The following is a 141,900-nucleotide window of genomic DNA, read 5'->3' on the forward strand; positions in this document are numbered from 1 at the left end:
GAAAAGTCAATTGCTTAATCGTTCTAGTTCTCAGAGAATTACAGAAATGAATCAAATTTTTGGGTATTGTCTAAATATGTATTTTGAATGGAATGCATAGCAGTCTTATTTGTGTACATTTTTCTGCATATATAACATTAAAGGAATATCTGTACACGTTGCATACCTTATATGTGCTAGGTTTTTTACAGTATAACCTTTACACTTTATGTATGTAAGCAGAACATTGAGACTATTCAGCACTATGAAATACAGGGATAGTATCTAAATTGCAGCAATATGGAACGCTGAAAAACACCATCTATTAAATCAGTTATCACCAACCTCACCCAGACATGCCTGCACGTGATGGCACATTGTTAACTTGCTAGTCAGACTTAACATAGCTTCTGCTGACCGATTGTATCTTTTTAACCTCTAGTATGTAAGTATGACAGGAAAGGTTTGTCTTGGTTAAGGCAGACTGTTAAGAACCACTTAAGACTTCCTAAAAAGCTGTGGGCTAATAAGTTCAGAGAATCAGTAGTATTATTGGGCCAAATTTATAAGCATATGGCTCCAGAAGCTGAAGTATTCATTGCACCTGTATTAAGTTTCCCTGGGCGCAGAACAAGTCGTGGGGCTAAACACAAGATTCCAGCCACCCCCCACCACCTCTCTCCTGACCAGCAGATGACATGATTGCTCGCTGTCTGGCTTTTTCTTGTGGGACAGCAGTGTAAGAGCAGAGGGAAAGCTCCAGTACAGCGCTAGCTAAAGCCTACTGGTTAGGCTATTCTCTACCAGGCAGAGGCCAAAGACCAGTGGCTTTCCCAGGCAAATGTTCTAACTTTTATTCTCACACAAAAGCAGCCAGTGAATGTTTCTGCACTCCCAACTGAAGTGGAACATCAGCCAAACAGAGACAAGAGGAAGCCAGCAGGAACTTCCCTCCACATAGCACAGAGAAGTTAGTTTAGGTTTAGAGATTTAAATCAAACTATCTAGCTCCACTTTAAATTGCTTACACAGACTGTAACTGTATCACACCACCCCTTCTCTTCCAGCAAGTATATATAGGCAAACACAGGGCTGCCAGGATATGGCAGACACAACCGGCGCTCACCTATAGCACCTCAGCCATCAGCAACTCACATCAGAAATGCCTTGCTCACAACACTGCCGGCTAAGAAGCCAACATGCCCAGTTCAGTTAAGACGACAGCAGCTCTGGGTACATGTAGAAGAACTTTAGGCACACACAAATGTCCAGTCACAAAAGAAACTATAAACCACGTACGTTTTAGGTACGCAAGCAGAACACAAGAGGGAGAAGAGAGCAAAAGGAGGAACTGTGACTCCTCCTATTAAATTTGGGCTTAAAATCCACATTGCAGTTTAAGAGACAAATTCCAAAGATGATTTAAGCATCTGAACTCTCCATATGCCAAATGTCCACATACCATGTGAAAATACACAAATCAAATCATATAATTCAGACATTATTTAAAACTCAAACCTAAAATCAGTTCAAAAAAGTCTAGATTTGACACAGCCCAGCAATTTTTACTAGACACTGCACAAATAGCCACTCTCTCCCACAAGAAAGTCATAAATAAACTAAGAACACAAAAGGTCTGTCACGTTTACTGTACAGTTGAAGTACCATCATGCAAAGGGGGGTGAGCAGTGCAACAGTGGTGTCATATAATTGTCTTTATTTTTTTCAGTAGGAGAAAGAGCTAATTGAGAGGTTGCAAACTTAAAAAAAACCCTAAACCACACCAAAAATGAAAGGCTGAAAAGAAACAGTGGTTGTAGTGACTCAGTGCCCACACACAGGCTCCTACTGCCATTTCAGATACAAAAATACCAGAAAATGCAGCATCTTGCCTAGCATCCAGCTGCCAGTCCAGAACACTCTGCCTCCCTTACGGCCTGCACCAGTATCTTACAGCCCTATGCAGACATCTCGGATATTCTTGGGCACCTAAAATGCTGTCAAGATGTTCACACGCACGTTCCTGATTTCCTCCCATCATTTTTACATATTTCAACAGATATTCATGAAACATGACTTGCCACACTGCTACCACAGACATTTTCTGATTTCCCTGTACAGCACCCCAGCTTCTCTCCCATAGCTGTACCTTAACCCCCCGTGCTATTTTCCATACCAAATACTAAATTGAAAACTACACTAAAATCATCAGCAAAACATGACTACAATGTCTCACCAAGTGAATTATATTCTGCAGTTGCTATCAAAATTTAGCCAGTTATTAGCTAGCATGAAAAAGAAAGAAGTATTCAGCATTGCCTCCTCCTCAAAGTAAGACCCTTCCCTTGACGTTCCCTACTGTTACATTTCAAAGAGGCAAAGGCAGCCCTGCTGCACTGTAGATAAATATCCTGCTTCAGAAATCATTACGTGAACTCCCAGTTATCGAGACAGCGCGGCTTCTGCCTTAATGTGGATCTGAATCCTTAGAGGCAACTTAAACCTTTGACTAACAGCAAAATACCTGGTGCTAAAGAACACATCTAGAGCTGCGTTCACAAGCCTCATGTTAATATTACTTTTTTAAATGATAAAGGCTTTGTAGGGGTGAACTATGTCCAAGTATATTAATACTCTGTCACCTACACCTCACTGTCACATAATATCCCCTTCTTAAAATTAATAAGTCTATTTTATAAAAACAAAAGCAACAAAATCAAACATTATAATTATGAATTTTATATCCTCATGCTTTCATTTGCCACTTTCCAGGCAAGCTTCTTACAGCACCCAAAAGATTAAGATCACTGGAGGGCTTTAGAAAAGCACTGTTTATGGAGTCAGTAACAGAAATGTCCATTTAAAATGCAACCTGAATTCACCAGGTTAATCTATTCATTAGCAATATTCTCATCCTTAAACAGACCCAGCAAAATAAAACAAAAGAAAACCCCACAAAAACCAAGCAAACAAAACAGAAAACAAACACAAACAAAACAAACAAACCTCACCAACAAACATAAGTTAAAAAAAAAAAAAAGTTGGTGTTGAGATTTTTGGAAGTTTTACTCCATTTTTTTTCCCCCTAAGAACAATAAACATGCCTGAAATAAAGCTGAAGTTCATTCATGGTATTTTGTCTCATGACACCAACTCAATATAAATTAGGCAGAGCCACAGTGCACCTTTTTATCAAGTAAGATTTATGTCACTATGTTATGAAAATTAGACACTGTACTGGAAGTCTGCAGGGGTGCTGGACACCAAGGTGTGATTTCTTCCAATGCTTAAGATTTCTTTTAAATTATCAGGAATGCTTTGAACCAAGACTCTGAGGTACGGTCTTGAGGTAGGTAAGTAACTATTTTGGCCCCTTCAATGGAAACATATATTCATACACTTCCCAAAACAAACCACCCTAGAATAACAAAAAAAAAAAAGCCAAACACAAAAAAACCCCACACCTCAATAGCTCATCCTTTACCAAAACAAAGGACAAGAACTTCATCCCTGGCAAATTTCATCAGTCTAGTGCTAAACCAGTACCATTCAAGAGCATCCAACACATACATGGTCCTTAATTGCTCACCTAACAGTATTTACTTTGTCCTCTGACACAGCAGAAGCATTTTCACAATCTGTAATAAAACCAGGAGCCCATTGGGAAGCTGATCCCCTTTCCAGTAAGGACCAATGCTGTTATATTTTCTCCCAACAAATCAAGCCAATTCCCAGCCCACGAATCAGCTCTTCATTCACAATCCAAATGTCCAAGCTTGAAAATCCCACAATGCTCTCAGGCAGCAAATCCTGGTATTTTACAAGACTAACAATGCACCAAGCACTGTGAAAAGATGTATTAGGAGCACAAATGCTCAGGCGAAGGTAATGTTTGCCTGAGGATTAGCCTGGTTTTGTAAGGCTCTCACATCCTAGCTGAAGCAGATGTTATCGCTGTTTTGGAAGACTGCAAAAATTTGCTGATTTATAGGAATGTAGTTTCTCTCAACCACGCCAATACTGATTGCAGAGGTCCTGCTAACTCAGATCTGCAGATATTTAATGTACTCTCAGAATCTTGTACAGTTTTTAACTACAGAAAAAAAATTATTACACACTAAATTTTCTAATCACCACCATCTTTTTCATAGTTCTCCCCCATATTTTTTTATTGTGTGAGCAGTTAGAATTTATGACTAAATACTAAAATTTGTCAACAAAACTAGCATTACTGAGAAGACTTTCTTTTCTTGTTTTGTTTTCAATAGGTAAAGATCATAGTGACTTCCATAAAATTCATACTCTTCATCATATGATGAAAAAAAATGTCATCTTCTCTTTAACATGTTTCCTTCTTTTCCCGATACAAAAGGTACCTTCCCACACGCAGTAATGTGGCAGATCTTTCAGTTAACGGTAAAAGGAAATAATTACAGTGCTCCTGAGATCCGGGCACGTACAAATCAAATACAGAAACATGCTGTATTGTGCCCTTAAGAATGGAAATGCCATCCTTCCAAGTTAGAATTTCAATAACCATGGAATACAGAAAAACCGAACATACAAAATTTATTACAAAAGTCTAACATAAGTCAGTGTCATTCTCATACATTTTTCTACTTTACGATGGCATGAAAAATGAAAAACAAGTTGGAACATCACCTTTACTCATGCTACAGAGAATCTTGCTAATACAAGCATTACCCATCCTTTATGACACCTTACTGTAATTGCTTCCTAAATGGCCATACTTCATAAACGCTAAGAGATCACAAGCCAGGCATCACATGAAGCAGTAAATATTTTTAACTGTTATTTCTACAGGGACTGAGTCAACCAGGATTCTGTTTAAAGAACAAATCTTCAATACAGTTGAACTAAGCCTCTAAAATATTAATTTCTGGTATTCAGAGGCAGAAGGAAATAACAAATCTAAGTTTTCATAAGTAGTCTACACCCACACCTCTTCTCCAGCGCCTGAAGTTCCAGTATAACTAACAACGTTATGCTGATTTTCAGCTTTTCCTTATTTATCTGTGAACATTTATTCTACTTCTCTTAGCCACATTCCTGTTATCCAGATGAGAAACATTTTAATAGATTATGTTTTGTTACTCTATCAAAGAGCATATAGTGTAACTAGAAAATATTAAAAGACACAAAAAGATAATTAAAGACAGACACAGAGGCATTCTTATTTTGAAACCCGTAACCAACAGAACTAAAAACCAGTTCGCACAAAAGGAGATCCCTATGGTTGTAAACATTATTAGAAGAAAGAAATACTGAAAACTGGAGATATGTAAGCCTCCTTTTCCATCTTAGGCACTCAAGACAACGGCCATTTCCAAATATCGTAGTGAGAGGATTTTTTTTTTTTTTTTAAATAAAACAATCGAGACTAGAGATTATATCCAAAATACTGGAAAGATACAAACACATATTTAAGCAAAAAGTCACCACTGTCACCTGATAGCAACTATCAGGTATGTCTGTTCCATCCTGGTTAAAAAGATCAGTTAAAAGAAAGGTTTTGTGAAATCTGGTAGGGGGATTTAAACCTTACCAGAGAAACTTGTCTACCTTTAAGACTGAACTCAAGTATGGTCAATGAACAATAAAGTATTGCTAAGCACATCTGAAATCCAAGAGAAAATTCAACTCCTGTACAAAATACAAAACAGCCCTACAGAACAGCATTTCAGGTTTCAAATACTTCAAATAAAAGTATACAGAAACAGGCATGAATATTAAGTTTTTCAAAAAATTATACCAACCAATATAAATCAATTCTGTCAAAACCTGTAAAAAACACACACAAGTTCAGCAAGAAAGACTACAATACCATCTCCTACTGTCTCGCAAAGCCAATGCATTTCTCTGTGTCATAAGACGGAGGGTTTGTCAGCAACAGCCACAAGGTCTATGACAAACTCTAACTTCTGGAGTATTTTCACTTAAGGAAAAACTCAGTTGTGATGAAATTTTTATTGTTAAAAAGATTTTAAATTAATACAGCCATATTTCAGAAGCTGTGGTCACAAAGGATTTCAAGTATGTTTTAATTTCTGAATAACAGAGTTACTTTAAATAACCACCACTGAGGAAGAACAAATGTCTATGCAATAGACAAATACATGGGTTTTCTTATGCATTCTGATCTGATAAAAAAAATTCTTTTCATCTTTCCATTTGATGGGGGGGTGAGGGGTGCGTGTCAGATAATTACTCCCATGATTCAAACACTTTTTCAGCAAAAAACATATTACCTAATTACTCCAGGATCAACCCTTTATTAAAAGTTACAGATGGGAAAGCGCTTTCCTGAATTTTTAAGCATATATAAGAAGCAGAAAAACCTTGTCCTTAAGGGACTTTGCTATTCAAACTCAACTGGCTCTTCTCGGTGACGGCAAATGACACGACAACAGGCAATGGGCGCAAGCTGGAGCACAGCAGGTTCCACATGAACACAAGGAAAAACTTTTTCACTGTGAGGGTGACAGAGCACTGGAACAGGCTGCCCAGAGATTGTGGGGTCTCCTTCTCTGGAGACGTTCAAAACCCACCTGGACGCGTTCCTGTGTGACCTGCCCTAGGTGGTCCTGCTCTGGCAGGGGGGTTGGACTAGATGATCTGTTGAGGTCCCTTCCAACCACTAACGTTCTGTGATTCTTCAATGGTGCCCAGCGACAGGACCAGAGGCAACAGGCACAAACTAAACACAGGAGGTGCCGTCTGAACAGCAGGACACACTTTGTTACTGGGAGGGTGACCCAGCACTGGCACAGGTTGTCCAAGGAGGCTGTGGAGTCTCCATCCTTGGAGACACACAAAAGCTGTCTGGACACGGTCCTACTCTTGGTGGCCCTGGCAGGGGGGCTGGACCAGATGACCTGCGGAGGTCCCTCCCAACCTCAACCACGCTGTCATTCTTTACCTTGGAAATGAGATACCAAACTGTCCTGACAGGTCGAGCTCATATCTACCTTTCCGCGTCAACAAACGGGGAGACAGCACAAGGGGCTCCCCCACCCCCGGGGCGGAGCTGTCAGCGATACCCAGCCGTGCCCTGGGCACCTCACGGGCTTTTTTCTCTCCGGCAAGATGTCCCCTCCACCCACAAGAGAGGGCCCTGCCCGCCCGTCGCACCCCGCGCTACCGGCGCCCCAAGGGCTGGCCAGGGCGGAGCGGCCGGGGCGCCGCCGCTGCCCCCGACCCCACGGCCTTCCAGCCCGGTCCGGGGCGGGAGGGGGCCAGGCCCCTGCGCACACCGCGACTGTTAACCTCCCTGCCCCTGGGGCCCCGCCGCTGCAAGGGGGCGCCGGACGCGGCGGCGAGGAGGGACGCGGCGGCGAGGAGGGGCGCCGCGGCGCCCTTTGTTTGGCAGCCGGGAGCGCCCCCTCCGCCGTGCCCTTCCCCCGTCCTTCCGCGCCCGGCCCGCGCTGCCCCCGCTCCCCGCCTTCCTCTCGCCACTCACCCCACAGCCGGAGGGACTCGGCCCCTGCGGGCGGCTCCCCGCGCCCAGCCGGAGACTGACAGGGAGGCGGCGGTCCCGAGTGTTCCTCAGCTCCCCCCGGCAGCGGCCGCCATCTTACCTCCCTCTGCCCTCCTCCCCGCGCCGCGCTGGTCACGTGGGCTGGGGGCGCGGCATCGCCCACCGCCCTGAGGGAGGGCGGCCGCCGCCCGCCCCTTCGGCGCCGGGCCCGGCGGACAACTGGGGGGACGGCGGAGTCGGGCGTGCGGCAACCAGACAGGGCTATAACCGTGTGCGAGCAGCTAATAACGGGGACCCAAAAAACCCTGCCCGGGAGCCCTGGCAGCAGTGAGTCACCGCCGCCTCAGCGGGAGGAGGCGCGGAGGGACGGCGCTCAGGGCGGGCGGAGCCCAGCCGCAGCCCGGCTCTGCGCCCCTCAGGAGCGGCAGCCCCGGGGGTGGCACCGCCGCGGGGAGGGCCTGGAGACGGTGGCCGCCTTGGGAGTAGTAGTTCCTGCTTGCTGGAAGAAAAGGGGGGCGAAAGAAAGGTTTTGTTAACAGTTGCCGTCTGATGGATAAGCCAAAGAAGACGTGGTTCGCAAATTGAAGGTGAGGACTGAAGTCGGTCCTCCCACACAGAGACACACACAGACACACACCCCCGCCCCCCGTGCTTCGTGGCATTACGAAAATTCACCTGAGGGGCCAGGCCACCCTGTGCATGGCTGCGGCCTGCTGATGCCATGTCCAAAGTGGGTTACAGCTCTTCAGTCTGTACTTTCTGTGATAATAAAATGCATCCAGTGACTGTAAAAGGTCACTTCCATCATCATCAGAGTCCAAATCCATGGTAACAGATGCATCTGTATTTAATTCCTTTGGACAACTAGATGAGAGAGAAATGGTATGCAATGACTACAGCAAAAACATCTGCCCAAGAGATCACAGAACCTAGCTTAAACCTGGAGTGGCAACAAACCAGCACGGGAAAGGAGTACAGGCCCCACACTCCTGCTTATTTCTAAGTTTACTGATTCCCAAAGGTCAAAGCATTGATTTAAAACCTTTACAAGACTGAAATCTTCCATCTCTCTGAAAAGCCATCACTGTTAGCTTCTTAAGGAAACATCTGACAGCATGTCCTGTATATCCCAAATACTTATAACCACAAAGTGTGCTGTAAATGCCTTTGCTCACTTTTTTAAGCATGATTTCTCATATTACCTTAAGAAATTCTTTGCATCTGGATAAACATCCTCCTTACATGCACAGCAGTTGTTAATACAACGCAAAAAAGCAAGCTATGAAAATGAAACGCTAAATCCACTTAGGTTTTGCACCCAAACATCAATTCAGCTGAAAAACTGGGAGAAATTAAGGCTATAAAGCACATCCTTCTATTGCACACAATAGAAGTGCAACATGAATAGATGGAGGATGAATGAATCCCTGCAGTTACTGCTGGGCTGAAAAGTGCTCACTCTCTGCTACCCGGGTCACTGCTCAAGGGTAAGTGGTACTGAGGTTTCAAGCATCCATATAACCTTATGTACATAAGAGAAACCACAGTCGGACAACAGATTTTTATACATTTTCAAAATACTTTTTTTTCCAGATTTTATACTAAAATGTATATTAATCTCTCACTTCATGATCTCCTCATCACCCAAATCCTTTTTCCAGTATCATAGCGTTTCCACCCATCAGGCCTTAGCTATGTTCTCACTCCACAGCTACAAATTGATCAGGCAGAGACAGTAGCTCCTTCCCTCCTGTGTACAAAGGAACTGTACACACATGGGGAATACAGAGGCAGGAAGGCTGTTTCCTCCATGGTTCTTCAGTCTCTTCCCCCTTTGCTACAGGTGATCTAACTCCTGACATCCTTGTGCTCTTCTGCTTGTACCGTACGCTTACTTGAGGAACAATGCTTTCCCACCAGTGATTAATTCACACAGACAATGAAACATTGTCCTACTGAAGGGTTGAAACTGGAATCTAATAGGATTTCACTCAAAGCAGTCCAATTCTCATTAAAGATTTCTTCTTTTGTTCTTGGTAAGGCATTTAAGTAATCTTTTAACAACTGTCCCCCAAAACTTTTGTCATACCATTAGTATAAGTGACATTTAACTCTGAGTAGAAATTTTCCAGAGTCTGTAAAGTATAGCAATACTTGATTTTTATGATGCTTTTTAAAAAGGTAATAAATGTTGATGTTTGTAAGCTGCTGCAGTAGACCATACAGTCTGACACAATAAAAAATTTCTTCCAAGTAATTTGCTTTTCTCTTTCCAGCTTTTCCGTCTCCTACAGGATTTCACAGAGTGGTTGAGGTTGGAAGGGACTTCTGGAGGTCCCAACTTCGCAGCAAGGGCACGTTGCTTGCTCATGTTCAACTTGGTGACCACTAGCACCCCCATATCCTTCTCTGCAAAGCTGCTTCCCAGCTGTTGGCTACCAGCACATACTGGTGCATGGGGTTACCCCTCCCCAGTTGCAGAACTTTGTACTTCTTGTCGAACTTCACGAGATTCCTGGCAGCCTGTTTCTCTAGCCTGCTGTGGTCCCTTTGGGTAACCTCATGACTTTCTAGCATATCAGACACTCCTCCCAGTTTGGTGTCACCAGCCAACCTGCTGAGGGCACACACTGCCCCATCATCCAGGTCATTGACAAAGATGTTAAAGAAGATCAGACCCAGTATCAGCCCCTGAGGTACGCTGCTACTCACTGGTCTGCAGCTTGACTTCATGCCATGGATTACCACCCTCTGGTCCCAGCCTGTTTCAACCCACCTCACTGCTCATGCAGCCCATACATGAACAGGTTCTCTATGAGGATCTCGCAGGTAGCAGTGTCAAAAGCCTTACTGCAGTCCAGGCAGACAGTATTCTCTGCCCTCCCCTCATCCACCAAGACAGCTGTTTCACAGAAGTTTACTGCTGGTGAAGTATGACTTCCCCTTGGTGAATCCATGCTGACTATTTCAAATCACCCTCCTGTCCTTCAAGTGCCTGGATTGTTTCCAGGATTAGCTGATACTCAATACTCCAAAACATAATATGGATAAAATTTAGCGAGACTCACAGAAAAAAACACACAAACAAACAAACAAAAAAAACCCAAAAAAACCCACCACGAACGGCACTTTTCAAGTAATTGCTAACTTTTCTGTTTAGCCTCCCTCATAATAGTTGTATGATTTTTAATCTTTCCATTTAAAAATGCTTAAAATTCTTTTCTTTCTTTCCTTCTTCCACTTTCTTCTTAAATTGAGCAAAGTCATGACCATGTAACATTTTTTCCATCTGACAAAAGCATTAATATGGGAAGAGGCTGTTACGGGGTAGGGTACATGGGCAGTCACGTTACTCATTGTGTAACAACCCAAATGGCAAAGCAGGCAATGGAGGGCAAACCAGGGGGGTTTGATGCAAACCCCACCCTATTTCAAACAAAAGGAAAGCTGGTATGGAATTCTCCCCCATGAAGTAAGTTATTAAGTATCAATCAAGTAGTTTAGGATTCCTGTCAGGAAACCTCTGGGAAAACGTTACTTTAAGCATGTGTAATACAGAGGAGTTGGTTGGGTTTTTTTTATTCCATGCTTGATTTCTATTTAAACATTTTTCTTATGACAGCAGAATAACTAGACTAAAAGTGCAAAGAGTCCTTTTACTGTCATAGTTCCTTTAGTTTGGAAAGATGATGAGTAACCCACACAGAGAAGTAACTCTTTTGCTGCTCTATATGACCATCCTAGGAAGATGTGTAAGAGGTACTGGTAAACCTTGCTGAGGGTGCAGGTCTCCAACTCTAATCTAGTAAGTAGGTTGAAGACATCTTCCCCTAGAACTACTTCTGTATTCTATACTGAAACACCCTGCATGTTATCAGGAAGTTACTCGGATGGAATGGAGTTAATTATAGGCACAGGAAAATATCTGCTGGCTCCGGGATGTTCTTAATCAGGACTCTTTCTGTTCAGTACTTTAAAAGAGCAGAGTTAAATATGTCCATCATAACAATAATCAGACTCCCCAGCAAGTCTTAGCATCCTGAAGTAGCAGCAGAAAGCTGTGTTTCACCTTAATCTGTTCAAATGAGTTTTTCACTCAGAGCAGTAATAAATGCTTAGTTCATTAACCTACTTTTCATGCTCCTGCCCAACTCCATTGTGAATGCACACATGAGTAGGTGATTTCCACTGCAGTCTCTAACTTCTGGTTGAAATGACAAAAATCACCAGAGCTTCTAAAATTGCATCTGCAGTCCTTTGTGTTGAAATGGCAAGTATTTTAATCTCCCCCAGTCCAGCTTGCTAAAAAAGAATTCTGAACACACAGGGCTTAAAAATACCATTACTACAGTCAGGCCTTTCAAGAGGCCAACACGCACATTCCAGTATTCCTCTAGGGTGGGACCCCTTGCAGAAACAGGTCTCCACAAGAGATGTCTTCACAAAGTTACACTGGCTTTACTGAGGTTTGTACTGAGGCACAATTAGTACCAGGACAAGAGAAGAGAGAAAATGACTCAGGATGAGCCAGGAAGTGGTGGAAACACCCTTGTGCAGCAGGGACACATGACATCCCTTTTCTTTAACGATCTGAACGCACACGGTAAAGAACCTGTAGGTCGAGGAGTCCCAGCCTGCGTTAAGGTACCGTCACCGGCCCACAGAAACTGCCATAAGCAGTCCTAGCAGTCAAGTTTCAAAAAGCAAAAAAAATGTACATGTACGGTACACGTTTAGGACTGCTTCTTTGGAATCCTCGAGTAAAGCAGCAGCTGGACTAAAACACTGTTTTTGATTTGTTAGTGCTGAGGTTTCCACTTCTCAAGCTAAAAATAGCTGAGCTGTCACATTCGGAAGCAGTGCACGAGGCAGCAACATGCTTTGGGATGGAGGGTGTGAAGTAGCGTAGTGTCACAAGGGGCTGGACTTTAAATCCTATTTAGCAGCTCTACTGGAAAATAATTACATACATATATTTTTTTATATACACTCTAGAAAACAAATGAAATAAAAGCAATTTTGAAGCAGAACACTCCAAACAACAGTGTAAGTGCATGCATTGTAATGTTTAGTTATCAAAAAGGAGAAACTGCATTAAAATAATTTTGTTCTTTAGCACTCATTAAAGACAGACACCAAAGAATTTAGAAAAACAAATTAACTTCTTTTAAACTACAGTTTAATCAGATTTAAAGACACAAATTAGAAAAAAACATTTATAGGCAAGTTAAAAACACCTTTAAAACATAACAGCATGCTGCTTCTGCAGCACTGCTGAGACAAATTAGAAATAAGTAATTATTAAAATATCACAATCACAGTGTAACTAACAGTGGTATTTTAATTTTACCATACACCAACACTTAGTTTATGGATCTGTTGAAAAATAACACTTTTTAAAAAATATATATTTTGGAATAATAAAAATGAAATTCACCGACAATGCATCATAATCTGAACCAGGAAAGGCAAATTTAGGAATACTGTAGCTATCCACTTTTAGGGGTGTCTTCTCACCTTAATGTACGGGTGGTTGGAGGCATAACTACTTCTGCATTGAGGTAAAACTATTCCCTTGAATGTGTAACCAAGGCAGGAAAGAACAAAGTTCCGTATTTTAAATTCTGAAATTGAGTAACTTATTACAACACCTTTGAATAATGCTATATTTACCCATCTTACACTATTTTTCATTCAATACATTGTGAATGTTCTCTTCTAACTGATCTAGAACACATCTGAGGTCTGGGATTTAAGAATAAACTACCTAATTACTATTGTATCATTTTGACACCTTTGTCACAGTAAGACACATCAGAAGATTCTTCATAGAAATAGTCAACACTACTGGACAAAAGAAGGTACAAAGAAAAGGTGTTGAGGGAACTGATGAACACATAGAAAGGCAAAATATGCATAGGCAAATACTCCTTAACTTATTGTGACAGAAGATTTTTGCACCTTTAACACGTAGTGTTGCACTATTCGGATTACGGGTTTCTAGGCACCCTGTTTCTCTATTTTTTGTTTCAGATTACGCCGTCACAGCTTGGAAGCCTAATCTGACTGGGGCATGGACCACAGCTACCTGCGCGTATGACGTACGGTAGTGAAACCTAAATGAAAATCCAGCTTGGGGTATTTCTGCCTCAGAGAACAAACGGAAGGAAGAAGAACGTGCAGAGGTCTCTTTTGCCACGAGGTTCCTTTGGAATAAGGTGCTGGACCGAGTCATTACTATTATAAAAAGTTTCCTCCAAAAGTGGCCCTAACTCAGATTTCAGTCACGTATCTGAAGGTAAATTCTGTATTCATAGCCTGCAGCAGAATATCCCGTAAGGGCTGGGTTACAACAGAGTGCAAGAAGCCCTTTACTTTCCACTTGAAGTGTAACCAACGGATTCTGTTTTCACTTTAGGAAGCAGAAAGCTTAGTACTGAGAACGGAGCCCAGCAGCCTTCAGCAGACGTAGTGTACAACTGGAGGGCTCCACGCTAGCCTCACGTAAATACTGATATGGCCTATCTGAAGTGTATTTGTGCTGTATGTAACTGCAGTTTGTCAATCCAGAAAGTGCACACAATGTCTATATGCATATGCACATGGATTTAGAAAAATCTAAAACCATCTGAAACTAAAACCAGGCCTAAGTCACGGGACATACAGCTAATGCACAGAAGATGATGAAGTGGCAAGATTTGCTTTTGCACATTTGTCTACCTAAAGTGAGCAAAATTATGTTTTAAATATATATTGGGATGAAGACGGGTACAGTTGGATGGTTAGCTTTTGTAAAAAAACATCCAAAAAGCTTATCTTAAAACAAGTTTTTAAGAATATTTTTTCCCCCCAGTTTTGACCACAATGAGCAACCGTTGCAATATTTGCAGTCGTAACCTTGCAGGGTGACTTTGTGGATGCCTGGACTTCATGGTGTTTGCAAAACATCTAGGTTAAGACAGCAAACACATCAAAAATCCAGGCAGATGTAGCACGGAGCAGCTGCGGCCTGGGTCACAAGCAAGCAGATCCTCTGCCAAGCTCTGCACGTAGGGTCAGCTCCCTGCAGGGATTCCGCAGCAAACCCTCCCTCCCGGCCACTGACGGGACGTTTTCTTACCAGACACTTCTTCACAGCCAGCTCTTCCACCACGACTGTGAAGACGATCAAGACTGTCCGTGCAAACTCGCTCAGATCCAGACAGATCGGGTAATCTAATGAGAGTGGGCTCAACTCACTGGAGTATCTGCTTACATACTTACTCAGCATGGCATTTAAATACTTGTTGAAGTACTTACAGCCAACTGATTTTTTTAACAGGAAATTAAAAAAATATTCCCACGTGCTGTTCAGAGTATTACTGGACCTAAATAAATACATAAAGGCTAATCATGTAGTGAAATGCTGCGATGAATCAGCACAGAACCAAATTTCTATTTTTTTTTATACGTACAGTCTGCATAATATTAAAATCTTTAAATTAATTTATTTCCATCCGTTTCGCTAACACTGATTGCTTTTCAATATAAATAGCAATATTTCCAAATTTTCATTGACAACAAAAATTCTCAAACCTGATTTTAGAATTCAAGGAGAATTACAAAGTGAAAGACTTAAGGATAAGGGAAATGAAAGCCTGAATTGTTGTAACTTGTGCTTTTAAATTTCTTTATCCCTCAAGGCCAACTGAGTGAAAGTTTACGCGTAAGCAACAGTGACACATTTACAGACAAACTTGAGGACACATTTGACCATGTATTTAAACAAATTGCCAGCAATTGTCAACAATTTGTTTGTAAAGCTTCTGAGAGAAAAATCCAGACTCTGTTAAAATTACTTTTGATATGAATTTGACAGGTGAGGATCTCTACATCAGAGGATGTTTTATCACTAACCAAATCAATGCCATCAAAAGAGGAACCACAACCTAGCGTGCATCCTGTCGTACAAGTATAGCATTTATGTTTGTATTACTTATTCCCACAGAGGAAACAGAACAAGTTATTCAAGTGTAAAATTCTTCTAATAAATACTGTTCTGTACTGGTGAAACACATACCACAAGTCAGTGTAGAGCAGGGAATATACAAAGAACTCTTTGTAAAGTCTTCTCACTAAAGTATGATTTGTTACCAAGAGAACAGTGGAATGCATACCAATATTTTTACATGGTAATATATTTTAAAGTGGCACCTCTTACTGAAATCTGGTCTACATGGCAACTTAAGGAATGGCCATGGAAGAAAATGTTTCCTGAATAAGAAGGGCATATCTGTAACTGCGAAGCTAACGAAGCCGTCCCGATTACAACAGTAGTAGGCACCACTGAAAGTATCATTTAAATATATAACATATATATCTCTTTCATTAATACGGAATCATAAAGGTTAAAAAACATTAAGCAAGCAAATAGTTACTATCGGGGTGACTACATTTACTAACTAACACTAACTCATTAAGTGTCTGAATGAATTGTTCACAATAGGCAAGTATCTGCAAAGCACCATAAAATTATGAATGATATGTGGTATTTACTTTTCATAGTGTGCTGATCTGCAACACAGAAAACACTTTTACCTTTTGGATATTCACTACTATGTAAGTGAAAGAACACTTAAATCGTGTTTCCTTCAGAAACAGAAATAAACGTTTCTAGGAAATTTACTTTCTACTGTTTTTCTTAGCAAGAGCAATAGTAAATCGCCGCCACCCTTTCAAATTCAGTGTTCCAAAATGATGTGTGTAAAACTTACGAATTATCTACAGCGTCAGGGCTGGCTGCTCTTGACTTTCTGGCCGAATGGATAAAAGGATCCAGCGCGACAGCAAAGCAGAAAACTAGTAAAGCAGAGGGAAAGCAACAACGACAAAACGCCAGTTTGACTAAAATCAGAGTGCTGCCATTAGGACAGAAAACCTCTTTCCATAGTCCCCAAGAGAATTCATTTGCATGAAGATCAGATTTTGGTTCAGAGTACTTTTATATTCAGCAATGACATGTAAAGCGTAAATTCTAGAACGCTACACTTAAAAATAAATTCTACGCAGAACTAATTGTCATCATTTTCTTGTGCTGCAATTATTTAAGGGGTGCAAATCATGAAGACAAACCTAATTGTATTGCACGCAGACATCAGTCGCGTCCGATTTTGAAACCCGTATCTTGCCACTGGTGCCTGACTAAAGCAGGCACGGACTTTCTTAGCTGTTTTAACTGCCCCGTACACAAAAGTTCTGAACCAAACTGTACCTGTGAATTCACTCCTACTGAAGTACTAGTCCTCACTATCATAAACCTGCTTATTTTCTGTGAGCGCCTACGACTGTTTTCCTATTTCCTAGTGAAGAGTTAGTAAGCCTCCATCATGCATGTAGGCACGCGTGCCAAAACAGGAAAACAAGAGTACCAGAACATTCACGGGGAAAATGGCACATTAGATGTTGTACTGGCATCCCAAAGTGCTTGTTTCGGTAGATATGTAGACTGCACCAACCAAGACGAATTTAAGCTCAACAGCCACAAATGCTGAAAGAACCAACCCTAATTCTACCCACCCACTCAGAAATGTGCAATTCTAATTTGTTATTTTATGTGAATGTCCCTTCAAAAAGTGAAAGTGGGAAAATGTCTTTCCTGATTCTGTATCTAATTAGGATAATCAAACACAAAAGAGCTAGTGTGCCCTTACTTATAAACAACAGAAGAAACGAGAATGCCAGTTCAAAGAGGCAAACGACAACCACGCCGCCATGTAAGGGGACATCTGCTCGGGCAAACCAAGTAAGGACTCAGAAGTCAGGTTGTTCTATCTTAAAGGTAATAACAGCTGTCACTCAAACATCCCTGCTCATCTAAACAGACTCATCCACTCTCATTTCATACTTAGTTCCCCCACTCTAACGATGTAAGCTAATTAGTGCCAACTTAACGTATATGGAGAAGGTATGGCCTCCTCCTGGAGTTCTAGGCAAGGAGCCAAAGGCCAGACATAGAACTATCACAGCAAGGAAACAACTGACCTGACTTAGGTCCGGTTCTTCGGAGAGTAAGCCAGAAGTACTGTGACTATTTTTGCACGGTAACATCCCCAAAGCTGAGGACCATGATTACACTTCTGGCACTAAGAATATTTACCCCACTAATGCCAGATATTTGATGAAAAAAATCTAAGGTTCAAAATATTATGACAAAATTTTTCTCATTCATTCACAGGTTATTAATCAACAAGCTGCACTGCTTTTCTCCAGTAGTATTTTGTGTCAGTTTTAAAGCTAAAAAAAACCCATGTGGATAGACAGTTTGTGTTTACTTAAAAAAATTATACGAAAATACAGAATATAAGCAATCAAAATGTAGCCCTTTAACAGCAATACTCTGGCAGGGACCATCATCACAATAAATGGTCTGGAATAGATACAACCACTGCATTATTCCCTTGACAGACTTCCATAATTCAGTAGTCAGATATTCTGAAGGATTACCCACAAATACACTGTAAACTTTGCATCTAAAATTCTAATTGAAAGAAAAAACTTTTCCTCAAATTCGTATACTTCTTCGGGTAAAGGGCCATCAATTAGCAAGTGTAGAGAAATTGGTTCTGATAGTAATTTCCTGTTCGATTACCTATGCACTAGAGCTCAAGGTAATTTTGCTATTTTATACTGAAAACATCATTAACTCATTCCTGTATGCCTGAAAATTCAAACCAACTTTAAGTATTAAAAATACTTTTTTGTAAGACAGTTCTGTTCTAGAACAAATTTTTTTGGTGGTATTTAAGGGTAAAAACGCACTTCCATTGAAATCCTGGTGCTTGCACATTGTCTTCTGTGTCCTACAGCTGCCTTTCCTTCTCCAGCTGCAAAGCCCACTTGGCAGTGTTCTCTTGGGTTTAGGTACTTCGAAGTGAAAGAAACCTAGATTAGAGCTATCAAGCCCCGGAAAAGGTGAACCTTCAGGTGATTTTTTTTTTCTTTTTTTTTTTTTTAATCCATTCAGAAGGGCTACGTATAATTATACTCTTTATCAAAGAAACCTAACTATAATTTGGCATCAGTAATGTTTACAGTTCTGTAATGTACTGTAATAGTTTGAGATACTTTAAGAAAACCCTCCAAATACTGAGATGCTTATTGCAATTCCCTTTTAAAGATTCAAAAGCCTTCTAATGACTTTTCATTTCTTATTTTTATCTTCTTTATAGCACATAGTGTTATATATTTGAAATATGCTTTCCACATAAAATGAAGCTTGAAAATACCCACTTAGAAACAATATTTCAGTAAATAGAGGGTTTAAGGCAAGTCGTTCATTTGGAAAAATTAATTTCCATTTGTTAATCCTAGATTGACACTATTTTATTCCACCCCATCAGTGCCTTGGGATACACAACGTACATTCAGCAAGGGGCACACATATGACCCTATGGACATACGTTGCAAGTCCTGAGTGCCCATTGAAATAATGGTAATATCGTCATATAAGGCGTGACCCACAGGGACATGGCATGGGAGGGGTTAATTTGTTTTGTTTCCAGTCTGGCTATTGTATGTGATTTTCCTAGGTAATGCATTCTTTTCTTACTAAACATCTTTGCAAACAAATACAAACCCCTTTAAAAGGTGCTAAAAATGGGTTTCTGAAAACATACAAAATATATTCATCATAGTATTTCCTCAATCACTGTTTTAACGCTTGATATCTGCAGGTTATTTCTTGTTTCTGACTGAAACTATTATTTGTTGTGGAATAACTGTTCTTTTGCAAAAGATTTTCTTCTTCTAGCTTTTTGGACCACACGGGCTGGACGCTTTCATGCTTTTTACTTCCTTTTTGAGTTCTTTTCAATGGAAATACCAACAACACCAGGACACTGGTAATATGAAGACAGAAATAGCAGGAGCTGAAAAAGAAACAAAAATAATAATTCAGTAACACTCTGACCACTCTTACAGGATGCTTAAGGAATAAACTGTCAAACCCTACTTGCATACAGTACTTTGCATGTAAGAGAGGAGGACATTAATATTTCCTTTAAGAAAAGCAGTGAGGGTGGAAATCAGGAGTGAAGTCTTCCCTCCCAGTACTCAGTGCTGTACCAGAGATGTACAGTGAAGAGAAGTCCGCTTTCAACTTTTTTCCACAAGTGACTTTTGGGAAGTGGTTATCTAGTCTTGCTATAAAACAGTTCAAGGGCATACAGTAATCTCAAAGGTACCCTCTCGCTTTGTTTTTGATTGGGGTTTTTCCCTGCCCCAGGAAATACAAGTCTATTATGACAGGAAAAAGAGCGCCCTTTATGGTTTCTCATACACAACACAAACTCTGTTCAAGCGCTAGAACAGAAATACAGTTTGCTCAGCTAACAGATCAATCTTGTAATTATCACTAAAATAACTTCAGAAACCCTATGCCACAGAAAATACTTCTATTCCAAGTTAAAGAAAAGAAATAGGAAATAGGTGGAATGTGCTTACCTGTAAAAGGTGAAAGAGGGTTTTACAGAGAGCAGTACAAATGGCACAACTGTGTAACTTATTGCTACTTGAGTTGCCATCCATGTTACTACATCATAACATAGTTTAACAGCAGGAGATTCCACAAAATAGTGTCTGATATTGTTTCTTATCTGAAAAAGCAGGTAACAGTAAGTTAGCTTAGGAATAAACTCTGAGAGCCATCTTAACTGTACGGAGGTTGCTGCACTTCCACAAAATTCATAGAATGAATTTAAATGCTGCAGTTTGGTCAAGTACCTTTGAACTATTCAAAATGCCCATCAACTTCCATGGGAGGCAGTTCAAATTCCCTGCCTTTTAGGATAGCATGCTTCATCCAGCACAGGAATGTAAGTATTTATGAGTTTAAGCAGAATTTAAGTAAACGAATCGCCCCCTATATCCAATGCAACTTCGGACTGCTTGTCTGCATGAGGCAGACATTCTGTTCTATTAAGCCATTCTGTACATATAGAGTGTTGGAGTAAATGAAAGCCAGAGTGTTGAAAGCTTCTCTATAGTAAGCCATTTTCATGTACTTGCTAATAAGATGTATTTTATGACAAGTAGGGTATAAACCAGAATATTAAAAACATCAGTTCTAGTGACATATTTCAGGAGTCTTAACAACAACTAATATGAAGTGGGACTGTTACAAAATGACTATTTTCTATCCTGAGTCTTCCTTTGTTTGTAAAATTCTGTTCAAACAATGGCTTACCAAAGGTATTTAAAAAAATCCAAAATCCACACACATTTGGCTTCAGTTTTATTTAAGTCTGTAATTAAAAAGACTCCAGAAGATCTTCGCTTCCTCTGACTGACCGATCATCCTTGCTCACACTCTCACTTGCTGACAAGCCAAGATGGGCTCATTTCAGCCTTTGTGTAACTTGGTATCACAGCTGCCACCTTCCAGTCACCTGCACTGAGGTAGTCCTCTCTGGTTCTAAAGAGCATACCCAAGGCTAGCTCCTGCTGATTTCATTCTTTACATTAAAAGCCTTTTTCACCCTTCCTGTTGTTCTTCCTGTCCCTATCCTTCTTACCCAAACTCCCCTGGAGATCCCACATTCCCACTCAGCCTTTGTTAAGTTAAACTAAGGAGAAGTAGTAATTCCAGCCACATACCCTTCATCCCGCCATCTCCCCCGAGTTTTCTCCTATGGTCACGTGCAATGACTTGTTCCTGACTTCTGTAAGACTTGAAGTTTCACAGAATTTCTTGTAGAGAAATCTAGTATTTTAGGACTTGAAGGACAACTTTTAAGATAAATCTACAATTGCCCCTAGTAAGCACCTGATTATGAAATGTTTAACGATTAAAGGGAGTAAAACGAGTTGAATACGTGCTTAGGCACGACAGGAGAAGAAAGTGTGGATTGGAGCTGCCAAACTTCGCCATTAAAGGCTAGCAGAGTTAAATAATAAACATGCTGAAGGGCCTTTAACATTTCATCAGTTAATATTAAATATATTATATATATAATAAATATTATATGTACAGAAACTAAAAATGTTTTTATTTAATAGTCTATTGATTGATACATATGAAATGTGAGTACAACGCAGCTTACTAGTGAAGCCCAGGATGAAGTGCAGTGAGCACTCCAATTTACTGGACTCGCCTTACTGAGAGAACACAACAACTGTTACCTGTGAAATGTCCCTGAACCTTGGCTTTCGCACCAGCCCTTGGCTGATAAATGCCAAAAGTTCACTGTGATAGAGTCTGGAAAGGAGAAGTGAGCTATACCTACTGTAAAGAAAGGAGTCAATTCTGTCAAACAAAGACTATAGCCACATCTTTGTGAAGGAAGAGGAGGAGCATCGGTTTTATTACTGTTAGTGACAACTGCAATCCAAAGTATCACCTTCCCCTAGCTATTCTAGCAAGAAAGAGCAGTCTGCTTCGTTTCTCCTTCTCCTGGTTCTTTCAACAGAAGAGTGGTCTGTTAAGCTGCTCTGAGCTGACATCTAATTTGTTTGTTCCTCTTTCCCACTGAGTAACTGATAAGCCTGCCTCTGTTCTTATGCAGCTTTCTCACGCAGAACAGAGATTTCTTAGCAGATTTGCTGGTTCCGTATGGTTCTGAACAGCAGCTACAAAAGCTCGTTAATGTGGCTGCACTAGAGACTTTTATCTGTTGGTTGAGGGGGAGCACTCTTTAGTTGCCATCTTTACAACAGTAATGGACAGAAATTAGGGAGGGGGAGGTCTCTATAAACATACAGCATTGACCCTCAAATTTTAAGCTACTCATCACCAGTGATGTTTTCGTCATCAGAAAGTTTTTTTCAAAACTATCTTAGGTAGTCATCCTGTTCAGCATGGCATAGTCATACATGATCGGTTAATACAGAGGAAGGGCTTCCACAAAAGATATGCTACAGAGATGTTGTAGGCTGTGTACAGTCTTGCTGGTTTCCACTGATCAACCCCTCCTCACTATTAATCATTCCCACCGCTCTCGTAACCAAAAACATGAGCCCCGCTACCAGACAGACTGTGTATCAACTATTATAAAGTGCATCTCTGGACTACAGAACGTGATCAACTTTTGTTTACAAAACATTATTATTTAAGATGATACTTGGTTGGTACTTACAGCTCGTGCTGCTAGTGTCATTAGTACTCCTGTTAAAAATGTTAAATAATATCCTGGGTAAACCCCATGCCAGATGGCAGAAAGGATGAAGGTTTGGATCGTTGGGCTGAAGGTGGCTCGCTCATAGCACACTCTAGCAAGTCAAAGACAATTCAAGATAAATAACATGAGACAAATCACCAACGATCTTCCCAGTTATTATTTATATATACTTCTATCTCATTTATATATATTTATATTTTAGCAGTTCCATCTTCAACACATCATTTGCAATGTAACTGCAGTTTACATTTATGTAATAATATTGCCACTGTGTTACGATTTAGAGAGAACACTTAAAGCTACTCACAGCGCCCCATCTAATCGCTCAGTGCCATCACATATGGTACTTATTTACAACAAAGTGATACACAAGCCTCCAAAGACGGGTGTTGGTGTTAATAAGGAACCTTGAGCCATCCAAGAATGCGTTTGAAAAGCGACACTGGAAGGCACAGATCACCCCACAAACTCTGGCGACGAGTCAGGTATGTACTTTTCATAAAATGAAAGCAGCTTATAGGAGAAGGTGAAAAGTAACAACTACCTTCAGTTTTGAGTAACGGAGAGACTACAGTTGAAAGTGTGTCTGTGTAGGGCAATTAGGTGAGCATGATGATGAAATTACCATCAATGACTCCAGGGATGTAAGAATATAAAATCAGGTGAATGCTGAACTCTGCTATTTAAAAATCGAGACTCCAAATTATTAGGCAAGGTCCTACAGTAAGGAATTCTAGAAGGAAGAAAGGAAAAAGGAATCCAGGAAAGGTAGTTTCTAGAAGACAACATTAAATGACACAATGACAAACCATCATGATGTGGAAGAATGATAGGAAACATGGTAAGGTCCTGATATGGCTTCATCAAGAGTTCTTTAATGATCTGAAAACCAAAAAGCAATAGGAAATATGGAAACAGATACACACTAACATGAAGTAAAAATAAACAGCACAGCATGCATGAACACAAATCTAAGGTTAACATAGGAAATGAGTTTTAACTAAATAAAGGCCATAGACACCAATATGTAAAAAGGTTCTATAAACACGTAGCAAGTAACAGAGAAAGAAGAGAATGCGCATCTATTATTCTAAGAAGACGACAAGATCATGATTCAGAGGGCTGAAACATTCCCTATCAAGGTAACTACTTGACTGCAACTTCCATATATACAAAAGATTGCCGAGATCAAATGATATAGTCACTGTTAAAGAGCAGAAGGTAAAAAGACGGATCTGAACAAGGGAAGATCAAAAGTGTATTTTGCTTATTTAGTTTATTCCAGTCATATTTGATCTATTGACGTGGTAAGTTTCACCATAGGAGGTCTTCAGTGCAGGGTACCAGCACAATCCCCTCTCCCTGCCAAAGGGCATTGCTAACAAAGGCCATGAGGATAAGAACATGGGGCTAAGTAGGGCGCAGGTGCGGGCATGCGTCATACACAAAACTATTTGAGGACATTTGCCCAAAATAGACCACTTAAAGAGCAACGCAACTTTGGCCAGACTAAACGGGGACTATTAGGACTAACGAGGGAAATTCAAAGAGACTTTTGAGACAAAGAACCTGTGAGCCTAGGAAGCACAAAGCATTAGGAAAATTTGTAACAAGTCAGGGAGACGTCCTGGAGCAAAATACTAGTCATCAAAACCTGGTTTGACACTGCCAGACATCTCCTGACCAGCATCATGCCCTCTGTCTCGGCCAAGAGCGAACGCACTCCCTGGCAGACACCGAGCAGCCTGCACCCAGCTAGGGGACGGTCAGCGCAGCGGGCAATACGCAGCAGCAGCCTCTCATCCCTGCCAGCCGCGTGCACGTGAACTCGTGGCGTGCTCTTCGACTGGCACGTGCACCAGTGGGTTCACACGGGTGAGGAGCCCCCGCCTCTCCCACAGGCAGTGCACACAGGCAGGGAGCCCAGGCTTCCAGGAGGAGCTGTGGTTTTGTATCGCCCGTGTCCTTGGGAGCGGAGGCCCAGATTGCTTACAACTGTGTGTGCTTTTGAAACTCCTTGGGATTAGTTAAGGAAGAGTGTTTAGAAGTGTTTATTAAACCAGAACACTAAATACGTACAAAATTTAACCTGTTCTAGTACTGATATTAATTCTGAATGAGTATTTTGCTGACTGGTGATTAATTATGTCTCATTAATAAATTGATAAATGGCTTCAATCTTTATTTGGTTTAAACTACTTTAAGCAAATTCTCCCCTGCAAAGCATTCAGGAGCTAACAAAACTGAGTAAATTCACTAACCAAATTTCAGCTATATCAATGTAAGTCAGGTAAGATATATTCTAGAAAAAAATCATCAGGCTTAAACTTCAAAGAATAAAAAGTAAGCTTAAACTCCTCCATAGATTTGTCAGTAATAAATACTGTGGAAATGCATCACCTGACATTTCTAAAATCAAACCAAGGAAATACGATCATCCTAACAGGCTGAGAAAATCTATTTATCTTATCCATAATTTACAAGTGGGAAGATGCATTAACTGTTCAGGAAGGTACTGCCTTTGGTCTGGTTCTACAATTACACTACTAGCTTGGGTGGTGGATTGAGAAGTAAATTTTTTCCACCTTGTCTTCCCTTCCTGTTTTGGGGTGGGAGGTGTGGTGGATGAGATTGGCATTGTTTTCTTAGCAGATTGAGCACTAGAATCTAAAATGACCTTGACAGACTTCAACGATGTTCTGAAATCAACAAGACAAAGTCCAAAGTACAGAACATCTAATAAGAGAAGTGGAAGACACAAAACAGTACCTATTCCTGTAATGTTACTGAAAAGGTGTAGCTGAGTATGAATATGAATCAACAGTATGAAACACTATCAGCTGAGCATGAGTCAACAGTAGACTGCTGCTGCAAAAGAGCCAGATGTAATAATGTGATGTATTAGAAATAAGAGTTATCCAAGGAAAATAAAGGTAATTAATCCACTCAAATCATTCAACTCTGCCTGTAACAAGACAGGGAAAGACCCTGGAGGTTTTTGCAGAAGTACGACCTCCACCGTAAGATGACAGAAAGTTTGAACGGATGCTAGAAGAGAGCAACAAGAACTACAAAGCTTTCGCAAACATGACCAAAACCAAACGGAATTAGAGGTTTTCTTTGGAAAAAAAGAATGTACAGGCTGAGAGGGGACGTAACAGTTTCCCCAGTCAGGAAACATTATCATGATCCATACTGTTGTCATACACTGCTATGTAAATTTCTATTTTAACTTGCATGCTTGTAACAATAATACCTTTGAACTGCTGTATTTTGTGATCTACATGAAATGTTTATTAAATTCCTTTATGATCTGTAGAGCTGTTAACTGCGTTTTTACAAGGAGTTTGTTTTTACATACAATCAGGGTTTAAAGTCCTGTAATTCTGATGGTTCGGTTTCTCTTCAGAGAGTATCAGAAAAGAACAGAACAAATGCTGATGTCTGGTATTTCGTGTGAGATAAATGGCTAAGATTTTCGGTACTTCTAGGAATGGTGAACAAGTGAAGTATTAGAAGTGGATGTTTAAAGTAATACATAAACTTGTCCTCTATTCAAACTGCTGTAGCATTGCAACTAACAAAATGATTGGTAAACTAATGTATTTTCTGTACCACTACTTAAGGTCCTCAAATATAATTATCAAAACAATCTTTTACTTGCAACAAAGCTTTAAGAAAACATCCACCCTTCTTCCTTTCACTGTGGCAGAATCAATACAGATTTAGACTATCCTCAAAGATTCATCTACATTTGTTCTTAAAGATATTTACTAAAGGAGATGCTTTAATTTTTCTTCAGATCTTCTTTTAAGGTCACCCTGAGCAATTGGTTTGCATTTTTTTCTTTCAATTCTTAACAGAAATGTTACTCTTCTCCACTAAAAGGAGTTTTCGTTTAGAATCATTCCATTCAGGAGATTTGAAAGTTTGCTGAAACACAACCTTTTCCTATAAAGTTTTAATACTGATAAAATTCTGTTTTTTAGTTAAATTTAAATGCATTTTAAAATAGCTAAATAGCTTTATTAAATTACACATTTTAATACCCGCAAACATGCAATTCTTTCTTGCTGACTGTCCTAGCAATAGAGTCTATTGCCTACTGAGCCAACTAGAAGAATCAGACAAAACTCAATTTATTTTTCTGACCCAGTTAAAAACAGATTTAGGGAAGAAATTATGGAAGAAAGAACACACTAGGAAGAAATTTGATGGAAGAAACATCTTGTTGCCAGCCATCCTAGAACACGAGATAAAGTCCTCTGAGTGATCCCAAGATAGGGGTCTCAGTTAAACTTGCGCCTGTTGATAAAAGATCAACTAAACAGAGACCGGGAGAAGGGAAACAACACCTGCACACTACTCGAGCACACTTTTTTACCCCCTAGATACTACAAAGAAGTAGTAAAAGCAGAACGATGTAGTTCACTGGGCACTACACCTGTTTGCCAGACAAGGAAAAAAGTGCATCTGAGGGATATTCATTTGCAATTTGGGTTGCTAGCACATTGTCGGGTTTGGTATTTGCCAGGCATTCATTACGGAAGCAGCGCAGAAAGGTCTCTCACAGAATATACGGAAGTTCCTGTATCGCTGTGTGGCTAAAAATAACGCAGAGCTTCCACAGGCTAAGATACACGTTTTGTCTGCTGCTCTCAGCAACGTGTGCTGCTTTGAATGATAAGAGAGAGAAAAAAGAAAAGAGATGCCTCCACAGATTAATAGTTTTAGGTCCCCTATGACCAGTGAAGAAAACCAGTTTCTATCATAGCCTGACAGTTTACACCAAGAGAGAAGTCCTAAAGTCAGAGGCTTTAATTCCAGTATCATGAGAAGAATGTCCCGTGCGTTGCTAAACAATGGATGTTTTGTGTGCTTTAGCTTTAAATGTTAAATTATCTTCAGAGAAATATTTATCTAAGAAACTTCAGTGGAGAAAAGTTTTCCTTTAAGAAATAAATACCTTTTAAGCCAAAGAGCTGTTTGGATATTCCAGTTATCAAGAAACATCTTGAAACTTGTGGAAAACTGTAAAGTAAAACAAAACTAATTATTTCCGTAATTGTAAAGTGTTATAAAATATTTCAAAATTCTGACATACAAATTATAAAAAAACCCTCAACTTTGTGGTGAGTTAAATAATGTATTTATTTCACTGTTTATAACCACAAAATATTTTGGAAGTCAGCTGACAAGTAGAACATATTCAAAACAGACTATTTTCTATCCTTTCCTAAGGGTGTGAACATGTAATTTCTGACTTAGAACATATTCACTATCTTGAGCAACAAAACATGCAGGAAAAGTTACTGAAATTACAAGCAACTACCTACACGGGCACATATTTTATTTGAAAAGAGTCAGAAACAAACCTCTATTTGCTGGATTCTCAGATTTGATATTAGATCCCAACGGGTAACTCCATTTTTATCATAGCCTCTAAAACCAAACCCTGCTGCATTATTAATTGCATCTGCTGTAATGAAACAAAAAGAGATAAGTTAATGAAGAACTGCCAGTATTACAAATTGTGCATCGCACAACATGTAGTTTGTTCAAAACATTTGTCACATTTAAAAGGCTACATATTTATTTTTTAAAAATACTGAGAACCACTGTAGTAGACACTTGAACAGAAATCCAAGCTACACGCTGGCTTCCAATTAAAAAACTGGTGCAAAAGCAAAAGAATGAAAGGCAGAACCATCTACTTCATAATACAGACGCCCACTCTCTCATATACCACCTACTCAGACTTGCTTGAACAATCTGACAGAAAAACAAACTCTGCAAGACGCATCAAGACTGTGAAACAGTGGCTGGCTGTAATTATTTGAGATAGCAGCTCAACACTCAGATGTATGTCCTTGGTCTTCTTTATGCAGGAATGGTGATGTTTAAAGCACAAAGATAAAACTGCACGATTCACTTCAAGCAGGTGCATGTTCACAGCACCACACACAGAGCAGCGCGATCCTAACAGAAGAAAACAGTAATTTACTACGCGATGCAGAGCTTGTCAGACTTCCACTAATGGCACAAGGCCACCGTTAACACCACTTCCGAATGCCAAGTGTTTACAGTGCACGTCAAAGGTCAAATAGTTAACAGCAAATAAAATTTTTCCCTAGGAGAAAAAGCTGCTACCATCATCTGGACTATGCAGGAAAATGCAAGGGGTCTCAGCTGGAATACTGCCTGTCCCTTCGGTCATCACCTTTGCGTCAGCTTTGGTAGCTCAGAAACTAAAATTTCCTCAGCTGTCCTTCTCAAATTGGGATGGCCACGTAGAAGGAAACAAGATTTTTTCCCAATATTGTGTCTGTTGAGCCAGGCTCTTGGTCGCATGCACCCAAACACGGACACACATCCACGAGGCACGAACCCAACCACGTATCCACTCACGTGGATAAAGGAGTGACCCTGGGAAGAAGAATGCCAGCTCCTCTCCCAGTTCACAGGAGTCGGAAGCGAGGCAGGCAAGAGGCTCTGCAGAAGCAATACAGATCTAGTCCTCTAGTTACAGGGCATTAATTCTGAGCTGACAGAGGGCTCATCTAAAGCACTGTAATTACATTGTCACCTTTCGAATTACAACTAGCAAAGCAAAAGAAATTGCTCCGTTTGTACTACCATATTAAAAAGAATTTACTTTATACAATAGTGACAGGTAAAAGAAATTCACATCTTTTCCATTTTCCTTCCTTCTCAACAACTTTTTCAAATATTAATCCAGTGTATTTGGAGAGTAAAAGAAAGAATTGACTCAAACAGTTCCTTTCCTGAAGTTCAGTTTCTCCAGTTATCTACCAGTCTGGAAGAGAGCTTTGTGACATTTAATTTAATATAGGCTAATTTGTAATATTTTTATTTCCTCATCAAAAACAGTTTTAAAAAACATCTTTGAAAGCAACAAAATTTGCTGATGTACATCTGATATCACTGATGTTGAGTTCAAACATTAGACAATGATTTTATGCTCAAAATGTCTAGAGTAAGTGCTCATTTTATTGACTACCATTTTCGTAAGTATTCATTTTAAGTAATAAATTTTATGAACAGATTTTTTTTTTTCCCTTAAGTGTAAAGCACAGTAATATACAACTCAATAGCATAACTTCCAGTAAAACTGTAAAGGCCCCCTCACATTCTACTCTTACCATTAGAAGGCAAAGTGGAAGGAAGAAGGCAAAAAAAAAAAGCTGTTTAGCAAAACAGTACAGAGTTGATCGAGTTTATTTTTTTTTCAGTATTTTACACCAAAGGAATGCTAGCTCTACACTGGTAGCAAGCACATAACGAGAAATCCATCTGAAGTACTACAGAAAAAAAAAATCCACAAAGATTATTCATTTTTCAGATGACTCCTACTCGTTACAGACGATGATACTGGTGCATAAGAGCACAATATTAGAAATTATTTTATTCCACAACAAGCCCCAGAATTACTATATCCAGACAAGCTGAAAGGACTTCATTCATTGACCAGGAATGAAACCAGCAGCTGTAAATGAGTCATGCTTCTCTGCTACACTAAAGCTTTCTTTATTGCATTGTTTCCCACAGATTCTCTCTCAAAAGAATTATGAAACAAATATGTAAAACTGAAGAGGAGGAGGAAGCTCGCGAAATCTGTTTTGCGAGCCACTTCCAAGATGTCAGCTTACATGCGTACACCATTTTGCTGTTGTTTGTGTTGGTGGTTTTTTTGGGTTTTTTTTTTTGTTTTTTTTTTTTTTTTGTTGTTGTTTTTTTTTTTCAAATAACATGAAGTGAAAAGCAAAATGTTCTTTAAACTGTATAATCCATAAGGTGTCTTAAATCAGTGACTATGGGTGTTATCCCCTTGGTCATTAGAATCCCATTGGTCATTAGAACTTTCAGTAATCAAAGACTAAATCTGAAGTGTCACCCATCAAATTCTGAAAATACTACTGCAAATGCCATCCACTACTAACAACGCTATGATATATCTGAATTTAAATATATTAACTTTTCCTTTGTGTTTGAATAACACCAAGAAAAATTACTGATAACTAACTACAAAAAGAGATTAGAATAACCTTCCAGATATGCCAAAATCAAGGTATCAAAAAAAAAAACAAACCCAACAACCAAACATCAGAATAGATTTACTACAATTTTTAAAAAACAAAACCATCTTTGTTCATCAAAACACTCTCCAACAAAACTTGCATTTCACTCAGATTTGTTCAGGAGACCATGATCTCATTTGCAACACTGTCACAACACTGTGCTTAGATTTATAAGTTTTGTTTCTCAAAAAAAGAGACATCATTCGATATACTTCGACAATACCTCATAATACCTAAATGCACAATGTTTTCCTAAGGCCTCAAGAGGGCACTGTCACTTTTTAATACGTGCTTAGTGTGCCGCACCTCAAATGAAACTCAATACATACTCTTTCTTTTCTTTTTTAGTATATATACACTTACCTAAAGTCCATGCAAAATAATACTTGGGTCTGGCAGCCATAAGAGACACGTATAGGTAGAAAAACCTTACAGGCCATGATGCTGTAGCTCTGAAGTTATCATCAATGTTGTATTCCACAGGCAACGTTTTTGTAATAGTCATGTGGAAGAGCAAGGACAGCCCACAGATTAAGAGTTTCTGTGCCACGGCTATCTGAAAAGTTTAAGATGGCAGACTTTGTTAATCTCCTTGAAACAAAGGCAAGTTATAAATCTTCCTTCCCTAAACATAGATAGATAGATAGATAGATACGTGTATCTCAATTTTTTGGTAACACTTTATAGAGGCTCAAGGAATACTGTTACCTTGATAATGTTGTGAGCACCACTTCTGGCAAACACAGCAATTCCAACCTGACTGCAGTGAGCCTCTAAAAACCCTTTCAACAATGGGAACACCTTTTCCAAATCCTTTTTTTTTTTTTTTTTTCTTATTTCATTGACAAATTACTGAAGCAAGTGGTTAAGATACCGTAACACAAAGCATACCATCTAGGACAAAATGAGTACAATTACTGCAGAGATTCCAAAAACAATGGCAAAGCTTCAGTTAATTTTCGGTCATCTTTGGCACAATGCAGGTGTTCTGTTGCTGCCCAACTCAATATATCAATCATCTGTGTTAGATTATTACAATATCTAAATTCTAAACCAACTAAAATACTGAAATGGTTTATGAATTTTCAGCCAAAATGCCTCAGTTCCATACAGACTTGTTTTCCCAACTAGAGTGATCAAGCTATAAGGGGTCAAATAATACGCTCACAGAAATTTAAAAATACATTGTTCAGGTAGGACCTGGACCCAGATTTCCTCAAAACTCAGTTTTGCTGTAACCACCACACTAAAGAGTATGTATTTTTAGGAAAGCACTTCTAAGGTTCTATTATAAAACACACAGAGCAATAACGCATGACATTGAGTGCTTTAAGTCAGTAGTCTGACCCGGAGCCCAAGGGCAGATACCACGCTCTGTGCAAGTTCCTGAAGTAACACACTAACCTAGCACCTACAAAAGAGATGTTTGAGGGCTAGTTCCTTTACATGTAATCTTCAAGTTTTGATTGTAAGTAATCTCAATATTTAAATTTAAACATTACAGTTTTAATTTACAATTCTTACAGACACTAAATTTGGCAAGAAATCAATCTAGCTATTTCCCTTTGAAGTATCAGAACAAGATAACTAGAATCCTTTTTCTGACCACCCTGCTTCCACTATACCTGCCCAAACTTTTAAAGAAAATGCTTGCTTCAATTAGAGCACAGCTTCACGTATCTAGTTCCAAAATAAAGAGTAATTCTGTTCCAGAATGGAGCATTAACTGCCCAATTGAAACCACAGATTTCTGCAAGACACACAGCAGTAAAGATTCACTCAGAGGTAAGAGGGGCTACAACCTGATAAAAAAATTAGACTTGGAAAAGCTGCAAGTCAGTGAGGGTAACTTTGGATATTGCGTATATTTCATGTGGCTCATCTCAGAAGATACTTCAGAGAGAATCAGAAAACCCAGCTAAGTAAATCAACCAGCTGGATAATTCAGGACGCAACTACCTATTAACAGCTAAGGCTATTGTTTTGTTACTTGTTTCTGCCTGCTTTCTTTAAAATAATCTTCATTTTAATATTTACTCCATTACAGGAGTTCAAAGTAAAGGGTATTATCTTCTTAAAAGTGTTTCTTTGTTTTTCTAGCAACTATTAACACATCTCTCTTTACCAGAGCAGAGGGATTAGCAAAGATAGCTTAACTTCTTCAGGAATTTAAATAGAAATGAATGTTCATAAAATCAGGTATTAACACTACTAATGAACCTTTAATTTTGGTATGCAATATCTCATACATGCAAAAGTTAGATATTTGTAAATACCAAAAGGCATCACCCCAAAGTTCTGAAGACAGTTGCAAGGATTAAACTTTGAAGTCTAAGCCATAAAAGTCATGTTCAATTCAGCATGAGAAACAGTATTTATGGGCTGATAACATTAACATGCAACTTAATATATAAGCATAAATATATAAAATAGGTATTGTCCATCTGAAGATCTCTACAAAGTCTCAAAATACGTTTTGACAACTTATAAGTGATGTTACCTTTGTTTAAATGCCTGCTTTTTGCCACTGCCACTACTTACCGGGTTTTCTATTGGTAAATAGAAATCATTAATCTGCTTATTCAACTCAAAATATGCGTAGTACCTCTTTGAAGGTTTTTAACTAAATTGTGGAGGTAAAAGCCCTTTCTTTAAGGAAAAGCATCAGAGTTTCCACAAAACTTATCTTAAGAAAAAATAATGAACTCAACCAGGGCTCTGCTTAAGTTGTACTTTTAAAAAAATAAACTGCAGTTTTCAATTTGCAGTTGTAGAAAAAAATACTGTAGAGGAATTTGTAGAGGTGTTTGAGTTTGATCACGAGCCAGCAATGTGCCCCCGTGGCCAAGAAGGCCAATGGCATCCTGGGGTGTATGAGAACAGGTGCAGTTGGTAGGTCAAGAGAGGTTCTCCTCCCCCTCTACTCTGCCCTGATGAGACCCCATCTGGAATGTTGTGTCCAGTTCTGGGCCCCTCAGTTCCAGAAGGACAGGGAGCTGCTGGAAAGTCCAGCGCAGAGCCACAGAGATGATTAAGCGGGTGGAACATCTCCCTTCTGATGAAAGGCTGAGGGAGCTGGGTCTCTTTAGCTTGGAGAAGAGGAGACTGAGGGGTGACCTCATCAGTGTTTAGACGTATGTAAAGGGCGAGTGTCAGGAGGATGGAGCTGGGCTCTTCTTGGTGATGACAGGACAAGGGGCAACGGGTGCAAGCTGGAGCATGGGAGGTTCCACATTAACACAAGGAAAAACTTTTTCACTGTGAGGGTGACAGAGCACTGGAACAGGCTGCCCAGAGAGGTTGTGGGGTCTCCTTCTCTGGACACATTCAAAACCCACCTGGACACATTCCTGTGTGACCTGCTCTAGGTGGTCCTGCTCTGGCAGGGAGGTTGGACTAGATGATCTTTTGAAGTCCCTTCCAAACCCTAACGTTCTGTGATTTCTGTGATTCTGTGAATTTATTTATTACGTATTTAAATGATGCATTTCTACTTTTTTTTTTTTCAGCAGCAACGTTTAGGTGTAGAGACAAGCATAACTACATCCAGAAACAACATGGCTAGTTTGTTTTGTTTTGTTTTCAAACAATACTACTTCACTCACTAATTATAATCCACAGAACCGCAATCAAGCACACCAACACCACTTACAGGGACGGGTATCAGGGATATTAGTGCCCTTAGCAAACAGTGATGGAGGTAATCTCCTGCCTCTACAAAGACTGGGAGCTGCAGTTTCGGGACTGGGTTAAGCAGAGTTTCTGAAGGACAACCCAAACACAGCTGCAATGCAAAGAAGCAGTCCTGCCCTGTCTCCTCACCTTGGCTGCAAGTTTTTGCTCTTCCTTCTAGTGAGTCAGATGAGAGAAACAAATCAGGTGAAAAACTGGATTTTTGTAGTTTGGAGTTTTGGGGGTTTTGGAGGTGAGGGGTGTTGGTGGGGTGTTTGGGGGGTTTTTGTGTGGTTTCATTTTGTTTAGGGTTTTTGTTTGTTTGTTTGCTTAGTTTGTTTTTGTTTTTAATGACAAGTTTTAGGCTGGATGAAATTATCTGACTCAGACCTCACCACAGTGCAATGCATGTTAGCACTACTAGGATAAGCAAAGGACCCAGAACCCACAGCCAGGACCTACCACATTCAGCAAGAGTTTATAATTTGGTTGGCCTAAACAGATTATTAAACTACAGCTGGAGGCTTCTTTATGGCACAAGTTTTGAACACATTTACACAGAAGTCCTCACCTGACACCAAAATAATCTGTAGTTCAATTATCTATAAAAATGCATTTGGTAAAACATTATTTCCCTTCCTATTGCTTAATTAGCTAGGTTATTGATATAAGCTGCTTTGCCAAGGCATAAACAGGTAATCATTGGGTTGTACGTTCACAGGACAGTTGGTCAGTTTTTACAAGGATGAAGTAACTAAGTTTAATTTCATTCACTCTTTAAAGTTTTCAACATAGCAAAATAACTGTTCTGTTAAGGAAATAAATGACCATAAACTGCAGGGTTACTTTGACCTCATATGGAGTAAAATACACAAATTATTTTACAACAAGAAATTAGAAAGGCTCATGTAGTTTTGATGAACAAAAACTGGGCATACCTGTATAAAAATATCAAATATGGTCAACACTGGGAAGGGAAAAAGGTACTTAAGCTAAAAGACAGTGCCAGGACAAAACTAAATGTGCATAAATTAGATGGGAATATAACTAGGTTGAAAGCTATACTTAATCAGAGAAAGGCGTTCAAGAACAGCTTTCTAATTGAAGCAATAAAGGTAAAACACTCACTGACCTCAAAAATTTTATAAATATATGTTAACAAATAAATATGTATAATATATATTTATATATATAAAAAAAAGAGTAAAGGATCTTTAAAACTTTTATTTCAATGAACCTGGCTGATAAAGAACCAATAAGGAACTCAATATAATATTGAACTATATTAAAGCATATTACTATTTTGGGGAAGTTAGATCCTCAGGTAAAAGTTATAGGTAATTAAGCAAGAACTTTATAACCTGTAGGAACAGTCTGCATAATAAGCAAGAAAGCAGGTGTCTGCTGACAGGAATCTTGTATCTTAAGGGTAGCCATAATAAAAAGAAACTTACAAAGACAGATATTAATTTCTGAGAGTTGACACCACTTTGAGCACCAACAATTGATAGCTTGCAAAAAGGTACAATAGGAGGCGTATAAGAAATAAGTTTTAATATGCTGACTTGATTCATTTAACATGCAATGAACACAGCAAAAATACTAAACCAAGTTAACACCATGCAGTCAACACACAGTATAGAGGAGGAGGCTGGCATGAACTACTTGGGTTATGTAATTATATTTATCAAGAAATGAAACTTACTGTATCACAGTTGAAGGATTTTTTTTTTTTCATTTACTACATTAACATTTGCTGATCCCCATTACATTTCTTTTTTTTTTTTTTGAGTTACCTAACAATTTATTCATCTTGAAATAATAACATGAAAATCAAGGAACAAATTTAAAGTATTAATATAAAGTTAGTGGTATTTAAACATTCTTCTAGAACAAGACAAGGAATATTTCAATTGGTGCAGCAAATGCAATAAATTTATACCATCCATATTTCTCCAAAAGCACACAACACTCACTGGTGTTACAAAATGCAGCCAGATTTCTCTAACACCAGTTGGGAGATGAAGTATCCACAGCATAGACAGCTTCTCTTTACTTTTATGTCAAAAGCTAATGCAGCATAAATCGCAAAAAGTTTCAAGCATCTTAAGAGCAAATTCACTTTAAGGAAAACAGCTTACCTGAAAGAAGAATCCATCATAGGTTTACATTTATTTCTGTTGACTTTGTTCAGATTACTAGGCAAGATTATGTGGTAAAAAGCTAGGAAGTCCTACCAAGCAATCAGTAGATGCATGTCCAGAAGTACCAATACTGGCAGATTTGGTTAGTTCCATTTATTTGCAATAATTTGCTACATAGTATTCTTCAGCAGAAATAGGATTTCAGTACCTAAGATGTGACACCTTCACTGAGCCAAAACATGTTTAAAAACAAAAGCATCTGCAACTTCACCAATACAACACATCAGCGCAGACTACAGACTCCTATGCCCTTAGGTGCTTTGTCAACATATGGAGCAGTTTAAAGTGTTATCATCCTCCAGCCACGAGTTTACATTCCTGCGGCGCAAGTTACTACAACCACATAAGATAGTAAGATCAGGAGAATGGAACACGCAAAGAGTCCTCATCCACATTCTACGGATGGAAGTGGTTGGAGATGACACAACTGATTGGGAAGCACTCCCTGTTAACCCAGCTGTGGGGATGGTAACCTCTAGATAGTAGGATGAGACAAGCAGCTACGTGTGGGAATGCCTTCCTCTGCTCCAGTAACAGCTGGTGGTCCACAAGATAAGCAGAAAACAGGTAATTGGTGCTGGAATTAGCAAAAGCCATTTATCTGAAGTGTTCCAGTCGACTCCACTCAATTCTGCTTTTTATGGGTGGTAATAATTATCTTAGGCACACATAAACTTAAAAGTCTGATACACTCCTATTTAGTAGACTATGAAAAGAGTGAAAAGATAATATTCAGTACCCTGAGAATTAAACTAATTGGATTAAATTTTAAAAGTAACAAGCTTCAGGAGCTTTTGATTTTAATTCAGGCCGTACAATATCTCTTGTAAGGTGTCATCAACTGGACCTTCTCCGCGATGTATTTGGTCTCTTTTCCAATAACAGAACAACAAGAAGAAAGAAATATGTTGCATTGATTACGAGCCATAGTGTTATGGCTAGTACATCTTTTACTACACCTTCAGATCAAAATCCATCTTTAATACCTCTCTACATCACTGAAAGCAAGAAAAATAAGACTATTTCTACGACTGGTTTTCAATTTGTTACGTATTAATGTTTTCTACTTGATGCAAGAAGACATTAAGAAAACAGAATTTGAGAATGTTCATGAAACCTTGCTGGAACTTTTAAAGTCTCATCAGCTTTCAAACGACAAAATGTGCACTTCATCCTTCCCAGGACTTTTTTTTTTTTTCTAATGCACAGTATATGCTTTGAAGGAAACATGCATGAACTATTTTAATTGAAGGTGGCTTTTTACCATATAAGCTTGTTAGGAAGCCCCAATTTAATCTGCTTTTATCCTCAAGATCCAGACTGAAAACCATGGAGAAAATCTGCCTTAAAAAAAAATAAGCATTTAACTTTTTGAACAAGGAACTATACCGTTGATGAATGAACTCTAGATAGAGCTCAGAAGTTATGCCTGTAAACGAACAGTGCGAACCAAGCTTTTCATGCAATGATTATGTAAGCATCAGCACCGCAAGAGTCATACATCTTACATTTGGAGAAGGATCCGTTTGTTCATATTTTGTATCTTCCTTCCCATTTGCTTCAGACTGTTGCAGTTGGTATGATCTGCCTTCAATGAAAGTAATATAGTCTTTGTAAGAGCATAACGGGCCTGCCAGGATACCCATGAAATTACAGTTGTAACTTAAATACTCCAGTAGACTTGGCATGCGTCTGTAATTCAAAGACAAGCAACTCGTGAGATGGAATGTGTAGTTCTACAGAATTTCCACAGTAGGAAAAGTCATACTCCATGTTATTGATTACTCTAGCCACAGTAAAAAATAACACATGTAGAAAAAGCAGTTTGTGTGTCTTTTGTAATCACAGCTTAAAACATTCTACACATAGTATTTCTTTCCAATCCATACTGAGCATTTTCAGACAGAGCTCCTGAACTCTGGTGACTCTCTCCTTGGCCAGCAGAGGTGCCTGACTGAAGCTAAGCGTGGGGAAGAAGGAAGCGTGTTTCCTTAAGTGTTCAACTGTTTCTGTTTTCTTTTTTTCCTGCCTCAATAACTCAATCAGCAAACAAAGTCTTGTGTTAACTGGCAACAATATCAATTAAGGAAAATGCCTCAAATAAGACTGTTTTGCCCAGGACAACATACTATTTTCAAGTCTCCTAAATAAGAAAAGGAGAAAAGGTAAGTTAAATACTGAAAAATGGAATTAAACAAGCATGTTCCTTCACCAGCTACTTGATATGTGTACTAAAGGTTAACTAGTCTCCTGTCTGATATGGCATTAATTTGCATTGACTGCATAGAATGTTTTTCTTAAAAAAGTATAAAACCTACTTCTAGTGATATTTTGCAGAACAGACGTATGAATTACGCTACAACCATGAAAAGCATAGATCTGTTTTAGATGAGTTTGGAAACTCTCTCTAACGTGAACTGTAACAATTCCCCAGAGCATTAATAAAGCACACGAAACACCAGCTTCTCCCCCACCCCCAAAGCCAGACTCCCAGAGAGGTCTGAAAGCCTACCTTACAGCCAAGCACCTCTGCGATGGAGTCAAATCTTCACTTTTCCGAAACATTCCTAGGGAAGAGGACAGGTAAAAGGAAAAATAAAGAAAAGCTAAACCCCGATGCATTAATAGCAGTTTCTTTACTCAGTAGAGCAAGCCTCATGCTTCAGTGTAATTTCTTAGGTCCTCAAGTAATTTCAGAGGTATTGTGTCACATAACATTTTTGCTGGAGTTGGATCAAACAATCCTCACTGTTAACAAAATTACAATCTCTCGTATGCTCAGTTATATCCAACAGTGCCTAAACCTGAAATCACATGAATTTCAGGAAAGCACTAAGAAGGCTTATAGTAAGTGTGGACAAACACAGTTCCCCTACATTGGTTAAGATTTCAAAGTCTGCACGTATTAGAACCCTTTATTCCCAGTCCTGGAAACTGGACAATCCCCAAACGCATTTCAATATTGCAGTAACTCAGGGACATTACACTAGTCATTGCACTTTCGCTGTACACTACGAACACAGTCCAAGATAGATTTAAGCAATTCAAAACTTAAAGGCACACCTCAAGAGCACTTCGTGCTGCAAGTAAAGACTATAAACAAGGTCCGGTGAAGCAGGCACAACAGTAAAGGGTGCTAAAGTCTTTCATGGGCACCATTGAGAAGCCCTAACCTCTGCCAGCAGAAGGGGGCAGGCCAAGTCTTAGGTTCCGCAGCAAGACTGAATTACTGAATTTACCTTCTTGCTATACACGACACTTTCTGAAATGCTGATGCCCTACCCCTGAAAAACAGTGTTCAATATTTACACTCCCACGAAAGAGAAAAGTAAAAAAATATGACCTACAACACTTCAAATTATTATAAAATACACGAATTCAGGGGCACAGAAGCAGCAGAGCTCCTTCCTTCAGACAGCCCTGGTTTATACCAGCCAGCACTGCTTACCAAAATGACTGCTTCAGCTCCTTCTGCAGCCTCTCAACTGGTTCAGATGTTAGGGTATGCATCCATTCCCCGCTATTCAATTTTGCAATTTTTCCTTGCCATCACAAAAACTAAACATTTATTTTTATGAGCATAGCTTCCTAAAGGCAATGAAGTTTATGGAATCCCACTTCAATTATCCTCCTCCCTAGTAGTGCCTAAACCCAACAGCCAGTTTCTAACCAAGTTTGATGAAAGAGCAGAGATAATGTAGATATGAAATCCCAGTGTGCTTTATGAAAATAGATGATTCTATAGAAGATCCTCCTCCACTTACAGGAAGGCTGCCTTCAACCCTACCCCTTGATGCCAGTAAATCCACAAAGGGGAGCCCTTATACCTGATCCAAGCATAAGGGAAGTTTTAACTGGAGCCAATTTTTTTTTAGATATCAAAATCAGTCAGGCTTAAGGTAAAAAAAGATTGAAAGGCAGGGCAAGGCAGGGTGGGTGGGGTGGGGAGTCAAACCTCGTTTAATTCTATGACTCATGGAAATCATTTGTTATCTAAAGAGAAGACAACTCTGTTGTCTCTGTGTGACTCCAGGAACCATGACCTGGACACACTTAGGACTTTAAAACTGCACTTTTAGTCTTCAAAGCTGAGAATACAGTGGCGTTAGCAACTTGCCATCTCCTCTCTTCCAGTACGACCAGGAAAAACACCTTCTTTGGTCCAGATCCTTCACAGTGGAAAGTTACCCCCATTCATACCCACTCAAGGTAAGAAATTGAGGGACAAAGCATCACCCCTAACTTCATGCCGGCACTTTCTCTTCCCCATCATTACATTTTCCCATCTTCTCCTCAGTGCTACAGCAAAGATTTCTACACTGATAACTCTACTGAATAAAAAATGGGAGATAAGCATTTTGAAAGGTCCTTTAACCTTTAAGGCCACAAGATTACAGTTCTCAGGTAGTGAATCTTTGAACTTAACACAAACTTAAACAGAAATTTAACACAAAGACTCCTATAGCTAGATGTAGGTCACATGGCACGACTAGTGTAGGGAAGCAGCCCGTACAGGGCCTTCACTCTCTCACAGCATATACCATGCAAACTGGCCAGAGCAGGAGCCTCCTTCGCTGTTATATTCCACATGAGTATTTCACCCTTAAGTCAGAAAGAGGAAGGAGTCACCAAGCGTGTCCAAATGAACTTTCACAAAGCCAGATTAACCACAAAATAAAGGTAATTAGGCAAACGATTTCATATCATTTATGCGGTATGAAATAGGAGGAAAAAACCTCAAACCTGAAACAGAAGAATCTAACCACAGAAATACAACCTATACTTTTGGAGAGGTGAGGAAGAAAGAATTGGCATATTTAAAACGGGTTCAAGTAACATGCATGCATGACAAGTCACTTAAGGCCTAAATAACCCGGTAAGCAATACACTTGGTCTCTGAAACATACCACATACAAGTAAGCCGCCATTAATTTTTCATTTCCCTATCTCACTAAGATTTCCCTCCAGCTAGCAGCTTCTTTGAGGTCAGTTCAGGGGCTTTCCCTGTTTTTGGTTTTTAGGGAGTTTTTTGTTGTGGGTTTTTTGTTTTGTTTTGGTTTGGTTTTTAATGTCTTCTCAGTGCCTTGAAGGCCCATTTATCATCTTTGCATAGCACACAAGAACAAGAAAACCATTGGTCTATTCCTTTGTCATACTCTTGAAAGCTTTCAGGAAGCTACTGTTAACATTTTCTGATTCATAGAAAATACATATGGAAAAGGTGCTCTTACATTGATGCTTATGTAAAACGAGATGAATTAATATATATACATTCAATATTTCCCAGGTAGCGCATCTGCCCATGGGAACAGCAGCCTCATAAATCATAGCTGTTCCCTACCTACTACACACAGGAGATGGAGAAACTCCACTTCAGCAGCATGCTGCTGCTAGGGAACTCATCAAGTTTTCTAACCTTTCTCTGGGGATTGTGAGAATTGTTTTCTCTTGTCCTAAAGCAGGTGACTACTGCAATGGCTGCAGCTTTTAGTTGCTAACAAATCACACAGTGGGGATTAGAGAAAATGGGTTTTATCGAACATCTGTTAGAGAGGTGAAATAATTTGGTCACTCGGCAGCTATAACTCAGTTTTCTAATCTGTAAAGTAGGAAACACTCCTACGTTCCTTCCTTGGCAAAAGAACTTTGTAAATAATCAGTAACAAAATTTATCCCCAGTGGTCTAGATCACGAGGAAGTTGCATCTTTTCATTCCTCCTCAGGAGAGCACATCCTAATGGTAACAAAATCAACATCTTTAGGTACACACCAATATCCTGCCATATAAGCTTTATTAAGGCACATTATGACTACTACCATGCTCTCACTACAGCAATGCGTTTACAATCCTATCATAGCACCACCCCAGTTTTGCAGTTAATCTGCTTGAAAATATCCACCTTTGTATTTGCATGAAATCTGGCTAATCGCCATCTCAATAATGCTCAGACATAAGATTGTATTACACTAATAATACTTAAACATGGAGATCATATCACAGGCTTTGTTGTAATCACAAACAAAATTAAAATTTTGAGATTCTGAAATGGATCACCAGCCGAGCCCAAATGCATGCTGTTATTAAAATATTTTAAGACCCGAAGATGACAGACAGAAACAGTTTTTGTTGTTACTAGCACGTATTGTTACTAGCAGGTTGGCAGCAACAAAAGCAAACAAGACACAGATGCCAGCTGAGTAAAATCGCAAAGAAACTACAAAAAGCAAGAAAAATCAGAAGTCTTGATACCCAGAGAGCTGTGCAAACAAATGTAAGCCCAGAACAACACTTGAAGGCTTAGGCAGAGAAATGCAATCTAATTCCTTTAAACACTAATGACATGTATTGTAATCACAGTGATCTAGTTAACTGATACTGAAACAAAAATGACCATGCTATCACTAACACAAGAGGGATCATCACTTAAAAAGAAAAAAAAAAATCAAGAGACAAGTGAAGTGAGAGCATTTAAAGAAACTTCTAGACATAAGAAGAAAGCATCAAGTTACAAAACAAAGAAAATACACACCCACACACCACCACATCATGGCAGCTTCACTGACATAATTAACAGACAAATTAGAAGACAACATTCTTGGCTAAACAGCTGCAACTTTTTTGCTGTAATACCAGCATTTATAAAGTGGAACTAGGTCATGATGACCTATCAAAAATCCTTAAGACTATTTAGTTCTACATATATAGGCGCACATTTCTGCCTCAAAAGTTGTCCATATTTTTCTCTTGCTTACACTTTCACAACAGCAACCATCTAAATACACTTTTTAAAAGTGATAATAATAATTAATAATAATAATAAATAATAGTACCTATTTGAAATCAGAAAAGCACATTTATAGCTTACAAGATCTTTATTTTCATAAACATAAGAACATTCTTAACTGACTGCCTTCACTACAATAAAAAAAAAACCCACTTAATCACAAAAGCAAGTTGGCCTAAACATGGTATGTTCCCTTTTACCACGGGGTCACATTGTGACAATCAGCAATCCAGCCTGGTAAACCTGTTTTTGTTTTGTAGGTATTTATTTAAAATAAATTTGAAATATCACATCTAACGTACAGAAATACATAAGCTGTTCGATGCTTCAGTACATCTACATTTCCACCCTTTAAGCCAGAGCAGACCAACACTAAAGTTGTCTGCAAGCCTTTAGAAAGATGTTGTGTCTTTCTGCTGAATATGGGAATTGTCTTTGATAAAAGTGAAAGGCAAATAATCTAGTTAACTGAAAATAAAGAAGAAATGTTTTCATCAACTAACTCAAGAAACATTCTTCAATGCTTCTGACACTATTACATTGTTCCAGAACAGCTAGCAAAACCCTTACTACTAACATAATAGCACGTACTGCAGTTTGGATGGGACTGCTCATAAGCTGCAAACCAACAAGAAATTTACTTTCTAATTAAAAAAATGCAACAAACGCATTATCTGAAAAACCTCCCAAGTGTGTAGTGTAGTACCACAACCTGATGCAGCAGGTAGCCATGGATAATTAAGACCAATTAACAGCATTTGCGCTTAAGTTTCTCCAACATCACCTTTGTTTCTTTTTCCTCATCTCCTTCCCATTTTCCACGTGTTTGCTTCATCTATCCATTGAAATCTCTCTCCTCTCAGGGGCCATACTGGACAGAGACTACACTTTTATTATTTTACAGGGGGCAGTAGGCTCTAATAGCCTATTTGGAAATCTTACAACTTTGTAACAGTACAATAGCAACGAGGAAAACCAGCATAAAACAATCCAGGCATTGTCCTTCCTAACAGCCTGCTGTTGGAGCAAAGTAAATGAGACCTAAAATACTTGTGTAAGACTAGCCTTTAACTATATTTTGCCAATATATCATTCAAACTGAAAGGCAGAAGAAAAAGAAAAAAAAAGTCCTTCAAGGTGCATATCCACCATACTCTTTATCTCCTTTTAGTTCTCACAGTAAATGCAACACCTTACCGGATTAGCATCAATGTCTAGTCCACTGCATTTAAAACGGAGAGCACCAGACACACAGGAAGAAATAATAATCAGAAACAAAAGCAAGCAGCATTCCAAGAAAAGCACATTTAAAAATTAGCAACTACAGAGCTGAAAGCCAAGGCATAAGGGATGGGAGAAGGGTATACACAGAAACAAAGAGTTGTGGGGGTTTTGTGGTCAGAAAGCATGTGAAGTAAGCCTCTGGGAACCAAGAAGCAGCTGACAGAAGAGTGTTATGGTTCTGGTTTCTTAATTGTATCTAGCCATACATTTTTACAGATGAGTGCAACACAGCAATATGAAGAAATAATTCGGAAGAATTAGATTTCATATTTAGTAGACGGGACCAGTACATTTAAAAAAATGACTTTTTCTTTAAATTTTTTATGTATTATTCAGTTTAAATTAGAGAAAAGAAATAAGAACATGGTTGGAAGAAGCTGCAAGAATTTTTTTTCCTTTTAAATATCAAATATCAAGTCTAACATTCCCTAGTTGTGCTGGCTGAATCTCTTGGAGATGTAAAAATAAATACATTGTGAGCTCCGGAACTTCAATGGGTTATGAATATAAACATTCGAAGAGACTCTTTGTTTAAGATTCATTAAGCACTAGAATTAAAAACAAGCTGCCAAAGCGCATACAGATTAGTGAGGTTAGATTTGGATATGGGTCTTTCCTGTAAAGATCCCTGATCTCACGCAGAATTGCAGTAAAATGAGTGAGGCTCTGGGGGGATGAGTGGGTTATAAGCAAAAAAGGGAGAACGCCGTATAAACTCATTGCAAGATACAGAGTTAAGCAGTGACAGTACCTCTCTCCCTCTCCCCTGCTCAACTTTTAGTACCATAGAACCATAATTGCAAAAGCTTCTCTACTTGCCACCATCTCTGAGCCAGAAATTTCTCATGCAAGTACAATCCTCCACACTATAGCTCTTCTAAACTGCACCTGTAGACAAGCCCCCTGCTTCTACAATAACTGCAATTACCATTCCTTCTCGAAAAATATGCTAGTTTTTAATATGATTAAAAAAGGTACTCCAGAATGTAGGACCTGAAGTACAAAAAAATTCCTTTTCTCCCTTAACCCTGTCACTAGCCTAAAGTGTTGCATACGTAAATCTAAATCTTGCCATGAATAATGAATATGGACACAGTCTCCGAATCTTCTGCCTTTAGACTATACATGTTGTCAAAGATAACCAGCAAGAAATACAAAGCAAATCTTAACATACTGACTACTCATTTTTGGCAGTGCTCATCTGAGTAACAAGAAACTGTAAGAAGGTAAGAACTATCGAGGGCTCAAGTTCAAAACGCAAATCAAGAGTACACCAAAGGCATACTCCAAATTTACTCAGGTGATGTGATCCAACCTTCTGGAAAGCAGTATTATACAGCAAGCTTAAATAAGTCCTATGCAACTTGCATTTTCCTGCTTTAAAAAAAGCCCACGGTAAGTGCACAGGGTTGTAACAGTTATAGGGGCAGCGGTTATTTATTTGTGGGATTCCAGGTTGAACACTAGTAGAGAGTCAAGCACATCCACTTAGCTAGAGAGACTTCTTAATATTCAGCATGAGTGAGCAGCCTACATGATTAGACCCAGTTCTCTCCAGGACCTTCAAATGTAACACTGAAACCAGCTGAACACAACAAACAGGCTGCCAGGAAAAGTCCAGAAGACTTGCCTTTACCACAAAATCAACCTAACTACAACTACAGTCTTGAAGCTTACCAAGATCTTCCAACACAGCAACACCTTTCTTTCAGCTGTTTATTTTCATCACCTCTCCTTGAACGTACTGGTAAAAAATGATGGGGGAAAACAAAGTAATTGGTGATTAATACAGCCAAGCTGATGTGACTAGACGCCTACAGTGCCATTAATCACTTAGTATAATGATTTTCAACATTATCTCCTCCCCTGTCAGTATATCTGAAAGTATTTTCCAGCTGAAGCACGCACCTTTGTACAGTGAACAAAAGCCCATTGACAGCAGGCTTGTTTTCATTAATTTCTTGTGATGGACCCCTTTTAAGTTGTCTACAGTTAGAAATCATTGCTTTAATACAACCCCGGGTTCCCCTATACGTCTTTCCTTAGCATCTCCTGACACCAAACTAGCAGCTGCTCCTGAATTCACATTGGTCATATCAACTTTTGAAAGCCATGTTTGCACTGTGCTCCCAGCAACGGTGATCATCCAACTCAAGCCAAGCACTCTGCTAAACTGCAAATGCAAACAGAGAGAAAGTTTTCCAATACATTATCAGCCACTCCCCATGGGCTGATGAAGACTTTAGAGGATCTCTGATATGAGGCCAACAAGGAACAAAATTTCAAGACTGATAATCAGAATTTAATGATAACTACAACAAATTTAGACAGCTGCGCTTATGAAGAAAAATACAAGTCATCTGTATTAATTTAAGTAGGAAACAAATCTAGTCAGCAAACCGAGAATAGCTCCTTTCCCTAGCAAAATACCATTAAGAGGAAGCATTTATCTTTGATACTAGGATTACTTTTTTTACAATAAGCTGTTTCCTCTAACTTGTGTACTCTGTACTCTAATTGATTATGGCTTGCAAAACTAATACTTCTGAATATATTTTCTCTGGATGTTAGACATCAGCTTCTTTGATTGGCTAGATATGCCCAGCGTTACTTACTTTCACTCATACAAGAATTCTTATAAAAAGGTGTTTTCCCAACTTTTCATATTCATGAATGTTGTGGCCTATAGGCTTCTCTATACAGTGTAACTTAACAAGAATGGGAAAAAAATGAAACACCAACAGCACTAAAGCTAGGACGCATATGAGACAAAACCATATTAAAGTCCATACATAATGTTACTAAAGAAATTTCAGAAAAACAGGTGGCTCCCTCCAGGTGTCTGGGGCTACACACCCAAATCGTCAACTGACAGCTGTAGCTCCAAGTGATTCAAGCTAACTGGCTAGGTTTATTGGATGATATTTTCAAATTTTAAAATGAAAATTACTCCTTTGAATGTAAAGGTAACTAAAAATCTAGATACCCTACCCACAAAAACCAACATTAGGATTCATTTTTGTCACAACTAGGGCCCACTGATCTGACGGATAAATCAGATGGAGAAGAGACAGAAGCATAATTAGATATTCTCCCTGTTCACACTGATATGTTAGCAGTGAGTGTAATTATGACAATAAACAAAATGAAACATATACAAAGGGTTTATAAAAATCAGTATACATGGCACAAATTAGGGGGAGATTAACAGTTGGCATTTTAAAACAAGGGGTGCTCAACAACTGAAATTACATGTACTTTTTCTATGAATCTGTCAGCAACAGTGATCTCTGAATTTGGAAATTATTTAGCTGACTCTCAGGATCAATATCCCAGTCCAAAATAATTTCACTAGTCTTTGGTCACTGGCCCCAGAAGTGTCACTGGTCTTCCGATAAGTAGCATCTTCTGCATTTTCAGAGCTTTTGTAGTGTCTGAGCAACATTTCTTGGTACTTTCATTAATAATCAAAGGAATCAATTGAGACACAAAAATATATTGTCCTGAAACACAAACTGGACTAAAGTAACTCATTGACTCATGATCAACTTTCCTTAAATTTATTTTGTACGGAAAATTAATAAAACGCAGTTTGAAGAAATCTTACCATCATGAATCTCAAATGCCAAACTAGTGATCTTCTGTGTAATTATCATCATTGGACTGTTGCAAAAAAAGGGAAGAAAGTATGATTTAGAAGAAAGTTCAGTATTTTCTTTCACATGTAAATATCAGGTTAAGTTTATAGTAATAGTCCAGGTTAATTATGCTGAACTGGAAGATTTTCAATGTAAGAACAAAGAGATTAGTTTTTGGAGCTCAAACCATTACAGAGTTTTCAATGGAATGAAAGTAATTTAATCCCTAGATAAAGTATGTGATAACCAATGCCTTTTATTGCTGCATTAGGTTCCACAAACATAGCCAAAATGCTTCACATTTATTTTCTACTAACATAGTTTATTTTTTTTTACAGTGGGAAGAGTAAAGAAAAAAGGGCAGTAAGAGCAATTAAATGCACTGTAAATTACAGCAGCAGTAAGTAAAGGACAATAAAAATATACTAAAGTTGAACAATACTATAAATAATTTAGATACACAGACCACTTCCACTGTTTCTAGTAATACCTGGCCCTACACTTATTTTTTCCATCTAGAATTATTATTTCCATCAAGTAAACGTATCTGGCAAAACGAAACCCCAGCATAATTATGCTGGCTCCAACAGAGCTTAGTTTGGTTTGAATGTGGTTCACTTGAGCGAGTCTTAAACTGTCCGAGAGATAGTCTCCCCCGGCTAAGCGAGTCAGTTTTATACAGAGAAATTGTACTATCTTTGTAGTACCTAAGAATTTTTGACTGACATAAATCCCAGCATTGCTAACACCCTAACTGGGGGGGAGGGAGGGGCCAGGGGAAAGCATGAAGTAGGCTTTAGAAAACTTAGAAATTTAACTTTGAAATTAGATCTCAAAAAATATCAGGGACTATATTTACCTAGTAGTTTCTGAGCTGCAGACAAAAAAAAACATCCCAAAACACCAACCCCACAACACAATAATCACACCATAGGACGGGCACATAGTCTTGTTTAAGTCTTTTGACTGCACTTGGCCTTTTTATAATATATTTAATTAGGCACAGAAAAACAAATCCAAGAGCTATCAAGTCCTCCTTCATTGACAGGGCTTCTCCAGTACTTTGCCAGATGGATCAGTCTGTCAAATTAACTTTCCTTAAGTTATGGTTATTTCAAAGCACACTATTTCCAGTCCTCAAAATGCAACCAGGGAAAAAGTTCTTCCTATTGTATTATCAGTGCCTCAAAATCCTATATCAAGACTAGAGTGACAGGCAAGCGTCAGCAAGGAAGAAAACTAAACAGGAACAGGCAGTCTGGGAAGTCCCTCATACCTCTTGGTAACTTTTAAGTTGTTGACCTGCCTGGTGCTGGCAGAAATCCTCAACTGATCCTGAGCATAATGAGTTTTCCTTCTGTAAGTGGACATGTGACAGCATTGACCCTGCCTGATGGAAGGATGGAGCCCAGGAAAAGCTTGGCCAGACCTTACATTAATTCTAGCTGATACATCTGCCATTGTTATCATAGCAGAGCCTGATACTTTTCTTCCTTCAAGTCACTGTTCCAGTATCTTCAGAGATTTGGTGGAGAAGCAACAATCTAGGGACTAAAAGAAGAGTCCTTCCTGGAACAGTGAGGTTGTGAACCAGGATTTTAACAATCCCATTTAGGTACTGGCAGAAAGACAAAGGAGGTGGTGGAAGGCTCACTGGCAGCTGGGATCTGTTAGTATTTAAGCCAGGACCACACAGCTCTGCACAAGCAATTACACCTCCAGCATAAGGCTTCCTCAGCTTTCTCCACTGCCAGTGCATTGAAATCTTCCTTCAAACTTTTGAAGATTCTCTGGGCTTGGACACCTCAGCTGGGCATGGCATACTAGAAGATATATCTAGGTAAACAGATGTTCAAACCTCTTTTGGGGCTAACTAATATATAAATCCATGCCAACATCTTTGGAAGAACTTGCTGGTGCTGGGGTTTAACAGCTTGTTAGAGAACTTTTGTTATTGTCTTGAACTTACTCTCTTCCCCTGGAACTAGAGAAAATTGACAGAAAATATCACCCTTCGGTTCATTTTCTTTCTCGTCCTTACTTGGAAGCAGCCTCTGTCTCAGGCCTCAAGGGAGCAGATGCACTATGTACCAGAAATTTAATGTGATATGCATACATCAAGCTCCCAAACTGGTGCATGAAAAGATGGTTTAAATCAGGCAGCTCAGATACACAATCAGAGAGTTGGATCTAGGCTTCAGAGCAGTTCTGTCCAAAGCACAGATCTCATAAATCTCTGGACTTTAGACCTAGCAGAAATCTCTGAGTTAACACCAAACCAACAGAGCCATAAAGACAGTTGCTATCTACAAGCAGTAGAGTCGCATTTGAACAATGGCACGCTCAAGCTCTACTAATAGTTTTGAAAGAAGCAAAACACAAGTGCAATTACACTCTTTGCAGAATCAGCTCAGAGCTTTGATCACTGCTGAGGTTGTACACTTTGGCCCTACAGTGAACTGGAAAGGACAGCATTTGGATTACAGTTCCAGTTTTAATGGTGAAATTTAATTCAACATCAGTAGACCTAGTTTTAAAGTGTCTTTATGCATACGTCTGCATTGCAAGCTCTCATTATCGCCAGCGGAGATCTAGTCAATAGAGTCAGGTACATCTGGCAAGTGACCCAGTTCACGCTAAGGTAGATACGTGGCGATGGGTCAGCTGAAATGCCCTCCAGGCTCTACTGTCTACTTCTATCAGATCTTCACAGACTACAATGGGAACTTGGATATCTGGCTCGAAGGCAGGCACTTGGATATAGGCATAAACATAGAAAGGTTTCAGAAGGTAAGACCCAGCTAAACATGACAGAAAAGATGAACTTAACCATAAAAGCTTTTGGCTTCAGCCTACTAGTTAAGTTTCTGGACTACATGCCCGTTACGCATGAAGACTGAGAAGCAACAAGGCTAACAAGCACAACCCTACAACTCTACTCTGTAACACATGTAATACTAAACTACAAGACCACTGCCATTCATAGTATTCCTGAAAAGTGTTTAATGCATTTTAAGCAGACTAGCAAGCACTCTCCATCTCTTCTTTTTCTAAAATACATACTCTCCTTTAAATCAACAAAAGCACCGTCACAATAGCAAACCTATTTATAGGGAATTGTGCTTCACTTCTCTGTGTCTGAACACAAAGAATTACCAATACGGTTTATCTTCACTTTGGCTATTTAATTCTATTTTGCTCCTATACAGCTCAAGTCAGATACAGGTTTAAGTTCATTATATAAAATGAGAACACATATAGGCAAACTTTCTATTTCCAAGGGCTGTATGACTACACCACCATATAGGCCCCTCTCTCCTTAGCTTCCTCTTTCTGGAATATCTAACAGAACCAAAGAAGAAAGAAGCTAAAAGCTAAAATCCATAAAACATTCATATTTTCCTCAAAGTGGTATCAGACTGTGCCAGGCTTGCAAGTATATCAGATACAATCTGAGCTTCCTCATGTTATCATGGGTGGTAACAGAAATTCTTAGGGGCAAAAAGCAAAAGCAAAAAAATCCCACAGCCACCAAATCCTTTATGCCCTTCAGACAGGGACAGGAAACAGCAGATAACACATCCGTGGTTCTAACAGATACAACTGTTCCCAAAATCCTCAGTTTGCACGATTACAACGTAGGTACATATATATTTGTATGTGTGCCAATATGCACGCACACCCCCAGCTTTCTCCTGATCTTTACAAGGTTGAGACACTTGGAAAACAAAACCAGTAACAGATACAGCATCACGTAGAAGGACAAGACGGAAAGATTATTTTTCTCCTTACCCAGAAAAATCAGCAGAATACTGTCCATAATCAAAGATATAGACTCTAGTAATTTGGCACACAGTGAGGTATCCCAAAGCAAAAACAAAGCAATACCTGGAAGGAAAATGGAAAAAAATAAAAGCTTTTCAATTAAAAACCATAAACATTTCTCAATTGAATAAACTACCTTTTAAGTAGAGTTTAGTCTCCAATTATTTCTAGTGAACATTACGTAAGTGCAGTGTATAATTACACCGTCATTCTGACTAGATTTTTTTGGTAATATTTATTCTATGCAAGCACGAAGACTTTTTTTTTTTAAAGTGTGTAGTACTAACTTACAAATTGTGTTGTCATTAGCCAAAGTATTTATTCACATAAATGCAGCATAGGATTTATAATGTCAAGTACCACTGTAAAAACTGGAAATTCTATAAAGAAAAAATTAATGTGTTAAGCTTTTTTTTTTTTTAGTTCAAAGTTAGTTTTTGGCTATATAAGTACAGAAATTTGGCAAATTATACTTCAAACATCATTTCCATTGAATGTATTTCTGTACATTCAAAATTCAGCACCACAAATCCCACTGCTGCCGTCTTCAAAGGAACTGGAAAAGGCAATTAATTTTCAAATACACATATTAAAAAATATGAGTGAAAAAGGAACAGGATGCCTTTATGCCTCCTTTTAAAGCTGATCTTCAACAAACGTAAGAAAAACACAGATAAGATACCTTATATAAGTATTATAAATTTAATTTCACATATCATTTTCTCAGGTCAGGGTTAGGATTCCCCCTCCTTTGTAAGATGTGTAACAGTGCACTAGCAAGAAATAATTTGCCAATACAACTCAAAATCTGCCAGATATTCTTCGCAGTCAAAAAGCACAGTGAATGCCAGCAGGAACCCAACTAATCCTCTAGGACTTTCCGTATGAACTTCAGAGTCTTCAACATCTCCACATAACTTCAGAAACATTCATGGTAATGAAATCAAGCACTTGTTTCATGTTCACAAGACTAACGTGCAACCCCTACAGCAGACCATATTATGCGTTCAGAATCCAGTTAGAATCAAAATATTCACACACCAAACGGAAAAAATCATGACCAGGACTAGGCGAAATAGTGAGGGACACTACAGGAAGACCTCGGAACATGCTTTCCCTTTCTTTTCCAGATAAATATTTTTTGAAAAAAAGTGTTAAAATAATACATTCTAAAGTCTTAGAAATTATTCTTCAATCTGAAAGTTGCCACACAGTACACCTGCAGTTTAACCTTTAATTAAGAATTGTGCTAGATATCAAGCATTTAATATTTTAAAACATCCAACTTCCAAATTACAGACTACTTTATACATCAGTAGCTACATTAAACCACACTTTACATTAAAAAAAAAGTTTAAGGCGCCTGTTTCAGCAATAGTTTATTTTCTGTTTTCATTAATATTAATTATTCAGAAACAATATTATATTGGGTGGCTAACTGGTACAGAAGTGTTTATAATAAGAATCCAACAAAATTACACAATAATTGGCTCATAATTATATCAAATTATTTCATCAAGAAAAATAATTTAACACAATGAAGTAGTATGCAGTGGACTGCAGATATTAGGAGTATGATACAATGTAGAACTCTCTTTAAAGAAGTCTGAAACTAAAATTTTCCTGGGATATTTTAAGAAAAAATACCCCCCTGAAAGAAAATTACCCAGGTTTCACATGAATGAGGAGTATGTGGGTTTAGTTTGCCCACGCTGAAATCAGTCCCAGCTCTTCCATTCACTAAAAATTCAGCATGATTTTCAGCTTTACCAGGCTCTTGATTTACATACTAAACAATCTCAGATTAAAAGTAACTTGTTATGTGTAGGGACCTACATACCCACCCATTGATACCATACTAAAAAGCCAAGAAAAATTAAAACACTGTAGTTTTCTTTAAGAGATTCTCATTTTATCTCCACTAACAAGATGGAGATGATGTTAACAACAATATTTCTATTTAAATTTCTGTTTAAGAACAGTCTACTCCAGTATATTCCAATAGGTCTACAATAAACAGAATTACCAAAGTAACACCAACCACAGCTTTCGTAGCTTACAACGCTATCCATAGCAGCACTACACACTTGGTTAGGTCAAGATACATCCACAATACATTAGTGGATGAGGTACACATCCTCAGATGGAAGAAAACAGTCACCAGTTTGTACCTTATACAGTTTATATTGTAAAACATTCACACTATTCTAAACAAGCCATTACAAAGATTCCTTTTTGCAAGCAGAAAAGCTATGCTGGTAAGTACAACTTAAGAAAAACTAAGAAATACCCTCAAAGAAGAAAAACACTGAGAAGTCAGGAAACCTTAGGTTCTTTTCTATACAGTCATGATGAAACAGTCCTGCAGCATTATGTGAACATACAACTGCAAATTCCTGTTTCACTGAAGAAATAGGTCACTATTCTTGGTATCTTTTAAAGGCTTTGAACTTCAAACTTAAGTTCAAGACATGCCCAGTGATTTTACTTATTGCATACCTTCCACCCGCTGCACTTGAGAAGTCTGGGATTTCCCCATGAGCACATCCTCAGTTATTCTCCATGCATTCAAGTGTTTCATAAAAATTGCATTCCTCTTTAAGATGAGTTTTGGTGATACTCAGTGTTACCCCAGTTCTATACATATATATGAGGAAATTGAGAAATAAAGAGATTACGTGAGTCTGAATATCAAACTGGGGAGATGCAAGGTCGATTCTTGGGTGAACTTCACTTTTTTTAAAGTTGACAGAAAGGACATCACCAGTACATTTCAGTCACACACACAGGTGCTCTGTACTTCTATAAATCTAACCACAGGTCGTCTTTAACAGACAGTGAAAGATTGTACCTGTAGCTAACATAAGTAGTTTAAACCACATTGTCGCGTCCTGCACTTCAGAACAGAGACTGGGGCAGCAATGCTACCAGTTCATGGAACAGTGAGATGTGTCGGGCAGTTAAAGGTTACTTCTTCACTTGCAGGTTCCTGTGGCTTAAATACCTTCCAACTTCTACAACAAGCTAGTTTTCTGCAGTGAAATGACTGGCCTGGTAGATGAGGGGAGAGCAGTGGATATTGTCTACCTGAAAAGCTTTTGATGCTTGACATACTCATAGACAAGTTGATGACGTATGGGCTGGGTGAATGGACAGTCAAGTGGATTGAATCAGGCTGAATGGCCAGGCCCAGAAGGTGGTTATCAGTGGCACAAAGCTGAGTTGGAGGCCAGTAACTAGCTGTGTACCCCAGGGGTCAATAATGGGTCCAATCCTCTTTAATATCTTCATTAAAGATCTGGATGATGGGGCAGAGCGTACCCTCAGCAAGTGTGCTGATGACACCAAACTGGGAGGAGTGGCCGGTACACCAGAAGGTCTTGCTACCATCCAGAGGGACCTTGACAGGTTGGAGAAATGGACTGACAGGAACCTAACGTGGTCAATAAGGGGAAGTGCAAAGTCCCGCACCTGGGGAAGAACAACCCCAGGCACCAATATATGCTGGTAGCCATCCAGCTGGAAAGCAGCTTGGCAAAAAAGGACCTGAGGGTCCTGGTGGACACCAAGTTGAACATGAGCCAGCAATGTGCCCTTGCCGTAAAAAAGGCAAGGGGGCGGACAGAGCTTTCCCAACATCTTTAAAGGAGAAAACATCATTTGCTATGACACTTGAGCAGGAGCCCAGCTAGCACCTTGCCTTGAGGAAAGTCATAAACATCTAGCATCTGCTATCCCTTCCTAATGCCTTCTTCCAAACCAAAACCTAACTTTACTATGAAAAATCCAGTTAGAAAGAACAGCAATAAAATGAGCACATCCTTTCTTGCCTTCATGCTTATACAGAATTTCTCTGGTTTTGGTTCCTGCTGACCAAAACGTCAGCCAGATACCCTTTGAAACAGATATTAGCCATTGTGACTGACATGGTGGCATTCCTCCCAACATTCAATTAATATCCACACTGAAGTTATGGATATAGAAGAAAGCAGAAATGGAAGAAAGAAAAAAAACCAACACCAAACAAACCTTACACTTCTTGCTGAGATTCCAGATTCCATTTTACAATCTAAGACAAAAGCTGTCTTCCCACTGAGCAGTGAAACTTGTTGCTATGTTGCATTCACCGAACACAACTATGAATTTTAACTATCTTCCAACTAGGTCAGCCACCAGCTCAAAGTTATGCACAGCTTGGAAGACTTCAAATCTTTAACTGATGAGGAAAACACAACCCGTACAAAGCTTTTCACCTTCCAAGTGCATCCCTGCACATGAGCCATGCCACATCACATCCCTTGTTGACAAGAAATGTCATTTAACCAGGGAAAGTACTGCAACATATTCTCCCTAATTAAAAGGTTTACGACAGCTTGTGTCATTCGTGTTGCTTCTCCTGCAGGTTGCTGATCATCTTAACTCTCATACAAATCCAGCTTTACTTTAAAAAAATTGAAAACAGATCTGAAAGTGCTTTGAAAACTTTCTAAAGTACTCTTACCACGTGTTTCCTACCTTCCTCAAAGACTCATCCACCAAAACCAGCCCTTAGATCAGAAAACTGCATAAGGTTTTGCAGAGCTCAACTACAACAAAATTAATTACAGGCTGTCCATGAATGCAGTAGGTTTACCCAAGGCTAAATTTTCTCCTCCAGTAGAAAAGCAACCAGTCTTAAAGGCCAGTGTTACTCTATACCAGCTACTTGACAAACAATGTTCTTGTGAGCAGAATGACAGAAGTAATTGACACTGGACATAAACAACAAGAGGCAAGTCAGAATATTATTATTACTACAAATAACTTCAAGACAAACTGGCCTGTAATGAGTATTGTACCATAAATAAAGACACAAAGACATTAATTTAGATTACGTTTGAGACTATTTCACAAGCTCTTTGTCAAAATAACCTTACTTTATCAATAGATGCAACAAAGCCAGACATGTCTGGTAGACACTGCAATAACAAAGCAGTAGAAAGCAGAACAAACTGTCTGATATGTCTAACATCTGATTTTAAATCAAAAAAAAAAAAAAGATTTTAAGCAAACAACACTGGATAACCTATTACATAGGAGGGCTTTTCTTGTACAAGTCTGCCATATTGTGTTTTAATTCCTTACCATTTTGAACTTGCCAGAGCACTAAAAATATTATTTAATATGTTCTATCCATAACATTTTATCATTCCTTTAAAAAGATATGTCAAGTAAACGAATTAGTTTTTTAAAAAGTATTCTAATTTATTATACATAAAATATACCTTACAATATACCACACACATACATATTACAATATACATAAAATACTCAGTAAGCAGCCTCTTCAAGTAGTACTCTAGAGGTGCTCATCAAAAGAACTTGTGTTTAATTATAGCTAAAAAAACATGTAAAAGCATCTCTTAGTAGCAAAGAAAATACAATGCCCTGTATTATTATTTCTTGTCCAGTAATTTTTTTGCCAAATAACATTAATCAACACAAATATTAAGGCTTTTTACCTGCATATATAATGCCAAAAAGCTTCCTTCTATCTGTATGTGTGTGTATATATACGCACATATATACACGTACAGATACACAGGCTTCAGTTCTTACATATTACCTGAACTTTATTTTAGTTTCCAAACATCTTGACAGAATTTGATACACATTTTCTATTACGCTTTCTACTGCTAAACTGGAGTAGATACACTAGACTTTTGAAGCACCATTTCTGCTAATGCAGCAAACCTCAATCTCATCCTTGTACTACCCCTCTTTTTTTATCATCCTCACAAGTTTAGCAGAGCCAACAGAACATTCACACCAGCACTGCTCACCTACTTCAGTGCAAAGTGGTCTGGTTTTGTTTGAACAGCTGATTGTTTTTTCCTACAGGCAAAGGCTTTTTATCCAGTGTAGCCTTATAAATTCATTCCACGTGATACACCTATTCTGCCCACTGCATCATCTGTAACAGAGAAGGACACGAAGGCCCCACACAAGCGGCAGTACTAGGTCAGGCAAAGTCTCCACCTAGCCCAGGATCCAGGACTGCATCCTCTCCAATGCAGCAGCTGAAACACAGATGCCCAGGAAAGGAGATAAGCAGAACAAGCACAGAAACTACTCCCCAACACTCTCCCAGGCTCAAACACCATCAGCACCTTGAAATCCTGGATTCAAACATGGCATCCACACATTTAATAACCCTCAGCATACTACTGCTCTTTTTGCTCCAAAGCACACCCTCATCTTTACCGCCATCTGTTGCTCCAAATACACTTGAGAAAGGTCTGTTAATTTCTACATTTTCAGCATAACTACATACAAATTCGATAGCACAGAATGAGCCAGCAGAACCTGCCTATATAAAGCTTCCATAGTTTTATATTCTGTGGTTGGACAGCAGAACCCTCAGTTTTACCTGTGTCCCTCGGAAATTCTGGGTCACTGGTTAAGAAAGAGCAAGAACATCCATAAGTTAGTTCTAGAGCTTTGTATCTGTTGACAGGCAAGCTGGGCTGCACACAGGCCCAGGCTAACCATAACATACATTAGCTGATTGTATTTGCATGACCAGGGGTGGGAGTTGTATTTTTGTTTGATTTTACACTTTTGGGAGACTCCGCATCATAGTTATAAAATATCTGGTCAAGTACCTACCATACCTATCTCTGTTTGCACAAAATGCAGCAAAAATGGAACTGTGACCTTGACAAAGGCATGCTTTGGGAGATGTCATAACAGCTTCTGTTACTTTAGGCTCTTCCCATGCAGTGGAAGGACAACAGCACAGTAAGCTATTTTGCTGCAAGAAAATTAAATAAACCAATCAACAGAGCACTTTTTCACCAGCTAGCTGGCACATACTAAAGATTTAGCCTTGAAATAAAGGTTTCAGTCCAGTCAAGATCCACTCCATCCATTATGTTAGGAAACAATACTTTTTTCAAAAAAAAAAAAAAGTGTAATTATTCAGTTTCAAAAGGCAGACCTGTCCACCATGTAACATTATACTGCTTTGATTTTTAGAAAAGGTGACAGAATAGCCTCTGAGTTTTCCCATGCCCTATGCTGAAAGCTGCTGCCTGGGTTGGTTTGTTTTTCCTACTGCTTCTGCCAAAAAAACCCAAACAAAAAACAAACTAAAAAAAAAATAAATTCCCGTCTCCAGGGTCAGAACTAAATTCTTATCAAAATGTCAAAATGTAGCTATATTGATTGTTTTAATTCTAATCAGCATAATTCATTTTCATTGTTCATATGCATAAATTCCACTCTATGCAGTTAGACCATACAATATTTGTTCGCAAAACTTCAGGGGAAAAAATATATGTCAAGCAAAAAGGTTCAAAGTGCCAAAGCTAAACATCTAATTGTGTAATCATCAATTACAAGTCAATAAAAATAATGATTAGAAGTAGCTTAGTTTTGACTGTCTAAGAGTCACAAGGTAAGCTAGCCTGCCCCAACCTGCTGTTGTTACACCAAAAGAGATGCCTATTCACACAATTCCTGTTCAACTTATGGACACACATCATCAGTATTACTTAGAAGACGGATCAGTTTTATGACATCAGTAACAGTGTGTGGCCTTAACCAAGTCCCAATCCTCTCTGTATTTCAAGAAACCACTCCCTAAAACATGAGCACTAATTAATCCTTTTGAGCCAGTTGGAAGCCTTCTGATACACACACTATTCTGTCCCTTCCGATTACTTCAAGCAGAGATCCAAAATGCATTAAAAAAACCATGACAAGACCAAACCAGACTGTCTATGAGCCCACTTCCAGAGAAGGAAGCGTTCATGCTATCATGCTTTGGCAACAAGCAATCCAGCTATCCTATTCTCATCCCATCTCTCTTCAACCCTCAGCTGAATATTTTTGGGTCTGATAGCCATTTTAAAGCAAATTTAACAGGTGGAAGAGTTCTCCAATGTTTAGAAGTAACAGTCCTACACAACATACGGCACAATGGCTGCATGCAGCCTTCAAAGCCACCTGCTTGGCCTGCCTGTCACTACAGCACAGTGGCTTGCTGAGCTGGTCAGCATGTGTCAGACCCACACCTCCAGACCCGCTAGTGCCCATGTTGGGTGTTGCTCAGCCAGTAGAGAAAAAGCTATTCAGGCCCTTCGTATTCCTGCATACGACACAAAGCCACGGAATACGGGGGTTCGTTAGCTCAACTGCACCCAGAACCATTTGCAATGGTTTTGCTAGTTTTGTTTACTACAGATTCACTGTAGACATTATCACTTGCCTAATGTATTTTGAAGTTTTACTACATGATGGCAACATAATGGCTTGGTAAAGTAAATCTTGAACCAAGCTAAATTAAACAATTATTCCATTTATAGCTACAGGCCATATTCCAAACGCAACATTAATATACGACAAATACAACACAGGCATTCTTGTCAAAAACGGATACTAAAAACTTGGTATTTTCCACATCTCCTTAAGTTTATATTCTCTCGCTTTCCAATCTCTCACCCTGCTCCCTCCAAATTTGGTACATCTCAAGGATGAGATCAGCTTCAAAGCTTCAACCCCTCCTACAAGGGAGAAACATTGTCTACAACTAAGGGGGGGGGGGGGGGGGCAGGGTGCTTTTATTTCTTTCCTGGGATGAGATAAACATGTTGTGTGCTTCATTCTTCCTGTAAGTCTCCAAAGAAACATGGAACCAGGAAGGGTGGGAATAGAAAAATGTCTTTTACCCCTTATCAGACTCCAATCTGAGAGCTGAAGTTGACCCTGTCCAAAATCTTAATGTTAAACTGAGACGAGACATGAGAGATCACCTAAGTTCTGTCTCACTTGAAAAAACGTTGTGTGTCCTATCAACCCCTATTTCTGCAATCACTTGCAAGTGTAACAGTAAACAATGTAGGTAAGAACACCAGATCTGACCCTTATATTTTAAAAAGTTGACAATTACACATCGCGCTCAAAAACTCGCACAAAGAAGAAAGCCCAACAGGTTCACAACACAAAATATGTAAAGGCAAAACACCCTGATGCTGGAATCTGCCTTTCAAAGCCCAGACGAAGGAAGCAGATTCTTGACACACCTTCTGACAAAGATGAGTGCTCATAACTTCGAAATAAAATAGCTGCTAAGTTCCACAAACACTTCTATGCTGGCACTGTGAATTTTCATCTGTTCAGCCATTTTTCTATATAATATTTAGCTAGCTATATGACATTTCAGGACCACAGTATGCAAGTGATTTTATCCTTCCTCTTTCTCCCATGTGATACGTAAGTAACATTCAGAACCATGTCCAGTACCTCTACTTTCGCAAACAAGCAGAAACCCATAGAGCACATAGGCAGAGAACAGTCTCCTTTTAGGAGCTAGGCAGCAATGCATCTTCTTTTCAAGGCAATGACATCAAGAACATTGACAATAATATGACTATTCAAAGTACTATTTTGAAGTACAGCCCTACGAGTCATAATGGTTTAGGAACTGTAAACTAGAACTGCTAAATAAAAAATATTTTGCAAAACTAAATATTTTTGTTTCAGTGGAGCATAAAGCTTCATAGAAGAAATCACAGCCAGCAAAACAGAACAAGTTCTCTGCTGGCAAAACCATAGTGAGGTCAATCATTAAACCCATTACTGCCGTAAAGTCTGTACTTGGCAAGTATAATCTTGGATAAAAATAAGAGTGAGCTGTTAGTTTCATTCACCCACTCATCACCCTGCTCTAGCTACATCACACCCCCCCCCCCCCTCCCCGTACCCCATGCCCATCCCCACGTGCCACAGCTGTTGCTCCTTCCCGGCTGCAGAGCAGAACAGATTCCCAGCTGTCTCAGCCCCCCAAGCTCTGCTGCAACCCCACATCCTTGCTTGGAGACACAACACCTGAGACAGAGAAACAGCACGACTAACGCCGCCGGGAAGAGAGGGGGGAGTTTTGCTCGGTCATGAGGTGATGCCAGCTGGAATTTGTGTTCAGCCAGCCAGGAGACATTTTCTGCATGTGTTAATAAGGACGGCAGCAGCTGGGAAACACACAGGATGTGATTTGCCGAGAAGGTGGTTGTGCAGCCAGAATCAGTACACAGGGCAGCCAGCAGATTAATAAACAACCCAAATCCCTGCACGGTGGAGTATGCAAAGTGAAAGGCCACAGGAAGGAAACTGAGTTACAGGAACAGAATATTTGAATGATTCCAGGATCAAAGGAAAGCCAGGAGCTTGTATTAACAACCTAACACAGCTGCATTTCCTTTTAAACCGTTTCTCAAAACAAAATGCCCTCTTTTACAGAGGTACTTAGAGGGGATGATGATACTCTACTTCGCACCCTATTTCCTGCTTCACCTTCAAGAAGGAACCAAACAGTTCTTTGATTTCAACTGGCCACTGAGTAGACTGCAAGCCCCACAGCTGGTCTCACCTGCACCAAAGCTGCTGCCCTATTGCCTCCCCAGTTATTTACATCGTCCTGCAATCAGAAAGGCATCTCAAGCGGCACAACATTTGGAATAAAAGCTTTTCTGAAAAATCTGGTTTAGTTAAAATACAGCTTAAATTAAATGCCTGCTTTGCTCCAACGCTTAACATTCCTTTAACCTGAAAAGACCTATCCCTTCAGATGACTTACGTAAATTTGGTCCAATTTTCACCCCACATCCCCCCCCCTCAAGCTAACCTAAAGCACCACAATCACACAACAACTTCTACATCCTTTAAATAAATGCATGGCAATGTATGCAACATTCACATGATGCATCAGCTTCACCACTGTGATAATATTTGTCATATGCTCCTGCAGAATCACACGTAGAGATTGAAGTCAGCTGTCTCCTGCTCCCAGCCTGGAGAAAACCGGTCGGTAGCTCCATTTTCTTTGCTCCACGGTGAAGCCTGACACAGGTTACTCCTGAACACAGGATGGCAACTTATCTTTTCAGGCAGATTTCTTTTCTCCCACATGACAGGAACACTACTGACTACTTCCAATAGTGAATCTGAGATACTCAAAAAAAAAAAAAAAAAGAAATGGCATGGCAAGAAACCAATCCTCAGCAAAAGCAAACCCTGCGCATAATGATTAGTGGCACATAGCAGTTCTACTGCACTGGCATAAGGAAATACCTCAGACTAGCAGCTGGGAAGAATCAGTACCTGTAGATTGTTGCATGCAAGCAGACGAGGAACCCATTATGAGAAAAGTCTTGCATTTATTTTTGCAAAATTTTTCCTTCTTCCAGTTAACAACAGGAAACCAAAAAAAGAAAGTTAACTACTCAATGACAACCCAAGTCATGGCACAATCACTCATGGAAGTGTGATACATTAACCCCAGGCAAACAATAATTACTCAAAGCTATACTTATGATCTCTAAGTTAGGAAGTAATTGTATTCTCAGAGTATATATTACACACATTCATGATTATATGAACTATAACTTTTTTAGTTTCGATTTACCCAAATACTGTCTTGATCCTACCCCCATACACATTTGAACTTAGCTGCACTTTCAGCCTACACTAGCAGCTGAACTGCTTGCACTCTGCTTTGTAATCTCCCTCCTCTTCAGTAGAGACGTACAAACCCACTTGTGTTCATGATCTTCTAACGCCCTTCAAAATTTTCCCTCTAAATGCCTACAGCAATCAAATTATCTCACAATTAACTAAAAATAAAACTAATTTTAAAAAAATTTAATCAGAACCGCTCAGTTTATTCCAGCCAAAAGAATCATATGACCTGTCCCTAACAATACATAAAGTTAACTAGTAGAAACTTTTGGGTAGATTTAATCACAATGTATGCTAGTGGAAGAAGCAACATTTCTATATAAATGCAGTTTTCGTGTTAATCCTAAGAAGGATAAGGCATGTCAGGTTGTTCATCATGTATCCTTTGAGAAATGAATCAGAATCATGAATTAATCATCTATATGTACACCCATATTAGTGCCACTGGCCTACCACTCCTCATCCATTACCTTCCTGAATTATCCTCTCCTAGTTCCTAAAACTCACTACAGACCTCAGCTTTCAATTCAATTCTCTCAAGGAAATAGATAATAATCAGTCTTACTTCATCAATTTCTTTCTCCCAGCATTCAAACACTTTTCATACTCACTGAATATCTGGAAATCTCCTCATACTACTGGTTTATTCTGTTTTGTACAAGTATTGATATGACCAAACACAATGAGCAATTCTTTACGCGACCTAAGACTAGTTATTCTTCTCATCACAAACAGCGTGTCCAAGCAAATGAACTTCTCTCTCCCAAATCTTTTGTAATACTGACCTATCAATGAAGAAAATTTTTTGCTGCTAGCAGGACTGCCTGGAAGCTGCAAGCTACGTACCAGGAAGGTATCTGCAATCAGCTCAAAGCTTCCTTTGTGAAAATTTTCATTACTTAAATTCCTTTATCTACAGTCAACACAAAAGTCACAAGAGGATTCTAAAGAGACATTTATGAATTTTAAACCTGAACTACAAAAAAAAGAGACTGAGAAGAGAGTTTGTCTTGATTTGTATTCTTCAGGACTGGTATTTGTCTGAATTAGGAAATATGCTCAAATTTCTTTTTAATCATAATTCTAGACATTATGCAGTTAAAAACTCTGTATTTAGACTATTAAAAGCCAAATACTATCACTTAGAAGTAAGCTTGTTAAACTTAGAGCAACAGTCAAAAAAGTAATTTACATGAAATAGTTTATACCTATTTGTTCATAGCAAGAAATACATGTAACAAATACAGAAGCAGATTATGATTATTTCAGTGGTAAAGGTCCCACTGCACATTAGACAGTTCACCATAACACCACTGAATAGCCTGCACAGACAGACAGAACAATCAAGGAAGGGAACTGAACTCCAGCAGCCTGGGAGACCCATCACAGACTCATCATATGATTACAAAGGGGTGAGTTCAACCAAGATCCACAAATACAAGTGTTCCTTCTTATATAGTTGTTCTTCAGGCATGCAAATTCACATTGTATAAACCCACCGAACCTTGATACTTAGTAGATAAATTTATGGAGCTATTCCAATCCCTCTGACTGCCCCATATATAAAAAAGGAATAGAAACACTTACCTAGTTCACAAGAGCATTCTATGAGTAAGTGAGTTAAAGATTATGGTTCACTGAACTGCTTTGTGGTCACTGTTACAGGAACACCTAAACACTAAACTTGTCTGCTCTCCAAAACAAGTTTTGTTAAAAAGCATCCAACATATGCATAAATTGTGTTTAAGTTAATTAAAATCACTAATTTTCACATAGAAGAATACTTTTAATTTCATTCTAAGCATGTGAAACTCCACACTGTAACCCTTCAAGCCTAAAAATAGCATGATTGCCAGTCAGCCAGAAATGTAGCATGCATCCAGAAGCTCCTACGCTGCACTTGCCAGGAATGTCAAGACTTTGAAAAGTCACATATATTATAACAGTCAAGACAAACTAATCTGTAACACAAGTGCACAGTGCACACTCTGTGATTATTCATTACTGCAATGCCTGGCAGTGTCACTGCAGCTAAGCTTCCTTCTATGTTCTCACTATAGCCCAAATTTGAAGAAAAGTTTCAGCTAAATGTGCATGCACTGTTCTACATGCCTTAAAAACCCAGTTTAACATGTTTGGGGTTTATGATGCTTACTAGTGACTCAGGAATGTGAGGGGAAGTGGACTGTATCTTTTAAGCAAACAGAATTTCATACTGTTTTGGCCACCAAAATCCAATCTATATAGTCACAGACTGGAGTGTCGTGGTTTAACCCCAGCTGGCAACTAATCCCCATACAGCCGCTCGCTTACTCACCGACAGCGGGATGGGGGAGAGAACCAGAATAGTAAAAGTGAGAAAACTCATGGGTTGAGACAAAGGCCATTAAGCAGGTAAAACAAAAGCCACACGTGCAAGTAAAGCAAAACAAGGGATTCATTCACTGCTTCCCATTGACAGGCAGGTGTTTGGCCATTGCCAGGAAAGCAGGGAAGACAAACTACATCACACCTAACGGTGACTTGAGAAGACAAAGGCCATCACTCCAAACATCTGTCCCTTCTGTCCCTTCCTTCTTCCTCCAGCTTTATATGCTGAGCACGACATCATACGGCATGGAATATCCCTTTGCTCAGTTGGGGTCAGCTGTCCCAGCTCTGTCCCCTGCTGACTTCTTGTGCACCCCCAGCCTCCTCACTGGTGGGGTGGTGTGAGAAGGAGAAAAGGCCTTGACTCTGTGTAAGCCCTGCTCAGCAGTAACAAAAACATCCCTGAATGGCAAAACTTCTTTACTTCGAGGGTGACAGAGCACTGGAACAGGCTGCCCAGAGAGGCTGTGGTGTCTCCTCTGGAGACATTCAAAACCTGCCTGGATTCAATCCTGTGTGTCCTGCTGTAGGTGAATCTGCTTTAGCAAGGGGGGTGGACTAGATAATCTCCACAGGTCCCTTCCAACCTCTACCATCCTGTGATTCTGTGAATTATCAACACTGTTTCCAGCACAAATACAAAACATAGCCACATACTACCTATTATGAAGAAAATTTACCCCAGCCCAAATTCTCCACCCCTTACTCCATACCATTTCTGTCATGCTCAGGTCCCACACTACCCAATACATCCTCATTAACCACCACCACCACACCCCCCCCTTCGATACAATACACAGATATCATTCCCTTAGTCAATGGACCACCCCTGTAAAATGTCCATAATGTCCACAGATGTCCACAAAATGTCCACCGAGTTCATTCAGTCCATGACTTTGGGCTCCATCTGTTACAGTGGTCACTCAGGGCAGGAGAGATGGTGTGTTGCGTGGAGTTATTGGGCACCAAAGCCAGCTCAGGTCAGGTCACTGCTGCACTTGCACTGCTTCTTGTAAGGCTTGTCCTCCATTGGGCTGGGTGGTTCCTTTGGACCAGACCACAGAGTTTAACACTGCAACGAACTCCTCCCCTTGCCCCGGCTTGGACTTATCCACAGACTGCGGTCCCTTAGGGGGTACCTGCTGCAAATGGAGCTTATCTACAAGCCACAGTCTCTCCAGGGGTGTACCTGCTGTGGCACAGACTTATCCACAGTCACTTTGAGGTACGCCTGCTCCACCGTGAGAGAAGTCCCCCATGAGGGGTTTGAAGCAGCTGTATTCAATTCATGTGAAACAAAACATATTGTGTTTATATTCCTATTTTTTACCTTAGTTATTTGATTATCAGTTATGTTTTCAAAACATGAAAAAATCTCATTGCTTGATCTTAAGACCACCAGGTATCCCTCCAGACAGGGCTAAATTTATTAAACTACTACTCAATACTCAAGAGTCCTAGCTCTGCAACCACTTACAATGCTCTTGCTCTACCAGTAATCACTCTCCTCCCACCTTTAGTTGCTGGAATGGAATAGTTGAGAAAACATTCCGTAAAGACAGCATTAGTCTGAAAACTAGGTCTTTTTGTTACTTAGAAAATTTAAATGGCATTAGTTTGAAAAAAATGTCAAGATGGAATGCTTTTCAAACTTCTGCTAGGTGTTAGGGACAAATACTGTTTGCTGTAACACCATTCTACATGGAGTTTTATGCCAGCACATGCCTTCAAACCAGAAAGAGGCAAGATGAAGCAAGAAGTTGGTGTCAGTCTTGTGAGAAAAGCACAGAATTAAAAATAAGCAGACTGTAAGACTCATTTTGCTTTGGTGAGTTCGACTGAATGCCAGAACCCTGTCACACTTCATCTCCGGAGATTCAAAGATAACAAGGAAAGTGTTGAGTGAAAAAGATGAGGAAAAAAAGGACCAACAGAAGTCATCATGAGAAAAACCATTCTACTTCAAGCAGCATCAACTGTAAATACCACCTACAAGAGGGAGGTTCAGTCTTGTCACAATTCATAGTGAATTTATTAATAGCTAAAGACAGTAGTCTTATACTTTTCAGTTATTGGTTTATTGAAGTATTTTCAGTCTACATGAAGGCTCTATATGAAGGCTCTACCATGTGGATCAGATATTTCTATTACAACTGAAAGCAGCACATAGGCTAGCCTTCAGCTACTAATAAATCAGTGATGTGGCCAAGAAAATCAACAGCATTCCCTTCAGTTATTTGTACCTTTGCCACAGAAGGCACTTTTAAGAGATCATAAACATATTAGCACACCTATAGCCTAAACTCATCATTGCCTCTAAATACAGATGTGTTACACCTCTGTAATGACTCAATCTACTTCTCAAATTTCTGAAACTGTTTCAAGACTGAAGCAATAAAGGCTGTGAATGTAATGATGCGGAAAAAAAGTACTAACATATGTCTCTTATGAAATCTATGACTGCAAGTATAAAGGGACAAAGATTTTAATCCAAAGGACTAGTTATTCATCACTGCCTAAATCATACTGGATGGCTGCAAAAAACATGAGACCATATTTCAACAAAGAGAGGGAAACCTCAGACTACCAGAACTGCTGTTAAGAAGCCCACAGCTTTGCACCTTTTTTGTTAGTCTAAGATGTATTTTAGGAAGTGGTAATAAAATACATTAACTGTGGTCAATTTTAATTCACTGTGGATGATAAACCATACAGTAGGTTTTTGTTCTCAAGGTCCACTTTGATCTTTTATAGATCTACTCCTAGCTGAGGTTGTGGGGTCTCCTTCTCTGGAGACATTCAAAACCCCCCTGGACGCATTACTGTGTGACCTGCTCTAGGTGGTCCTGCTCTGGCAGGGGGGGTTGGACTAGATGATCTCTCGAGGTCCCTTTCAACCCCTAACATTCTGTGATTCAGTGATTATCAGCTTGAAGGAGAACAGCATAGGATGGTGATGGCTATCCAGATCCAACACAATAAAGTCTGGAGTAACCTCATCTGACCCCATCGCTAACCCTGCTTTGAGCGGGAGGCTGGATCAAGACCTCTTCAGGTCCCTTCTACCTGAAATTTCTCAATGTATCAATTTATTCAGTTTATTTAACTTTTACAACATCTTAGAAAATTAACAGTTAAATAAAAAACTGAGCAACTTTTCTCCACTAAAGTTTGCCATCAAATAACAACATAGGTGCATTCCAAGCATAAAAATAGTAGTGTCTAACAGCATTTGGTCCCAAAACAAGCCAGTTTTCTGCAAATAATCAAAATCCTTCCTAGCACTTCTAAGAGGAGAGTTGTGCAAGAAGAGTACCCCAGCATGCAGGGTCAAGTAGATATTACTGAAAGAAGTTACACTGCAGTGATCAATACTCGAACACAACCGAGATGTTGCCACATGGGATAAATGCACCAACAATGATACTTTTGCACATGGTTTCATCTGTACACTATCTACATGTCACCATACAGTAAGTTATAAGATATTACTGTATTTATGGAATTGTACTAAAAGCATCGAGCTTTAAAGTCTCAATATTTTAATATAACAGTAGAAACACGTACCTCCTATACAAACTTGCAAATTCCTAAAATGTGAATTTAAATATAAGATTCTATTGCACTGTAAGCATCACAGTTAAATCTCAGATCTCTCTTACTGCTCTAGCTACAAAACTATTTACTCCCAAATACACATTTTTAAGTTGCAGAAGCCTGTAATTGCAAGAGCAAACGTGTCATCTCAACTTTTAGTGCAGGTAGCAGACATTGTAGAAAAATGCAGATGTTTATTAAAAATGACAAATATTTGTAAAGATACTTTGAAAGAAATAACTGCAGAAGTGACAGGGGAGCATCTAAGAGGAAAGGAGTCAAAAAGATGATGTACTTTAAAACAACCATACGCTCCACAAGTCACTACAATTTGCTGTGGGAAAACATTAAAAAAATCTCCACATTTACATTACTCAAATCACTTACGAGAAGGACAGGAGCTACGCAAAGCACCCAGAGTTAGCCACTCTTAAATGACGTGTTTGGATTCCCCCCACTCCTTACAGAAAGCTTTCCAGAAGCATTATAAAAGCTTTTTAATTGGGGGGGGGAGGTGCACAACACCACAAAAACAACACACAAACGAACAAGAACTAGAAGCTTAATTTTTTTTTTTTTTTTTTTTTTTTTTTTTTTACACACAGAAAAACCTGAGAGCAAGTAGGGCAGACAGAACAAAAAGCACATCCCTCCCTCTGTTCGTTGTGTCCTTGGCAGTCAGGCCCATACTTCCAGCCAATTCTACTGTTTTCCGAACAGTGTCGGATTCTGCTCGATTACTCCAGTCCCTCAAAAGTTCTCCCTGTCCCCTCTGAGGCCTGGCCGCCTGCTCCCGGCCCCTCACCAAAGCCTCACAGCCTCTAGATGAGCCATGGGCATCAGCAGCCCCTTTGTGACTCTCCTTTCGCCACATTTCAGCAATTTCTCAGTCTCTTAATCCCTAAGCAAACTCTCAGAGGAAGAAGCTATATTCCCCCTCCACACAAGAGATCCACCTATCCTTGTCTTAAAAAGAAGAAACGAGTCACGATGCATTTTGTTCACTGCCATTTAGTTTGGTACTTTGGCAATTTTTGTTTTACATAAAGGATCAAACTAATGGCTCACTTAACTCAGTAACCTTGTCAGGAGCACATAAATCAGAAGTAGTTGCAAGAACCACAGGCCAAAGTACCCCAGACTAGAAAATATCTGGTTAAAAGACAAACATAACTTTCACAGTGAAACCATGGGAGGTCCATTAGGAGACCTATTAAAAAGACAAAAAAACAGGCAGGCATAACAAGAAATAATGCCAGGAATCTAGCTCAAAAACATTCAGACTAGAATCAATAAAAGTGATTACAGGAACCAACTTTTAATGGAAAACATTTTCTAACTCTCAGAATCTTTCACAAAAGCATCCAATCTTGATTTTGAAATACACTTAACTAAAAACAAGTTATTGGTTTAACTGTGGGAAATACTATGTCTGTGCTATATCAGAAGATAGGTAAAATGAACTTAATCTCCCTTTAGAAGTTTACCTCACGAATGCTTTATCTTAATTCCTTATAGTTGGAAACCATTTTAGATTTTGACGCCTAGCATTTATGAACCTTCCAGAATCCTCTCTCTCTCTCTAGTAAGGATACTGAAGCCCTTCTTGGTATTTTCCTATGATCTTGGCCCCAGGAACATCCTAGAAAATTAAAATCTGCATTTCCACTATGAACTAAGATAGAAGCAGACCCTTGCACCTTTTGGAAGTGGAATTTTAAAAAGCAATTCGGTTTTATATTCTTCATGAGAAAAAAGTTAACCAGCTGACCTTCCTATCCTGTTCATCTACATCTCTATTCATAGCCCAAACTAGGTGTATCATTAAAAGTAGGTACTTGCTTAGGGCAACAGATTACCAGGAACAAAAATACTTATTTTTAGAAAAGAGTATCCCTATTGGGCAGGACAGCCATAACTCCTGCTTCTTCTATTTTCTCATCAGCAATAAGAACATCAAACACAGCTTTCCATCCCAGATCCCTTCCCAGTGACCTCCCCATTGCCCTACAACAGAAGCACAATTTCTGCTAGGCACACAGTCAGCTTTAGGCAGGTTCTGATCTTACATCCCTTTTAACTAACATCTTTTTCAAGATAACCAACTCAAATATCCTCAATTTCTCATCTGAGTTTTTCACGCTCTTGGTGTTGTTTGGGGTTTTTTGTTGTTTTGTTGGTTTTGGAGGGGGGTGTCTGTGGGTTTGTTTTTTTTTGTTGTTTTTTTTTTTTGTTTTTTTTTTTTTAACTAACCTTCTCCACATCCTCAGTAATTGTGCAGTACTCCATGTGAAAGAAAGTCCTCGACACTGAGCTCTGTATGACACCACATCCCCTACCCATGTAAGAACACTATGTCTTTCCTATTATTCTCCTCTTCACATAGCTTGCTTCATGAAGCTTCTCTTAGAGGTGCTCCATGATATACAGAACCCATTCCTAATTTCAAACTATGTTGTATGCACAGTTGAACAGCTTCAAGTATCGTTCGCTTTTTCAGTGTTGAACTAAGCCTGTCATTTTTGTCCATTTCTTGTCTTTTATTAGTTCTGAAGTTCCTCAAAGCCTTCCTTTGCCTAAAGAAAACACTATTACCAGCAATTGTTTGCTGAATTATGCAGGGTCACTAGCAGGTTGAGGGAGGTGATCCTTCTCGTCTATTCAGCAGTGGCAAGGCCACACCTGGAGCACTGGGTGCAGTGCTGGGCTCCTCAGCACAAGGGAGACATGGACATACTGGAGGGAGTCCAACAAATGGCCACTAAGGTAAGGGACTGAAGCATCTCTCTTATGAGGAAAGGCTGAGAGATCTGGGGCTGTTCAGCCTAGAGAAGGCCCATGGGGATCTCATAAATGTACGTACATACCTGAAGGTACAAAGAGAACAGAGCCAGGCTCTTAGAAGTGGTGCCCAGGGACAGGACTGGAGGCAATGGGCACAAACTGACACACAGAGGACTCCGTCTGAACAGCAGAAAGCACTTCGTTAACTTTGAGAGTGACTGAGAACTGGGACAGGTTGCCCAGAGAGGCTGTGGAGTCCCCCTCATTCGAGATACTCAAAAGCCATCTGTACATGGACTTGGGCAACATGCTCCAGGTAGCCCAGCTTGAGCAGAGGAGTTGTACCAGATTACCTCTGGGGGTCCCTTCCAACCTCAACCATTCTGTGACTCTGACTTTAAACGCCTTTTTCAGATCATTAATACATCCAATTTCAAGTTGTTGGTTGCTAAACTTTTACCCAGAAAAAGTTTATTTCTACTAGCTTCCTATTAGTAATGATATTTAATAGCAGCCCTTTGCCTCTAAAAAACACTTAATGCTTAATAGGACTCAGAAGAAGCTGCTTTTAATCCATCTTTCTTTCTAACAGTTACAATACATTCAAAAACATGCAAATCAAATAGCCTGTACATCATAAAGGCACTATTGCCAATTTCAGAAAACAAATTCAAAGGTAAAGTTCAGAGACAACGTGGAGAGATAAGAGTTGACCAAGCAAAATACAAGTAAATCTAAAAGTTACTATGTTAAATGCAGCTTAGTCAGTCATATTTAATAATTATCCACTGAGAAAAATTTAACATAGCTAAGATTTCCCTGAAATGGGAAAAAAAGGGCTAATGTTCTTTAGAACCTTATCTTCAAAAGTAGAAAGAGGAACTCAGAAAATCACAAGCCTGTAAACTTGGTAGCAAATACTACAAACAGTTTTGTTGGGTTTTTTAACCCAGTATATGTTTATAAACACCTAGAAGGTAAACAGTACAACACAACTGAGTCAAAGGCTTGTCCGGAACACGTACTATCAAAATAGCCTATTTCTAACGACTTGGTTAGATGACTGCAACGAACAGACATGCTCTGCCATATGAGCCACACCACGCACACCCAAAGCCTAATGGCTGCCATGAGCAAACCTACCCTATTAGCACAGCCAGTGTGAGGTACAGGTGTGCATACAACCAGTTACTCTGTCTTAGTCCTAACGTTCTAGTTGCTGGAGACTACCTGCCAATATCCAAATCGTACCAAAAAAAACAAAGTACTGATGAAATACCATCAAATCATAAGGATGTATCAGATCTAGTTCTACTAACTCAAACATATCAAAACAACAGGAAATATTTATTAAGTATTTTGGTAACAGTAAGTACACTAATTAAATCTGTAGGTGGACACTAAATTATAAAAACTGCAAACATTTAGTCAATCAGAAAACCAAGTTACCTTGAAAAAAACCCCCAAACTTAAAAAATGAAGAAAGGCTTAAAAGCATCAGATGGAGTTGAATTAAACTGTGTGCAAAGCACAATTTTGACTGTAAATAATCAGCCATACAAATCTGTAATAGAAACCAACTACTAGGTAGCATTAGAGCAGAAAAAGATCTGTGGAAAGTCACAGCACTGCAAAGCAGACAGAATAACCTTTTTAATCTGCTTAGCATTACAAATACCTCAACCTGTTTTGAAAAGCACATCTCCAAATGACACAGAACTACTGAAGTAAGTCCAAAAGCAGCTACACAAAAATGGAAAGAGGCCTTGAAAACAACCTGAGGACAGATTTAAATAGACTTGTTCAGGCTTTACCGGACTGAAAGGAGACAACAAATAGAAGACTATTCCAAACAGCAAGGGAATACACTTCCCTACACAGATGAGGGGGCTCAAACTACGGAGCTTTTAGGCTATACTTAGGCTAATTTATAGGAGAACCTAACCACAAGCACCTATACAGATTGCCTAACAAGACGGGAAATTCTTCGTGGATTTTTTTTTTTTAAATTACTATTAAAAGATCTCAAACTGCCTTTGATTAGAGGTCCAGATAAACTCTCAAATCCCTTCTAGCCCCCTTTTCCAGAATTCCATTATCAAGTTTTGTTTCCCAAATAAACATTTTTAGATATGAGAGAAAAGGAATCTGCCTAAAAAATTGTCCCGTATGTAGATTAAAAGACATCTGTACTTGAAGTATTTATAATTTAGAGTCCATTAAGAGCTCAGATGCAACAGAAAGGAAATACAGGCACTCAAAAATAGGAAAGAAAGAGACACACCCATAGGAGTTTGTGTGTCATAACATTTTAGTACTACTCAGATTTCTTTTATAGGTTTCCAACCCTGTCAAACCAAGGTTACGCTTGCTGCAGAGATTTCATATTTTGCATTATATAGTCACGTATCTGTTTTGAACACATATTCCACACGCTAAACATTGTTTGATTAAGGAGTTCAGCTATGCTGCGATGGTAGGTATACACTTCTCTTATCTCCTGATCAATGCAAACAAATATTTTTGAGCAAGAATGAGGGTTTAGCACCAGTAATTTCAGAAATACTGGTTTGGTAAGAAGGAGGTAACACAATCTTTTTTCTATCTTCTAATTTACAGAGTGTTCAAATATTTTGTTTATCAAATTTCTTTGCAATAAGAACATATCATCAAATGCAAAAATAAAATGCAAGCAATATAGGAAACTGAACTGAGCTGATGTTCTCACACATACTTTTTTCATTTCTACATGTATCTCATGTACTCTACATGTTTGGTTTTTTTTTCCTGGAAAAGCCAGATGGAACATTTCTTATTAATACCTCTGGGAAAGCAAGGACTGCAAAAAAGAGGACAATCTCTGAAGAAATCTAGAAATCCAAATTCTATGCTCAGAACACTGGGTTCTTTAATTTCAGTAAAAAGAGAAAAAATTGAGCAAGATGCAAATCTAGTAATAGATCTACAGCATTCGAGTCAGCACTGTCCTAAATGAGGATATAGTTTGTGGCCAAATCAACATTGACAGCAGACCTCCATGAGGAAAGTTATTCCTAAAACTTTCACAGAAAAAAAAACAAATATGCACATTTACCTCAGGAACAGATGTAAAGAAGCTGTGGATTAAAAACCTGAAAGTTACATTCCATCAAAAGCTTTGCTTTTCCTGCTTGAGGAAAGTGATCTTGGACTCTGCAGCAGAACTACACCCACACATTGATTCTCACAAGACATGCCCTGATCAGCACATCAAGGAAGCAGCAGGCAAAGAAGCATGAAGAAAGATTAAGGCTTCCTCCTTCAAAAAGGCACTTCCAGGAGTGTTCATCTGTGAACGTTAAGTCTTACTGTTTTCTCCTTTTCAGCAACTGTGAGAAGACAGTGTATGAAGAAAGGGAATACTGTTTCTGGTCTACTCCTGCTTATTCCTGCTGGTCTCTTCATAATCTCCCTAGTCTGCCAAAGGGTATAATATTAAAACCAAAGTTATGCACTTAAATACAGACACTTTCTTTGCTTTTAAGAAAAAAACCAACAAAACCCAAAACAAAACACCACTAAATTGGAAGTATTTGTAATACTCTTTCAGCTCAGAAAAAGTCATCCATTTCCAACTAACATTTTAATAGTGACAAACCATCAAGAATCACTCTTTCTAAAAGTCCAAGCTCATCTAAAAGGAAGGTTTATACTTGCTTCATTTCAATGGTGACATCCACACTAGTTGGTAAGTAGACTTTCTGCACTCTGTATTTAGACAGCTTTGTGTCCCAGTGGAATAACTGGGAATAGGACAGCCAGATGTCCAAAGTAATTTCTAGGTCATCGAGGAAGCCCAGAAATGCTCTCTTACTATCTAGAAATGTTTCCTATGGATTTGGAGCTCTATTTATGCAACCTCTGGAAATCACATTTCATTATCTAGTTCAAGTAGCAGTAAGATCTGAAGTTTCACAAATGATACGATATCTTTCCTTACTGCAGCCAAATAATCTCCAAAATAGCCTATGACATTTAAAGGGTAAAGCTGCTAGTCTCCTTTTAGAAGTTAAGTCACCCCCTCCCCAAAGTTTAGGTGGAAAGCATGATGCAAAGATTTTTTTTTTTTTTTTTAAAAAAAAAAACCAAACATGCAAACTATATTTGTAGAAAAAAGTAACAGCTACCAAAGTCAATACATAAACTAATAAAGCCAGAACATCCTCTCCCAACTCACCTTTCACGTTGTACTTCCCTCCTCTTAGCTTTTGCTATCCTGAACTGTGTCAGACTATAAAATGACAGCAAACACCCAAGGATTTGTGGGGTTTTATTTTTGTTGTTGTTGTTTGTTTTGGGAGGTTTTTTGGTTTGGGCTGGTGGGGGGGAGGGGATGTTTGGTTGAGGTTTTTTGTTTCGGTTGGGGGGGTTGGGGTTTTTTTGGTTGTTTGTTTGCCTGTTTTTTTTAAAACTAAGACACTCTAGCAAGGAAGGTTATCTCAAAATTATCTTTGAGAAGAACCCTAAAGGAAAAGAGATGCTGGTACACACTCTGATAGCATCATGTATTTGGGAGAGTAGGTAATCCTTTTGAAAAGAAGAACAGGAGCATTAAAATAATCTGGAAGTAGTTGGCTCTCTAACTAATACTTATTACCACAACACTTATTACCACAAAAGCCTGGAAGAGACAGCAAGAACTTCTTTCTTGCCTCAAGCCAAAAGTGCCTTCCTCTGCCCAAACTTAGGTCACAGGTTGACTTGCAGAAAACGTTTATAACAGACACGGACACAGGAAAACACAATAGCACTGAGTAGATAACAGATAAATAACACCAGTTCAAAATTCAAGAAAAATGCATGTTCCACTCACGAACTGGAGAGCACAGAAAGGTAGGGGAGTTAACAGACAAAACGTCAAGGCACCACACAGTGTTCTACAGAGACAGGAAAGGCAGGCAGCAGGTGGGAGGAAAACAGCAAGGAGTTGCGTAGGTTCACAGGAATGCAACCATTAGCACGTTCTCAGAATGGAAACAGAAGGTCCAGCTAGTGAACAGGAACATGTGTGTACAAAAGGATGGCTAAGTTCAGCCTGCAGGACAAACCAAGTCTGCAAGAAACGGGTGAAGGTTTTGAAAGCATTACAGACTCAGGACAGTCAGTACTCTCTTCTCCACTCCACATCCAATTTTCATGACGTGCAAAGGAAATTATCTTGAAGAAAGCAAAATTTATGCCCATGTTGATTGAACCAGCTGGCCAATTTCAGATGTTCAAGCACAGCATTAATCTGAAGGAGGAAAAAAAAAAAGAAAAAAAAAAAAGAACAAAACCAACCACACAAAGCTCATTGTGCACTTCCATTTTTAAGACAGAAAGGGGACCAGAAAGGGATTGAACTGCGGAGGAACAGTTAACGCCACTAATACTAAAATTAGGACCTGATCTTCAGAAATCTTCAAGTGTCTTAAGGTATTGCTTTAGAATTAAAAATTTCAAAAGCAAAATCAAACATGCAATAAAATAAATCAGTATGGCCTCAGATACAGAAAATAAATACTGTGGCTAGAAAGAATTGTACAAAAGCAAATGGGATTGTTTCAAAGCTAGACTTTTGAAGGTAGACTTAAAATCTCTTAAAAGATTTTCTTAAGGAAAAACACTCAAGTGTCTGTTTTACAAAAGAAGTTTCTTCTACTTAGGTAACAGCCCACTTCAGACATGAGCTAGCAGTGTGCCTTTATCACAAAGGCTAATGGTATCCCCAGAAAACTAGGAGAGCAGGAGAACTGTCTGGCTTATATTAAGGCTACCATCCATTTTCTCCCTCTGCCTCCTCAGATCTCTTGGCATCTAAAGCATACAGCAACCAGCATCCATCTGGCAGGAGTTCCGCTCTGGAATCCTTCAGGCTCCCTCTAAGAGGCAGAGTGCTCTGAACTTCTCTGGCAAAACTAATCAGTATGTCCATTCGCAAAAGATTCCTTTTGACAGAGAATCCTTAGCTGACCACACCGATAGTTCAAGGATTGTCTGCTGAAGCTGCCCAATGACAAAGCCTGATTACTCAGAGACCAACAGGTCAGGACAACAATAAATACACAAAGTCTCTAATTCATGTACTAATCACTGTTTGGGTTGTTCGGTCTCCTCTTTCCCATCTCATCTTCACTTAACTGCCAAATGAACCATAAGTTGCAAGAGTTACCTCTTAATCACTACCTAAAATTCTTAAGCATATCTACATACAGGGACACGAACAGCGCAAGAATTCTCACTGCCAAAGCGAGCAAAGTGATCTATACAGGTTGGTCAGGTATTTGCTCAGTGACTTCATCACATGCCATTTCAAACATATGTCATCACTCTTAAAGGTCCTGCAACATGGAAACTGAGGCAGGGTATCCAGAACAAACCAGACAGTCTGCCACAATGTTCCTGCATGTTTGCAGATGGTGACGGAAAAAAAACAATTATGACACAGAAACTATCTGCTGATTGCTCACATATTTTCACTCTTAGTCTGAAAAAATGAAGAAAGAAAATCAAATATGTGATTATGCAGCACTGTAGAAATACACTATGGATGATCAGATAATAGTTTAATTTCACAATGAATACAAGTACACAGCAGGTCATTACTGTTCTGATAAACTGGCTCCCAGCACTGATCTGAAGAATAAGTTTCCGAGAAATATCTTGAATAACAGATAGTTAACACCTATAGCAGAAGATTCAAAAGAATAAGAATTATTTTACTTCTTCATTGGTGCCGTTCAAAGACAAGAAGGTAATGCTTGTGAGGAATGGATGTATTAGCCAAAACTGGCATTACTTCTGCCGTTGCCCATTTTATCAATTTTAGAAAACATCACTTGCTTCATAAGCCAATACATTATTATTAACTGCTAAAATATATGGGGTTTACTACTAGCAAACGGATCTCTTCTACGCTAAGAACTGGACACAGACTACATCTAGAATTCTCTTGTGGAGGATAACTTCCTCACACAGCTGATAAGTGAACCAACCAGGGAAGTCACCCTGCTGGACCTCCTGTTTGTGAACAGAGAGGGTCTTGTGGAGGATACAGCAGTTGGAGGCAGTCCAGGGAACAGCGACCACAAAATTATTAAGTTCTCTATTCTTAGAGATGTTAGGAGGGGAGGCAGCAAAACTGCCACTTTGGACTTTTGAAGGGCAGACTTTGACTTTAGGAGGTTACTTGATAGAACCCCTTGGGAGTCAGCTTTGAAAGGTACAGGAGTCCAGGAAGGCTGGACACTTCTTAAGAAGGAAATCTTAAAGGCACAGGAAGAGGCCATCCCCATGTGCCATAAGACAAGCCGACAGCAAAGACAACTGGCCTGGCTGAATGAGGAGATTTGGCTTAAAATCAGGGAAAAAAGGAGAGTTTATGGCATCTGAAAGAAAGGACAGACCACTCACAATGAGTACACATAAGTTGTTAGGTCATTCAGGGAGATAATTAGAAGGTCCAAAGCCCAGCTAGAAGTAATCTGGCTTTGGAGGTAAAGGGCAACAAGAAAAGTTTCTGTAAATACATTAACAACAAAAGAAAGACCAGGGAGAGCCTCCATCCCCTACTAGATCCAGGAGGTAATATGGTAATAAGAGACATGGATAAGGCTGAGGTGCTTAATGCCTTCTTTGCCTCAGCCTTTAGTAATAGGAACACTTGTACCAGGGAAGGTCGGCCCCCCAAGCCAAGAGACAGGGGCCAGGAGCAAAATGTCCCACCCACAATCCAGGAGGAGATGGTCAGTGACCTGCTGCTCCACATTGATATGCATAACTCTATGGGGCCGGATGGGGTACATCCTAGAGTGCTGAGAGAACTGGCAGGGGTGCTCACCAAGCCACTGTCCATCATTTATCAGCAGTCCTGGCTGACTGGGGAGGTCCCAGCAGATTGGAAGTCAGCCAATATAACATCCATATATAAGAAGGGACGGAAAGATGATCCAGGAAATTACAGGCCTGTCAGTTTGACTTCAGTGCCAGGGAAGCTGATGGAGCAGATCATCCCGAGTTCCATTATGCAGCACATGCAGGACAACCAGGTGATCAGGCCCAGTCAGCATGGGCTTATGAAGGGCAGGTCCTGTTTAACAAACCTGATCTCCTATGACAGGGTGACCTGCTTGTTGGACGAGGGAAAGGCTGTGGATGTCATCGACCTCAACTTTAGTAAGGCATTTGACACAGTTTCCCACAGCATCCTCCTAGAGAAATTGACTGCTCTTGGCTTGGATGGGCATATGGTTTGCTGGGTGAAAAACTGGCTGGATGGCCGAGTCCAGAGAGTTGTGGTCAATGGAGTTAAATTCAGTTGGCAGCCGGTCACGAGTGGTGTCCCCCAGGGCTCAGTACTGGGGCCACTCCTGTTTAACATCTTTATCAATGATTTGGATGAGGGGATGGAGTGCACCCTTAGTAAGTTTGCAGATGACACCAAGTTGGGCAGGACTGTTGGTCTGCTCGAGGGCAGGAAGGCTCTGCAGAGGGACCTAGACAGGCTGGATCCATGGGCCGAGGCCAATCATAGGAGATTCAACAAGGCCAAGTGCCGGGTCCTGCACTTGGGTCACAACAACTCCATGCAGCGCTACAGGCTTCGGGGTGAATGGTTGGAAAGCTGCCCGGCAGAAAAGGACCTGGGAGTGTTGATTGACAGCCAGCTGAACATGAGCCAGCAGTGTGCCCAGGTGGCCAAGGCCAACAGCATCCTGGCCTGTATCAGCAATGGTGTGGCCAGCAGGAGTGGGGAGGTGATCGTGCCCCTGTACTCGGCACTGGTGAGGCCGCACCTCGAGTGCTGTGTGCAGTTTTGGGCCCCTCACTACAAGAAAGACACTGAGGTGCTGGAGAGGGTACAGAGGCGGGCTACCAAGCTAGTGAAGGATTTGGAGTGTGTCTCGAGGGAGGAATGACTGAGGGATCTGGGGTTATTTAGTCTGCAGAAGAGAAGACTGAGGGGAGACCTTATTGCTCTCTACAATTACCTGAAAGGAGGTTGTAGTGAGGTGGGGGTCGGTCTCTTCTCCCAAGTAACAAGCGATAGGACAAGGGGAAATGGCCTTAAGCTGCACCAGGGGAGGTTCAGGCTGGACATTAGGAAGAATTTCTTTACTGAAAGGGATGTCAGGCATTGGAACAGGCTGCCCAGGGAGGTGGTGGAGTCACCATCCCTGGAGGTGTTTAAGAGATGGGTAGATGTTGTACTTAGGGACATGGTTTAGTGATGTTGATAGAGCTAGGACAAAGGTTGGAATCGATGATCTTGAAGGTCTCTTCCAACAGAAACTGTTCTATGATTCTATGTTCACATAGACCAATTCCAGTTTTGTTATGATAAAGTCTGGAGTAACCTCATCTGACCCTATCGCTGACCCTGCTTTGAGCAGGAGGCTGGATCAAGACCTCTTCAGGTCCCTTCTACCTGAAACTTCTCAATGTATCAATTTATTCAGTTTATTTAACTTTTACAACATCTTAGAAAATTAACAGTTAAATAAAAAACTGAGCAACTTTTTTCTACTGAAGTTTGCCATCAAATAACAACATAGGTGCATTCCAAGCATAAAAATAGTAGTGTCTAACAGCATTTGGTCCCAAAACAAGCCAGTTTTCTGCAAATAATCAAAATCCTTCCTAGCACTTCTAAGAGGAGAGTTGTGCAAGAAGAGTACCCCAGCATACAGGGTCAAGTAGATATTACTGAAAGAAGTTACACTGCAGTGATCAATACTCGAACACAACCGAGATGTTGCCACATGGGATAAATGCACCAACAATGATACTTTTGCACATGGTTTCATCTGTACACTATCTACATGTCACCATACAGTAAGTTATAAGATATTACCGTATTTATGGAATTGTACTAAAAGCATCGAGCTTTAAAGTCTCAATATTTTAATATAACAGTAGAAACACGTACCTCCTATACAAACTTGCAAATTCCTAAAATGTGAATTTAAATATAAGATTCTATTGCACTGTAAGCATCACAGTTAAATCTCAGATCTCTCTTACTGCTCTAGCTACAAAACTATTTACTCCCAAATACACATTTTTAAGTTGCAGAAGCCTGTATTTGCAAGAGCAAACGTGTCATCTCAACTTTTAGTGCAGGTAGCAGACATTGTAGACCAATTCCAGTTTTGTTATGATATAAAGCGGTAAGAAATTACTGTGGGGACAACTCTTAAGAAATTGCATTCATATTGCTTACATGAAATTCTGAAGCAAACCTTCCAGTGAAACTACTGCAGTCAAGACACCTGAAAAGACACCTCAGTACCACAGTTTTACATGAATTTCCTCTGCCTGCAGAAGAAAATCCCTATGGCATTTACTGGTCAGCTTTCCACAGCACCAGAGTCACAGAGAAAGAAAGCCAGAGCAGCCTGGACTTGTAGGTAAAAAGTGAATACTGCTGATCAATGAGACCTACCTCCATCTTGTCAGAAAAAAAAAAAAGGCTCTATAGGTTTTTCTTTTGATTTATTAAAATACATTTACCAAGTTTCAGCTGGCTTCTGTATACCTTACATAGGGAATTAGCAGAATTTTGCTATTTCTCATTATACGCATACCACCTCATTCATACCTCACAGATGTCCTTAAAGCATTCTATAGATCGTAAGCTGCTTTGAAGACAGGAGGCTTTCTACAGAAGCAATAACACTCAATATCAAAGCCAGATGACAGTGATTAGACATATGGATGATGCCACAGCATACATTAAACACGGTATCACAAATGGGTACCTTGGTGGAGGTAAGAAGAGGAACACTTGATGAACTGAAAAGCCCGAGACTTACTAAGGAGTTTCCAGGATATGGGATTTAAAATATACACCTAGAAATGGCAGAATACCAAGAAAAAGAAAGCCAGTTACATGACTATTGTTTGAAATTATGCATTACTTGTATGCATTGTGCATTTCCATGTGATATGATCTATTAATAAAACAGATTATTCACCCTAGGTAATCACACACGGAAATACCCAGAGCCTCCTTTTGCAAGCCTACTGACTTCACAGTTCCTGTTGTGCCTGTAATTAGTAATGACTGCGCAAACTGCTTAGCACTTGGCTATACCAAGTATTTTTTTTTATTTAATTCACAGTTTTGAAGAGTAACACCATGCTACATTGTCCAAGGTACTTGCATCTTCTTACCAGACAGACACACAGCAAACCTGCCTCAGTACCACACAGACAAAATTACCCAGAAAACAGAACACCGAAACCTCCACTATCACTTGTCAGATTTAAGATGAGAATCAGAGACACTTACAATTTCTTTTTTTTTTTTTTTATTTACCCACTTCTCTTTCAAGATAATGAAGTGCAACCTTTAAACAGCAAAGTTTGCAATTTACCATCATAAAACAGTAAGCTTCCCAGCTAAAGACTATGCCAACTGACACACAAGGAAATAGGACTTCTTGCACATAGCCCTCTTAAAACTTCCAGGCAATTCATCCATACTGAACAGAGTGTAAGTAAATGCCTTACATATCTTCTGATGGCACAGAAGAAAAGAACAGATTTCTTCTCTGAATACTGGAATCACATTTGTCTTCAAATGCAACTGAAAAGTAAATTGAAAGTAAAACCAAACTTGAAGTATCAAATACTTCCTCTGGTATTTCTTTCTTACTCAGCCTGGATTTCACCTGCTTCTACTAACTTAAAGACACAAGAGTTATGTATGTTCTCTTAGAAACAACTTGTTTTGTGTGTTTTGCCCCTGCTCCCCCGTTTCATTATTGATGCTATCTTTATAAAAAAGGATAGGAAGACAGACTACTACTACCTGTTGCCCAACATGGTCTCCTCCTACTATTCTATGATTCAACCAAAACAATTGTCTCAACTGCCATTTTATTTTACTTTAAATTGAAATGAGCCTAACAGATTTAAGTCAACAACTCAAAAATCTGTGCAATTTCCTTCACATTTTCCAATACTGTGCAACTACTGAGGGGGGGTCGGCAGGGATTAAAGAATTAAAAAAGTTTTTGTAGCAAGTCCAGATCAGATGAGAAAACTGAGCTGCATGAACTCACCTCAAATAAATTTTAAGCTATATAAGACATTGAAGCAAGACACCAAAAGGAAATGGCTAGCATGCTTATGACAACTGGAGCTACCCAGGATCATGTTTCTATTAAGGAAGACTTGGATTTCAGAGCAACCTGCACTAATTGATCCTGCTTTGAACACGGGGGGTGGACTCAGAAACACTCCCCTCCTCAGCCATTTTATGATTCTATGATCTCATCTTTGAGTTCCATTAAAGGCATTTGACCTGCAAAACTGATCAGCTCCAAAAGCTATATGAAACTTGCATGTTTAACTGAGACATTGGATTTTAAAACGAAGAAGTTTGCATTTTTGAAATATCAATGCTTTCTACTTACATCCAGCTTCCCTGAAAGGAAACAAACACAACAAAACACAAAAATCTGTTTGTGTTTTGTTGTGTATCTGTAACAAAAAGGGTCTTTTACTTCTTCAAACATCTTTTAACTCCCACCCAGACACTCTGTACACTACCATTTGCAGTTCTGCAGGCAAAACTGACCTGCATAATTTACAGGTCCATTAAGGACAATGAAATGATTGTTTGCTGAGCTTGTCATAATTACTCAAGTGAAATTTGTCTCAAATACAAAGTATTTCTCCAAAGAATAAAAAACTGTGCAGAAGCATGCACTTAAGAGAAAGAAGTTGACTGTAATACACTGAATCCTTGCATCTAATCTCTCTATCACAAAAACTACTGGTTCAATTCAGTCAATGCCATGCAACCAGCATTTTTAATCAACTCTTATTACCAGCAGTCTTTGCCAGGAGCTGAAGAAGAATGCAGCTTTCACTGAACTCTTCTAGGTATAATTTATTCTGCCACTTCATTTTGTAGGGAGCCTGATTTATTTGACATCAATAGTTTGTTGAGGTAATAAACCATGCAGCAATGATACCATGACTCAGAGCTCATTTGCTAGCAGTCAAGTTGCTTGGCAGCATGACAAGCAGAGTAATGTGCCTTTGGAGAAGTATCTATATAGATGCTACAGCTTTCAGAGATTACCAAACAAATACAGAGCCCAGAAAACATGACTTTATTCTCACTATCAATTTTCTTTTGCTTGACTGATTGTGCTCAGCTTCACTTTGAGCAAAAAGGTTAAAAAAATTGAGATCTACGCAAGCCAAAAAGCAATAGCTACTCAGTCCCAACAGATTTCTAACACACCCAGACATTTTACACTACTGCTTCCTTCCAAGAAAAGGTTGTCCTCTACATGCTTATAAAAATCAAGTACACAGTGTGAAAAACTACCTATCAACTTAATGTTTAGGGAAGTAAGAGAACCCTCTTTCAGGTAAACATCAATACCCAATAATGTCTAACTACTTCATAAAACAGAAGTCCAGGAATTTTTTCATCTGAGCTTTCTCAAGTGTGATGATAGGTTTCATATGCCACCAACATTATTAAAATCCCTGTTCTTCTGAGAACTCCACTATTTGAATAATATCAGCAACCAAGTCAAAAATAAAATTAAAAAAAAAAAAGGGGGGAGGGAATTGAAAACCAGACTAATTTAGACCCTTCTCCCTGTAAATACAAAGTGTACAATCAACTTTTTCTAGTTGCATTAAGGCAGCATATGCCTCTTTCATACCAAAGCAACTGAAATGGCCACAACACTCCAAAAATGCCTATTTTGCCTTATCGTTATCTTTATCAGCCTCTCTACTTAAGTGTCAGCCTTCACAAAGCTGGAGACACTATACGATTCCTGTCCTTCCTTCTTTCTCCCTACATATACACATGGCAGGAGGATGCCAAAAAATATATAAATATATTTAATCTTTACTTGAAATCAAGATAAGAAAATTCTAGTTCTCTTCTCACTCCATTTCTGTAATTACAAAAAATACAATCAATAAAGGCCTTTCCATTCAAACATTCCAATTTTAAAAAGAAGATATTATTTTTCAACTTACACCTTCATTGTTTTAAGTAATGCATTGAGTTCTATCCAAGCACAGCCAGGAGAGTTACAGGAAGCTATCAAAGTGGATGAACTTGTAATAGCTATTTAAAACAAATACTTCCAAAATAAATTCATAAGGATCACTAGGAAATTCCTTCGCAGCTGTTTACTTCAACAAGTGCTCACTTTTCAAGTCATTGAAGGCAGCCATCCATTTACACAGCTATTTTTGTAATGGTCAGATCTTCAGCATACAAAGAATCACTGCCTGGGCTTAGTCAGTGTTTCCATTCACACTCTTCAGAATACAAAAGTCTGATCTCTCAGTAAGCATCAGAAAAATCAAACATAACAATTTATGAAGATAAATAAGTCAATGAAGCACACGCAAGGAAAAAACCCACAAAACCTCTAGCACTATTAATCTCAGTTTCCAATCTCCACTAAAGTAAACAGGGATATAGTGGGTTTTATTGTTCTGGTTTTTAAATTTGGCAGGTCAGTTTTAAACTGTAAGTGGTTTTGATGAGCAATTTGATGTAGAAGTGATGCAAAGAGCATGTGGGAGGCAGCTATTAAACTTCAAAGAACTATGGGATATGCCCCATGCAAGTCCTGTCCCCACACATTACCAAGGTAGCAGCAGCAGGATACAAGAATTTGGGTTGTGCAGAGCTCTCACCTGCACAGTTAACTCAAGACAATCTCAAGTAGAGCATCTGATTTCACCATATAAAGAAGAAACTTGGCAGTTAAGGATAAAATTAACAGCCATGAGAAATTTGAATGAAAACATGAAGGGTATTTTAGATCACAAGCTTTGGTTATCTGTGATAGTTCTATTTTAACTTTGATTTTACCTTTTTAATATATGTGTACAAGACAAGGTACATTCTTGAAGAAAAAAATTAGTGCTCACCTCTGCAAACAAACAAAAGTCTTTGCCAATTTTAACTAGGAAGAGCCGTAATGTTACTTCTAATAGCAGAAAAGAGTTTCCATTTAAAGGAAAATAGCAATCTTGCTTTCAATACCATTAACTCAACTTTTTGTAATGCTTTTTCTGCTAAAATAAAGTTCTCTGCATTTTTATCTCCAATACAAATACATTATGGTCTTGTAGTTCCTTTATAAGAATCCAGTAGGGTTCTTAACACTTGACTTGGTTTCATTTGGTTTCAGTTCCCCAAGTCATTTGTATGGCTCTTCACATGAGATTCAGTATTGCCAAATCATTCCTTAATCATGGCTACTAGAACAGGACAAAATTCTGCACCCTCCCCTCTACTTTTGGAAATAAAAAAAAAACAAACCGATGATCTTTTTTATATACTGAAGATTTGCATTACCTATTTTAGCTACAACGCTGTTCATGCCGAGACAGAGACATACAACAAACCTTTCTCAGAGGGAAACCAAGTGCAATCCCTTTTCTTTGGGAAAAGACATACCACTTCAAAATGGAAAACTGATTCTTTTTAGTTGATAACTATTGAAATATGCTCCTACATACAGCCATTTATTAGCCTTGGTGCTTATTTCTAATAGGTGAGGGTAAGATTTCTATGCATACTGTAGAAATTATACAGTTTAATATGTATTTGATTCTCATCTATACACAACACAAACTTTATAATTATAAAATTAACAGAAATTTTTTTGCATTTAACATAGATCTGATAAGACAACAAAAATTGCTTGCAGTGACACAACAGTACTTGTCTTTTCAGTTTTTGCATTATTTAAGGCTACAGAACCAGTAGATCTCATCTTCCTCCACTGCATTTATCCTTGGCAGAATGATAAGAACATATTTAATATTTTTCAGCTCTCAATCAGTTTCTGAACTTCAAATAACTTTATCTTATCTGCGTTAACTGTAGAAGCAGACATTCAGAAAATCATTTGCATATGCAGAACAGTTCACAGCTACTAATACTTCCAATTCCGAATCCAGGTATTCTCACTGCTATGCCCACTGCCCTTTGTCAGCTACCTGTGTGCCACGTACTTTTATTCAAGTTACATAAATAAATTACACATTTGTAACTGAGAAGTTATACCAGACAGCTTAGTTGTCTAGATGCCCTCATGCCTTCACAGAACTCTAACTATATTGGCAGGCTTCCAACCCTAGATTTGTTAAAAATTATTATTCGAAATTGATAGCATTTCTTAGTCAAACCCTTAACGATTGTTAGATATTGTTATTTCAGTCTATTGGTTTCATTATGACCAATTTTAGATGTTGCTTTAGATCATCTTTTGCAGATAAAAAAATAACCTTTATCCCCATTATCTATGTTCTAAGACTAAGAGAGCTATGATCAAATCAAAAGCAGACAGCAATAAAGAAAAACCAACAAACTTGCATTTCCCTTGATCAAGGGCCTTTGGAGAAGACAAAAGTTCAAAAAACTGCCTAACTCCCATTTCAAAAATCATTTCAGGTTATGAATGCTCTCACTTCTGAAGATACAAAGATGCTTATGAAAACCTTGCCAATAACTCACAGGGTGAGATTAGCTTCCTTGACCCATTTTGTATTTCACTGAAACTGTAACTTCTAAAAAACACCTAACTTAATTTTCACAACAATCTAACTTGTAGACTAGCTAGCAGTCAAACCTATCTATCAACAAGTCATGACATTCAGCATTATAAAACACCTGACTGACAAATTAAGTGCCTCAATTAACACGCTGTGTGAATTAGTTCACTCAGATGAACAAGACTTATTTGTCTCAATCTGAGATTTCTAAGATTGAACCATCAAGTTTCCTCCATCCGTCCTTTGCCCAATCTCCCACTGTTTGTCAAAGCCACAGCAAGGAGTGAAGGAAAAGGGGAACAAGACATTGCTCTGTCCTGGCTCTGGCTAGGAGGGGGAAGGGACCTTAACAAGGACTAATATCCCCAAATCCCAAGGAAAGGGTTGACCAGGAAGCACTTCCACAGGGGCCAGACAAGTTACAACCAAAGTCTGTTTACTCAAATTCAAATATTTCTTTACATTACCATGTTCAAATACCAAACATACATAAGTACAGTATGAAAAATCATACACGCATCAAAATAAAATAGAACCACAGAATGGCTGAGTTTGGGAGCAACCTCTTGAGGACATCTGGTCCAACCCCCCTGCTCAAGCAGGGCCACTAACAGCCAGCTGCCCAGGAGCATGTCCTGGGAAGACAGCTTTTGAATATCTCTAAGGAGGGACACTCTACAACCTTTCCCACAGCAACAAAGTGTTTCCTGCTGTTCAGATGGCACCTTCCATGTTTCAGTTTGTGCCCATTACCTCTGGTCCTGTCACCGGGCACCACCAGCAGCCTGGCTCCCTCCATCCAAGTATTTATATACAGTCACAAGATCCCCCTGAGCCTTCTCTTCTCCAGGATGAACAGTAGCAGCTCTCTCAGTCTTTCCTCACAAGAGGGATGCTCTAGTCCCTTCATCATCTTTGTAGCACACACATGTCAGCTCATTATGTATTTACTGCTATTAGTTACCTCAGGTCTCCAAGTCCTTCATTAATTCACTTTTCACAAATCAAATACGCCAGAAAACAGTTGTGTGAATTTTTTCTTTTCTAAAGCCAGAAATAACCTCCTTAAGTCTTAGCAGTTCAACTCTAGACTTCTGGAACAAGGAAAGTATCATCCTGCAACTTTAAGCATAACACAGAAGTTATCAGACATGAATAGCACATCTATCACTTGATCACAAGAATGATTTCAAATAAACAGATTTATGTTTTACACTGACACAGCTGGGACTCCTATATTTTGTCAGTGAAGTCATTGAAAAAACTACTGGCTTCAGTGAAGCACCTGTGAGCCCTGTAATTAACTTTCCTTTCCCCACGGGCTGAGGGACATTATTTACCAAACAAAACGAACAATCAAGTCAAAAGAGTTACCTAAAAACCTTAAAAACCTTGTCATCAAATCTCCTGTGCAAGCATTGCTTATATAGCTCTTAGCTAACCGTAGCCAAATGCTTGTGGCATTTGAGGTTTTATCTTAAGACAAGTAGCAATTTCACAGCCATAGAAGAAACAGAAGAATTTCTATGAGGGGAAAAAAAAAAAAGGCACCACATCAGTTACCACATGCAAATTCACTGGAATTGAGAACTTGTTCAAACACATCTTTCAGTTTCGCAATTAACTGAGTCACGAAAGCACCAAATAAATATTAAGATAGCTTAGTCACAAATTAAAAGATAAGAGCTTTTGAACCATTCAGGAGAGCTAGTGTTCTAGCGTTATCACTCCATCTTCCATTTAAAGTACCATCATTTAAATAAGACTTAACTATAAAAATAATAATGAAATCTAAGTCTCAGGTAACTAATTTTCTGCTAATTAACTTTTAGAATAAAGTTGCTAAAATACAAAAGGCAAGGTTTTCTTTTTAATATGGTCAGTTCTTCCCCCTGCCCCCAGGGGTTTTACCTCCCCCCTCACCCCACCCCGGGGAAGCCTTTCACCTTTAGCATACGTGTGTATTGTCAAGACCAACCTAGAAGCAACAGCTGCACAAGGTTCAGTTCCCTCAGGAAAATCACAAAGGTAGGAACCTTGTAGAGCAGAGACTTTTAGGATCAAATGGAAGTACACTAAGAAAGCAACAGAGGTTTAGAAGGGTATCAGTATCAGATTTTAAATTCTGCTTTGGAGAATGCAGAAGTTCATCAAAAACACTTCCTTGCTTCAGATGGTAAGGAAAGCTGGTATACCCGGTGCATAGACTGCTTGTCAGTTCAACTGCTAAGAACTTTAGTTGTCTCTTATTTGTTTAAACAATTTTTAGAAAGGCTGGAGAGACTGAGGAACTATGTTAGGGGGTGGGGGAAACAGGAAGAAGTAGAGGAATAATGGTTTTCCCAATCCATACACTCATTAAATCTGCAGGACAGCAAACAGGGCAGGGAAAAGAAGAGGGAGCCTCACTTCAGTGAATTAATTTAGATAATAAACAAAAGTATTTTGTACAATACACAAGTGCTTTTCCAATACAAAAGCCACATGAATTCATATTTACATCATGTATAGGTATCTGATGTTCTAGAGTCTCCAAGTTTAAGAAGCTTATGAACAATGCAGGTAACCTGTAACTAGGACTGCCAGCCAGTGGGTCCCTCTACAACATACAAAGTAAATCCCAAAACTCAGGCTATGTAGGTATATATAAGGACTCTGATTAGCTATATACACACACACCCCCCAGTAAAACACTGACTGGGCCCTTCTCCAACCATGAGGGCAGATGGTACCAGCTTCGTCCTGCTATACAGCACTTAACCTTGAATCTCCCCTGGGCTCCACGAGACACGTTTGTAGCCTGAAGACACTTAGGTAGGGAGGGGAGCCATTCACATTAGTTTCTGTTCAGACTGCCAAACAGAAAGCTGTAAATGGCATTTTCATAGCAGAAAATTTAGAGTACGTGGGGCATTCCTTCAGCAAAAGGTACAAGCATATAGGGACACCAAGAGGCATCACCCCTTCTGGGATATCGTGTCAATGGAGGGAGCAAACCTTGTACTGTCTTTCCGGTATCACCTATCAGAAATGGCTCCTGGAGCTTCCCATACAGCATCCAAGCACAAATTACTTCATTTGTTACATTTTTTTCCCCTCCACTGAAAGAAGAGCTTTCTAGTTTTACCCAGCGGTATGTAAATACATACTGTGATAGAACAATGTAAGCCCAGCAGTCAAACCTAGGTTTTACCCTCCCAACTGCACAGCAACTAAGAGTAACAGAGAACACACGTGTACAGCTGTGTAAAGCACGGCGAACATTTCAGCAGATCAGGCCATGCAGCTAAACCAGCTGGTATGAACTGGGAGGATGAGGAACTAGCAAGTTCCCTTGCTCCAATGCAGGAATGTTAAATACACACAGGCCCACCTGCCTCTCACTACTAGGGAAGTAAACCACTGCTAGATTTCCTTTTACAAGAAGCCTACCTAACTTGTTATGATAAAGACCAAAGTATTCCTGCCTGCTACCTCCCTTTGCAACATTTAGTCGCATTAATAATTTATTTTAAAATATTAAGCTACATATGTAACAATACAAGTTATAACTTGTCTAAAGAGAAATTGATAAGAACAAGAAGAATAACAACTATTAGAATATAAACCAGCCATCCAACCAAATGAAGTTCCCTCACATCTGCAGTAGTTTGAATACGTCAGACTTTATAGAAAACCCTGAAAATATGGGTAAAATTATATTCAGCAACAGAGTATAAAGAAGCAGAGTGTTCTAATAGGCAGCACCATGAGCTAAAGCCACCCTGGCCCTGACGCTCTCTCTGTGAAGCAATTTTCCTTTTTGGTTCTTTTACCAGCATCTTTCCTGTCAACCTCACATACTTCAAGAACCTATTCAAGCAAGAATTTGCTGTTTTACTAAACATTTATGCAGGAATTAACACAGTGGGAACCTAATTTGGTTCTTATCTCTAGACTAGTGGAATAGTAAAACATATGCATACAGTAATAAAATAAATGTCTTTTTCAATCATTCTTAAAAGCAGGAAAGAGAAACAAGTGCCATTCTATATGGATTCAGATACTGCTAATCTAATCACGCATTCAAGAAAACCTAAATAATGCCCTACGTATGTAATTTCACAACAGTATTCTTAACCTAAGACAGTATTCACACTGCAGTATTCTTAGAGCAAAACACACACCAAAAAAAAAAGAAAAAAGCAAGAAAACAAGAAAAGGCAAATACTTAGTACCTAGAAAAATTTCTCATATAAATTCTATTCCCTTCAGACATCTTCCTTCTACTAGCACTGGCTGTTAACAAATTACATTTGTATAGTTAACTCATTTGTGAGACACACAGAATTATTTATGATTAAGTAATAAAAAAAAAAATCAGAACGCTGAGAACAAAAAAGAAGTCTCAGTGGGATATTACCTATTGTAACAAGCTTTAGATATTCAAGAAAGCTGGCAAAAATACCCAAATAAGCCATTTTGCCTCCTAGAAATGAAACCAGGGTTAGTAGAATTCAAATATCGAAATATTATGAGACAACAGAAGTATGGTATATATGCACAGTTACAAAAGACTCTAAGCAGCATCATTCTTGCAAAAGCAAAAAAAAAAGATATTTTAGAATGGAAACTTACTTGTGCATATTTTCCACTCCTATTATGATCATGATATAGTAGGAAATTCCACTTTGTATAACAAAATGTAAGGCATACCTAGGGGAAAAAAAACCAACAGTAAACCCTCACAGCATTTTCATTAATGACAACAAACTGCATGCATTTATTTATTTAACGTGAAACTAAAGAGGTTCAAATTTTTACTCCATCATTGCTTCCAAAACCCCTTTTTGTTCTAGTTAGGTTTTCTGCAGCCCTCCCTTCCATTGAGAGGCTTCCCCCTTTAGCCTAACACAGACAGCAGTAATGAGCAAAAACTAGACTTCGCCAGGATTCTCCAGCCCATGAACAAGAATATAGTAAATGCTGATAATCCTTAAAATGCAAGGAATATGTCTCACAATACCTCCATTTGACATTATTTCATGTGTAAATAACATGAATGTTTTGTGGTTCAATTTCCATACTGATCTTTTTACCTGCTTGCAATAAGAGGTATCTTAGGTAAGGCCAACAATATCTTAGTATCCACAGTATCAGTATATGGGAAGATTTCCCAGTCAATAGAAAAGGTAACTCTGTCCAGCCAGTCTCTTTACCCCAGGTCGTTAATAACTAATAAGGAATAGTGGTGATGATGGTCTCAAAAGCCCAACAAAAAACCCTACACACCAACAACCCACAGATTTATTTCACAAAGGTGCTTTACCCTCTTCTCTTTATCTGTTTTCCACAGCTTATCACCATAACTACCACTCCACCATTGGTTTGGGGGGTTTTTTTGGGTTGGTTGTTTTTTGTTTTGGTTTGGTTTTCAAAGTAGTTATACTTCAGTAAGCTAGTAGAGCACTGGTGGCAAACCATTGCCAGGGACTGGGGAAAAATGTCTGATCTTCAGTAAGTTGCTTCTCTTTCACTCTGGTCCTTCAGTGTAAGTTCTTCAGTAGCATACTTGAGTGTGCTCAAGTGACACACTGATCTAGTTTTGGAACTTTTCCCATAAAAAGCAGTCTAAAAAGCAGCCGCTATCTTGTTACACTGATACTGTTTTCTTTCAACTTATCATCAGCTATTTCCTAATTTGCTTCCTCCTCTGTTCACAAGGAAATGTCTTCAAAGACTTTCAACAAGAAAGCCAGTTCTATCCAGCCAAAAATCCTACAAAGTCTACTCACGACGAACTGAGAGAAATCAATTCACTTGGATATTAACCTTCAAAATCTTCACTTTCTATGGAAGATCCAATCTGCACAGGCTCCCACGCTTCAGTACTAGCTAGTCTCGCTTAAGATATGACTACCTAAAACTCAAAGGCACATTTAATATCAGCAATTGCCAATTAAAAAAAATACTCACTTTTTCTTTTTGTATCAGCCACGTATTAGCAACACTGTGCAGCAAAGACAGGCATCAGTGAAATGACAAAACTTTACGAGGTTTGGTTCTTAAATGGAAAAAGGGACGTAATAAGATATCAAAGTCTGAAAAAGTGTGGGTTGACATGGAGTACTATATCAAGACTACAGCCTCTGAAAATACTTCTTTCAGAGCTGTTAACAGTAGCGGCATGATTGATCTCCAATTCAAAAATGAAAAGGGACACATTTAAATACAACACGAAGTAGTAAATTTTAGCTACGTACAAAGCATATTCTAGGCCTTTTATGCTATTTGCCATTATCCCCTTCTCTTCCCATCTCACACCAGCACCACAAGCGCTACAAAGGTGACTGAAAACTAACATACCTGAAATTGAAGAGGACAACACAACAACTAATAAATATCCTTAAAAAGTGTGCAGATTCCAAACTATTTCCCACATCTAGGTTTGCATGATATTAGCTCCAAATCTACATTTACTGCAAATACTATATAAGAAAACAGTACAGGTTCCCTCTTGTACACACACATCGTAACACAACTGAAGAGTCGTTGAAGATATACTAGGGGACTCTAACCTGTATGTATACCTGATTCCTTGGGCAGGGGTGAGGGAAACCAAACCAAACCCAACCCTCAAAAAACATGCTTGTATAACACACACTCAAGCAATACAGAAAAGAGTTGGCACAAGTGCAACAAAGCTATCAGCTTTTTAAAGGATGTATACTTTTAACATCTCAAATTATGTTCTTTCTTTTTGGCATTTTTAAAAAGCTTTTAGTTCCATGATTGCAAAGGAAAAACACTTGTAGTAAAATAGAAATTCATTGCTGAAATAATTGCTTTAAGTAGGATCCAAAGCAAACTAGAATAATCTGGATTTCTACTACAGCACAAAATTTCTCTCTTTATTTCTTTTCCAGGGCATATTGCCAATCAAAGGCTTCCACGAATCTTTTTGTCTCTTGGGGGTGGACGTTGTTTCTTTCTAAAGTCTCCCATCCTCAAATTTCAGATACGAATATATTGTTAGCATTTTCTAATTACAAGCCACAATTAATGATTTCTGTTTCCAAAGCAATGGATACAGAATGTGCTTCTAAGGCTTACACAGCTCTCAAAAACCACACAGAGTAGCACCTATCTCCCATATCATACTCCTCATTCAGTGCTAAGACTGGAAGCCTTTGACATCAGATCATTCTCTCGAATCAGACTACCATGGCCAATAGTTTAAGAAATGCATGGGAGTTATGGAATTATATACCCAAGTAAATCGTACATGTAAATCCAAAGAATAAAATCTACTGATTTTTCTTTTCCTAAATTTAAAAGTAATACATGTCAACTAATGTTGAGAGGCCTCTGCAACATGGCACTGTAGAGGCCAAATCTGTGGTTTGGAATTCCAAGATATTTACACACACTGTATGTGCACACACGGCGTGCATCTTCCCACCTGCACAACAGCTTGATTAATTCCCCCTAGTTCAGTAATACTATACAACAGTCAGTATGAGTAAGTCTTCTACACACTTAAAGCTGAGAAAGCACTTAGTTTACCATGCAATAAAACAAACCTGGCACTTAATTAATCTTAAGCCATCTTGGGAAGATGAGACCCGTTTAGTAAGCTAATTTTGAAGGAAAAAAAAATTCACCGAACTAAATGCATACCCTTTACTAGCCCTAACATTCTGAATTGCTACACTGTGAAAAGATCAAGATGTGAAAACAGCAGTCACAGAAAATTTGTGGATTTTTTTTAAAAAAAAAACAACCCCCCCCCCCAAAAAAAAAACAGCAACACACACCTCACCCTCCCTCCAAAACATAACAGAAAAAAATCCACACACAAAAAACTCTTGGATCAAGACCAAGCTGCTTTCCAGGTGTTTTATACTACTAAGAGCATCATCAGTACTGCAGTTCCACCCACTCTTCCTACAAAAAGTCAGATTATATTTAATAATCAGAAAAAGACACAGCAAGTTATGTCATGCAGTGCATATCTAAGAGAAATTACCTTAGTCATCACACCTGTGCTGTGCCTCAAGAGAATACTTCTCAAGCAAGTTTACAAAAAAATCAGTACAAGTTGAACAAACTGCACCTGCTCCATCCTCCCAAAACCACAGGCAGACAGTATGTTAGTTACCAGTTCGCAGATGGAAGAGCTTTCAAAATTTGTTCAATACGTCAGAAAATTTAAGCTAATTTCTGTACATCTAAACCCCACAGAATTAGGTAATAAAGTTCTTCAGAACAAAACTTTGCTTCCCTGCAAACAAGAAGTGAAAATCTACAAGTCTCTGAAAAGTGAATTCAAGTGTAACTTACCATCCAAAACAAAAAAGTGCAAGATAAAGGCCCAAGAGGGTTGCAACAACATGTCTTATAAATGGGCTAGTTTTGCTTGAATGAAGGTATGTTCGAAACCAAATAGCCGCAAGCAAGGCAAACAGTTGGCACACTACAAAGTTGACCTGCATAAAAAAGAAAAGAAAAAAGTTCTCACACACTCGTGTATCAAAAATTAACAGAAATATCCACACACCATTAGCAGTTTGCGGAACCTTTGGCTCTGCCATGGCTCTTACAACAGCATGTCAGCCTCAAAGAGCTTCTCCCAAGAGCCCCTCCCCTCCTAAAGCACAAAACAGTGCTCCCCCGGACAGCTAAGAAGAAAACATACATCAAACCTGTAGAGGCAATCTGTGCATGAATCAGGAAAAAAAAAACACACAAACATTTTTTACATATTTTCCTGTAAAATTGTGTATATACCAAACCACTCTTATCAATCATGGAACCATTTCTACTCTCCCAGTAATGTGAGGATCTGGGTTGGGTTTTTATTGGTTTGGGTTTTTTTTAAGTGAGCATGACTTGGAAATACATATCAGCTACACAGATCCCTGGCAGATCACTTCTGTGGCCTGTGCAGAAGCAGGGCTCAACGAAGTGCACTACAGTGGTACGTAATCAGATAAACAGCTTGGCTGCACACTGGATTTTCTTCTTGTACATTCAAACAGGATAGTTACAGAAATTCCTCCTCCCTTCAGGCCATTTATTCTAGAAGATAGAAAATCTCTTGTATATTAAATATTTAAAGACATTAGAGCACTGAAAGCAAAAGTGGAATTAAAAAAACCAAACCAGTGAGTATAAAGAATAGTTCTGACTGCATCCTGAAAAAAAAATTAACAGTAAGAGCATGATAAAGTAATTTCCTCAAATACAGCCACCGCTACCAAAACTGGCTTAAGCTACAAAAAGCTGGATGAACGCCTTTATTCAGAAAAGAACATTTCCCACTCCATGGATTTTTTTCTTCCATAGAAAACTGCCTAACAGTTTTCTGTGTCTAATAGCAGCATCCCAAGTCATCACAAACAACAGTGTGGGGACCACAGCTTCAGGTCATGAGCACTTACAAACAAGAAACTTGCACATACTGCATGCTTGACTTAGCACAACAGGATTTTAGCCTGTTTGATGTCACTTCACTGAAATATATGCTTAATCTTAATACCACAGGGTACAATGACAATACTATTTTTATGTTCATGACAGCAGGCCTTATACTGATGTTTGCAGCAACACAGGGCACACCTCTAGAACTGTAATTCAGCTACTCCATTCCTTCACCATTTTTCAACCAAGCTTCAGGCGATAACAGGTAAGGGTGAGAGTATGCAAACATGGTTATAAAGTAGAAGCTCAATAACACCAACTACCTAAAGAACTCTTACCTTTGTAACAATGGCATAGATTCCCTGTTCGCAAATCCAAGGATAATTCTCCTTTTTCTGAACCTCTGTAAAACCTTCTGTAATACCAAGTTACACAAGCATTAAGTGCTAGCAGGGAAAGAGGCTCAGAAGGCAGGGCTGCTCTTTTTAACAGTTCCCTAAACCATCATGTACATTTTGCCATCCATTCTCTTACTCTCACATTTCCATTAGGCTTTTAACAGCATTTGAAAAATCCTAAATAAATAAGGAGATATTCTTTCAGGGCATAACTTGACCTGTTTTCTCTCCTTTATAAGCAATGATGCAAATGAGACAGAGCAGCATTTATAACTCGGGATGAGTCTGTGGATTTAGTGGAAAAGTTTCATACAAAACAGTCAAGTTTAATGAACCACTGAAAAGGAAATAAACTGATAATGTTTTGAAGAAAGAGGGCAAGACAGAAAAATAAAAGCCAAAGTAATTAACTATGAATTCAGTATCAACATTTATTTTGGATCTTTATTACAGAAATTACGCTATGTATAGCACAGAACACGTCTCTGACACAAGGAACCTGCACCCTAGACAGATTAGAAGGAGGGAGACAGAGGAGAAAATTGGGACAGATACGCAGTGAAGCTGAGGCGAAGAGACAAAGGGAAGAAATGGGCATGAACTCATGTCCCTAAGTGGGCAAGTTCACATTGCTCGTTTTACCGAATGTCCAGACATCATTGCTTTGGCTGCATTACAGATGATTTACCAACTGGTGTTTCATGATGCCCTTCTTTTCCAGACTTCCTCTCAGTGCAAGCTTGCAAGACCCAAGGAAGAAGAAAAAGTCATCACCTGGCTCCTACTATTACCATTGCAAAGGGTAGGAGTGCTTGAATTTCACAATTTTGAACAAATCTCGAATTTCACAATTCAGGACCAGGTTTAGGAATGTGGAAAATCCTCACACAAAACATGCAAAGATAATCTGAGAGAGTTTCCCCCTCTTCACTCCCTACCTGATGACTCGTTTCCTGGGCACTTGCTCTTGCTTTAGCTATTTACTCAAATGACCAAATCCATATCTGAAAAACAGCATCCCATTAAATAAAAAAAATAAAAATTAAAAACCCCCACAAAAACAAAACCACAAAACACCTTCCCCAACAAGAGTATTTCTTCTTATTATTAATAACAATAAATAATTATTAATATTTCATTAAAATGCAGGATATCATACCTTTAGGCCAACCCCACAAGCAAAGCTTCCAGGGATGCCAATCACAATGTTGCTGTTTTGAACACATAACTAAATGACACAAGCAGCACAACCTTGTTCCAAAAGCCTTCCTCAAAAGTGAGTCCAAAACTACTAGCGGGTACTTTTAAACTGCTCTTCCCAGAAAGTACACAAACTCATACATACTTGTATACATAAAAGACATCACCACCATTGTTCACGCACCACCCTGCATTCCTTCTCTACTCTCACCAATACAATCCTTACGCTTGCCTCACGGTGCACTGAAATGCAGATTACAAAGCACCAATGGTTTTGCAGACTTGTATCACATGAAATCCTCTCAAAGCTTTAGATACACATTTGTAAAACCAAGCTACGCAGCAGTTAAGATCTGAAAGACGTGCAACTTCAGTTTAGCCTTTATACATACCTACTTCTGATAATATTCCTTCTGCTGCTTTATTCCATTATCCCCAGCAGGATTTCCGATTCATTCGGAAAATGGACAATTGCCCAGTTTTTGCCCTCATCCTATGACCCATTAAATGCTTACCATCTGCATCCTACACTGAATACAAATCCTTACATTTCCCCATAGACATGTTTACGCAGATCTGTCCATAACGCGGGAGGACTACATACAATAAATGTAAACTTTGCGATAACTTTGCAAGATCAGTATTCCTATTCCTGTTTTGAAGGTGGGTGACTGGCACACAACGTCAAAAGCCCAAAGGGTAAAGTAAACGCCCACTAACTTTGGCTGCCCAGTTTCAGACACTCAGTGCCTAGTTTTTCAGTCGGTACTTTTAACAGAACTTTCAACTTCAGCTGCTACTTTGAATACCCAGCATGATTATAAATCAGGCCCAAAGTATCTCAAAAAACAAAAGAAAATTGAAAATCATCACTACAACATGTTTTCATTATATTGCTTCTCCAGGTCACTAAAACTCTGTTTTACTAGCGATTTGTATTCTGAACAGGGGAAGGAGCTTATATGGAAGAGTTTGCGACCACTACTAGGCTGTGTTACAGTCACAGGGGTAATCTTCACCTGACACTTCTGACTTTTGAGCATCTGCTATCACAGGCTAGATATTCACCTGGTAAACATTTGGAATATCTGATTTCCTACATTTTAAAAAGAAATGGAAAACACGGCATTTCTACCACAAAGTCAGAGCTTATCCATTTGCAATTACCTTTAGCTTTCAGTCCAAAGCACAGATTTCTACCACTTCAGCTATCAGAAATATGTACACATTTCCACATGGAAATAGGATTAATCCCTTGCCAATACTATAGGAGGTAGAAAAAGAAACAGGCCCTGTGGGCTCCCAAATTCTATCCCATGCACTTCCAACCCCAGCAGCGAGACAATGCATCCATCTACACAGTGTGTTAGTTCAGATCAGGAGAGGGCTTCTGAAGCAAGCCCCTCAGTTGCCCTCACTTCAGATGCTTTGGTGTGCATCGTACAGTGGTGTCCAAACACACAAACTCGCTTTCGTTTAAGCTAAAGTGAACTAGAAGAATGGCTCCAAAAGTAAGGGGACATTTAGTCCATAGACCGACCTAGGCAAATGCAGTATTTCTCAAAATTATTACAGCATCAATGTTGGATCCTCAATGCCAAATGCTCCATTCCACAGAAACGCTCCTCCTGTACTACGCTACTTGCTAAAGCAAACAAAGCCAAAATTTAACGCTCAGCCTTTTCCTAACGGCATCTCTCATCTGTACCCACATTGATCTGTGTGAAGCTGACACACAGCTTCGCTGTATCCACACACTGAGGTGCGTGAAGAACTGAAGATGCACAGCTTGCCTTGAAATAGAGCACAAAAATTATCCAGCTTCCTAGAAGACAAACAGAACAGATAGCAAGAAAGCAGGAACAAGGACAGAGCTGGACATCACCATCTCAAAAGCTTCCACAAAAACCAGGTGCTTAACCAAGCAGTTATTTTGTGGCAAATGTTATATACAGTAGCTTCAATATCTGGTACCCTTGCATACTGTCACGGATGGAGTTACGCACTTGACACATAAGAGAGAAGTAGCAATACATTTATTGATATAAAAGAGCAATTTAACAAAGTTTGCTAATAAATGTGACAGTGGTTTAAGCAAGATTCGAAGGCAAGGTACATTTGATTATTTACTGTATAGAGGACAGGGGCAGACAAAACTGTCGGGGAGACCCTGCTGTTGAATCACAAGGTTCAGAAAGGACCCCCTTGCTTTCTAAACTCCTTCTCAGAGGAGTCTGGGTGTGGCTGGATTCAACCCTAGTCCCAGACTTCGTCAGTGGTTTATGTCTAAAGGATTATGTATGCACAATCAATCCTTTATACCACTTTAGCTAAGATTTCAAAGCTTCAGCATGCTTATCCCCAATTCACTTATCGAGTATCTGACACGATAAGGATTCTCTCAACCTCGAGGAGTAACCTTGAGAGGCATCCCTACTCAAGGGGAGATCCTAGCACGCAGCCCACTGCCATGCAGGAGAGCTCAATGGGCTGCAAGCTGTCCACTATTTATGGAGTAAGAAGATTGACTTGCAGTCATCTTTACATACTAGCCATCTTTCGGTTGGCGCATGCTCAATTAGCCCTTAGCCATTGAGCAAGATTTACAGCCCTTATCTGTTGCGTTATCTGTCTCCTCAAAGTCCAACTTAAACCAGATGCAGCCATCATGACCACCACTGGCAGCTATTGCTTTAAGCAGAAAGTGAGGGGGAGCATACCACCACAAATATCTTTTGAAAACTTACGTCAAACTCTTCTATCATTGTGAACATGTACAAAATACAACTTTTAAACACCCTGTGACTTGGTCAGATGTGAGCAGAACACCCACAAAGAACACAGACAACACGCTCCCAAAAGCTGCATGATTCATTCCTCAAATCAAATTGTAACATGCCTCCCCGAAGTCATAAAACCTGTTCCAATAAGCAGCTCATTTCACAGAAGAAATAAAAAAACCCAGATCCCTTAAAGCTAAGACTACTCAGGGAAAAAAAAAATTCTGATGCAGATGCATGGAACAGCAAGTTTCGCCCTGAATATTTATTATTTAGCACACGTATAAGGAAACAAACACAGAATTATTTACCTCCTCAAGTACAGGTCATATCAACAGCTCAGCTTACGAGAGTAACATCTCAAAGCCCCACATAGAGAGCAATGTGTAATGGAAAGTTACGTGCACATAGAATAAAAACCTTACAATGATAATGCAAATTATCAGCACTGATTATTCAGCAATGATTAATGTAGGTGTGTGTTAAATACCACTCAGACACACTAAGCTATTACAAAACCTGCTGTATATATTCTAGCAATTTAAAAATTAAATCCGCTATTTCAGTGCAAGACCAGTCATACAGTCAGTGCAGTCTACAGGCACACCTTATGCCAAATGTAACAGTAAAACACGAGCTCAAATTCACAGTTTCAATGCTTGCAGTAGCTACATAAAATGCAAATCCATTGTATCATTAACTGCATTAAGCTATCTACATAACAAATTTTCCATTTGCATGACCTGCGCAAAAGTCAACAGAAAGTTCATAACAAAACTTTTAAAGACATTTATTCTAAATGTAATTTATGCCATGCATTTGTAAAAACAAAGCTATTTATTTCGAAAAACATGTTTGAGGGATGAATTCTTTCCATAAAGCAAAAGAAAAGGAGATAAAGGTCACTAAAGGATTCTCATCAAGAGAAAGTTTTGGCAAAACATTTGATTTGAACAGATAGAAATCTCCAACCTTCCCACATAGGCAGCATCTTTAATAAACCATTAAAGATATTTAAGACCCTGTTAAAAAGAAATATAGAAGAAAAGATTATTTCTCCTATGAAATCGACCTTTTTTTTTATTATGTGCAATTTTTGTCCACTAATTCAGATTTTAGGCTAAAGCTTCCTCTCCGTATCAGCTCTATTTTAATATCAAAAGCCAATCGTGCAGCCAAGCCCTCCAGAATCCTGCTACTTCACAGCACAGAAGGCATTTGCCTCATTCAGAAAAGCAGCCAAAGCAGAGAGGGAATTTCACCGATACAGGTAATTCCTAACTGGATGGCACAATTAATCCTACAGGCCCACACAGCCTACCATTCACCGAGAAGTGGAAATGTGACGGTATAAAATTCTGCTTACTAGCTCTAGCAAGGCTCTGAGAGGCACTCAGAACAACAACATGGACTCTAAAATACCTCAGAAGAGAAACAGTGGTCTAGTGGGTGGAGCACCAAAGAAGATTCAGGAATATTGCATTTTACTCTCTTCTGCCAATGACCCACACAAACTCTTTGGCAGTTACCTTGTCTTCGTGCTGCTTTTTTTTTTTTTCCCCTCATTTTTAACAAATCTTCTCCAATCAGAAGGAAAAAAAAGTATACAAATCTGTAAACTGCCATGAATGCCTGTGACCTCAATAACACCTCTTTGGATGAATTAAAGGTGATGTGGGTTTTTTTGTTTGGCTGGTTTGTTTGGAGGTTTTTGTGGTTTGTTTGGTTTTGTGGTTTGTTTGGGGTTTTTTTAAGCTGTTCTTTAAACAAAAAAGGGCAGTTTAGTTCTTATTGCTGATGAAGCAGGCTTTGGAAAAAGATTACCCAAATATAAGCAGAAACACTGAAGCCTACCTGATTGTGCACAGAGCCTAAACCAAGAGTTTTAAGATGCAGGGTGCTTCATAGGTAACAGTCAAGAACCTGTGGAGATGATGACTACAGGCAGAGATTTAGGGGGTTTTCTCCCCAGTTTGCCACATCATAGTATGTTTCTTCCATGGAATTCAGTTTTTCTGAGCTGCAAGATGCCAGCATTACTTCTCTACCCATCTACAGTGATTTTTGGTCCCTGACTCTACCACAGAAACAAAGCTATTGTGTGCTTCCTGCTTTGTCTGACAGGTACATTGAGCAGCATTCCTATTCTCCCACCTCTGACCCTACTTTTCAACAACTGCTTTTACAAGACAGGAAAAACATTTTAAAAAAACCATCTTAGAATACGAACTAACAAATCACTCTGCAAAGAGCTCTTGCAAGAGTTAGTAGATCAAGACAGAAAAACAAGAAGCACTGACCTTCAAGCCAAGGCTTTGTTTGTTTTCAAAATGTATAGGGCTATTTTAGCAGTAACATTTTAAACTCAAACCCCTCCAAGCATCACATTTGTTGACACACACTTGTCAGAAATTGCCAAATCTCATCACAATTAATGAAGCCTTGGTTGTGCCTTGTTTCTCAAACACGGGTATTTGCTTGTTCTTGCTGCCAGAGAGGTCAAAATCATTTTCCCTTTTCCACCAAAACACTCAGTTGAAGAACTAAAAACATCTACAGATGTTCACTAAAAGCTACTTATAACACAGGAGACCTGATGCTTCTCCACAGCAACCAGATAGCAGTACAGATGGATCTTCTTCTGTCCAATATTTATAGCTCACCCAGTATAAAGGAAAAGGAACAAACAGTTTGTACAATTATCCAATAATTGCCTAACCACCTTGGTGCCAAACCACCAAGAACTGAAGATGAAGAGTGAGAATAACTATTATTTGAAACCAACAGTCAGTTTTCCCGCTATTCTCAGGAAATTGCTGCACTGATATCGGGGGGGGGGGGGGGGGGGGGGGGCAAAAGGACAATTTCCACAGTAAAGCTGAAAAAAAAGCAATTCCATTACAAGAATCAAAATGTTTTGTAGTTTTCTTCAATTTATTGGGAAATGTCAGAAAGAGGAGTCCAGAGACACAAGCACAGGTATCTGATAAAGTTGAAGAATACTTGAGAGCAATTCAGAGAATGTTTCTTCTCTGATAGGAAGAAACAGGTGTTCCTCTTTCAACTCAAAGATCATAAATCTTGTGGCAATGTTTTCAAATGTATTTTTGATTCAAATAATAACCAGTGCCTTACATGATGCAAATGTAATCATTAACACTCCTGCCCTGACGTCTCACCCTCACGTCATGGGTGAAATATGAAGAAATGGAAGATAAGCAGTGATTATTTTAGAGCAGTATCAGTATGGGAGACATTTATGTTAGGCAGAGTGTTCTTTGTAGGAAAGACCATGTTACTGCAGGTTTATATAGTACCCAATGTGAAGGGACACTCGTTTTCAGACGAGGCTTCCAAGCACAGCCCCTCTAATAGCAGCCACTTCCTTGAAGGGGATACTCTAACCATTTGTGTCAGTCAACTTGAACAACACTGGCAAAAGTTTTTTAACATTGCACAAATATACTTCATCTTCATATGAATTTATTGGCAGATGTAAGGACTTACTCATCAGATTCTGAACGCTTTCTTTCCAAGCCAGTTTCAGTCCAAAACATCAAAACCAGTCATAATATACATGAATAATAGTATTTCTATTGCCAGTATTAACTTCCAATTTCTAGCTTGTAATTCTTAAGTATGCTGGAGAGAGTGAAGAACACCATGAACAACATTATGTAGGCACTAGTAATCTGGTTTGTGCAATAAATGAGCATCAAATCCAATAAGCTTTTTCAAACAGGCCTTACTAAATCATTACTCAGAATTAGTCTAAGAAAAACTGTATGACTAAAGATGCAAAATGAAACATCAATGTAGACATTTTAGTGAAAACAACCAAAACTAATTCATTAAGGACAGGAAGACGCCAGCTGAAGGGTGTTCTCTCTGATGGGCTCTTAAGGATTCAGCGTTACAGATACTGAGCTGTCACAAGTAACAGCTATTTATTCACAATAGCCAACATCTAGGAAGCAAGTTTGGTTCAAAGGTGAAATGGGACTAAGAATGCTGGCTTGGGGTTTTGGCTTGTATGTTTTGTTTCATTTTCTTCTCTCCTAAAAAACACTGAGGACCTAAACCACTTAGTTCTGTTGAGCAAAAACTGGTTTGGCCAGTTAAGGGTTGCAGAACTCAGAGTACCAGGGAAAACGGGTTTAAAACATCAAAATACAACAGTCTGGCATTATGTTGGCAAAACACAGCTCCAAACAAAGACCAACTCAGTTACTGTGTTTTCAGAAGCGTGGCTTTTTAATCACACACTCATGGTGCACATGCACATAGTGGTTAACCTCAAAATCTCTATTCTTTGCCACATCAGTATCAGCAGTACACAGGAGATTCAAATGTGTATTTCAACAACAAGTTTTTATTTTAATGCTCAGGGAAGCACTGCAGTGCCTGAAATTTTGTACAAACTTCACAAGTCACTTTCCTGGCCATTTAAAAATAAAGCAAAATAACTAACATTTATGCAGATGTCCTTCTCAAATGCAACCAGAAACAGGCACTTTCTCCATTAAGATCTACCTCAGTACTACTATATTCTGCTGATATGAGAGAAACTGAAATCCATCTTAAAATAAGCAACAAAATATAGAAAGTAACACCCTCTTGTCCATATAGCCTGCAGAAATCCAGCAACAGCAGCAGTCATTTTAATCAGCCAGTAAAAAATATTCCCCATCTTTAAAATAGTCAGCTTCTCAGTGTTCTCGGGGGGGGGGGGGGGGGGGGGGGGGGCAAGGAAAGGACTTCACCATGCGCTCACTGGAATGAACTACACTTCAACTCAAGACAGTCTCTACTCCTCCCTGTCTATTATCCTCCTGCTCTTCCCAATTCAGGAACCACCTGCACGAAACCAGCCACCTACCAAGTCTCTGAGCACCACAACAGCCCTGTAAACATTTGCCATACACAGCAACCCGCAGAAGTAACGGACTCTACTTCGAGCTGTTACAGCTTTTCAAATTAATTCCATTTTCTGTCATAATATTTCAGTAACATTTAGAATTATGCTTCCACGTGAAAATATTTTATCTAACTTCTTGCATTCAATTCCATTTCAGATAATAATTTTTTAACCTTCTACAGATCTGGTAGCCATCACTGGGCTTCTAATAAATTCCTGCAGATTCATGGTGGCCTCAACTTCTTTCTAGCTTTTCCAACACGAAGAATAAAAACCCATTTATTACAGTCTGGACTGTCAGTCCACTTTTTGAGCGACATGCTTAGTCTTCACTGGATTATTTTACATATATATATATACACACATATCTATGAATGACTGACAGGAAGCAGTAGAATCAAGAGCACTATTCAGACAGAGGGCAGGTCAGAAAGATGAAGCATGATCTATACAGGTAGCACTACCAGTATAGAATATATAAAGCCATGTTTTAGAGTATAGTACCTTCTTCTTCTCAGCTTAGGCCACTTTAACTAGAAGTAAAAGGAAACGCCAAAATCCCAACGACAGCAAGTGACATCATTACAGCCAAACCAAAATAGCTTCTTCACCTTTGGATATATTATTCCAGAATAAAAGGCAGAGCTATGGATGTTTCCCTTTGCATAAGATGGCTTAGCTGCTGAAAACGCCATTTAAAACAAGCCAGCATAACTAGCATTTAGTGAAATTTGCAGACAAACTGAAATTGCCAAGCAGCTCTGTTCACTTGAACAAGTGCTAACAGACTAATAATGATAACTAATGTTGAATTTAAAGTGTGTTCTAAAGAGAAGAAGGAAAATGAAATATCCATACTGAAGAACTGCATCAATATTCTTTGTAAAAGAAGTACCGTAAAGATCCACACACCAAGCAAACAGGTTTTCACCTTAGTACGTATCATTTTTCTCACCTTCCAGGAGAAAATAAAACCCCACAGTCTAGACTCCTGTGTTCAAAGGCTTGGAAAACCAAGAAAAAAACCCAGGCCACTGTTACTCAGGAAAAGTGCATGTTAGTCAAAACAATAAATGTGAAGATGACATGCCATAATCAAGGCTGCAAAGGACGATCACAGTGCTTCACTAGGTCAACATGGGAACAGGTAAACTGGAGTTAAAGTCAACAAATATCATGGCTAATAAATGATAAAGGTGACTCATTTATTTCGGTTTTATCAGTCTGCAGAACTTTTAAGTCAGCACTGTACCAAACAAAAAGCCCACAGAAGGAAAAGATCCACATAGCTCTGGTACAATAGATTTACAGCAGTAACACCTCAAAAACAAACAGAACGCAACATAGTGGTAACCACGTACTCAGTAAACAAGCGACTCTTGCCATCTTCCTGGTGCCTTACTGTTTTTTCTCTATTAGCCTGTTCTTTGGGCACTCCAGTATTTCTTCTCAACATCCCAGGACTGCGATATTTTTGCACCAATTTCTGAACCACATTCTGATTTCAGAAATGGCTTGTACCATGGCGAACACAGGTCAGTAAGTGTTCAGACACCACCTAAATGAATTGTCTAAGGATGGGAAAAACAATTTCACAAAACAAAGCAAGTAGCTATAGGCTGTTCAGGCAAAGACTGTTTATTTTAGATGTTTGCTGTAGAAACCTTGGGCTGTAATTACATTTGAGGTTTTCCACCGCTTCACAAAAACTGGAAGAAAACACACCCAGTATGAAAGTGTATGAGAGTATATCAGAATGAAAATTCACTGCTGCCTTCCCAAAAATTAAAGTAGCTCTACACTTTACGTCCTCACAACAATATTCACGGACCTGAATTAGAGGCATTTCTTTCTTGCACTAAATCTTTCTACCACTTAATAGATGGCGCATCTTTTCCAACACCATAACCAGCATCTGCTTTCTTTTCTTTTCCAACTCTGTTCGTTAACAGCTTCCACTCCTTCCTTCAAGACAGTCACTTTCTCATGTTGATTTTTTTCCCTCTTATCCCAACACTTTAATCCTTCTCTACACATTTTTCATTGCAGACTAATTTCAATGAATTTGTGGAGAGTTAAGTCAACTTAAATGCTATTACTAAAATCTGGGAAAGGTGTCACTGCAGAGAGACTAGGACCCTTCTGATGATATATTCCCTCTCTTCCACTAGTTCAAAGGGAATTTAAGAAACCAGTAAAAACTTTGCTGGCGAATCCAAGCAATTTAAAACATCCAATCATTGAGAGCTGCACATACAAAATGGAGAACAGGACATTTTTTTCCAGCTTCTTTTCATCCACTACAGTCTCCATCTATTGTCATGGGAGATCACGCTTTGCTATCCACCCTTCAGTCTTCTGACCACTGCTAGCAGCAGATAAGGAAAGCACAGGGCAAAGCAGTGGCACAATTTTCTTTCCATACCACTCCCTTATCTTCAGTGTTTGGATTTTACACACCCATGAACGCTACTTTTACTCACTTTATTACTTGTAAGTTTCCTGGGTCACATCAGAAAAATCAGTAAGGTGCTGCTCTGTATTTCACAGATGCGCACAAGGGTCTAAGAGTCAATAGTGAAAGAGAATAAAACTTGGGACACGCTTCACTTTATTCTTTTTTACAGTTTCATAATGCTTAAGACAAATATTAGGCCATCTAAATTCTGGCCAGCTATACAGAACAAACTCTTTGATTTCCACTCCATGTTTAAACAAAAAGGTTTTTATCAGACTAAAACATTTCAGTCCTCAGGAGGCTACGTTACGCTGCCTTGGCAGAAAACCAGGGAGGCTGAAGCATCACTAATGCCCAAAACTTTGTGAAATAAGAGATCTAACTAGAAGACACATCCAGATGTTCCCTGCAGGCAAATCACGCACATGCTGCTTCTCAGCAAAATCATTCCCTAGGCCACCTCCAAGCCTAGCCTTTTACCTGAACACCAGCTGTGGCTAATCTCCAAAGCATCAATATGAAGTAAAAAAAATTGCAGATACATCTTGCCAATCACACGTGTGTAAGAATTAAACATTTCATACATAGACACAAGGAAAAAAAAATCGTGCCCACTCTCCTTGAAGACAACAAGATGAAAGACGAAGCCTCAACATGTCAGCAACATGGACAGTGGCATCAAGCGCACCCTCGGCCAGTTTGTGAATGACACCAAGCTGTGTGGCGAGGTCGACACTCTGGAGGGAAGGGAGGCCATCCAGAGGGACCTTGACAGGCTGGAGAGGTGGGCCCAGGCCAACCTCATGAAGTTTAACAAGGTCAAGTGTAAGGTCCTGCAGCTGGGTCGAGACAATCCCAAGCAGAGATACCGGCTGAGCAATGAGTGGATTGAGAACAGTCCTGGGGAAAAGGACTTGGGCATGCTGGTGGACGATAAGACGAACATGAGCCAACAGTGTGTGCTTGCAACCCAGAAAGCCAACCACACCCTGGGCTGTATCAAAAGAAGTGTGGCCAGCAGGTCAAGGGAGGTGATTCTGCCCCTCTGCTCTGCCCTCGTGAGACTCCATCTGCAAACTGTGTCCAGCTCTGGAGCCCCCAAACACAAGAAACACAAGGAGCTGTTGGAGCGAGTCCAGAGGAGGGCTACCAAGATGGTCAGAGGGTTGGAACATCTTTCCTGCGAGGACAGGCTGAGAGAGTTGGGCTTGTTCAGCCTGGAAAAGAGAAGGCTCTGGGGAGACCTTATAGCGGCCTTCCAGTACCTGAAGGGGCCTACAAGAAGGCTGGGGAGGGACTTTTTACAAGGGCCTGCAGTGACAGGACAAGGGGTAATGGTTGGAAGCTGGGAGAGGGCAGGTTTAGACTAGATACAAGGAAGAAGTTCTTCACCCTGAGGGTGGTGAGGCACTGGCACAGGTTGCCCAGAGAAGCTGTGGCTGCCCCATCCCTGGCAGTGTTCAGGGCCCAGCTGGACGGAGCCTTGAGCAACCTGGTCTAGTGGAAGGTCTCCCTGCCATAGCAGGGGGGTGGAACTAGGTGATCTTTGAAGACCTTTACAACCTAAACTATTCTATTAAAAAAAAAAAAAGTCAGTGATAATTGCTTTTATGTGGAATTGAGTGTGTTCGGGGAATGCTGAAAGCAACTGGGGTAGCTCTGTGCACAAGGAAGCATATGCAGAAAATTGTGCAAAGATGTAGGTGCACCAGACTGGCCTGTGCTCACTAAATTAAGGAAGTTATGATTTATATAGTCCACATTTAGGAGGACTTGGATTTTTATGCCTATTCTTATTAAAAAAAGGTCAGTTTAGATTCTTTGAAAGTTGATGGCACTCATGTAGAAAATTGTATTTATTCTACACAAAGGAGCAAATTTATTCAAATAAAAGCTAAAATTAGACTGCAAAAAAAAAAACCAACAAGAAAGTGTGGAAATAGCAAGGAATTTTTTTTATTTTGTTGAAAAAACACTTCTTATCTTTACAGCGTGGATTCCAAGTGAAGTGCATAATCAGAAGCGTATTTTATTCAGTCCATATATCTTCACATAGCTCCACTGTTAGCAGTTGGAGCCATACTCTTCTTATCTAGAAGATGATCACTGAAGTTAGCTTAGTTGATCCAGTTGTTCACACCGTATTTCAGGATCTCAAAATCAATCTCTTAGACAACCCACACAAAAAGCTGACGCTCACATGTTGTCAGAGTCAATCTCCTATCTCCCCTGCTCAGCTATTCCTCTACTACAGTTATCTGTTTCTACGGCAAATGAAGGGCAGCAATAACCTGTCTAATTTTTGCCAATTTTCAGCTAAAAATTTTGCTCCCTCTGGTGGAAGCAGTGAAAGCAAAGATTATTCTCTGAACTCACCCCGCAGAGACCAGAAGCCAAGAACAAAGCTCTGCTCTCCTAGAACCAGTCTCATCTCACAGCAAGTTTAAGTATTTCCAGTCTAACGACAGGTAAGCTGACACATCATCAAGAGAAGTGTCATTTGTCAACAGACAATCAGCAAGACAGTGGCAGAACTAGAAATGGACCAAGGTCCAACACGCTATTTGTCAAGCTTTGCCTCAGAGAAAGAAGAAAGCGGCAGAGACACAAACATGACGAGTACAGAGAGGAAGAACAGAAGGCTAGATGACAGATGTAAATATACTAAAATAATTCAAGTTCCTACCTCAATGCATTATGCAACACATGATTCTCTAGCAGCTAAGTTTTTAATGATAATCCTTCCCATACATCTCTTTAGCTGTCAGGGGTGGGAAGGACATAACTACTTTTATTCCCTCTCTCCCCTAACAAGCCAGGAGGAATACTGCAGGACATCAACATTCATTAACTTCAAGGACCCAAGGTGACACAGTAGTCAACAGGGTGCTTCCCTTGCTAGGTAGCAAACTTAGGATCTCCAAGAAGTGAAAAGATACAGTTCTAATGAGGCTTTTCACCCCATGGAGTGAATTTGGTTTTTCCTATAACAGAATACAAAAGAAAGGTGTGCAAGTTTGCCTTCCCAAATCTACAGAGATAACCATAGATTCTTGTTCACACCAAGCATCTTCCCTTGCACCAAACGACTGAAAATAACCATAGAAAAGCCAGAACAAGAAGCCTATCAAAAACCCATTCGCTTTTCCAAGTAGTCATTTCAGTTAACTTGGTGCAAGACAAAGTCACAGCCAAAGGAAGGGTTAACATAGTGACAAGCTATCACAAAATACCTTGTTGGGGGATATACACAGAAGAGGAAAACAAGTTCTTCTCCATTCCTATAGCTAACTAGTACTCTAGTACCAGGAATAAAGGCCTAGGAACAGCAACCTGTTAAAGCAATGAAGCTTTTCTCTTGTAACACAGTCAGGCACATAGAAGAGACTGTTCTCAACAAGCATGTCAAGTGGCTCTGGTGGAGCTCTCGTGCTCCATCTTTTACACTGATCTCCAACAAGCACATAACCAACACCATTCTCAAACAAATCCGTGTCTCAGAGTTACATGCCTTTGCCTTCACTAAAACTTTACTTCAACAGTGCTCCAACAGTATTTTATAGAAATACCTCGGCCTTGCAGGAGCACCTGTTGCAAAACATTCAATACAGGGAAGTTTTCCAGCATTTGATACAAAGTAACTTTATTATCATCAAAATGCCATACCTACAACACCCAAAATAAATTTGCTAGAAGTCACACTACGTCATGAAGTGATTATATTTACGATCACTATTATGAATAAATAATGATACGACACCAGCACCATGCCACCAAAAGATGGTCATCTCTTATCTGTTTCAGAGTACCGTGCAGAAGCTACACACTCCACGGGAATAAATATAGGGCACCAGCCAGCCCACAGCCTGCACATATGGGGCACGGAGCCGCATGGTGCCATTGATCCCGGGGGCAGGTACCGTTGCCAGTTGTGTGCAGTATCTGTTCCATCACAGCGAGCACCATTTCAACGTGCCTCCTTTTGTCAGTTTTCTAGAAGATACTTTTTCATGTGTAGCCTTAACCTAAGGTTCCATTCAAACGAATGGCTGGCGGACCAGGGGAAGGAAAAAAAGAGCATGTGTAGTCCAGTCACTTCCGAAACTCTTTCACTAGATGCACTCCTTCCTCTGTATTTCAATTCCAGCTACTTTTCTCATGTTTTAGACGTATTTTGTAAAACCAAACCATCAAAATCTCCCTCTACAGAAGCACAGAAAGTTTTCCTTGATGTCCTTCATACGTTAATGGATTTTTTTTTTTAAATAAAAATTCTTCATATTAAATTTTGTCATATTACAAAATTTATAGGAGGAGTTACTTAAAGTTATCGTCCTTATGTATTCCTAAACGCATAAATATTCTGTAGATTTCAAAGGTCTAGACCACTTCCCCCATTACGAACATTCTCGTACAACTTCAGTCGCTAAACTCCGCAAACCTCAGTTTCCCAATCTCATTTTGTAACCTACCGATGTTCTGTGCCGACGACAGGATCAACAGCCTTCAGGAATTTTTTTATCCCTCGGACAAAAGAGCCCACAGAAGCCCTCTGCCTACAAGGCACATGTGAATTCCCAACGGCATCGCGCGCAGCACGCGTTATGACTTAACGCGGCACGCACAAGCAAGCCCCTGGCAGGCGCACCCCGGCACCGCGCACCGCCGTGCCCTTGCCACCGCTGCCCAGCCTTCGCACCGCCGCGCTGACGCCGGCCCCGCTCCCAGCTGCGCGGCCGCATCTGGCAAAGCGGCTGCCAACAAGTTGGCCGGCCCGGCGCAGCGGCAGCCCCCCCGCCCCCCGCGATGGCAGCCCCCAGCCGCCCGACCCCGCCACGCCCGACGGAGGGGCGCCCCGGCGGGCCCTGCCTGGGGTGCGGCCGCGCCGCTGGACCGGCGGGCGCGGGGCGGGCGGCGGCACGAGCGCACCTGCACGCGGGGCGCGGCCGCAGCTCCCCGCCTCGGCGACACCCCTCCGCGGGGCGCGGCCGCGCCCCCCTCTCCCCCCTCACCCGCGTGTGCGTGAGGGGAACCGCCGCCGCCCCGCCGGGCGTTGCCCACCCTTCCCGCGGCCCCCCGCCCGGCGGAGGCGGGGAGGATGGAGGGGCCGCGGGGGGGACGGGGCGGGGCGGGACGGAGCGGAGCGGGGGCGCTCGCCCGGCGCGGCGCCGCCCCTCCCCGGCGAGCCCCCGTGAGGCAGCGGCGGGGCGGGCGCCTCCCCATCCTCACCTGGTCGACGGGCAGCCGCACGGCGTTGCTGAGGGGCTGCAGCAGCGTGGAGCCCGTGGTGCTGGTGGCCATGGCGAGGGCGCCTCTTCCCGCGCCGGGAGAGCGAGCGACGAGGCCAGGGAACCGCTCCCCGCGCGGGCTCCCGCGGCGGCGGCAACAACGGCGGCAGCGGCGGCGCGAAGAGCCCCAGCCCCGCACGGCGCCGTGACAACAAGGGGCCGGCGCGGCCGAGCCACTGACTGACAGCGCCAAGGGCCAACCCGCGCGCTGCGCCACCACGGAGTGACAGACGGGCTCGCCCAATCCCCGCCCCTCAGCCGAGTGGGTGGGACGAGGCGGCTCCCCTCTGGCGGCCGCGGTCCGGCGCGGGGGGCGGGAGGGGGAAGATGGTGCCCCGGGCGGGCGGGGGTCCGTGAGGGCAATCACGGGACGGGGGCGGGGAGGAGGCGGCTCCGCGGCGGCCGCTGCGCGCCGAGGGCGGGCTGGAAGCTGCGCGCAGCGCGCAGGTACCGCGCGGGGCCCGGAGCGGCCTCGCCCTGCGCCAGGCGGGGCTGCGCGGGGCGGGGGCCCGGCCGCGCCTCGCCTCGGCTCTCCGCGGCATGCGGAGCTCCGAGCTGCGCCGCGGTGTGCGCGACCTGGCCGGGGGCGCGGGGGTGGTGGGGTACTGTGAGGGAAACGGCACCTCCGTGCGGGGAGCGGGGCAGCGGGGGCTCCCCGTGGCAGCGGGGTGACGGCCGCGCTGGCGCGGCCGGTCCAGGCGGCAGCTGCGGAGGCGTCTGTTGCTGAGGGGAGCGCAAAACCATGTGGGTGCGGGTGTATGTTGGGGTGCTGAAGAGGTCAGCGCCCCGCTCCGCTCCTAACCACCGTCTGCCCTTGGCCAGGACGGGCGCAGGGGCAGCTCAGCGCCCGGGAGCTGCGTGTGCGACGGCGGATGAGTGGCGGGTACACCCAGGGCGTGAGGGTGCCCTGGAACCCTGAAGAAGTCGCAAAACACGGGTAAAAAACCCTGTTCCTACGTTGACTTAAGAAGTCTGTCTATCATGGCTGTAAGCCACGGCTTTTAATTTATTAATGGCCTGTTTCTTAAGTACAGAAACCTGAAATGAACAAGCGTTGAGTACTTTTTCAGGAGGTTCAGCCCAGCAGTGCAGTTTCCTTAGAGAAAGCACGGAGTGATGGGGTGATGCCAACAGTCGTAAATCGGTACGCAGCACAGCTCTTCCACCTGTCCGGTCAACACCACCCCATGTGAAACAGAGTCAAGTCCTGAGGGAAGGCTTCGTGTCAGGAAGTGCAGCAAATTCTATCAGATGAGCTTGTGCAGCAGGCTACTTACTGAATCATTCTGGTTTAGTGCCCTGCCTGCAGCTTTTATGTTGGAGCTTTCTGTAGTTTTTTCTTATGAAATAATCAACCTTAATTGTTCTAAATGATGTGGTGAAGGATGCTCCAGAGGAATGTACTGCTCTTATGGATAAAACTGCTCGAGAATCCTGGGTCTCTTGAGAAAAAACTGCAGGTTATTCCTTGAACTTTATTAAACATTTTTTGTAATTCTTGTGTATTATACCTCTAAACCATGCTGCAATCAGTAATTTACCCTCAACATGAAAGTTTCACCATTTTAAGTACGTGAAAGATGAAATGCCTTGTCCAATTTCATGCTAACAGTCTGAACCGTGCCTGGAGTAGTGGCTAGCTATAGGGATTTACATAGCCATTTGCGTGCACGGTTAATGCTAATTGGTAGTAGCAGGAAAATGGAGGTAAATGTAATTATCTGAAAACATCCGTTGTTTCTCTTACTGAATTGCAGACCACACTCTGTACTTAGGTTTTAGCTTGTGGTAAGGTCTTTTGTCTGCATTTAAAGAGACTGGTTAATAGGTACAAATAAGTGGTTTTAATTAGATTTCTTCATTGTGTGACAGGCAATTACAGTTGTGGTAGCATCTGCAGTTTCAGAAGCAATAGCATGATTTTTTTGTAGTAAAGCAAAGAAAGCTGCTTTCAGAAAGGGGAAAAAAAGAAAAAAAACTTTCCCCAATTAATTCTGAATCAGTCCCTTAAACCTAAACCTGCAAATTATATATACATGTGAGTAACTTCATAGGAGTGCCGTGCCATTAGGCTCAGTACAGTCTGCATTACACTATACATATGTATATATGTATTTAAAGACTAAGCTCATTTTATCTGATTTCCTTTTAGTAAGGAGACATGTACCTACGCACAAATCTTGGGAAATCTTAACCTAAACATTCTCGAATGAAGCTACAAAAGAGCTGCTTCAGAAAAGGCTGATTGCTAATTCTGAATCATAGTCTAGTCACAAGAAACGATTCTGGTGCATCTATATAAATCCATGGAGGTGGTGTTACTGAGACTTTCATGAAACATTTGCAGCAAATAATTGACCTCCCGAATGAACTCCTTACTTTCAGTTAACAAAATGCCTCAGAACAAGCTCACGGTATCACAGCACAAATGTCAGCTGTTTGAAAACACACCCCTTAATTTTCTTTTCACTGTGGGGGTGCCAGAGCACTGGAACAGGCTGCCCAGAGAGGTTGTGGAGTCTCCTTCTCTGGAGACATTCAAACCCCACCTGGACACATTACTGTGTGACCTGCTCTAGGTGGTCCTGCTCTGGCAGGGGGGGTTGGACTAGATGATCTTTCGAGGTCCCTTCCAACCCCTAACATTCTGTGATTCTGTGATACATTTATCTATGCTGTAAATCACAGTACCATTATAAATAGTTTGCATCTATGGCATTAAGTTACATAATTACATCTTTCACAAGTTTCCACTGAAGAAATGTGGCGTTTTGGGAAGATGTTCTTGTGCTCTTATTTAGGAGTGTGTGCGTTGGGGAAGACAATGAAAAGAAATACATCTTGAAAGTAGTCACAAAATAATAGTCCCTTTGTAATGACAGGGGAGATTGGTTACATGAAAGAACAAAAGGGGTCCTGCCCCACAGAGCTTAAAATCTATGTTCGCAATTAAAAGCGAAGCATGGAAATGTTGGTCGAGAAGAAAGTAATGGGAAAATAAGCAATTTCTGCCAGAGAAAAAGTAGCTTGTCTTTGATGTCTGCTGTAAAATGTATGTAAGGGCTTTCACAGGCACTGCATAAAACTAGGTCTTCAGCTTTTCCATTTTTTTTGAAAGAAGATTTCATTGCATATGTTTTCAGAGAACTTCCTGCCTGTGTGAGAATACGATGTTGTGTGTGGGAAGATGAAGCATTGGCTGGCGACAGGTAGCGTTCCACATCACACTGACACGGTAACGGTGCAATTAGTCCTGAAAGTTAAATGGTGCTGTGAAAAAGAAGGGTGGTGAGTGATGCAGAGAAGCTAATGTACCCAGAGCAGTGAATCCAAAATTTCATGTAAGTGGGACAGTTTTCAATAAACATCACTTACTTTCCTATGGTCTTAAATATTTGCATGTAAGTGAACAAGAAGTGGTACTTCCACAAGGAAATCTTTTCCATCAAGGGCTGTCAGTCAAAATGCAGGTGGACCTGTTGACTTAAATAATCCCTGGAGAGCAGCTTGCCATAGCATCAACTTCTTCTGATGTCCTGCGATTAAGTTTTCACAGTACCATAAGTGCTCTGCATAGTTCTTCAGTATAAAAATAGTCACGAAGGCATCTCTCAGCCCTACAGAGATTACTTCATCTGTCAGAATGATGTAACAAACACTAGAGGCTTCCTGTAAACTTTGTTTATTTGAATGACAATTTAAGATATTCAGACATTTACAATACCAGTCTTCCCATATGACATTAAACAATAAAGAACAAAGAAAGAAGAGCTGTGGCAGAGGACAGGAAGGGACAATGGGACAAACTTACTAGATGCACCACTGTGTACAGTTCTCGTTCTTCTGTTTGTTTGATGGGGTCGTTCTGGTAACACATTCACAGTTAGAAAATAGGAACAATTATTGAAACTCCTTTTAGCAAAATAGATTAAAAGGAAAATGGGTTGCGGTATTAGCTATAGAGAGGCAATCGCTTTTCCACAGTAAAGTCTTATTTTAACTTTACCTATCTGGCTTTGCTTAGCCTAAAATATTTGGGACTTTGTTCCAAAGAGAAGAGTATTTCTGCAAAAGATGATGACAGTCAAACTGAATTACTCTTCATGTAAAATCTACTACTGGAATCTTGGCATTTGTTTTTATCTTTGTCTCGCACTTCCTCCAAAGCAGTCTTTTGCCATCCCTTCAAATGTTCTGTACTGCACAGTAAGCCTCATATGCATCAGCTGTTTTCTAAACTAATACAATCTTTAATTAGACAGTTCCGCCATATTAGTAATTTGGTGCCCAGTGTGATTCCTGTTAATATTAGCAGGAATACTTCATGATGATGCTGTTGATTGCCAGCTCAAGTAACATTTGTTTGGCTCTCTACTTATTAGGAAAAATACAAATACCTTTCTACAATCTACAAGATAGCTAAAATCTCCCTTTGGCTCTTTTAGCAGAACACTTTGGCTTTAGGTTTCTGACGTTCTTTTGTTGCAGTCTTAGAGCTGCTCTGAGAGCAGCAATCAGTTTCTATCATGCCAACTTTCTTTCCTCTTAAGTGTGTAAGTTTTGTAAGTGGGGAAATATATTGGTGTCTCTCGAAAACGTAGACTCACATTCAGTTCAGACCGTTTTGTTTTTCAATTATAACATGAAGTCTGCTAACAAAATCAGGCAGAGCTTCTAAAGCGGGATGAGTGAAAGCTCACTTTACTGTTCAGCTGTAAATATCAACTCTCCGGTTTAGATCTTAGAAATGATAATTTTCTTGCTAAAGGAACTTCCTGCTTTCATGACAAGGACAAACCAAATGACTCCAACAAGAGGTTACTCTGATAAATGAGTGAATTGCCTTTTCAAAGCAAATTCTACTCTAAAATTCTTTATGGGGAAACAGTACAAACTGACAGCATGCAGCATTTCAAAGTGTAAAAACTAGAGCCACATGTGGTTGGGGTATTATTGTGACTCTGATGATTGAAAAGTTTGGGGAACAGAAGCCCTTTTTTCAGACCCGAAATAAAAGCAGTGAACTTCAAAGCTAAGTTTTGAGTTTAAGGACAGTTGTTTTGTGCTTAATTAGGTATTTACCAAACTGTGGGAAATTCAGTGGATCGCAGAGGCTGGTGATAACCTTGGAAGGAACCTACTACTATAAAACAGTAGTAAAGAACTGACAAGTCTACCTTTTTTTATTGATTTAACTATTAAAAAAAGCACATTCATATTAAATGCATATGAATAAATGTACAGTAAATATATAATTTAGTTTAATTTCCTGTCATACTGTAACAGCGGGGCATGGAAATAGCTGCTTTTAATAAGTTTCTCAGGTTTCTGGGCTGTCTTCATATTGTGTCTCCTTGGCTGAAAGGGGAGACCTGACTTTTCTCAATATCTGATGTTACAGGTTCCCAAACTGATCCTTGCCACTTTGAGAGCTCAGTTCCCAACATTCCTCCTCGTTGTTGCCCTAGGTGAGTGCAATAAGATAGGACTAAGACTCTTCTTTATTTGGATTAATTGTTTCTGAAATACTAATACACCTTATTCATCCCAGAGTTGCTTAAGTGTCACTTTTAATGCCAAGATAAGCTTCTGGAGTAAAGTGGGTTTATTCTGAGAGCAAAGAGCAAAACTTCTGGAGTGTAGCAGGGGGTGCAAAGTAAATAACAAAAATGCAATTTAAAATGAACCTTACCAAATAAGTTTTCCTTTCAGTTGCTTCAGGTTCACAGTTAACTTAAGGGAGAGAAAGGGGGGGCTATGGAATTTTCTTTTTCTGTCCCCCAGGACTGGCTCGCCCTGAATAGCTTTCTCAGTCCGTATGGTCATTGCTACTTAGTTCGGGATGGTTGTCCCTGTTCTTAGGAACTACCACGTTGAATCCTGATTGTATGTCTGTTCAGAAAGAAGTAGGAATTTTGCCTTGAGGGGTTTCTGGGGTTACTCCTTGTGCATTCCTTTGAGCTTAAATTATCCTCCTATTTTTGGAACATTTTGTAAGTTCTTATCATAAGACGTCTTCAGTGTCCATGCATCTTAGTAGCTTTATTGTCTGCCATTCATTTTAAATTCTTTTTTAAAATTGCACATATGAACACCAGGAAGGAGAGGGTTGGTTGTACGACACTTCATTCGCACCCCTCTCATAACTCCCACTATCTCCTTCTCCACACATAGTTTTGAGGCTCCTGCTCTTAAAATTCCTCCCTTCCTACTTCTGACTCCAACAGCATCAGTCAGCACAGCTTGAGGTACCTCCTCTTTGCCAGCCAGTAAGTCATGCCGGACTGTTCAGCGGCCAAAACTGGTCCTGGGTGTCAGGGTGAGTGTCAAGTAACGAATGGGAAGTAGGTACTCGGGATGTTAGAACTGTCTGCCGCAGCCTGGAACAGCCCAGTGCACTTGAACTTGTCACTGGGTCAGAGCCTGAATGGTTCTGCAGTTGTTCCAGGACCCACCTGCTTCCCCAATGCCTTTCTCTTGCTTTGTACAACAAGCAAGAAACTGTTGCCATCAGTTTGAGTGAGTAAGCCTTTGCTTTTCAGAGCAGCAGGATAGGGGAAGCTTTGCTCAACTCGGAGATCTAGAGATCTGAGAGGAAATGGACCTAAAGCCTCACACTGGTCAGCCACAGCGCATAAAAATACTTCACTGAGATGTAATTTTGTTAGTTGCATCTTAGCTTGATGTCCTGTCTGCTAAGTGTCCCTCTACAAGCATGTGAGCATTGTCCAAATACAAATTTGTGAGGTAATAGTCATAATGACGTAGTCCTCCCCACAATGTGCCCAAAGTTTTAATGAGGAACGTTCTGGAAACAGTAGCCAAAGATGCATATTAGCATTCATGTTTCTGAGAGTTACTTCAAGTCATATACAAGCTCAGATATACATTCCATTTATTTAAGTGGTGTTATTTGCCTAAGTAAAGCCATGAGTTTGTTCAGTCATTCAGTCAAGGAGTAGTCTCTCTAAAATGGCACTGAAATGCTCTAGGATGTAAATGTCTTTTTCAGGAAACCTGTCTAGGAGACTGAAGAAGCATTTTAGTAGATCGGGTATACTAATTGATATATATATATATATAAAAATTGAATTCTTTTCCTTGTCAGTTCAGTTAAATGATTATCACATTAGCTAATCTTTATCTTGATGTATTTTATACAGTGTTTCATTCTTTTGACCCCCTAAACTCTACGTAAGAGCAGAGTTTGGCTGTTACATCCTCCATGATTTTTGAAATTGGTATTTGTGATGATAGTAACTTTAACATGTTTCTAAACTGTAACTGGAGGGGATATTTAGGTCCATGAAAAACTAAACAGCCTGAATGAATAGGCAGTATTCCATGCCTTGCTTTAAGTCAATAGCACCTTCATCACTTCTAGGAAGATGAGGGTATGTCTGCGTATAACAAAAACTGGTCATAATATCAACTTGGTCATAATATCAACTTGCTGTACTCTGTTACGGAGCTCAGAGTAGTACATTGCGTCATGTTTAGTCCACATATCTTTGTTGTAGAGAGCAAATCTGTCTGACGTTGCTGCTTGTTTTGTTTCATCCTGCTCCTAGTTTTGACATTTTTATTGACAGACTATGATTACATTTACTTTTAATAGGAATCATGAGTACTGAAGATTTCATAGGAACACTGCCTATATCTCCTCTTGTTTAAATGTGAAGTACAATTATTGCAAAACTGAGACAACAATGAAAAGCTTAACCGTTCCTGTTCTTCTTCCAGAAGTACTGCATTAAAGTGTAATTCCATGAAAGAATGTAGAACAGACAATAGATTTCAAAGTATGTTGTTATTCTGTGGAAATCTCTACCAGAAAATAAAAGCCATTTTAAAGGTATTTTAAAAAATACAAGCAATGGTAGATGTAGTTTAAAGGGATATAAATCTTAAAGCCTTGGACTTTTACTTACTAACTTAAGCAACTGCTATCTGTTCTGTGGAAGAAACTTGTGTGTAGGTTATTATGTAATTGACTTCTCAGACTTTTTCGCATGGTTTTGAAAGATGCTAGAAGGGGAGAGGATGCTAGGCCACGGATCTGACTCCCTAGAGCTGTAAAGTTATTCCGTCTCTTCCTACCTATACCCGTTTCTGTTGGAGACTTACTGTGTCACAGTGAAGAAATACGAACTTTGGGATCCTGCAGTACATAACATTGCAGGGGCCGCTTGAGGCTGAATGGAGCCCTGTGCCTGCAATGCTCCAGTCGAGTTAGTATCATGAACCGTGTGATCGATGCTCTCGGGGCTGCACTCCCTGCTGTTTTAAACAGGAAGCTCTTCCAGTATCGCTTCAGTTCAGCGAACAAGGCCACTTCCTTAACAATACAATAACAGGAATTTGATCAGAAACTTCAAAATTCAGTTCTTGAAGGCATGAAGATGATTGCTTTCATTATGCTTGCATTATCTCCAGTATTTAGGTATAAAAGTTATGGGGTTTGCTTGGAAAAAAATGCTTTCCTCATATTCTTTTCACGAGAAGGAGTCTGGCTTTTTTATGATTGTTAAAATACTGTTCCAGTTTTGTGAGAGATTTGTCATTTCCTATCTTTCCCTAGACTAGATTTATGTTGCCAGTATTACAATATGATTCTGCAGGAAAATGCCTTCAGCTACTTCTAACAGTTTTTCATCTTTTAATATCCATATGTGGTTCACTAAGAACAGTAGTTTTAGACAGATACTGTTCAGGTGCAGATTGCTCAAGAGGCAGCCCTCAGTCACTGTCTGTATTCGTCTGCTACTTCTAATACAGGTACAAGAAATATTACAGCTAAATAAAACTGAATTATTTATACTGCAGAACTAAATTATTTGCCTTGTTTTTTACTGGCAAGATTTGCTTTCAGGGATCACAGGCTGTGGAGATCAGTGGAAAAGTCTGGAGCTCTGAAGACTTAACCTCAGTAGAGGAGGATTGAGTTAGGAAACATTTAAACAAATAGAGCATACACAAGTCCATAGGATTTGGTGGGATTCATCCATGCATGCAGGGCTGCTCTTAATTGTGTCTGGAAGGTTGTGGCAATCAGAGGAGGTTCCTGGGGACTGTAAGAATGCAAATACCTGCCCTGTCTTCCAGAAGGGCAAGAAGGAGAATCAAGGGAGCTACGAGCCTGTCAGCCTCACCTCAGTCCCTGGGAGGGTAATAGAGCAAATCCTCATGGAAACTATTTTCAACATGGACAAGATGGACCAGGAGTTGTCAGCATGGATATAAGTGGGGGAAATCACGCCTGACCAATCTGGTAGCCTTCTGTGATGAAACAACTGGCTTTGCAGATGAGGGCAGAGTGGTGCATGTTGTTTATCTTGACTTTAGCACAGCTTTCGCCATTGTCTCCCGTAGCAGCCTCATAGACAAACTGATGAAGTACAGACTAGATAAATAACAGTGAGGTGGAGTGAAAACTGGCTGAACTGTTGGGCTCAAGCTGGGCACAAAGTCCTGCTGGAGGCCAGTCACTAGTGTGGTACCACAGGGGTTTATACCGGGGCCAGTACTGTTTAACCTCTTCATTAAAGACTTGGATGATGGGGACAGAGTGCACCCTCAGCAAGTTTGCAGACAATACAAAGTTGAGAGGAGTGGTTGATAGGCCAGATGGATGTGCTGCCATTCAGAGTGACCTCAACAGGCTGGAGGAATGGACCAAGTCCTGTTCATGAACCTCATAAAGTTCAACAAAGGGAAATGCCAAGTCCTGCTGTGGGTGAGGATTAACCCCGTGCACTAGTACACACTGAAGCGTGGAAAGCAGCTTTGCAGAAAAGGACCCAGGGCTCCTGGTGAATAAAAGGTTGACCATGAGCCAGCAATGTGCGCTTACAGAAAAGAAGGCCAACAACATCCCGAGCATTGCCAGCAGGTCAAGGGAAGTGATTCTTCCTCTCTAGTGAGGCACTGGTGAGACTGCACCTCGAGTGCTGTGTCTAGGTCTGGGCTCCCCAGCACAAGATATGCATGCATGTAGTGGAGAAAGTTCAGGGAAGGGTCATAAAGAAAATGAAGAGAATGGAGCATGTGTCATACAAGGAGAGGCTGAGAGAGCTGGAATTGTTTGGCCTGGAGGAAAGAAGGCTCGGGAGATCTTATCAATGTATGTAAATACCAAAAAGGAGGTAGTAAAAGACAACAGAACCAGCATCTTTTTCACTGCTGTCCGGTGATGAGGTCCCTTCTTGCCTCAATTATTACTGTTCTGTGATTCTATCAAATCAGGGTAGCCAGAAAGAATTGAGATAAATTCCATCATTTACAAATGGAGCATAAAGCATAAGGAGCCAGGTAAAGCCCTGAGGTACGTTGTTGGCCAGGAGTTTCTATTCAAGAATACAGGATTTGTGCATATCAGGAGTGAAATACATTTAAACTGACAAATGCTTGCAGAACAGACTTCAACAGTTCCTTTTGGCACTCTGTGCTAAGTTGCTAATAGATGTCCTCCAGATTGGAATTTCCAATTGTAGAGAGACCTTTGCATGAAAAAGTAATTTAAAATCCTTTTCAATTTCTGTTGAAATCTGTTAATTCATGGAACCTGCTGGGAAACCCTATGATTCAGCCATGCACAGACTTGTATTTTTAACAGGTGTTGTTTGAAGAACTTGATTAAACTGCCAAGTCCAAGAAATTGCAAGTTGTTGGTGTTATGTATATGTGCAACAATATCGCCAAATAAAGAAGAAATAGCATAAAGATGTCTCTCTTCACCTTTTTACTGAACCTTTGTTTAGTAGCTCATGTATGCTTTCTGGCTTTCGGAATTGTCTCGGCTGATGCCATATTTTAGGTAGTGCTAGACATGGTACTTGGGTAAATCACTCCTTTTCCTGCAGTTTATTTCTAGCTGTGGTTGTAGCTACTCTGGATTAAGTTCTCTTCCCTTTTTTTCTTTTGGTGTCCGTTATTTCCCCTCGCATCTCCTTGTAGGGCATGGCACAGCACCTACCTGTAGACACACCACACTTAAGTCTCGGGTTCTCCCTTGGATGAGAGATTCTACAGCCATTCTTCAACAATTCAGACATTTCTCTGGGATCCGCATTGTCAGCTGTGCAGGCCTTAGCAGAGATTTAACAACTTCCCTTTTCTTTCATGATAGGCTCTAATAGTCTCTTTTTGGCCAACGTGCAATTACTGCGTCCAGAACAACTGCAAAGGCTTTCCCTTTTCAGTAACAGATGGGTGCTTGCGTGTTTGGGAAAGAAGATAAAGGCTGGACCTGTATTTCTCAGCCATCTGCTTCCTTGACGACCTCTTTCTTTAAACTGTGTTATGGAATAGGACTAGCAGGGTCTCCAGCATGATGATTCTACATAAACAAATAAAAAGGCATGGTTCTGGCCTTAAAATTTTACAGCAGAAGAGAGAAATGCCATGAAAATCAGTTAAATCATTGAGGCTTGACACAGGTATGTAAGTTTAACAGCGATAAAGCTGCATCATGTAAGACAGAAAATACTCACCCATTCAACCTTTGCAATACATAATTATTTATCTCCTACATAAAATTCTACCCATGGATCCTAAAAAACCTGCCAAAGTTTCATATATTAAATTTTGCAGCACTACAGAATAGAAGCATGTGTATGTGTTTTATACCCGACATGAGGAAGCCGGTTGACAGATGCACTTGTGTTGAAGGGATTTCAAGGTCTACGCTGCTTAATTGCATCTTTCTCCCACTTGCTCATGTGTATACTTGGGTTTGTCCTGCAAGTTGGGAAGTGCAAAGCCCTTTTTTTTTTTTTTTTAAATCCCACGCTCCTGTCTGAAAATTATGTGAGGTCACAATACCCATGTCATGCTGTGCTGCTGGGAACTTTTGGGTGTATTATCCTGGGAGGAGCATTGCCAGTTTCCTACAGGACCCAATAAAACAGCCTTTTTCCTTTGGGAAAGTGATTTGTGTTTCTTTATTAGCCCAAAGCTAGAGACTATTTTAATCCTCCAGAGTCTGCACTTCACTGATCTAGACTCAAGACTTCCATGCTTACTGCTGCAGAGGACAAAAAAAAGTATGAATCTTCTTTATGTCTGCAAGTCATGTTTTCTTTTTCAGGAACAGCGCTCAGACATATTGTACAGAGGTATTACAGTGCTAAGGAGGAGGTGAAGCAGGAAGGAAGGAAGCAGTACAGATGTGGAAGATCTAATACACAACTACACAGTGAGCTTTTCAGAGCGAGTAACTATCATTGCCTACATTGCTCACACCTCTCCCAGCAGACAGAACAATATCAATGATCCTGGAACCTCTGCCTGAAGAACCTGCCTCAAATCTCCAGTGTCTCAGTCAAGAAATGCTGGAGTATTGGCTACCCTGGACTGGTGTTGGTAAGTCAACCTCAATTGATAAACCATGCTGTCAGGAACACACCTAAAATACTAGCTTTTAGAATGTTCTAGTTATAGGATACGTATGTCCACTCAATCGCACCATTTGAAAGAGCCAAGTTAACCTCAAAAAGTAGTATTCCTGTGTCCTGCAGGGTCAGGAGGCTGTTGGGGAATGTTCATAAACACCCATTTGGATGAAGGCTCCACTTCAACCTGTTCTGAAACAAGTGAGCACTCACCTCCTTGGACAGCCAAAACGTACTGCTACTGGTATAGCTCTCTGCCACAGTTTAGGGAGAACTGAGCCTGTCATCTTCTGACATGGCCTGAAAGCAACCTCACACAATATGTGACATGCAGAACATTTTGTTCTTAGTTGCTCAAAGGTAGCAGAGTTCCACAGTCATACAGCAGTCATGTAAGCAATGTTGACCTAGGCCAAGAGAGGCTAGTGAAATTAATGTTGAACATGGTTACTTCCCTGCTCTTTACAGGTACTTTAATAAGTAATTGCCTGCAACCACTTACAGTGTGAAGCTGCGAAGTACCTTGCAACACGTTGTCCTCATTTCTTGCAGGCCACGTGGTCTATAATTGCTTAGGTTTCTAGTGGCTGTGGCTGTTCTTCTGCCCAAGGTGTTCTGGCACAGATTAATTTTTGGACTTCATTAGGCAAGCATTTAATTACTGAGGGGAACAATATGACGTGTTTCAACAGAGAACCGTACTAAATTCACAAAGCGTACAAGAAACTATTTAAGGAGCCCTGTCAGATTGCTAAGAAGAAGTAAATGTAATTTTTAACTGTGGGAATGTATGCAAACAAGCCAAAATTCAACTTCTGAAATGCTAGGACTGGAGCATGACTTGTGATTTCTCCTGCATTTGAGGGTTTTCTTTCCCTTACACCTCTTCTTTATTTGGCATGGACTAAGGAGGTTGCCTGACCACTATGTGAGGTCACACAAGCATCTCAAAAGATGCTCATCTTTGCCTTTTTCGTTCTCTGAGAAGCCACAGACCAAAGATTCAGAGGAGTTTGGGATGCCTGCCTCTGAACCTGGAGGGGAACTTGTGAGATGAGGATCACGTGTCCTTGTGTCTGTAGGAGCCATTTCTCAGAGCCCTGGTAAAAGTGCCAGTGCAGGGACTTGCACATACTCTTGTTCCTGCATGAGTGTTTATGGATCTTCATCACTGAAACCATGCTCAAAGTGTTTCTGGTCTACCTCCACCAAAGGATTTCTCTTCCAAGAGCCCTGCCAGCGTTTGTGATTCCCACATGCCTGCAGTAACTTCTGCAATTTTTTGCCTCTTAATTTGGATATAGAGGTGCATTTTCTCCTGGCCTCACACTATGGTGACCATGTGCTTATGCTTCTCTGTTTTTGACATGTCTACAATGGGAAAAACAAGTCCCTTCAGTGTTCTTTTTCAGATAGCAAGACATGGATTTTTAATGTGAGAATTCATTACTTCTACATTACAGGATTGCAGTTTGCAGATTTAATTTTATTTTGTATCATTTCACCTTTGAGCTCAGCAATCTTCAGAGGTTTCTGGTAAAATGTATCGAGGTGGCCACAGAGCATATTGTGAAAAGGTGTTTTTTATTTGTTGCTTTCTTTAAATCACTTTTAGAAGTGTCCTGGCTTCAAAAGGAAAGTGATTTGCCTCTCAGCATTAATGTGGCTAAACAGATAGTTGGAGCCGCAGCCTTGGGCCTGTTTGACTTTCTCAGAGACTGGGCAACCCACTGTTGATATAAATACCTTAGAGATCCCTAAATGGGGAAGAGAGGAAATCTCCAAGGCCAGCATGGCGTGAGCATTCTCTTCAGGCCATGCAAAGTTTTTTAATAGCCTTATGAACACATAATGTGTAAGTAAAATGAGAAATATTCTGAACTACAGGAGCTCGAACACAAATTGTGCTATTAATTGACCAAATACATTGCCTAAAGAAGTAACTACATTTTGAATGATACCTGCCCACCAGCCTTCCCACAAGCACAGCTTATCTGCCACAGCAGAGGGAGTAGTGGTGAGTGGTACGCAGTTTATCACCAGGATCTCCCATGATATAGCTCTACAACTGTGAATGCTCGAAGGAACCCTTGCCAAAAAGCGTTGGCTGCCGCACTGCCTGGGATGGCTTCCACCTAAAACAGACCAGCAGTACAGACCTCTGGTGACTTTTAACATTAACAAATGTCACGCGCTAAAGCAGCCTCACAACTGAAAATCTAAATCACAACCTAACTTTGCTAAAACTTTTCCTCAGACTAATTCACAAGCACTCTGCTTGTGCAGATGATGATGACAATGGTGATGATTGTTATTATTAGTGAAGTACAGGTTGCAGCATTTCCCACACACCACGAACCACCTTCACTTAGGGGACAACCCTCTTTGAAAACAGGTATTGTTAGTATAAATTAACCCAGGAGGAGGAAGTTTAGGGAGATAGTCGACTTCACAGTTCTGCAGCATTGGTTCTGTTACATGACTTTGGATTGGGTCACTGAGACAGTGCTGGAGAAGCTGCTCTGCCATTCTTATGGGTTCTGAAACAGCAGATCCATCAAAGATGTCTCACTGTGAAGAAAGTGGCCAACAAGTGTCCAAGGCAATTTCTTTTAGGGGAAAAATATTGGGTTAGATTTTTTCCTTTGCAGATCACTGTACCACAGCTGGCTGGAGGCAGCAGTCAAACCAAGTAATGCAGCACAAGTTGTGAGCTGCTTCTGAAAGTTATTTTCCACCTGAGTTGACCGTAGTTGTCTGCAAGTGCTACAACCTTGACAAAACCAGGTTTTTTTGTTATTTGAATATTTACGCACAAAATTGCATATTTAGAAATATTTTAACCCTTGTGTGGCAATTGCTGAGATGTGTTTTATTACATATTTAAAAAAAAAAAACCACTATGGCAATTCAACATGATACAATTACTCAGTTTATGTATATAAACCCACCTCCTGTTGGCAGTCATCTGTGCAAGCAGCAAGCATAAACCCATTACTTGGTTTCTTCCATAGATCAAACCCAGTCAATCTGTGAGGAGGACAGGATCCTTTCTAACAGCAAGGCTTCCTGTAGCCGCCTATCCAGAGATCTCCCTGTTGTACAGAAATTTTCCTCAAACAGTAGCAAAATCAGTGCTTGCTGTTTTAGGGCTCTCATTCAGAGCACAGAAGGATTTCTCCAAGTGCACCAGGTCCCCTGATAATTCTTCTAGCATCTGGGGGAACAGTTTGTTAAGGAGGTTACTCCAGATTGTGTGTTGGGACACCTGGCCACATTTGTGTTGTAACACTTCACTGCATGATCTTCTACTCTCCTCCCTTTTTTTCTTCTCTGAAAAAGTGACTTGTGAAAAAAAATAGGATTGCAGGAAGTTCTCTGCTGAAGGTGATATAAGCACTTTACTGACCTCTACATAGCAAAGACTTGAAGCCAGGGCATGTCCAGGCATGGTTTAGACCCCTTGCCTTTCAGGAAGTTGGCGTCATATGTCTGATGCTGTCCTTGGATTGGTATGTGCAGCCTCCCTCAAAATGGCATTGCTGCAATGTGCTTAATATATCAGCTGGAGGCCGGAGGCCTGTCGTGTCCCTGCTGGGATCTGACCAGGATTTGACTGCGCTCTTCCTGCCGATCGGCTGTATGTCAGGAACACGTATGGCTTGGGCTGGCAGCCTGGGGCAGCCCGAAGTAAGGAGAGGCTGAAGGCCAAACTCAGAGTTGTACAACACTGCCTCGGGAACGCAGTGGAACGGGAAAGTTTGTCCAAAAGGCAGAAGAGCAGGAGATTTGGGGATGGCGAGTGAAGGATGGATTGGCTTAAATCCCAGCAGCTTGTGGTTCTGCTGCAGCCACAGTGCAAATGGGCAGGATAAAGTGGGGACAGCAGCTGAAGCAGGTGTAGGAGTGAAATCTGAGCTCCCCGAGCCAGGCTGCCCTTATGCCACAGAGCAAATATAGGAGCAGGGAGGGCTGCTTCTCGGGTGCTCTGGACAGAAGCGTGAGCAGGAGCTCACACCCAAGCCCAGCCAGGCACGCGGTTACCAGCATGTGCTCAGGAGGTCCAGCTGCCGCTGGAGCTGCTGGAGCGCTGTCGGGCAGATTTGTGACCGTGCAGCCCTGTGACACACCATCGCCATGGCCAGTAACAGACCATCAGCTTTGTCCCGAGCCTGCAAGGCCTCGAGGCTCTGCCTGAACTTTTCTTGACCTGTCTGCAGCTTTGTTTTACTTGGATTAGACATGGCAGCAACTTCTGTCGTTGACCAGGTGTTGGTATCTAATGTCTTACTTTAGTTTATCTTTGTGTGCTAGACCAATAGTTTTATACAGACAACAGTAACAAGTAGTTGTTCTGGTTAGAGAGAAATGTTTGCAACTCTGACACCACCATGTCCTGTAGAGCAATATGGAGCTGGTACGGTGGTGGAGGCATTGAGAAGTCGAGACACGGGATGCGGTGTAGAGGCATGCAGGGTGGAGTGGGTGGTGAGAGATGAGGCACAGGCTGGCACTGGAGACCCCACAGCCATAAACAGCTCCAGTCAGTTAAAAGAACCTGTAGACCTGATGCTGGACAAAGCTGGTTTTAGGAAGAAAACAAAGGAATAATATCTCATGTACGTAAATGGGACCATATATACTACATTTGGCGTTAACCTGGACCTACAGACCAATTAAGAAAGATAAAGGTGTAAATATGTGTTAGCAAACATATGACCCTAAGTAGCAGAAAGATTGATATTAATGTAACTTTTTCCATACATAAATATCCTACCTGCATTATTATTCTTTGTTGTTCTGTACTAATTAGATCTAGACTAATGATGATTCCTGAATTAAACTGTGAAGATTTGTATTACACTAACAATAAATTCTAGCCCTTACTTATACATGTAAGGAATGCTTCTTTTTAGCCTATAAGCAAGATTTTAAACATAACAAAATTTAACATACATTTTCTTCATTTGTATATCTCTTGCAGAGTCTCAGAAAGAGAGGCACTATCCTGAGTGGGCTCTTCGTGGAGCAGCCCAGGTACCTTCCCAAGGTATGGCTGAGAGGGCAACTAGCAAATGTATGGCAGAGGGAAACCAAGTACCTACGTCATCTTGATTCATCCAGCACGTGTTTTCACTATGTGACTACACCCTTGTTTCCCACAGATTTTAAGGCTGAAGTATCTTGTTTTAACATATGATCTAATATGTACTTTTGACACTGCCATAAAACCATTGTCCTTGGTATTATTTCTTCTGTTTGGTGTTCTGAATTAAACCTCTAGATTGAACACAAGTTTACTCAGGAGTTCAGATTTAAATGCTAATTTTTGCTTAGAGATAAACAATAGTAATTAATACTAATTGCATGTATACAGTTCTTCTTACCCAGCAAGGGCATAGCACTTTATAAATATTGATGGAGTCATTCTTGTAGTGCCACGAAAATGTAAGTAAGCATAAATTTGGGCACTCAGCATGAAACAAATCTGGTAATACATGTGTGTAATGAAAGTGTGTAATAGTTTATGCTGATTTACTGAGCCTGTTTACTCACTGTGTAACCAAAACCTGGTTAAAGGAACTGGGGAGTGGCTGTGTAGGACAAGGGGCAAGGACTGTACAGCCTGGAAGGGTTTCCTAGGGCGGGACACTGTAAACAGAAGGCTGAATTGACACTTATTTCCTCACCTTATTTCTTTTTTTTTATAGTTGTCAAATTCCAGAAAGGGAAGAGTTACATTGAATGTGTCATTGAGCAGGCTGGGCTCAACATCTGTTCATATTAGAACTGCATCTGCTTTGAGATGGGAAATTTGAAGAAAGCGTAAGAGAAATGCCAGAGTAGCAGGTATCGCCTCAGCAAAGCCAGGTTCTGGCTTTACTTGACAACCGCCTCACATATTTCCTTTTGTAAAGTAAACGAATCGATTTATAAGCACTGTTACATTGTTTGCCCTTATAACTCCCATTGGAAAGTTTTTTCAGAAACTCACTAGTTTGTTTTAATGTAGTAAAAATCAACTTGGGTACCTTGATACCTACTGTGTGCTTTAATTTGAAGAGCACACTTCCATTCATGGACTGCTTTAACTCAAAATTTACTTTAAAGTCCCATTCGACTGATGGTCCTGCACTGGGAGCTGCCCTTACGGAGCACCTGGCATTGCTGCTGTTTCCAGGATTTTAAGTCATCTGTGTGTTGTTTTCCTCACTCATTGCCAGTGCCCTAAAGTAATCAGAATACGTAATTTGCTCTAAGTGCAACAATTTTACTACAGGGAATTGTACTTTCTGTCACTTTGCTATGTGTTTAAGATATTTTCCTTAATTACTCCATTCGTACATTTCTGCATTATTTTGAATTGGCCACTCAGCGTGCTGGATTGGATTGACAGCCCAGAATTCACTGTTCACTTGTCCTGCCCTGCATTATGGGATTTTTTTTCTTTTCCACTGGCAATGTTCATGGATTCTTAGCAGAAGGAATGGAGATCAAATTAACAAAGCTGTACACTTCCTTTGCTGGCATTAAATAAATGCTGTACATTTCGAGTCATTTCAGCCATTCAATCCATTTTAAGCCATTTTCAAACCACCATCAGACAGTAAGGAGAATCTACTGCTGAGCTCTTCTATTCTTAAGAAGAAAATGTTGCACTTGCCTTGGAAATAGCCTATTAATTTTGCTTTCTAAGTACAGCTAAAAATCAAATACAAAATGTGACTCAAAAACAAGCCAAGAGTTTCCAGTGCTACCTGACACGAATCACAACCTGTCACCAGCCAGTGGCTGACTCCATCCCACTAGGCAAGTAAGTCCTAAGCTTAACAGACTCCAATGCATGCCCCATGGAATTCAGATTTTTTTTAACATCTTCCACTATTAACATTTTCCAATATAACTCCAATACTAGAATAATTTTATTCTAGTATTTATTAAGTAAGAGTGCATGTTGTGTGGTAGTTTGTGCCATACACCTATGTGGCCCTTTCTTAGGCTGTTGATACAATTATGACAAATTGTTCTGAATAAAATGCACTGCAAGTCAATAAGTAACAAATTGCTTTTACCTGCAGTTACTAAAATTTGTTGTGAAAAAATAAGAAAATTTGCTAGAAAGAACTGGCCAAAATATTCAAGAATTTGTACTTGAAAAATACTGAAAAATAAAGAACTATAAGTCAGTTGTGATTTTTTCAAGATTTTCTTCCTGAGTGCAATTAAAGATGAACCGTTTCAAGCCCAAGAGGTTTGCTATAGCAAATAATATGGTTTGTTCATAGGTGTTTTACAGCAGTGGAAAACACTCTGTCCTACGCAGCGTATCTCCCCAGAACGGCAAGACACTAGCCACCAGTCTGGCCCCTTTATTTCCAGCCCACCACTACAGGCACTTTAATAATCTGTTGTGTGAAGTATCGGTCAAAGTCTCCAAAGCTCTTTGCTATAGAGTAAAAGTCAGCGCCTCCAAGTTCTTATGTTTGTATTCATTCACTGGCTGCTGTTTTCCAGCATATTCTCTCCTAACTGAGCAGCTGCTGAATCTAACCTTTGATCATATTAAGGATGAAGCTGTATAACTTTTTTTCTTGAGCTTATTAGAAGACAAGGCTGTGTTTGTGGAGTAGGTCCAACATAATATCTTTAATGAGCATACAAAATTGGCAGCTTGTAGCATTCATGTTGAGTCAAAAGTCATTCTGTAGATAAATTTGTTTTAAACTTAAATACTGCTGGGATATCATCGTCTTTTGTGATTAAATGTCTACTGAGAAGCCCTGTTGAGATAGACATTGAATGACGTTGCAGCTTCAGTTGACAAATACTCATTGACAGCTTGGGCCGGTTTTAGCACAGACAGGAGGCTTTCCAGAAGCTGCCAGCATGCTCCTTTCATGTCTGGTTTGGGGCCTTCTGCATTTCCAGTGACATTTGCGTTGCACAGAATAAGTACTGTGAGCCATCCCACTTCCAATGTCCATTCAGTGTCTTACAAAACATTGCTCATCCTTGCTTTGCAAGTGCTGCCTTGGACCATGATGTGTCAGCAGCCTGGTCACCATCATCATCTTTTGTCAGGGAGAGCTGAACTCCAGTTCAAGAAGCACCGTCAGGCAGCTGCAAAACCTCTATTGGCAATGTGTTTTCTCCCATGATCAGTAGAGCCTTGCACCATTGTGACAGTTGAAGCTCTGAGGCTTCATTTTGAGGTTCTGAAGAAATTCTGGCTTTCCAAAGAAGCACGTGTTTTTGGCCAGTTTTGCCACTGTTCTGACATTTACTGGAAGTGCTCCAACATGAGCAGCTGTGCTGATGTTCAATCCAGAAAGCTGAGCTCTTCATGGATAGTAAATTAGCGCTGCACCACCTTTCCCCACCTTAATAAAATGCCCACAGGCATCTAGCAGGTATTTATTTTTCTTGATCAGCATAATAAGTTCCCCTTCATGTCAGGTAAAAAGACAAATAAACCATGGACTGAGCAAGGAAGCCTCCAGCTGAGAGTTAAGACTATGGCTACTGACTGAGCATATGTTTGAATGTTACTTCTTTGTATTGCTCGTGAGCTTGGTTGTCATGAAAATTAGATTGATCAGCAGAACTACTGTGAACCTCCATTATGATTTCAAAATGTATCGACTATTTTATAAATTCATAAAATAATAAATTTCAGTGAAAAATATTAGTTGTATAATTATATGTCCTAGCATGGCACACAGGTGCTAGGAAATGTTTTTGTACAAAGTAAAGTACATATTCTTTTTAAAACTTCTTTGACTTAGTAGCTTTTAAAGTCATTAACCTTTGTTAACATGATCGGTTATGGATTAAAAGCCCTCATTTTTTCCCCTGGACACAAATATATTTGCCTCTGCATCTTCTACGAGGAACAGAAGAAGGTAACAAAGGAGTCATTTCTGGAAAGACTATACCTAGAGCATCTTTATCTTGTTGATTATCAGTCCTTGATGCTAGCCAGCCTGCAGTGGTCAGTGGGCGAAGGCAATGAATGAGGCAGTAAAGAGACAATCGGGAAGTCTGGATGATAAAAGCTATTTTCTCAGAAACCAGTAGAGAAATGCAGTGACAGACCAACTCTGTGGAAAGGCATACTGACAGCAGGACCCAAGCGCTCACAGCCGTCGCTGATGACTGCTTCTGTTAGCACTTAACTTCGGTCGTGGTAAATCAACTGCCAGGGCGGTACGGTAGAGGTTCGTAGCCCAGTTTGCCTGTCACCGCGCTGGGAAATCCAGGGCAGGAAGCTCATGATTGGCTCTGGTGGAAGACAGACCCAATACTCAGGTGGGAAGGATTTATAAAGATCCCTGGTAAAAAGTTTGGTGGAAACACAGGCCCATTTGCCCAAATGAGCAAGGAAGGAAATACCAGCTCCTTAGGCTGTTGGGGATGTTAGTGGAATATTCTCTTATTTTGGGAGATTTTGCTTCCATAGCTCATGACAGTTGTTCGCCCACAAGAAAAGAGTTTAGCCATAAACTAAGGGCTGTTGCATGTTTGTGGATGTTCTTCTGAAACACTGAAAACGTCTCTTATGACAAGGCTAGAGATTGGCCTTTGCCTTTGCATCATTATGTGCTCTGGAGAGAGATGTCTGCTATTGTACAACATCAGGGAGAGCGAAGGATTACTTCTGGGAGGGGGGTGAAATCCAGGTACAGTCTGAACAACTCAAAAGGATGCAGGTGAGGTGTATGAAGCAGTCAAGGAAACAAATCCTCCCATTTGCTGCCAAAAGAAAACCATGGTTAAGGACTACGCTGTAAGCAAGGCAACATGTTTGTATCTGATTTTATTAGGGGTAATTGTATGGCCCCCATATTTTGATATGCATAGGTTAAACTGTATTTGAATAACATTTTCCAGAAAAAACAGTAGCAAAGAATTTAAATAAGACAATGAATCTTTCATAGAAATCAAGTTATTGAAGATTGTGGTAAAAGACCAGTAATCATGAGGAATGGTCAAAATAGGGTTCTCTCGATCCATTGATCCTGTAATTAGGCAGAGAGAAATTGCCGCTCCATTAACTACTACCTTTTTATGCTTTGTAAGGGTAGAAGACAGAGGGACAACACTTCAGTCATCTGAACCACCAGTTCTGTTTGTGTTTGGACAGTCCACTTTCTTCCCAGTTAAGGCTGCTCAGAGACCTCAGCACCACCTCTCTGACTCAGGTACCGCAGCTAAGATGAATTCTGCCTTCACAAACCTCTCTAGCTTTTAGAAATTTATTTGTCAGATTCTCTGAGAGAAGTAAAGTTCTTTCCCTCATATTGTAAGTGCTACAGAAAATCAGAAACTGAGGTTTCAGAAGATAAATAGCCAGGAATATATGAATTCTTCATGATCTCAGTGGTCCAATTAAACCATTTTCTTTATGAAGACTGAGCTCATGAAAAACTGAGTATACTAATAAAACTGTGAGTCATCGTCCTTTCTTACTGATTCTTCTTATCTTTCTGTATCAAGGCAACAATAAACATGATATATATGCACTGTTTAATTTCCCGTGGTGTTCTGATCTCACAGTGATATGGGGTAAAAGTCAATGAAGACGGATGATGAGCAGAATGCAAACTGGAAAGCAGGGAGCAAATGTGGCCAGAAATTAGGGTGTGTGTGTTCATAGTGCAGAGATAAGTAACACATCTCTAAAGCTGTTGCCATTTCAAGTATATTAAAAGAACAGGAATGATGTGACTGGTAAGGCAGGAAGGTGGTCCTGTCTGTAGCCACAAAAAATGCCCATTTAAATCCTGTTGCACAGATGAATCATAATATGGTGCTTAAGACTTGGGAACATTGCTTCACTCCACAGCACTGCTGAGCAGGAACAAGTTTCTGTGAGGTTGTCTTCTGTAAAGACCAGATAATCTAATTTATGTTGGTCCTACCTGCTACAGCAGTTCTCCTTACTGAACCGCCGGACAATGTGACACACATGGCGTCACAGGAACTTCCAGTGTCTTCCTGTGTGTTTCCTATGTCACATGGGTGTTTGATGGATAGCTGCCTGGGAATAGGCCATAGGCTCCCTGGTGGCATCATTCACAAAAAATTAATTCAATCTTCTAAAGTATAGGCAGACTACAGGAAAATTACTACAGGCTGTTTTCTGGTTCCTTCTTTTCAGGTACATTGTTGGGGCTTTTTTGATTTGAAACAACAATGAAATAGGCTGTGATGCCCACCCTTTCGTTTATTGGCTCTGATAACATCCTCTGTACAACTGTGTTCCAGTTACTGTTGAATGGTGCTATCTAACTAACTGCTGTTTATCTTTGCACAAGGGACGGCTAAGTGTACAACTTCTGACAGAGTCGTGACCCTCGTACCTCCATGTGGACCTCTGTATGGAGGTACGTGATACAAAAGAGGCACCACTGGCTGCCTGTGAGACTGAATGAAGATGAGATGCCAGGGCACCTGATTGAAATGGGAATTAGTGCTCAGGACAGCTACCAGGAAAGTAGCTTCAAAGTGTAAGTGTAAACACATACCAATTTCTGCTCCTCATAAGATTACTTACCATGGCTCCAGAAGCCAAGAGCATTGATTTGAACACACATCAGTCATGGACACAGAAAACTTAGAGGCAAAGTAACTAGACTTCTAGAAATGCTGTATACCTCTGTAGAGAAAGGCTCAGAGAGAAAGAAAAACGCCTTTCCAAGGAGCAGCTATTTGTAGGGCTGTTGCAGCCACTGGAGAGGAACATCCCAGGAAGCCCAGCTTTGTCTCTGGTTGTTGGTTTTGGAATAAGAAAAAGGTCACATTCTGAGGCAACAATAGTTTAAGCCTTTGTGAGCAGCTCCTTCTTTATAGTTCATTTTGTGGTCTCACCAGTAAATTATATTACTCTTTCTTCCAGGGAAAGGCAGCCCTACAGTTAGAGAAAAGCCTTTTGGGTTCTGTTCCTCAGCTCCGCTATCCCTCCCTTCTCCAGTGAACACAGAGATCCTTAACCTACTTTTACGTTATTATGAGGCTCAGAGCCTGTGCCTGCTCCCTTTGAGGACAACTGGAATGCTGCCACTGACTTCAAAAAGAGCATGGGCAGGCTTCTCGTTAGTTAACATTCGTAAAGTGCTCGGAGGTACTTAGGCAACAGATGTTACATAAATGCGATTAATATTGTAACTTTGCTATCGATACTGCAATGCAATACTGCAACTTGGTCAGCAGGCTTCCTAATTCACGCTTCAGCGCTGTGTGTTTGCAGGATTAGGGTTTAGTTAAATGCAGATAGATAACCTTTCCAAATTCAATGCAACTATTCAGCTACATCAATAAAGCTTCTACCTTAGTCTTCTAAATAAGGAAAACTCTTGTTTGTGTGAAAAGACTTTCAGAAATATATATTAACACAAGCTCTTTATTTCTGGTACAATTATAAAATGTAGCTGTTCAGATGTCGTATGCTTGAATCATCACAGATGTCCAGGGGACAGCAATACAGTAATAGATTCAGAAGGCAAATGCTACTTAATACTGATCATTCAACCGATCACGTTAGCTTCTTCCAGTTAATTGTCAAAATTTAGTTTTGTCTTCCAGTGATACAGAGAAGTTCACTAACACTGATGAGATACATAGGTTACATTAATACTTTGGTGTAGTTTTTCACTTGCACGCTCTGTAAGAACAAAGTTATTTCTTTATCATTTTACAGAATTTACATTGATGTTTCAAATTCTGTGGGCATTTCTTAGTGATTTCAAACAGGAATCTTCAAATTAACTTTGGGCAGTATTGCTGGACTCTTATCAGCTTGAGGCCACTACAGCCAGAGATGTGAAAAAGAAGTCAGATTCTTGGAAAGACAGTCCAAGACAGAAAGATGAATGCGAGTCCTTGAAATCACCTATGGATATATAATGGCAGCCAGTACGGACAGCGAAGGGTGGATGCAATATGCTGACCTGAGAAGGATCACTGGCAGAAGGAGGCAGATTTCTTAGGAGTCACAGCTCATTGCACCAGCAATGGCAGTGGGCTAGACAGTGAAATCCAGTGGCTGGAAGGGAGTAACAAGCACAAATCCCTGTCCAGTGTAACCAAGTCACCTACATGACACACACTTTATGTTGCGTGAGCAGAGCCATCATCCATTATGAAAGCTATAATATGCATTAACTGATTGATTTAATTATGTTCCGTGAACCATTGACTTGTTTCCAAACATTCAATCCACAAGATAAAATCCAGCATCAAAAGTCTTTTGATATGTTTTCTAATAAGATGCAAAATTCCCCATTTGTATCACACCCCTGCAATTCTCCATCGACATGCTTCATGTTTCTGTTGCTCAGAGCCTAAAATGAATATTTTATAGTAGCTCCTCTGTGTATTGTAAGCACTTTGTTGTCATGTGCTGCAAGGATTAATGAATTTGGTTATCCTTAATAAAAACAACGTGACATAAATGATTAACGTGGCCATGCATCTACCATTTCAGATACCAGTTTACTTGGTTGAGATCATAACCAATGGAATTTGCAGATCATCCATGAAGAGCAAAACAGTCTTGTAAAAATGAACATGAGTTCAATCACAAAATAAAGATATAGAGAGTACAGAGGAAACCTGCTGTATATTTGAAGGGGAAACGTAATGCACCTTATCAATCAAATATTCAGCATTTGCATTCCCACATTTCTTTCATGTCAAGTACAGGAAGAAAGCAATTCTTGATATGGACAGGTGTTTTACTAGTCTAACTGATGGAGAACCTGAGGTACATGGATAGTTAGGGCAAGTATTTGCAAGCAGTGCAAGTGATCTGCACCCTTCGTTTCTTAGACACATAATGTGAGACACTTGGCGTGTGATGTGAAGAAGTATCTAGCCCATTATTCCAGTCATGGCCTAGCAAACGTAATGCCAGCTCACGCATCTGTTGATATATTTGGTGTCGGAACACTGAGTCACAGCATCTCTGCAGAAGAGGATGTTCAACTGTTACTCACTGTAACTGCTGCTTTGCAGGCACTTTCAAGGTTAGCATTTTCAAAGCTGCTGTTCCCTTCTGTACAAGTATGTCCTTTCATTCTCTTAAACTGTCAGTATTAAAAT

At 40.1% G+C, this 141,900-nt stretch overlaps 1 protein-coding gene across 2 annotated transcripts; it reads right to left on the minus strand.

Moving 5' to 3' along the window:
* Window positions 1-19,160: 19,160 nt before the first annotated feature.
* Window positions 19,161-115,418, minus strand: MBOAT2 (membrane bound glycerophospholipid O-acyltransferase 2). Of its 2 annotated transcripts, XM_086461561.1 has the most exons (14): window positions 115,347-115,418; window positions 97,284-97,429; window positions 93,579-93,656; window positions 52,104-52,199; window positions 48,281-48,336; window positions 39,117-39,171; window positions 38,113-38,296; window positions 35,855-35,911; window positions 31,092-31,284; window positions 28,005-28,108; window positions 27,596-27,660; window positions 22,588-22,720; window positions 19,958-20,109; window positions 19,161-19,383 (listed from the first exon to the last, which is right to left on the minus strand). In XM_086461561.1, exons 1-14 carry the CDS (start codon window positions 115,416-115,418, stop codon window positions 19,161-19,163), a joined length of 1,614 nt encoding a protein of 537 aa, XP_086317687.1. The 2 variants fall into 2 exon arrangements, with proteins under 2 accessions (XP_086317687.1, XP_086317688.1); XM_086461562.1 differs by lacking the exon at window positions 35,855-35,911.
* Between the last annotated feature and the right edge of the window lie 26,482 nt (window positions 115,419-141,900).

Source organism: Leptosomus discolor, chromosome 2 (assembly GCF_034619465.1).
Source record: "Leptosomus discolor isolate bLepDis1 chromosome 2, bLepDis1.hap2, whole genome shotgun sequence".
Classification (NCBI taxonomy): Eukaryota; Metazoa; Chordata; class Aves; order Leptosomiformes; family Leptosomidae; genus Leptosomus; species Leptosomus discolor.

What these genes read in the sequence shown, in the direction of transcription:
- MBOAT2 (XM_086461561.1), bottom strand. Translation starts at nt 115,418, where the DNA reads ATGGCCACCAGCACCACGGGCTCCACGCTGCTGCAGCCCCTCAGCAAC. An exon ending in TATTCTGCTGATTTTTCTGG is followed by an intron (nt 48,337 to 52,103) that starts GTAAGGAGAAAA and finishes TTTTTGCAACAG; the next exon opens with TCCAATGATGATAATTACAC. An exon ending in CAGAGGTGCTTGGCTGTAAG is followed by an intron (nt 38,297 to 39,116) that starts GTAGGCTTTCAG and finishes TTTGAATTACAG; the next exon opens with ACGCATGCCAAGTCTACTGG.